This window comes from Zootoca vivipara, chromosome 9 (assembly GCF_965207765.1).
Source record: "Zootoca vivipara chromosome 9, rZooViv2.hap1.1, whole genome shotgun sequence".
Classification (NCBI taxonomy): domain Eukaryota; kingdom Metazoa; phylum Chordata; class Lepidosauria; order Squamata; family Lacertidae; genus Zootoca; species Zootoca vivipara.
In genome coordinates this window covers 44,214,427-44,358,605 of record NC_142592.1, presented here as the reverse complement: position 1 = coordinate 44,358,605, position 144,179 = coordinate 44,214,427, and the positions used below count along the sequence as shown (strand labels likewise).

Below are 144,179 nucleotides of genomic sequence, written 5' to 3'. Positions count from 1 at the left end.
CCGGGAGCCTGCTTTGATTTTCTAGTGGGTGCGTGAAAACACAGATTAAAGCAATTAGACAGAAATAATCTTGGGGAAAGGGGAGAGAGATCCAGAGCGCCTAATTATGCCGTTTTAATCAAGACACAATTATGCAGAGACTTTTATAGATTATAAATTAGCCAAACTGCAAAAGTAAAAAAAAAAATCATATATAGAAATTTTAATATCATCTATCATGCCTGTTGTTACCTTTCCGTCTTTCCTGAACCAGATCGTAAGAGCCTATCTGAAGAACTGGATTCTAAAGGCTATCATGGGAGAGCCAGGAAAAAAACTGGATTTTTATTCTTGGCTGAAGTAGACACCTTGGCAGTGGCAGCTAATCCTTTGGGGAAAGAAAAACAACATATTAATATTATCCAAATCCAGAAATATTGACATTGTTATTTCGGGCAGAAGAGCAAAGCTGCAGGTACTTCTAAAGATTTATTCATACATTAAATCCCCCACGTGTTTCAAGCCCAGCTGTTCATCAGCAGCAAAATCTATACCATCTTTCAGTATTCTAAGTAGAGAAATATTTTCCAACAGATATTTTGAGTGACTTTTAAAGTGTGGGTAGAACTGTATGTTATGGGAGGGGATGGTTTTCCAAATGGACACACATTTGTGGGGAATACTCTGGTGGGAGAAAGGTCCTTACAGCAGTGGCTGGTGTCTATTAAGACTGGTAGGGTGGAAGGCAGGGAGGCCAACAGTAGGTGGCGCCAGAGCCAATGACAGGCAGAGCCAATCAATTCTAGTTTTGTTCACATTCTCCCTGATTAATTCTACAAGCAGCAACCACTTAGTCTTAAAGGAGGAGGAAGCAGACAGGCAGGGCCACTTCCTGGACTGGTTGTAAGAAAGAAAGCAGGCAGGTGAAGGTTGGGGTTCTTCTCGTCACCAAACACACCTTTGGTTTGCTTACTTATACTCCTGCCACTTAACTCACAACTGTGATATACTGCCCCAAACTTCCCAAGCCTGCTTTCTCTCTTCTCTGCCTCTACCAAAATAAAAACTTAGTTGGTCTTTAAGGTGCTACTGAAGGAATTTTTTTATTTTGCTTCGACTCAGACCAACACGGCTACATACCTGTAACTCTTCCCTCCTCCATAATACTTGTCTTCTCATATTTCACCAAGGGTGATGCTCTTTCCCCTTATTCCTGCTCCAGTCAGGATCTTGTTGTTGTTGTTTAGTCGTTTAGTCGTGTCCGACTCTTTGTGACCCCATGGACCAGAGCACTCCAGGCACTCCTGTCTTCCACTGCCTCCTGCAGTTTGGTCAGACTCATGTTGGTAGCTTCGAGAACACTGTCCAACCATCTCTTCCTCTGTCATCCCCTTCTCCTTGTGCCCTCAATCTTTCCCAACATCAGGGTCTTTTCCAGGGAGTCTTCTCTTCTCATGAGGTGGCCAAAGTATTGGAGCCTCAGCTTCACGATCTGTCCTTCCAGGGAGCACTCAGGGCTGATTTCCTTAAGAATGGATAGGTTTGATCTTCTTGCAGTCCATGGGACTCTCAAGAGTCTCTTCCGGCACCAGGATCTTACTTTCATTTGTTGTTACTTTGCCTTGCCTTTTTCCCCTGTTTACTATCTGGCTCTGTGATTGTTCCTCCTCCTCTGCTTCATGCTCCCTTCCCTCCTCTCCTCCCTTCTAATCCAGCCAGCCTTTGTTCTTCACTCTCCTTCTCTCTTCCATTCATCCACACTCTCTCTCCTGCTGCCTCTCTCACTCCCACTTTCCTGTATGGCAGTTCATCCACTCCTGTTTCCCTTTCCCTTTCTTGCTGATATCCAACACATATCTCACTCGACTTTTATCCTCTGACAGCTTGTGCAACACTCTATCCTTGGAGAGATCTTCCCTTTTCCCCCTCTTCCAGTCCAGCTAGGTCAGCTTCCGACCAGACCACCAGCAGCACACTGGAGAGGAAGCCTCCCTGGTGTCTCATAAGTACATAAGAGGAACCTACTGGATCAAGTCCATTGCTATCTAGCCCAGCATCCTGATCTTACAGTGGCCAACCAGATCTCTGTTAGAGGCCCACAAAACAGCACCTGAGTGCAATAGCTGAGTCCCCTCTTGCTGCTTTCCAGCAACTGGTATTCAGGGACATTCTACCTCTGACTGTGGAGGCGGAGCATAGTGATCATGTGGTGTAGTGGTTAGTGTCAGACTAGGACCTGGGAGACCATGGTTCTCATCCTCACTGGACTGTGAAGGTCATTGGGTGACCTTGGCCCAATCCCACACTCTTGGTCTAACTTACCTCACAGGATTGTTGTGAGAATAAAACGGAGGGAAGGATTATATATGCCACCCTGTGCTCCCTGGAAGAAAGATGGGATATAATAAACATAATAAAATCCTAGCTAGCAGCCACTGACAGCTTCATCCTCCATGAACTTGGCCAATTCTCTTTTAAAGCTTTCCAAGATGGTGACTCACCTCATATAGTGTATGCAGGATTTGTTCAAATCAATGCACACATCTAAACAGCCCTCTCACCTGACTTTCAATGTCCCTTTGGACCTTGCATTTGCATAACATCCAACTGCACAACATGCAGATGTACAAAAAAAAAGCTTTTTGTGTGTCATACAAAAATGTGTAACATGAATATTTTTAATTGCACGGCCAGACTCACTGGTTGATTCCAGGTAGGGTCTTCATCAGTGCTTTTTTTCTGGGAGGACGCAGGGGGACGCATACCCCTAAGCATTTTGTGAATCTAACGGGAGAAGAAACTAAATAAAAATAAAAAATAAAAAAAATTCTTTCAGTAGCACCTTAAAGACCAACTAAGTTTTTATTTTGGTATGAGCTTTCGTGTGCATGCACACTTCTTCAGATACAGTGAAATGGAAGTTTCCAGGCACTTATGTAGAGAAGGGGTGGGGAGGGGTGGGGATGGGGAGGGGAGGGGGGATCACTCAGAAGGGTGGTGGAAATGGGTGATTGACTGACTGATAGCTGTTGATGACCGGAAACGACTGCAAATGGTTTTGCATGAAAAAGCAAGGGTTGAGATGGCTGAAGATCGCTTATCATGTATAATGAGATAAGAATCCGATATCTCTGTTCAAACCAGGTCCCTCCATGGTTTTGAGCTTGGTGATAAGTTGCAATTCAGCAACTTCTCTTTCCAGTCTATTTCTGACAGCTCCCTTTCTCAAGCTCTGGGAGGAAGACCTTTCATTGCCTACAGACAGCCACCCAATCTTAAACAACTCCTCACCCACAATAATACAACCACCAGACTTAACATGGACACTGGTACCAGAGCCTGCAATAAACCCAGATGCCAACTTTGCTGCCACATACACCCAGACAACACCATTACTGGCCCCAACAACATCCAACATACCATCTCAGGACTATTTAATTGCTCATCCTCTAACATTGTGTATGCCATCAAATGCCAACAGTGCCCTTCAGCTCTCTATATTGGACAAACAGGCCAAACCCTACGCCAAAGGATAAATGGACATAAATCTGACATCAGGAACCAGAAGACAGTAAAACCAGTAGGAGAACACTTCAATCTCCCAGGACATTCTATACAAGATCTCAAAGTAGCTGTCTTACTACAAAAGAATTTCAGAAATAGACTGGAAAGAGAAGTTGCTGAATTGCAACTTATCACCAAGCTCAAAACCATGGAGGGACCTGGTTTGAACAGAGATATCGGATTCTTATCTCATTATACATGATAAGCGATCTTCAGCCATCTCAACCCTTGCTTTTTCATGCAAAACCATTTGCAGTCGTTTCCGGTCATCAACAGCTATCAGTCAGTCAATCACCCATTTCCACCACCCTTCTGAGTGATCCCCCCTCCCCTCCCCATCCCCACCCCTCCCCACCCCTTCTCTACATAAGTGCCTGGAAACTTCCATTTCACTGTATCTGAAGAAGTGTGCATGCACACGAAAGCTCATACCAAAATAAAAACTTAGTTGGTCTTTAAGGTGCTACTGAAAGAATTTTTTTTATTTTACTTCGATCCAGACCAACACGGCTACCTACCTGTAACCAAAAATAAAAAATGTTAGTTTCTTCTCTAGCACAGTGAATCGTCAGTGCCATTGCTACCCCTGATGGCGGCCTCATTTCCTGTTATGGTGTTTCCTGAGTCTCAGACGGAATGTGAGTGCCCCTAAATATTTTGGGGGGGGAGCACTGGTTTTCATACCCCAAAAGTTCAGCCACTTTTGTGTGTGTGATAGGCGTGTCAGCACCCACACATTCTGTTTATTCCGTCATTGGCCCGATCCGCACTGCAGTCATAGGAGCTGTAGTTTGTTAAGGGTGCTGAGAGTTGTTAGGAGACCCAGACTGGAATTCTCTGGGTGGTGTAACAGTCGATCCCTCTATGGACCAGAATGCGGTCTAACCCCCCCCCCCCTTTAAATCCATATCAATGAAAAGAAAAGAACTCACCCTAAAACTCATCTACAGGTGGTACCTAACACCAAGAAAGCTAGCGCTAATATGCCCAGGAACCTCACCAAAATGCTGGAGAGGGTGCACCTCCACAGGTACATACCTCCACATGTGGTGGGAATGCCCCAAAATCCAATTATTCTGGGCAACAACCATACGAGAAATATGTAAAATAACCAAACAAGCAATAGAAATTACCCCAGAATTGGCCCTACTAGACATCTTCCAAGATAATAATGCCCATTTATACCACAAAGACCTCATAACCCACCTACTTTCAGCAACCAGAAATGTCATAACCCCAAATTGGAGAGACCTGTCAGGAGTAAGCCTGGACTAATGGTACCAAATAGTATGGGAAACAGCCTTACTAGAAGCTGAAACTGACAGGGGACAAATAGAAGAGGATGCCTTCACCCCGGTATGGTTCCCCTTTATCACACACAGAGCCCAACAAGATAATGACAAAAATTTACTGCCAGCATACAAATCAGTACCGTATGGCTAACCTGACCCAAAACACCCACCCACCCCACCCACACATGAAAACAAAGACCATCATAGCCAATCACAAATGAACAACCACACCCTTGGCCAACCCCAATCTCTCTCACCACCAAAAGAACACAAGCGAATAAAGGAGTACCAACACAAACAAAGCTGACATCAAGCCCTACATATATTAAGCAAAACAGAAACAGTGTCACCTACTCTCACCCCCATCCACCCCCTATCTACCTCGTTTTCCCTCTTTCTTCTTAGTGTCTTAACAAATGAAACTGATTTGCAAAAATGATACATGTAAAAATATGAGAGACACTGCACACACCTTTGCAATTCAAGAAATCTTTAATGAAAAATACTTTTAAAAAAAAGAAACAGTCAATCCCTCTTCACTGGGAATCATAGAATCATAGAATCATAGAATCATAGAGTTGGAAGAGACCACAAGGGCCATCCAGTCCAACCCCCTGCCAAGCAGGAAACACCATCAAAGCATTCCTGACAGATGGCTGTCAAGCCTCTGCTTAAAGACCTCCAAAGAAGGAGACTCCACCACACTCCTTGGCAGCAAATTCCACTGCTGAACAGCTCTTACTGTCAGGAAGTTCTTCCTAATGTTTAGGTGGAATCTTCTTTCTTGTAGTTTGAATCCGTTGCTCCGTGTCCACTTCTCTGGAGCAGCAGAAAACAACCTTTCTCCCTCCTTTATATGACATCCTTTTATATATTTGAACATGGTTATCATATCACCCCTTAACCTTCTCTTCTCCAGGCTAAACATACCCAGAATGATCGCTCTGTGAGGCGAACTGCTAGCAACACTCCGCTCCCTTAACAAACTACAGCTCCCAGGATTCTTTGGGGGAAGCCACTACTGTTTAAAGTGCTGCAATACTGCTTTAACAAAAATATAGTGCAGCTGGGGCTGTGGACACTCATTGGTACTCCATCATTTGCCATTCACACCAATGGACAGAGCTTGAGGGAATCCATCTGTGCTGGGTTTTTGTTGCGTTTGGTCTGTTATTTCCCCCCTGCCAGAAGTGCACGCAAGCAAACATTACCAGAATGTAATTACGTTTCACAATGGGGGAAAATGAAGGCTAGTGTTTTGGGCATGGGTGGAGAGTGGAGGGTAGAAAGAGAATCCTGCGGTCCTGGCAATGCCATTCTGCTGTTTGATTTGGCAGGGGCAGGTTTGATTTAGTGCATGGCAATATGTTTTAAAAAATCACAATACTCCTTAGGCCCCCGTAACCATTAACAGCATAACCACACATTTCCACCCACCCATTTTATTTAAATGTTCAGTATGTGTGCCGCAGTTACAGTCTCCAAGGTAATCCCACCACATTTACTGTGCCGAGATCTTTAAAGAATAGCTCCTTCGAACCAGGTTGTTGAAATTCATTAATGCCTTCAGCAGGTGGCAAATGGTTGAAATTGGTCTCTTTTGTTTGGTATGGGGGGGGGGGCAACTGCTGGCCAGGGGGTGCTCAGGTGAGGAACAAAGAAAGGTAGGGGTACGGTGTAGTAATAGAGACAACCCATCAAAACATCACCACACATCTGACAAAATACCCAGCCAAATATATTCTCTAGTGAGCTTCCACACCACCAGTGATTACGGATGTAGAATATCGTAATCCCCATGTAATTTGTGGGCTTACTGTACTCCATAAATGTATGGCATGTAGTAGAATGGCACAGTGGCTGTGTGAAGAATGAGCTGGTGGAGGAGGGTTCCAGATTCAAATCCTACCTCTGGCGTAAACTCACTTAGGCAAACCATGATTTCTTATCCTCAGCCTTTCACCTGCAACATGGGGTTGATAATAATAACATAGGGCTATTTAATTACTTGGTTTTTTAAAAATAAATAAATTATATACCGCTTGATTGTAAAAATAAAAAAGCCTCAAAATGGTTTGTAAAAAGATAAATCAAGTAAAATTTACAACTTTAATTTGAAGCATTAAAAGTTCAAGTGCTAAAACTAATTAAAATTACATCGACTTTCTAAGCATCTTGACTAAGCAAGGATGTATTCAGCAATCACCGAAAAGAGTACAGGGAGGGTACCTGCTCAATGTCAATGGGCAGGGAGTTCCAAAGTGCAGGTGCTGCCACACTAAGCAATTGAGTCCTTACAAAAGCAGAAGGGGGGTTATGTTGCGCCTGTAACAGTGCCAATTCCACTGACTGAAGTGGCCAAGTCAGCACATCTGGGGCAAGGCGCTCTCATAGGTAAAGTGGCCCCAAGTTGTTTGAATTACTGAGATAATGCATGTGAAAATCGTTGGGGCAAGGCAAACACTATATAAAGATCAGCATATTATTTCCTACAAGTATGTTACCAAGCAAAAAGAGAATGGTGCCTCTGGAGCTGGCCAGAGGGTGCTTCGCAGGCCCCTGTGGGGCAGTGTGAGGAAGCACCTCTCTTTGGGGCAAGGGGGGCATCTCAGAGACCAGAGGCGGCAGCTGTGGCTGCCCTGAGGACTCCCAAGGATAGGGGAGAGGAGAGGAGGCTGAGGGCACACTCTACAAGGGAGAGTGTTTGAAAAAGGGTGAGAGGCCGCCAGCTCTGCAGGCAAGGGGTGACATAACTGGGCTCCTGAGCCCCACAGGGGTGCCACAGAAAGAAGGTAGTTCATCAAGGGAGCCGTGGGCTCAAAAAGGTTGAAAACCTCTGCTCTAAAGGCACAGAGCCAGCTTGCTGCCATGAATTCTGGGTAGACTTATCCCAGAAGCAATTTCCTGGGCTAATTATTCCAGTTAGGGAGACCACTAGAGGGCATCCAAAACTCTAACTTATCTTGGTTGCAGATAGCGTCGCCACCCATTCATAATCTTCATGGATCATTTATATTTCGGGTGCCCTGTCCATAATAAGTAGAACATTTATTATGGGTGACGTTTGTCCATGTTTTTTTGTGAAGGCAAAAATTATATGTCTGAAGAACCATCTTCAATCAGTCCTGCCTTCGGTTTCAAAAAATATGGGCAAGGAAATAACAGCTGCTGGAGGCAGCAGAGACCAAAATCAAGTATATTTTTTTTCAAATTGCTTTAAGGAGATCTAATGTCGTTTGGTTGCCACACACACACTGAAAACAGACTGCTGCATATCAGGGGCATAGAACCCATGACTACAACTCCCATCATGCCTGACCATTGGCCATGCTGACTGGAGCTGTTGGGAGCTGGAGTCCAAGCCCTGTTATTTAGCATTTTTTGATATTTAGTAATCATATCCTACTCTTCTACAAGAAGTACCCAGAGCAGTTTGCAAAAAAGAGAGAATAAATAGAAATGTTAATATGTAAATTCATGAACATGACCAAGAGCTGCTGTTGTTTTTTAACAGAACACAACACAAGCATTTCTCATCATAATGGTACCATATCGAAATCTCAGTTTATCATCAAGTTGTAGGACTCCTCTGGGTGCATTCTGCAAAGTGTTGTTGACATAATAATAGTACATTAGTGGTGAACTGGTGTGTTAGAGGAGTGCTGGAGGGTATGGGGAGGGATAAAACCTCTGGTGGGGGACATGTCAACCTCCTTTTGGAGCAGCTTGTCCAATTTATGGTCCCCACCCTGTACTCAGCTCTCACTTGTGGTTCCCAGAAGCTATCCGCTCAGTCGAGCTTCGCCACCAGCGCGCACACCGCAGGACCAGCAAGAGCTGCTTGGGCGCAGTGTGCGCGCTGGTGACGAAGCTTGACTGAGCGGGGCCCAGCACAGGGGAAAGGAGAAGGAGGCACAGTGTGGAGTCCTGGCCAGACCGCCGGAATCCTGCACTCACTTGCGCCGGCACTCTCGCTGCAGCAGCTCGGCGGGCAGCAGCTGAGGGGATTCCTGCAGCCGAGGGAGAGGAGGAGGCAGTGTCGGCGGGGGAGCCATAGGGCTTAGTGGCTGGTTGCTCCCCGCCAGCGCCCCTGAGAGGCCGTGCCCTGGTGGAACGAGACACTAGACCCTATGGGAAGGACACCTCTGGCTATCAGCGTGCAACAGAGGCCACATCCCAGGAAACAGTTTCAACTGGCCGGCTAAACCAAGTGTGGGTAGCTGATGGGTCTCAAATCCTTGGTTAGTTAGGTCCTTCCTTTGCATGCAAAGACAGGCTCCAGAGGATTGAGTGGATGAGATCAAGAAGCGGTTTCTGCATGTGCTGCAGAAGGAAGTGAGGGGCAGATGGGGCTCATCAGCTTGGGAAGGTGGCCCATCAAGAAAAGGAAAACTCCTCCTAGACCTCTGCTGCCTTGCAAGGTATCTTTGGGAGAAGAAAATGCAAAGAGTAAATCCTAAACATATCCAGAGTAGAGTCCGTAAGATGGTTGGATAGCGCCTTGTATGCTTCCTACCAGCAATGCCTGCAGCCAAGCTGGTGCTAAATGCATCACTCTGTTTTCCTTTGGACCACATCAGCAAGGCCAAGAGACCTCCAGACACATTGCCCAGGCTTGTGCCTCAGGGAGGTCACTTCAGTGCTGCTAATGTAGAAGAAGGACTACCCTGCTGAGCGCCTGAGGGTCCCAGTCCTGCCACTCACCACCTGGCCTGACGGGCTCCATAAAGGACTGCTGCCACTGCTGCTGGGCGGAGAGATTGTTTTTTTACCTATGTCATTTTAAACTGTGATATTAATGCTGTATTCTGAGTTTCAGATTTTGATTTACTGGTATGTGGAAATAGTTTTCCATTTGGTTTTTGTATTTTTTTGATGTGGTTTATTTATTGTTTCTGACGTTTGTAATTTTGTAAGTCTTGTCATGTTGTAAGCCGCCTTGAGCATTGTTTTTAACTGTGGAAAGGCGGCATACAAATAAAATGATGATGATAACGACGATGATGATGACGGTTTGACTTCACCCTTGGAGGTGCACTCCATTGTCTCTTGAGAGGACCACAGATTCCCATCCATAATATGATGCTGTGTGATACAAATGGCTTGCACCCTTCTATTTGTAATATCAAAAGCATTATTTCCAAGGCTCGGGAAGCATTAGCATCTCTCAGCTGAGCATTGCTCCCTTCTCTTCCGGAGGACTGTGTCCACTTTTAATATCTGAGAGCTCCAGAAGAATGCTGCCAAGCAGAAATTACGGAACACAATATAGGATCTAAATGACAAAATTCTATCAGGAGCTCATGGAGGGATTAGATTTATGGAGGGGAGGGGTGATGAAGGGGGGGGGAATCTGTTGACAGCTTCCAAAATTTAAAAGGATGTTGGGGGGTGGAGGAGGAAGAAGGAACAAATGATTTGTTCTTTCAGCTAAGAAGAGGGGAAGAAATGATCACCTTAACAATAGACAATTTACATGCCATTGAGAAATGTTTGAAACAGTTTCTTAATCATAGAAGCATTTGGGATAAAGCACCTAAGAAGAGCATCTCCTTCCTCAGAGATTTTCAAGGACAGTTGTTTTTGGTCGAGGGTATCCTGCTGATTAGCCTCAGAGACAGTGGTTTGGTTCATAGCTAGAGGGAGGCCATCCTGGCTCCCTGAGTGTTTTATTTTCACAACAGCTTATGTGTTTTCAGGGGTGCTTGAAAGCCATCAGTCATGGCTCTGTAGTCACAAATTCATATTTTCCTCCTGGGCAACAGGCAGCGCTGCAAGCAATCGGTCTGAATGCCACATGTCATAATACCACTCAGCTGGGAGCTGGGATTATAGCTCCCCCCCCCCATACGCCCCATAAACTGGCTGCAGGGAGAGAATCATTGGAATCAGCATGGGTCACCCATTGGGAGTGTGTTTTGCAGCATGTTGTTCAGCTGGTGGTGGTGCACAGCACTATACACAAGCCATACCTAAAGGGGGTTGTCTGGGCTTCCTGCCTTTCTATCGATCACACTAAAATGTTTGATGCACCATAGCTCAGCTTTTGCTACTTATGTTAATTCCAAATACCTCCTGGAGTTTTGATGCAAGCATTAGAGAACTAAAGCCTGGATATCAGAAGTGTAAATTTCACCATCACTCTGATATCTAAGGTGTTTTATACTAGCTGTACCCAGCCACGAATTGCTGTGGGTCATCCCTGTGACTCCCCCCACCCTGTCCCAACCCATGACCCGTCCCGAACCCGTTCTGCCCCCACCCTCAACCCAGGCGAGCCCCCACCTCCACTCAGCCCAGTCAGCTCTTCCCTGCAAACCCGAGCTGAGCAGTTTTGGAGAGGGAAGCTTTTCTAGCTGCAGTACCAGTGGAGTCGCTGCTAGAGGGCGATGTTTTGCAACCTCTCATGTTCGTTTCCCCCCAAAAAACATGTTTTTACCTGTGATAGGTGTGACATCTGTACTATCTAAGTTTGTACAAACACTCGCCTATTCGCATGTGATGTTGTGTCCAAATTTCAACGCAATCGGTCAAGCGGTTTTGGAGAAAAGTGGAATATAACAAACATGGACAGCTTAGATAAGATATATATTGCACGCACAAACTTTAGTTTTCTTATTAGGTTTATTAATAGCACAGTGGTCCTTAGTATGACAGGATGAGGTATATTGTTGAGTCTCCTCCTTGCTACCCTGCACTCCCCATCTGCTCTGATTGCTTTGGTTTATCCTTCTCTGGTTCTGTTCATAGAAACATAGGATAGAAGCTGCCTTATACTGAATCAGACCATTTGATCCCTTTTTCTTAGTATTGTTTATGTTGATTGGCAGCAGCTCTCTGGGGTTTTAGAAAGGGAGTTTCACCCAGTCCTGCCTGGAGATGCCAAGCACTGGGGAGTTCTGCATGCAAGACAAATACTCTACCACTGAGCTACTGCCCTTCCTCTGTATGATGCCATTGACTGACCTGCTCTGATGTCAAAATGGGCCTGTGTTCACATGGCAAATTGTCATTGGCTTACATGTGGCTGCTGCAACAGAAAAGCTAGCCAGGTTTGCCCAAGACAGCTGGGTACATTTTAGGCCTTAGATTAGCAATGGGGAGCCTGTGGACTACAGTAGTATATGTAGTATATGGACTACAGATCCCATTATCAGTTACCACTAGCCATGCTGGCAGGGACTGATGGGAGCTGGAGTTCAGCAACAACTGGAGAGCACCACAGGGTCCCCCAACCTGCCTTAGCATTTGAATTCCCAAGGTTCATGACCATTGGGTGTGAAATGAAACCTGTGTCTCTACCGCAGTACTTCACGGGCTCATTGTACATACAGATCAGTTAAGCACTCTAGAGAGCAACAGACAATTGCTTCTACATAACAACAGCATCAATTATTACAGACACTATTGCTGCTCAAGATGCTATTTAAATTATGGCACATTCCTTGCGCAGAAATATTTACATTTTGTGACACGTGGTCAGGGCGAAGATGAAAGATGCAGCACGAGATTTGATAAAGGAGTGGTGAGGTCAGAGCAGTAGTGGGTTGGCAGAAAGGTAAAAAGAACTTAACCTAATGCTGTAAGCGTTTTCTCTTGCAAAAGAAATGAATTTCAGAGAAGAATGTTAAGGGGAAGAGAGATGGGTGTTTGATGAATGGAAGAGGAAGGTTCTTTCCAGCATAGGTCAAGACAGCTTCAAAGTGGGAGAATTAAGGTGGCTGATATTAAATGAGCTTCTGAAAACAGAAGATAAGGGAACAGTGGGACTGGCAAATGTAGCTGGGGCATTAACCACACCATATTTCTGTATGCCCAGATGTGGACAGGCTCTTTTCACAGCTGTGGGCCCATCATGGGCAAGTGGCACATCGGATCCACAGGTTCCATGGGTTCCCCTTTCTTCCTGCCCAGGGCTGCCCTGCCTGCACCTCAGAGCCAGTTCAAAACACCATGCTGGCAACCTCTCCTCCTTGCCTGCTCTCCAGCAGCTGCCATGAGCTGCCCAAGAGAGGAGACCAGCGGCGACAGCCATGGAGAGGCAATGGGATGCTCCCTCGCAGTCACCACTGCCGCCCAGGAGAAGCGCCAGCTCATCCTCCTCTCCAAGCTTGGCAGCAGCAGCACTAACAGGGATAATTGGGACGTTCTGGGATCAAATCAGCCAGGATGGCTTTCGTAATTCTGGGACTGTCCCTGGAAAATCGGGACGCTTAGAGGGTATGCATTGTGGGGTATGCCAAGCAATACACATGACCATGGAAAGAGGGGCCCTCATAAGACCATTAAGTCCAGAGTCTAAAACAGTGGAAGCTGGTCCATTAGGGCAAATGGGGCAGTGCCCCACCAACCTCAACCTTCAGTCACCCCCAACTACCTGACTGCATACTTATAACCAGCCCTGGTTGTCAGTTTCCTCCTCCTTAGTCTGAGGTTTGCCCTTGAAAAGCTGAGCAAGGAGGCATATGTGGACAAAAATAAAATGAGTTGACTCAGTCTGTAAGTGGCCCTGGCTCTACCTACCATGGCATCCTTGCCTTCTGCTCTACCAGTCCTGCTCTACCAGTGATCTGAAATTACCAAAGTGTGCCACAGCACAAAAATGTACAAAAGGGGGTTAAAGTAAGTCAGGGGGCCTTGTACCCAAGAAAACCAATCTCGATTTAGTGTCCCAGAAACGGTTCCCAGAAGGAATGAGCTTTTGTATGGTAACCTGGTCATGAAGTTCCAGTGTCTCCTTCCATAATGCTCCTAAAATTCCCATTCCCCAAACTGGTGCCATTTCCCCATCTTGTAACTAAATTAGAAAAGGCTGTCTATTGTGTCCCCAAGATTCATATTTATTGTCTCTTATTATGAAAGCATGTGTGATCGTTTTCTGGGTGTGAACGTGTATGTGTATGAAACGAGACAGCTTGACTTTTCCTGCCAGGGAAGTGTGGGTGAACATTTGCAAGAAATCTGACAGGGTGCAACTCAGTGTCTACCCCACTCTGCCTGTAGGCTTCTCACAATGCTATTTCCCACTGTTTATCGTCACTCCACCTTCCTGGTGTTTCGTACCCGGCACCCTTTCTGTAAGGTTTCCAAGCAGAAAATGAAAAGTGTCTTTCGTACTACTGGGCTGGGATATCCTGGAATGAGATCTTCTGTACCATTGCTGCTGCCATTCCTGTGATGTGCAATAGGATTGTGAACCACCAGCTCTACAAAATAACCAAAATCCCTTCTGATATTTTGCAGAAGTGTGGCAAAACATTTAGTCCTAGGGTGACCTGGTTAAACAGGAGATGCTGTTAGGTTTGTTTGCTCCTTGTTTGTCCTTCCTTCTGGGAGAATAATGCACAAATGGCTGAAGTTCAGATTTGTCAGGGAGGGGGAATCCGAACATTTTGGATTATGCATGTGTCAGCTGTCTCATCAATACATGTGGAAGTCCCCCTATAAATGTCAAGAGTTCCATGAACAAGTTCAGGTTTTTTATTAAATTTGTATCCCACCCTTCCTCCCAAAGGAGCCCAGGGTGATTGGAGTTATTTGGTCATGTCATTCAGTGAGTCCCAAGTATCATTACATACATATTTATATTTAATTTTGCAACTGTAATACTATGCATCTCATCGCAGAAATATGTCCCACTTTCATTGGGGTGTAATTCCAAATAGATTCATACAGTCTTACCTTGGTTGCTGGATGCCTTGGAACTCGTACATTTCGGCTCCCAAGCGATCGAAAACCCGAAGTGAGTGTTCCGGTTTTCAAACAATTTTCAAAGTCAAACGTCCAGTGCGGCTTCTGTGGCTTCCGATTGGCTGCAGGATGCTCCTGCAGCCAATCGGAAGCCACGCCTTGGTTTTCGAATGGTTCCCGGAGTCAAACAAACTCCTGGAATGCATTCTGTTCAAGAACCAAGGTACGACTGTATAAGATTGCTGCCTAAAATTTCCCATTTTAAATAGCCACCCTGAGAAGCTTGCCTTCACATGGTCAGAGGCAAGCAATGCCTCTGAATACCAGTTGCTGGAAACCACAGGAGGAGAGAGAATTGTTATGCTCAGATCCAGCTTGCATCTGGTTGGCCATCATGAGAACAGGATATCGGACTAGATGGCCCCCACAGGCTCCTCTTACATTTATATGTGGTGGGATATACAGCATTTTAAAAACAAACAAAGGAATCAGATACTGTTGTGCTCAATATTATTACCTTTCCTTGAAGCTAAGACACATGACGATATCAATGCATTGGTATGTTTTCAAAATCCTTATCACAACCCCTCTATCACTTTTAGTGCCTCTTTCTATAGAAATGGAAAAGAAACACACCAGGTTGGAAGGACTGTCTGTCCTGAGCTTGCAGTCAGGCCTGGGGGTGAGTGGTGGTGTAGGACTGCCCCCTGCTGTCCCTCAAGTTCGACTGCCAGATACTTCACCTGCAGGTTTACCCATCGTGCCTCTTCTTCACATACAGAGAGAAACATAAATATCACCTCCACAAGCAGCCTATTTTTCATTAGATTTTCTTGCAAAAGACTTCATCCTGAATATCTTCCCCCGGCCACTCCTTTACGGCTGCTGCCTGATCAGTTACGCAAATAAGCCCATCAGTAGCACAGAACCTAGCCAACATTGCTGCAGAGAAGAAGCAAGAAGCAATCCTTAGAGGCACAGAGCCAACTGGCAATAAATTTGCACTTGCTTCTGTATTTGTGTGTGCATCTCCTGATCAACAACAATAATTGGTGCCTATGTACAAGGCTTCCCTCCCCAAAGCCTGTTTGCATTTCTAGCCATCAAAACTGTCACCTTCCCAGCTGCTCCAAAGAGTGGATATAGTCATAAACCACATCCAAAACAAGCAGGATATGTGTTGGAGAGGTTTGGAAGAAAGCTTCTTGCTCTCTCATAGCAGAGTTAAGTACAATGGCAATTGCTCCAAACACATTAAAACTGGGTAAGAATTACATCTACCCTCTTCCACCTTTAAACAAACTTTCCCCACAAAAATACTTAGGCTAGAATAAATTACAGTCACTTAACTTTCCAAATAAGTGAAATTTTTACTCAGAGTTTCCATAAGTTACAGCAAACAAATATCCATCCATTGGCAAAAAAACAAAGATTTAAAAGGTCCAAACACTTTTAAAAGAAAAGTATATGGTTTCCTTACAAAAAGGATCCTGAAATGTTTTGGTTAGCAAAGATGCAGGCTATAAAAGATCCTTTTAGAGAGATTCTTCATTTACGTGCAGCATTTGCTGAGTTGAGAGCCAAGCCACATGGCCTGTTCTTTGTTTGTTCCAAGAAGCACAAAGGAAAAAAAATAAGAAGGGAGGGAGCAAAGCCTGCTGAGAGCCTACAAAGTCACACCCACTTTCAACATGAGCTCAGGTTAATGATATTTATGAACACAAGTGTGAGTCAATAACTGTCTATTACAATAATATGACACTTCTCCTAAAAGGTATGGCAAAATTCAAATTGGCTGTTGGGAACCTGCTCAAGATCACATGACTCAGATTAGTTAAAGGAGGGGGAATCTGTGCCCCTCAAGATGTTATTGGACTCCCAGCTCCCATCAGCCCCAGCTAGCATGGACAATGGTCATGGATGATGGAGCTGGAGTTCAGCAACATCTGGGGAGGGAGGATTTCAAGCTCCCCAACATCTGGGTTAATGCCTATCTGCATGGCAGAAGGTGACACTAAAGGGATTGTGATGACATGAAGAACCCACTTAACTTATTAACCATAGGCTTGTTCACATGTTACTCTGAGCACAGGTACAAGTCATCTCTACACTTTCCAGACTGATGTCCAGTGCTGAGGGCCTTCTGGCCGTTCCTTCACTGCGAGAAGCAAAGCTACAGCGAACCAGGCAGAGGGCCTTCTCGGTAGTGGCACCCGCCCTGTGGAACGCCCTCCTGTCAGGATTGAGCCAGACAAGGAGGAGTGGTGGCAAGCCCCCCCCCCTGGGGAGAATGCCCCCATGGGGGAATCTGGGGATAGGGAGGAATTCATACCTGGAGAACACTGGTGGTGACACTCCTCAGAAGAGGACGAATCAGATAGGGAAGAGGGAAGACCAGAACAGGAGGAGGAAGGAGTCAAGCCAGAATCAGGTGCTTGTGAGGAGAGGAGTCGACGGGGCCCCTCCCCTCCTCCCTTCACAGCTGTAGAGCATTGAGCTGAGAAATGTAGGGAACAATTGGAGGCAGCTGCAGCTCATAAGAGGCGTGGTGATGAGCCGGCTACTTAAGGAAGGCTGGCTGCTCCCTTCGCCAGAACTTGCAACTGCTGTGCTGGAGCACGCGGTTGTCCTTGCGCATCCTGTTCCTGATTCCAGTGTTCCTGACTTCGGCTTCTCCTACCCCTGGTACTGATACCCGACCTCAGCTGGTTCCTGGGCTCCATCTGCATCCGACTGCTGCCTTCAGCGCGCCAACCTGTTGGTGCCCTAACACCTCCCATCAGATGTCAAAGAGATAAACCCGACATTTAGAAGACATCTGAAGGCAGCCCTGTTTAGGGAAGTTTTTAATGTGTGACATTTTAATGTATTTTAATCTTTGTTGGAAGCCACCCAGAGTGGCTGGGGAGACCCAGCCAGATGGGTGGGGTGCAAATAATAAATTATTATTAGATAGGTACATAGTACAATGAAATTGAATGCCATCCCATAAGAAACAAAACAAAAACACAATTACACACACACACACACACACACACACACACACATCACAACTCCCCAAGATCATATTATTTAGTTACAGCATTTAAGATGGTTATAGCTCTTGGATAGAAACTGTTTTTTAATCTATTCATTCTTGATTTAATTGTTCTGTATCTCTTGCCCAAAGGCAACGGTGCAAAAAGACTATATCCAGGATGAGATGAATCTTGTAAAATATTATTTGCTTTTTTAAGGCAACGGCAATTGTATAGTTCTTCCAGAGATGGAAGAGGATGACCAATAATCTTTTGGGCTGTGGTTATGACCTTCTGGAGCACTTTCCTATCCATGACTGTGCAGCTGGAAAACCAAGCACAGATACAGTATGTGAGAATGCTCTCTATGGAGCCTCGGTAGAAGGACACCAGCAGTCTCTCACTCAGCTTGTTCTTTTTTAAAAGTCTGAGGAAATATATTCTCTGCTGGGCCTTCTTTACCAGAGCAGTGGTATTTGCACTCCAGGTCATACCCTGCTCGATGGTAACACCCCAAGAACTTAAATACAGTCGCCCTCTCCACCCCCCCCCCCAATATACAAGGGCTGAATGTCCACCTTTTTCTTCCTGTAGTCCACCACCAGTTCCTTGGTCTTGGCAGTATTAAGGACCAGATTATTATCTCCATGTTGTTGTTGTTGTTGTTGTTGTTGTTTGTTGTTTCCCAATACTTGGGGCAAGTGTACCAGGTTGCCTGCTCACCACTCTGCACAAGTCTGATTTAGATCCTTTGATCTATAGCCTGGGTTGGGGGGGCTTCTTATCAGCGGTATTATACTATTATTTTATGGGTTTTTCCATTTGATGTTACCTGTTTTCACATTTGATTTTATGTATTTCATATCTTTTATCCTGCCTTTCCACCAAGCGTGCCAAAAGTGTCTAGCAACAACAGATAAGAATGCAGTATTAAAAACCAAACAAACCAAGCACTTTAAAAGTAGCAATTAAAAACTTACAAACAGCAGAGAGAACGAAAAGAACTTATCAGTCAAGCTGCAAAGTCCAGGATTGAAATGCGTCAAAAAACACCGAGAGAGAAAGCAAAACACACAACCTAGCACGTCTGCAAATATTTTTTTAAAGTTTTAAAAAACACCATAATTCGAGTATGAGATATGGATATCTGTTCCCTGTCAACAAATTTAGATTTGTGAGCAGACGGATTCTAACAATTATTCTAATTATAATAGTGTTCTAAAGAACAGTCTTACTAGAACAGCTGGGAGAGCAAAGAACCTATTTGGTGCTGAAACTGAGAGGCACGTTTGATAAGTTTTTTGATCTGATTCTTCAGTTATAACTTATCGAAGCTGGATAATGATCCCCCAAAACCATGAATGTTGTATAATGTAGTGGGGGCGGGGAAAGTGCAATTATCCAGTCTGTAAAATGGGGATAATGTTTTCACTGTGTTGTTCACAATAAGTGGGTTTTGTAAGCAAATAAGTGATCCACAAAAATTAGTTGTGACTATATCCCAAAGAGACGTGGGTGGCACTGTGGTCTAAGCCACTGATCCTCCTGGGCTTGCCGATCAGAAGGTTGGTGGTTCGAATCCCTGCAACGGGGTGAGCTCCCATTGCTTGGTCCCAGCTCCTGCCAACCTAGCAGTTTGAAAACACGGCAAAGTGCAAGTAGATAAATAGGTACCGCTACAGCGGGAAGGTAAACGGCATTTCCATGCGCTGCTCTGGTTTCGCCAGAAGCGGCTTTGTCATGCTGGCCACATGACCCGGAAAAACTGTCTGCGGACAAACACTGGCTCCCTTGGCCTGTAAAGCGAGATGAGCGCCACAACCCCAGAGTCGTTTGCAACTGGACTTAACTGTCAGGGGTCCTTTATCTTTACCTTTATATCCCATGGAAAGCAACAAGACATAAGTTGATCATAATTATCTTGTTTCATTTGTTTCAATGCGACATCATCATAACTAATTCCAGCTGCATTTGGCTTCAGAGGTTGAGGCTCCAAAATTAAATTACTGTTATCATCACCATCATTTTGCTATTAAATTTAATACCATGATAAAATGGAATATTTCTTACCAAAAAAAATTGGAAATGATGTACATGGATAAACATTGTCTTGGAAGTTAGTATTCTAAAGTATTACAGATAAATCCATTTTTCCATAAATGTATCTGATGATGTTTCATCTTTAATCCTCTTTATGTAATTTTAGTTAAAAGAGCTAATGTTCTTATCCGTTTATACCAATTCAGCAAGGGTGGTGCTATCTCCACTTTCTAAGATGAAATTATGCAATCTGTGCCAATGGCAGCAAAGAGAGTATTAACTCAAAATCATCTTCCGAGACAACCCAGGAATCCACCTACATAAAGAAATTACACAGAGAATAATGCGTGCACACAAAAATAATCTCAAAATTAACCACTCCAATTAGTACCTGAGTGCTTGGATATAGAAGAATATTCATATAATGACATACTATAACTGTAACAAATTACAAAAGAAACAACCATCAACAGGTTGTTTGAATCTTTGCTAGCAGAGATCAATTTCAGTTTGTTTTGTTGTTGTTTAGTCGTTTCAGGGGCCTAATCTGGTTTAATACGGCCCCTGCGACAGTTTACTTCCTGGGGTAAAATCCTAAAAAAAGCTCAACAACCTTGGGGTGAAATCGAAAAAATATATCGGCCCTCACGCATATTCACTTCATCAAAACTGGCCCTCTTTGGAAAAAGTTTGGACACCCCTGTCTTATATGGTACCCTGTTGTCTGTTTGTTTGTTTGTTTGTTTGTTTGTTTTGTTTTGTTTTTTTGCAGCCAGTGCAAAACAGCTCGTCTGGTGCCCCACTCAGCCAATGGTGGCATATTATATAAAGGATGTAAAGATAGATGTTTTCTGTTTCCACCGATAACTGGAGTCTGCTTTTGCCTTAGAGCTCAACATTTGCACCACACACAGAAACACGAGAGACATACAGAAAACTTCAGCTGGGTATGGGAGGCAGAGGAGATTCAGTGAGTGGAGCCAGTCCAGAGAACTACTACAGTATTAATTTATTAATCCCTTCTGGCTTTGCTTGCCAAACTGCTCTGCCGCTTAGTCAAGCCTTTCAGATTGACCAAGCCAATCACAGGCATGGACTGAGTCAAACTGTCTAGTTAACCCTCTGAAAAAGCTTCATTGGTTAGCAACTTGATTCTGCAGACAATACAAAATGCTCTGGCAGAGGGAACTAAGCAGCCCATCCTACCAATTGCTTTAAAAAGAACCCTGGGTCATGTTATGGCTTCTGGCCTCATCATCCATCCACAAATTATGCCCTCTTAAAATTTTTAAAAAGGAATGTTGAGTTATGAAGGGGTAAACTGTGCTTCTCCTCTGGAATAATAAAATAATAATAATAATAATAATAATAATAATAATAATAATTAATAATAACTTATTAGTTATACCCCGCCCATCAGGCCAAGCCTCCCCAGCCACTCTGGGTGGCTTCCAACATGATATTAAAAACACAATAAAAGATCAAACATTGGAAACTTCCCTAAACAGGGCTGCCTTCTAAACATCAGATAGTTGTTTATTTCCTTGACATCTGGTGGGAGGGCATTCCACAGGGTGGGTGCCACTACCAAGAAGGACCTCTGCCTCGTTCCCTGTAACCTTATTTCTCGCAGTGACGGAACCGTCAGAAGGCCCTCGGTGCTGGACCTCAGTCAGGCAGAACGATGGGAGAGGAGATGCTCCTTAGGTATAGTGGGCCGAGGCCGTTTAGGGCTTTAAAGGTCAGAACCAACACTTTGAATTGTGCTCAGAAACGTCCTGGGAGCCAATGAAGGTCTTTCAGGCCCGGTGTTATATGGTTTTGGCAGCCACTCCCAGTCACCAGTCTAGCTGCTGCATTCTGGAATAGTTGTAGTTTCCGGGTCACCTTCAAAGGTAGCCCCACGTAGAGTGCATTGCAGTAGTCCAAGCGAGAGATAACTAGAGCATGCACCACTCTGGCGAGACAGTCCGCGGGCAGGTAGGGTCTCAGCCTGCATATCAGATGGAGCTGATAAACAGCTGCCCTGGACACAGAATTGACCTGCGTCTCAATGGGCAGCTGTGAGTCCAAAATGACTCCCAAGCTGTGTACCTGGTCCTTCAGGGGCACAGTTACCCTTTTCAGGACCAGGGAGTCCCCCACACCAGCCCGCCCTTTGTCCCCCCAAAACAGTACTTCTGTCTTGTCAGGATTCAAGCTCAATCTCTTAGCCGCCATCCATCCTCCAACCGCCTCCAGGCACTCATACAGAGAGTGGGTCTTGCCCTCCAACTTTATGGAAGGTAAGTGAGAAATTGGTCGTTATGAGAAATAACAAACACTGAGAATTTCCACTAACTCCACTAGAATAAACACACTGAAGGAAACAAACAAACAAAACCTTCCCCACCCCCCCAAGAAACAATATCCCCTACGGGTACTAAACAAATATATCAAGTTCATTTAAGCCCAGAATTTTGTAAAGAGAAGGAAATCAGCAGGAATGTTTCCAGGGCTTTAAAGTGAGTAAATAAAAACCCATTTTCTGTGAGAAACCTTGTTTAGAGAGGGGGGAGTATTTCCTAAGCAACCTTTGGGACAGCCTTAACAAAGCAGCTTTCTGCTAGTTCAGGTGAACCAGAAAATGAAATTGACAAGCCAGTAACTTGAGAAAGGAAAGAAACTGACCTGCCTTTCTTCCTTGCCTCCAGCTGTAAAGTAAGGGGAGAAAAGAAGTCAGGAAACAAAATTGGATGTATTTAACTTTTAAGAAGCTATGAGCCAAACCAAAATCAAATATTGAACACCCTAGAGTCTCTGGCTACACTGGGAGCTTTGTTGTATCTTCTTTGGCTTTATTGGCCTATGTGATGAATAACACAGGTTATGAAATGCTTGGTAAAAATAGATGAATGCTAGCTTTATAGTGTCCCATAAAGAACAGCTCTCACCAGGGATACAGCTCTTCAACAAGCCTTACCCAGTGTTGTTGTTGTTGGTTGCTAGTGTTTTCCTAATGATGGTTTTTGACTCTTTGCGATACTGGTATTTAAAATCAAAGGGTGCTTTAAAATAAGGCTACTCTTCCTTTCCCAATTCAAACAGAAACTCCTAATGCTGATAAGCATCTTGGGTAGACTTTTTCAAACCATTAGTAGAATCCACATATCACTGTTGGCACACTAAGGCTGCAGTTCTAATTCCACTTACCTGGGAGTAACTCCCATTGAATTCAACACTAGAATGGGCAGATTTAATTGCTTATTAAAAAATTCAGGGGGCTTAACCTCTCTTCTTCTTTGGCGATCACTCATATACGAGTAAGATTGTCTTCCATAAACACGGTTTTAACAATGAGTCCGTAAGTGACTGTGGAGGCCAAGTCCTTCCACAGTGGGGACATTGGTTTCCGGGTGGGAGTTGATCATGGTGTGGATTTGCCAAGCGTGCCTTCCTCTTAGCATGTTTCTCCCTTGCGTCCTGAGTTTGAGTGTCTTCAAAGCCCATGACACCTTTGGTAAAGGCTGTTCTCCAACTGGAGCGCTTGCAAGCCAGTGTTTCCCAGTTGTCAGTGTTTATACTACATTTTTAAAGATTTGCCTTGAGACAGTCCTTAAATCTCTTTTGTTGACCACCAGCATTACGCTTTCCATTTTTAAGTTTGGAATAGAGTGCAGTATATTCCTGCGTATAAGACTACTTTTTAACCCAGGAAAATCTTCTCAAAAGTCGGGGGTCGTCTTATATGCCGGGTCGTATTTCTTATACGGCGAGTATATCTCAAACTCTATATTTTAACTGGAAGAGTTGGGGGTCGTCTTATACGCCCAGTCGTCTTATACGCCAGAATATACGGGTAGTTGCTTTGGAAGACGATCATCAGGCATCCGCACAACATGACCAGACCAATGAAGCTGATGTTGAAGAATCATTGCTTCAACATTGGTGATCTTTGCTTCTTCCAGTACACTGATATTAGTTTGCCTGTCTTCCCAAGTGATGTGTAAAAATTTTCATAGACATCGTTGATGGAATCTTTTGAGGAGTTGGAGATGGCGTTTATAAGTGGTCCATGTTTCACAAGCACATAGTAAGGTTGGTAGTACAATAGTATAGCAGGCATGTCCAACAGGTCGATCGTGATCTACTGGTCGATCACGGGGTGCCCCTGGTCGATCCTGGTTGATCTTTGGACCCCCTGAGCATTACAAGCCCTACAAGAGAGAGAGAGAGAGAGAGAGAGAGAGAGAGAGAGAGAGAGAGAGAGAGAGAAAAGCTCAACAACTTGGGCTTCCTAAAAAAAGCTCATCAACTCTGGTCCATCCACCAGTGACAATGGGTAGATCACTGCCAGTTTTTTTTTATACTGTGAGTAGATCGCTGTGTCTTGGGAGTTGGACGTGCCTGCTGTATAGGATTGGGCTGTAAGCATACAGTGAATAACCAGGCAATAAGCTTAGCTTTAAATGTACACACAAGGAGGGGATCAAACTTAATAATCCTGACAGAACAGAACTCTGGGGTCCAGTTATTGGAGAGTCTCAGCTGCCCAAAACATGGCTTTAATGGCAGATCTGAGAAATTCAAGGGAATGTGTGGTGGCTGTTCCCTGAACAGAGCTCACCAACTCCAGAGAAGAAAATTTGTGCTGGAAGAGGCAGCCAGTGGCAGGCTATGGGAAGATGGGCTCACAATTCATAATATTTAGTTCTGTGGGATTTGGGAAGCTTGGTTCGCCTCTTCCTCTCAACCACACCATTTCTGGCTGCACGACAATCTTTGACTAGTTTAAAACTTCCTTTAATGCAAAGGAGTATGATGAAGATTAGCAAGAGTATTTGAAAAACAAAACAACCATGATGCAAAGTCAGATAATCTGTCCATGGGCTTTTCGTGGTGCCTGCCTCCTTCAGGTATTAAGCACCTCTGTCTAAGATTGATGAACCAGTGCCGTTCTTTAAAAGGTGACATTCGACTGATAGAGACGCCAGAAACTGGCCCGGGAAAAATGGTTAATGCCTCTGCAAACTCTTCCAAGCTCCATCAGTTGTATAAATGTCATGGTAAATGAAAGGAGGCCCCACTGGGAGTAATGTGCCTGATCTCAGTGTGCAGCACTCTAGGGCAAAAACACAGTGTGCTTTCTCTCTCACACACACACACCTTTAGAGATTGTCAACTGAAGGGGTTGAAGGACAGGAGTGGAAACAGAGAGAAAAGGAAATAAACAGGGCTGAATGGAGAAGAGAGGTGCTGCAGTAGACATGAGCATAGAGGGACCAGGACTGGCCCAAGACATCTTGCTGCTTGAGGCAGATTATAAAATCTCTCTCTTGCAACAGAATAACTCTTGTTTTATAACGAAAAGGGATAACAACGATATAGTATAAAAGGACGACATGATGATAAAGAGAGTCAGAATATAAGAAGTCTAAGTCCTGTTTTATAATATGTTTTTGTTTATTTTCGGTTAGAGTTTAAGGGAGAGATAGAACGGGGAAGTTTAAGAACCATGATTATTATTTAACTTAGCTTCCTCTGCTGAGAACAGAGGGCTAAGAAATTGGAATACAAATTTTGTTTTTCTTTCTATTATTGGTGTAATAAGTTATAAATGATCAAGAATTAATTTCAAGGATATGAATATTAGTATTGTAAGGTAATGGAATGTAGGTGTTTGTGTCTTTGTAAGTTTTTTTTGTATGTACTGTATGTTTGCATGTATGTACCGTATGTTTGTATGTACGTATGCCTGTATGTATATCTGCTATGTTAAAAGCTCGTAATAAACTTAATAAAATTTTAAAAAATAAAATAAAAAATAAAATCTCTCTCTCCCCCTGCCCCCCCACGCCCAACCCCCATGAATGGTCAGGCTGTGACATTTTAATCTAGAAATGGGACAGCATCCACCATTGCAGCCAAGGGCAGCAGGCTAGCTTAGTGGGTGCAGGATCAGTTCCTGTGGCACACAAGGCTGTACTCCAACTGAGGGGATTTGCTGAAGGGGCTGCCATTTCCTCCCAACCCTCTCCAGCATCTGCTGCCTGAGGCATTTACCTCACTCTGCCTAATGGTGGGGCTGGCCCTAAGGAACAAATACGAGGGAATGAGGGTCCGATAACCCAGCAAAACAAGCTAGAAAAAGCGATGGGAGAGTGAAATCTGGAGAGAAGTAAAACAGATGCAGGTAATGGGAAATGGCAGGAGAAGGAAATACATCTCTGAAAAACAACAACAGAAAAGAGGAAAGTTACAAGTAGAAAGAAGGAGGGAGCCTGGAGTGGTTGTCGGATGTCAAATCTAATGGAAAAAGAGGATTTATCTGCAAAAAAAAATAACCCAAATCTAAGCTGCAGCTTGAGAGTTGCTGTATTTAGACCCATAAAAAGTGTGGAACATTTATTCTTAAGATGAAGGAGGAGGGAGAAAGGGCCATAAAACAAAATCTCTGCTTTTGAGGGAAAGCAAACATGCTTTTTGCTGGAGAGAGACTCAAATTATCTAAAGAGTTTCATGCCAAGAGAAAGCAAAAGCAAGGGCAGAGCTTTAGAGATCACTCATCCATGGTGTTGGAGAAACCATTTTGCACCATACTTGTGTAGAGTAAACTCTACTCTGAGCCTCTTGGGCTTGCCGATCGGAAAGTTGGCGGTTCGAATCCCCATGGCAGGGTGAGCTCCCGTTGCTCGGTCCCAGCTCCTGCCAACCTAGCAGTTCGAAAGCACGTCAAAGTGCAAGTAGATAAATAAGTACCATTGCGGCAGGAAGGTAAACGGAGTTTCCAAGTGCTCTGGTTTCCGTCACGGTGTTCCCTTGCGCCAGAATCGGTTTAGTCATGCTGGCCACATGACCCGGAAAGCTGTGGACAAACGCTGGCTCCCTCAGCCTGAAAGCGAGATGAGTGCCGCAACCCCATAGTTGCCTTTGACTGGACTTAACCATCCAGGGGTCCTTTACTTGGAGTAAACTCATAAATAGTCTACAGTGCCTGTGGGAGGATTTATCACTGTTATTCTGGGCGGAGTGGATAAAGGTACTACCAAGGCTATGGTACGTGTATGGTATGGTACAGTCAGCTTCTCTGTTACGGGAAAACTGAGGCAACGGGACTGGCTAGGAAGAGGGTGGCTAGCATTTGGAGCACCCTGACAACAGGCCTCTTTTTCCCCCTTTGCAGAGAGCTGCCGCCGTGCAGTAGATATCAGTTTCACAAGTTGTAAAGCAAGGGCCACCGCTCAGTAGTAGACCATCTGCCTTGCATTTCTTTAAAGCAGAGCATGCTCTGGAAAGCTATTTCCATGATCTTATGCCCTGCACAATATCACATGACCCGCCAACCCATGCTGTCAGCTCACACAACTGGCAACATTTGTCCTGACGTTGCTTCCTATGTCTCTCTCTCTATCTATATCTATATATCCCAGGAGGAAATGTATTAAGGCACCATTGGATTGCTTGGTCCAAACAGGCAATTCAGTTAAAATAATTTACCATCTAACTGAGAGAAATATGTTAGATTCAGAGTTGCAAGAAACTGAGAACAAACATTATTGCAACAAATGTTGTAGATTGTAAATATGTGCATATTGATGATGAAGACATGCTTTTAAGCATGTGGAGTGCTACATGATCTCTTTGTGCTACTTTCTCTTTTTTTACTTTGGGTGCAGCTTTATCCAATCCTTTATTTTTATTTAACTCTTGAAATAACATAATTGATTAATCAACCCACGTATCCACTGAGAAAAGCCAAGGCATTTCTCTCTATATCATTCCATTTCTCCCTCTCTTTTCTCCCTCTCCTCACTGCACTTAACGTCCTGAATTTGATAATTGTGAGGAACCAGGCAGCTGGGTTCTGAAATTAATTGGGAATTGTAGCTCTGTGATGGGTAAGTTACAGTTCCCAGGGTTCTTGGTGGGGGGACGGCGTGCTTTAAATTTATAGTGTATACGCAGCTGAAGAGCGAGCGAGAATTTTTTTCCAACCTTTTCTGCCTGAAAGAGTAGGGCTCTGGGATTCTGAGAGATTTACAAGGAGGAAGGTTAAAAAAACGTTATTGATGCACACTATAAGTCTCTCTCTCTCACTCACTCTCTCTCTCTGTGTGTGTGTGTGTGTGTAAGAGAGAGAGAGACAGAAATATCTTTAAATGCTTAACTGTTTTATTGATAATTTTAATATTCCTTGTAAACAGCTTAGAGGTTTTATTACAGCCAGGTAGCACATTCATTGAGTGACTGGGCTCCCCAGGCAGACAATAAAATAAAATAAAATAAACCTATAGTTTTATGGAAAGAGAGCATCCATTGGTCAGTAGTTTGCTTTGTTGTGCACAAACTCTAGGGAGAAATTTGCTCTGGAGCCTTTTGCACTTTCCAAAACCATCAATGGACCCAAATGCAGTGATCCTTTAAAATGTGTACATCTCTGAATTTTGTAATACAGTTCGCCAACCCAAAAATTGGTTGGGAAGTGTGCCTAAAAATGCATATACTCATGACAATATCATAAAAGGGGGTTGTTGTTTCCCCTTCCCATAAAATGGCTTGCAACAATGTGTTATATGAGGCAAAAATGTGTGTATCAGAAGAAAGGCATGCTCTTAGGCTCAACCACCTGCATTTTTAAGTTGTGTTGCTGGTTTTAAATATCAGGAATGTGAGACTTTGGAGAGCTGCCACTTTAGTTAGATTAGGGAAAGGCAACCTCAGCCAACATCACCTGGAGGGCCACAGGTTCCCCATTTCTGGGCTAGAAGGACCAAAGATCTGACTCAATAGAAGGCACCTTCAGTTGTTCATATGAGATGGTATCACCCAACAATGTGGCAGTGGACCCACCAATCAAATGTCACCCTCTAAGGTTATGAAGGCTATTGCCAGCCCTGATGCAGTCTCAGTTTTTGCTTTGTTTTGGCTTCCCATTGTGATGATTCTCCTTCCCAGGTACCTGTATATTACAACAATAAGGTACAGTGTACAAACGACATATGTACAGTGATAAATATACACAGTGATACATATGTGTGATAAATGTGTCTTTCACCCTCCAAGTGTCCCTATTTTCCAGGGACGTCCCTCCATTAGAGAAGCTGTCCCAGTTTCTGATTTGATCCCAGAATGTCCCGCTTTCCCTTAGGCTGTCCCTATTTTCATTGGAGGAATATTGTAGGGTATGGAGTTCTCTGACCCCCCCCCCAAGCCATCTGAAGGCAATCCTGTATATCCTGTTTCTTTAATGGTTAATGTTTTATTATGTTTCTATATACTGTATGTTGGAAGCTGCCCAGAGTGGCTGGGGCAACCCAGTAAGATGTGTGGGGTATAAATAGTAAAATCATCATTATGGAATGGGGTGTCCCAATTTTCATCGAGAAATGTTGGAGGGTATGCAATTGCTGCATATACATTTGGAAAGAGAGAGAGCGCGCAATCATGATTGCCTAAACAGCAGGCACAAACATGGAATATCTGTGTGTGAAAAGGATCTCCCTTCCCAACTTGGAATAACGGAATTCACTTTAAGAGGCTGGATATCAAGAACTTGTTCCTAACAGAGGAAATGTTGAGCTATGGAAATGTCTCCTGAGTCATGTGAAAGATTGCTTTGGGACAATTTTAAAATTAGATCTGCAGACAAACCCACAGCTGTGAAGAGGCCTGCATATTGACTCTCTGACCCAGAGCTTTTCCATCTCGGCTCTGTGCGATTCGCCTCTGATGGATAGCTGGCTGCAGAAAGGACTCTATTGCATTGGCAGCCGTTCCCCTCTAGTGGACGAGGGGCCACGTGGCTGCGCTAGAAAGCTGGTTCCTCATTCTAAGAAATTGGATTAAGGGTCAGAGGATCTTGGCTGTTATTTACCTTTTGATTAAAGCCGGCCTGCCTCCCTCTTGAGCAACACAGGAGGACAATGTTGCTGTTATGTACTCTGCTGCCAAGCCTGGAGCTCAATCTCTGCCTGCAGTATTCAGTACAAGGGGGGGGGGAGGAAACAAGGCTTTTGGGCAGGCCTCCATTCCCTGTTTGTTTTGTAAGCAGGATCTCATGCCAACTTTATGAGCCAGGTCAAGAATGGCTGCTGTGGTTGCTGTGACCCCGAGGACTCGCTCAGGGCACTGCCCCAGGTATAGCAATAATCTCTTTCTGCTGACTCTCTGGCATACTGCAGTTGTCTGCACTGGGCCCTCAGTTATGCATCTACAGTACTCCTCTGGGGTGGGAAAACCTTTTCCGCTTGAAGGCTGCATTCTCTTTTAGGTAACTTTCTGGGAGCTAATGCCTGTGCTGGGCAGGGACAGAGGCAAAAGCAAGCAGAGCAAGGGATGGAAATGTTTCCTTTGTGAATTATGCAAGCTCCTGGACATGTTCCTCTCTATCTTCCATCCAGGGAAGGAAGAGGCATTCTCATGTGGGATGCAAAGGGTTAAGTGCAGTCAAGTCACAACAATCCCTAGATAGTTCACTTGGAGGACTGAGGAGGAGGATATGACTAAGCGTAGTTTCCTCTTCCTTCACATGCAAATGAGTTGAGGAAGTGGCAGATAAATCCTGAAGGAAACAGCCATTTCCCTCTCTTGGACCAGACCTCTTGGACTACACACATCTTAGTGAGTCTCTCCCTCAAGGCCTCCAGCCTAGAGAGAGAGATGAGATGGAGTCTCACTTCTTATAAGTGAACTTCACAATGTATATATTACCTTTTAACTAAGCAAGTCTACCTCTTGAGTGTGCTGTACCTCGAGATGCTTGTAAGTAAACATCTTTTATACTTTTAAGAGCATTGTGTTGTGTCTTTTCTTTTAAGAGGGAAAAAGGGGAAATACCAGGAAAATACACTTTATTTTAGTGGCTTAAATCAAGCCTGCGCAAACGTTCTTCTGCTGTGTATTTTGCAAAAGGGGAATGTTTTTACTCTGCTAAAGTTTTGTGCTTGCTAGCGCAAGCGGGGATAGGATATATTAAACAATATCTCCTCATCCACATTCCTGAACATTCCCACATCTCAGAATTCAAGGCATATTCTAGCTAGGCAAAAACACTCAAGGAGGGGGCAAAACAGGGCCAGTTGGGGGTGTGGGTTCGAGAGTCTCGAGGGCCAGGTAGAAAGCCTTGGAAGGCTGCATTCAGCCCAGCCTTTGGTTCCCCATCACTACCCTTTGCAATGAAGGGGGGGACCTGTGGTCCTCCAGATGTTGCTGAGTTATAACTCCCAGCATCCCTGACAAACATCCATGCTGGCACCAGGGCTTGCTCAAGATGTTCTGGGGGGAAATGGCACCCTCTCTCCATTCTACAAGCCAAAGCAGACTGGACTGTCAGTTGAATCTGCCTGTGACACTGACGACAGGATAGCAACCACCAGGTTAAGGGGGTCAGGACAGGCTGTGTGGCAATTGGGGTAAATGAAGCTGCAGAGTTCAGGAAGAGCAGCTGGGGCTGGGGCTGTTGCCTAGCATCTGCTGCCTGAGGCAGTTGCTTCAGTCTGTGTCACAGTAGGGCTTGCCCTGGTGGTGCTGGGGTTGTTGATGCATTGATCATTGCAAAGCATCCCTAATTATTATTATTGCATAATTATAAGATTATTGTATCATCATGAAAGGACTCTGTCCTTCTGAATTTGCCACTACACTACTGATGCTTTGTTGTTCACAACGGAACTGCATGTAAGATTGCATTGTGTGCTGGTCATAGCTGCCAAGTTATCCCTTTTTTTAAGGGAAATTCCCTTATGCTGAATAGGCTTCCTCGTGAGAAAAGGGAAAACTTGGCAGCTATGGTGCTGGTGTACATTTTAAAATATATATTATTATTATTATTTATTGCAAGTTCTCTGGAATCATTTAAGGAAATCAGGGCACAAAAGCTGTCCAATCAATACATAAAACTCTTGAGTCTTGACTTGTGCAGAATGATGGTGTACATAACCATTGACCCTCCAGACAATTATCAGGAGACTGCCTATTTGCAAGTAGTGTGGTGGAATTCAGGGCCAGCCCCAGACATTTTTGGTGCCTGGGATGGAAAACCCACAAAGTATGCTCTCTTCCCGGGAAGAATTATGGGACATATCCCACCAGGACACTCTCCTGTCCTAGCCCCATTGAAGTGACAGGGGAAAACATGACTGTGTTCTTACACAACTCCTTTCTGTGTTCCTGAATCAGGAAAAGTTGTTTGCGTACTGCATCCCATGGATCACATCTGATTCTCCCACCCTCCTGTCCTTTATCTTCTTCATTGGTGATCACTCACAGCTGAGCAAGATTGTCTTCTATGAATAGATGTGTTTTTTTGGAAGACGCCTGTGCGTGAATTTGTTTTATGTGTGGAGATCAGTGCATGCTGACCAACTCATAGTCTTCGCCGTAAGGCTATATTCCCATGGCATGAGTATCATGACAATCGGTAGTATCTTACCTGCTGCAGCCTTCATCCTCCTTCACAGCCGTTGTAACATACCACCTGTTCCACCATTGAAGACTTCTTGGGTCATTCTTTGTCTAGCTCCTCCCCTTACCGCCTTGGATGACCTGCTGGGAGTACATGACTCCCTACATCTTTGCTCACAAGGATTATAGGAACATGCAAGCCCACTCACCACAACAAGGTGATGATCCCACAAGGGAGTGTCCTTCATACTCATAGTAGCACTGCTTGTATGAGGATTTGCTATTGATTTTTGAAAGGGTGGAAGGAAATTCTCTCCTCTCCTAGCAACTCCCCATCTCTTAGGTCCTGGATTTTCAGAGAACACACTAAGGATGACCCAAAAAGCTCAGAGCAATCAGTTCATTGTTACGTCGTTGCTGAAAGACCACCGTTCCAAACACATTTTAGCTCCTGCTTTCCTTCTTTCTCTTGTCCTCCCCTCCTCTCTTAAAATCATTTTGGGGGTTTTCTCCCCTATCTTTTATCCTTCTCTTCTCTTCTTCCACCTTTCCCTCTCCCCCCTCCCGTTCTCCTTATGTGCTCTCACTTCCGCATTAGCCTCCCCCCTCAGCTGCTACTCCAGGACAATAGAGCAGATGGCGAGTGGTTTGCTTCAGAAAGTCAGTTCAATGCTGGAATCTGCTGCTGTTTCTAAAAACAGACGTGCTCTCTAATGCTAAACTGAGCATTAAGACAATTGGGAGGAGGCTTTGGCTCTGGAATATCACCTGGCAGTCTCCACCCCTCCCTCCACTTCCCCCTGTCCTGATGAATTGTGCTTTTCGGCATCTAAAAGGATACAGCTTAGGTCTTGGGCTGTTGCCAAACGGCCAGGCAACTCCTGTCCCTTTGAGAACAGCTTGATCTGGATAAGTTGGTAGGCAAAGCATTTCAAGGCATGGGGTTAACTATTATCACCTGCTAATTGCTGCAGATGAAGCTGCTGGTACACTGATTGCAGAGATAGGAGGAGAACAGAGTAGCAGCCTCTCTGCCTCCATTATCATAGGGCTTAAGCATTGCCCAGGGAATTGAATCTAAGCAAAAATGGAAGCAAAAGTTAAGAATTAAGAACTTAAGAGGAGCCTGCTGGATCAGGCCAGTGGTCCACTTAGTCCAGCGTCCTGTTCTCACAGGGACTAACCAGATGCCTATGGGAAGCCTGCAAGCAGGACATGAATGGAACAGAATGAAACCTCCTGCATCTTCCAGCGACTGGAGGTAGAACATATCTGTCAGATTAGTAGCCATTGATAGCCTAATCCTTCATGAATCTGTCTAACCCTCTCTTAAAACCACCCCAGTTTAAAGCCACCAAATCCAAATGCAAAATTCAATATGCTTCTATCAAGGATCAATTTAACATTCACAGTTTCATTTTTTAAAAATTCACATTTAGTTTTACTTTGTCATAGGATATGTCGGAGGGGGATTTGGCATCATATCAAGGATGGAAACCTTTGACAATGAGGTGCAAGGGGACAGAAATTGCTGGAATACAACATCCATCATCCCTGGCTGTTGGCCATGCTGGCAGGGGCAGATGGGAGTTGGGAGTCCAACAATGGAAGATTGCAGGCCCTTGCTTTAAATGGCATGTGTGTAGTCATCGCCCTGCAAATGTGACTCAACTCATTTTGCCAGCAAAATCTTGAATGAGAGCACAAAAGCAGAAATCCACAATAAACTTTTAAAACTATTTCATTTTGAACTTGCTACTTTCAAAGGAGTGGGGAACTTTCAGTTTGGACTTTGAAGTCTGGAATATACATTTATATTTTAAAAATCGTTTGTGCTATGTTTCGCATACAGCTCGGTGTCAGAGCATGTGCATTACCTAGGAAAGGTCCCAGGTTCAGTTCTTAGAATCTCCGGGTAGGACTGAGAAAGAAGCCCTGAAAGTCCACTGCTTGTCAGTGTAGATAGTTACTGGGCTAGCTGGATGGACCTTAGGTATAGAAGAAGCTGCTTTATACCATGTCCATGCCATGCTCCCTCCCAGAAGGTCTATATTAATCTCTGATTTGAGTCCCTACCAGAGAAGAATGGCAGATTAAGTTGATGGACTATGCCGAATTGGGGAAAATGACCGAAAGAATCAGAAACCAGGAAGACCAAAATTTTAATAAGGAATGGGGTAAATATATAATTTACCTTAAAAACCATTGTAAACAATTAAAAATATTAGTAGGGGTTTGGAATAACATGTAGTTTAATGTTGGATTTGGGGTATAATGGAGATTTAAAAGATTCAGATTAATAGATAAAATGCAGGAGGAAAAGGTTAATATAAGGACCCACAAGGAGAGGTTCATGAAATTCTTCAGAATTCCGTGCAGGTGAGTGAGTGAGTGAGTGAGTGGACTGTTGGAGGGGGGATAGATCCATGCTAACTGCAAATGAAGGAAAGTGCCTTCCTCTATGACCAGCGCAGAAATGCACCAGGCTGGCTGAAGAGAGATGAATCACTCCATCCATCTTCCACAAGTCCACTTCATAAAAGTATTTTTTTTCCATCTCTCTCTCTTCTCCCTATGGGAAATGGCTATAGCTCAATGCTGGAGCATCCACCTTAAAGTCCCAGGTTCAATTGCTGGTGTCTCCTGGTAGGGCTAGAAGAAACTCCTTTCTCAAATCCTGGAGAGCCACGACCAGGCAATGTGGACAATACTAAGCTAGATGTTCCTATATTCCTTTTACATCAGCCTGCTAAAAGGCTAGTAGCTTGTGTTTCTATGTTGGCTGTAGAGGGGCTTCCTCTCCACCTAGCTACTAGCATCTTAGCAGGCTAGTAAAATAATACTTTGCAGGCTAGTAACTTCTGTGAGCTTATTTGCAAGGCTTGTACAGAGGCTGAGGCACCTGTTTATGTGAAAGTCAACAGAGGCAATCTGTGCCTCAGAAACTGGAGCTAAATTTGCAAAGGTGTAAAGAAGCATTGACCCTACTCAGATGGTCCTTGAGGGCAGGGAGGGGAGGTTTCAGTGTGAAAGAAAGAGGCATTTCAGCAATGCAAAACAGAGCCTCTACGCTTGGGGTGTAAGTGGGGTGTAAGTTTCCCACTGCGATGATGGGATTGATGGGGCATGGAGAGAAACCCGGGGTAATGGCTCCTATCAAGCCTCTCCTGGGTGAACAGAACCCCATCTTTCCATTTGGGGAAAGAACTGAATCACACAGATTAGAGTGTTTCCCACCTCTGCTTGGCTTGCTCTTGGACTGGGCGATCCATCTTTGTGCGTCGGTTATGGTGCTCCTCGCGGGAGCTGTGGCAATAACGGAGCTAAGCTGATGGGTGTCGATACAGCGCAAGGCGTACGTGCTTTATCGAGCACAGCCATCCCTTCCCTGCTGCGAGACACACAGCCATTGCTGAGAAGGGGAATGTAAATAATGACAGCTCCAGCATGTGCAATTGCTCCCCAGAGCAAGAGAAACACATCATAAATCAGGCAGAGTGCAGGCCCAAACGAGTAACCCAGCCCACGAGGAAAGAAGGAATCCAACTGGATGTGCCAAAGGAGAGCGGAGCATGGAAGCATTTTCTGTGGACCTACCTTCATCTAAGCTGAAGAAGGGAGCTGTCACATCCTGGCCGGCAAAGAACATAGAAACAAAGGAGGCTGCCTCGGAACCGATCCACCTAACTCAGCATTACCTGCACTGTCCGGCAGCAGCTCTTCAGGCAGAGAGTCTTTTGCAGTTCTCCCTGGAGGTGCTGCAGGTTGAACCTGGTGTCACCACACAATGACCCTTCTTCCAAAGTTCTGGCTTATGTGCCATACCCTTCAAGTGTCTCGATTTCCCCGGGACAGTCCCGGAATTACAGAAGTCAATCCCGGCTTCTGATTTGATCCCAGAATGTCCCGTTTTCCCTCTCCAGCACCGCCACCACCGAGCACATGTCAGGGACTGGACTGAGGGGGACGAGCTTAAGGGGGGATGGTAGAGACTGCCCCCCCCCAACTACCAAGAGAAGAGGAAGGCGGTATTGAATTCCAGCAGTGGTTTGAGGAGGGTCACAGCTCAGAGACAGGCAAACAGAAGAGTTGGGAGGTGTTGGGAGAAGAGAAGGCAGAGACAGAGACAGAGCAGCCGGCTGACATGTTATCACTGGAGAGTAGTTCTGACCCCTCTTCTCCCAGAACCATGGCATTCATTGAGGGTGCAAGAGCAAAGGACTCAGAGACAATTAGCCCCTGGCGGCTACTCTACAGGGATGTGCTATTACTAGGAAGGGAGGGGGGGGAGCTCAGTTGGAGCAACACCATTAATGGGAAGCAGACTGCATTTCTTTGTCTCTCAATGTGATGATTGAATAAACTCATTAGTAAGAAGTCTTCCTTGTTTTTCTGTGCTCCTTGCTGCCACTGGGGGAGGGATGGTCCCGAAGTCTGACAGCACAGGAGGAGGATGAGCTGCCATTTGCAGCCAGCACTTGTGCTTGCAGTGAAACCCTCGTGAAGCGGAATCCTCGTGCACGGGAGAGGCAGTTCCTGTGGCAGACGTGTGCAACACTCTTGCCAGCCCCTCTCTGCCACAGCCATAGCTGCTGCCCCTGTCATACCAGCATGAGGTGTGGAGTGGGCAGAGGAAGCGAGCGGGAAGGGAAGGGAGCATGCAGCTGCCAGGTAGGGGCTGTGGCGGGGGGTGGCCAACTCACTCGTGCTGCAGCATGGCACCAAAAGACCCATGATTTCACGATTTCCATCTCAGGAATGTTGGAAGGTAGGATGTTCTGCTTCTGCCTTGTGCTGAGGACCACCTAGCTCAGCAGTGTCAGATTCAGACATTACGTTTCATGGGGACAAAGTTTCCAGTGTGCCCGGAGCTCATCACCAGTTACGGGAGGAACTGGGCTAGCCAACATTATTGTAAGAGATGAGTGGTGAAGACACCATTGAGGCTTGGCAGGTTAAACAATGGCAGGTTAAACAATGGCTGCAGCATCTGGTGGGATGAGGATGATCGTGTCTTACTGCTGCAAGAAAAGGTGAATGCTGCTGGGCCTTGGATGTAGCCAGAAGAGTTGATGCAGACAAATGCGTCTCCTTTCCCAAGGTCTATTGCCATAGAGATGTCAGTGGTCCAGCAGAAATAGAGGCAAGTTGTAAGAAGTCATGAACAAGACATTCAGTTTAATTTGCCCAGAGAGTTTGTTAAATAACAAGCATCTGGTTGAAGAGGCACAAAATGATGTGTTACTGTGTTCAGTCTAAATATTTGACTAACTTCCATGACCTTGTTAAGTCCCGGGAAGCAATTTAAACATCAGAGATCCACAGCTCAACAGATCTCAGGTCAGTAATTAATAACGCATGATCTCAAACATGGAAATAAATTAGTTTTTTTGCAGGAGATTTCCCCTCCCTCCTGTCACTTGCAGGGGAGCGGGGCTGCGACAGGAACAGCCTTAAAGAGACTCTGCTTTTTTAGAACCGCAATCCAGTTTTGAAAATATAAACTTGGCCTGCAAGGACTTGCACCTGAAAGTGCAGAAGGGAACACACAGGTGAAGAAGATTGACAAAGGCCAACAACACCTAGGCAGGCAAGAAATGGGTGTCCAAAAAGACCAAGCGGCTGTAGGAACTCCCCTATGAGGACAGGGGGCTTTTTAGTTTAGAAAACAGACAAATAAGGTGGGGTGGAGGAGTATGAAAATGTGGCTGAGATTATTCAGTGGCTGGCTGGGTGGTTGGGTGCCTGAACAGCAGCACTCCATGCTGCAACATTTTCTTGTAGGTCCTAAATGGAACTTCGCATATAGCTCCCACAAAATTCTTAATGGAAGTTCATAAGAAGTTATCACCATCTTTTGGATACTGGTGGAATCCGCAGGCTATGTGCTTATGAGCAAGAGAGGGGCCGATATTGGCCCTCAAAAGTGAAGATTAAAAACCTCTCCTGTGGAGCATTGAAGCACTTTTGCCATAGATGACTTGCAACCATAAAGATCCCTTGCCTTTCCCCCCTGCATTATAAGAATACACTTCCCATAACAATATTCATCTTTAAAACTAAAATGACTTGGTACTTTTACTGCAAGGATAAGGCCTGGGGTTTGAACTCCTAAATATTCTTGAAATTCCCTTTTTGAAGGCTGGCCAACTGGCCTAAAGGTAAACTAATTAGTTTCTGCTACCTGTACTTAAAACTGTCCCTACCCAAAGACTTTAAAATCCTTTGGGGAGTGTGTTCATAGTAAACCTGTGTTGTTGTTTTTTCAAAGAGAATTTGTAACGGATGTGATTAAGTAAAGTTCGAGAACCTTGGCATTTCTGTAATTGTAGACTGTGTTGTTCTTGTATTTTAGGAACCACATTCTTTCATGTACATGTTTTTGTAGCCTGATAATATTCACATTACCTTTATAATCCTTTTATTAATCAAACATGTATATTTTTAATATTGAGCATCTGTCCATAGGTCTCCTGGCAATATGAAGCAAATCTGTAAAGAACTCCTTCTCTGCAAAATAGGTAAAGGTAAAGGGACCCGTGGCCATTAGGTCCAGTCGTGACCGACTCTGGGGTTGCGACACTCATCTCGCGTTATTGACCGAGGGAGCCGGCGTACAGCTTCCGGGTCATGTGGCCAGCATGACAAAGCTGCTTCTGGCGAACCAGAGCAGCACACGGAGATGCCGTTTACCTTCCTGCTGTAGCGGTACCTATTTATCTACTTGCACTTTGACGTGCTTTCAAACTGCTAGGTTGGCAGAAGCAGGGACCAAGCAATGGGAGCTCACCCCGTCGTGGGGATTCGAACCGCCAACCTTCTGATCGGCAAGCCCTAGGCTCTGTGGTTTAACCCACAGTGCCACCCACTGTATCTCTGCAAAATAGCAGGACACTAATCTGGCTTTCCCAAATCTAGTTTGTTGACTTAAGGCTATATAACAACTGACACCCAAGACGTCGTTCTTTATTTATTAGATCACATCAACTTCAAAACCCTCCATGTCCTTGCCTGCCCACTTTATCTCTCCACCATCCTCCTGCTTCCTCAAGCAACTCCATCCTTTCTCCCTTGCTTCCCATTAGGCCTCAAGTGACCTTCCACAACCCCATGAGGCAAACACCCTTACATTCTTCTGACCTCTCCTCAAAACCCACCATGGTAAGGTAAAGGTAAAGGACGCCTGGACGGTTAAGCTCAGTCAAAGACGACCATGGAGTTGCAGCGCTCATCTCACTTTCAGGCCAAGGGAGCTGGCATTTGGCCAGACTGCTTTCCGAGTCATGTGGCCAGCATGACTAAACTGCTTCTGGTGCAACGGAACACCGTGATGGAAACCAGAGTGCATGGAAACGCCGTTTACCTTCCCGTCACAATGGTATCTATTTATCTACTTGCACTGGTATGCTTTTGAACTGCTAGGTTGGCAAAAGCTGGGACAGAGCAACGGGAGCTCACTCTGTCATGGGGATTTGAACCACCAACCTTCTGATCAGCAAGCCCAAGCGGCTCAGTAGTTTAGACCACAGTGCCACTTGCATGTGGCCCCCCACGCCATGTGTTGGACTGCCCTGCTCTAGGGCTTCCGAGCTGAGGGCTTCTGAGTCAGAGGAGGGCTAGACAATGTCTTCATGCAAAGGGTGGGGGATGATGCCACAAGCTCTTGTTGTGGTTAGGTGATTCTGAGGCTGGCCCTGAGAGCACTGCCCTCTCATGGCCTGAATCCCCAGCTTTATTCCCTAAGGAAGGGATTACTGTGTCCAGGGTCATTGCCTTTAAACACAGCTGCTATACCACATGTTTGGAAATCATGCCTTGAGAGCATAATTGGCACCCTGCCATAATCTTGGTGGCCAGGGGGTGCTTCAGCGGCTGTGGAGGGAAAGAACAGGCATGTGAGCACTAACCCACAAACATGACCTCTGTTCTACTCAGAGAAACAAAGATAGAATCTAGTGCAGGCATCCCCAAACTGTGGCCCTCCAGATGTTTTGGCCTCTGGAGGGCCGAAGTTTGGGGAGGCCTGATCTAGTCTCTCATTCAATACCTAGAGCAGGAGATGTAAAAATGGCCTCCGTCAAGTCATTGTCTTGGGGGCTATGACAAAGTCTTTTGGCTTCTTCTGTAACCAACACCTCTCTTTACTCATCTCCTCATATATTGGCATGAATCTACTGGTGCAACTACTGCCAACTCACTCCCCAACCCCCAATCTTCATAGTCCCCCCTACCTCTTGGTCATGCTGGAAGATAGCTATGGGATGATTTGGCATATTTCATAGATAGATAGATAGATAGATAGATAGATAGATAGATAGATAGATATAGAGAGATAGATACTTAGGATTCTGAACAGGCTACCATATTCTGCAGCAAATTCTATATGCATGGAATAACCCAAGACAACCAATCTGGTCTACAGTTCTGGTACTTCCAATTAATTTGATCTTATCTTTCCCTCAGTGGACAACCGGGTGTTCTACATCATCTTTATGGCAGCATTTTAAAACCTTGTGAATGTTATATTCCCCATTTAATTTTCTTTTTCAAAGCCAAGTAATATTCTAAGCCCAGATATTTTTTTCTATCTCTCGCCTTCCTACCTCATGCATTACAGGCATTTTATACCCTCTTCTCAGGCTTTGCTACAATCAGGCACTTCAGAATAGTTTTTTTGGTCCTTATTCACAGCAAATGTTGCATCTCTAAGTCTTATTCTGCTTATGATCTAAGTAAAACATCCCCAAATCGTTCTTAATGGAAATATGTTTAGACAGTTATCCCCAACTGAGATCTCTAGCTGGTTTGGAAATATCTTGACCATTTGGGGACACATATTGAAAACAGAAATGTTCAGTTTCTACTCCCCCACCCCATTTGACTACATGGGTGCCATGAGCCCTGGTTATCTATTTTTTGAGTTATTCAGAGTGATGCAGCGGTTTCACCCTCAAACCTCAGTGATGAAGTAGACCACGTATCCCCAAAATGCGGCCCTCCAGATGTTTTGGCCTACAACTCCCATGATCCCTAGTTAACAGGACCAGTGGTCTGGGAAGATGGGAACTGTAGTCCAAAACATCTGGAGGGACGAAGTTTGGGGATGCCTGTAGTAGAATCTATCCGCAGGACTTGAAGATGAATCTTTACATATCAGGATGGCAATAATTGAGCCATTTGTGTTCTTCATATATTTTAAGTCCAATGCAATGCATTTCTCTCCCTTGAGCCCAAGAGAGGGTTTAGTCTTTTTGCTTTCAAAACTCCTTCATAGCAGTGCATAGGTTCTTAGTTCATGGCTTGCCTGTCCTCACAAACTCCTCTGGACAACATCTGCTTGAAGCCTTCACACTCCCATATTCTCAATTAGCAAAACAACGGCAACACAACAATACAACCAGCCAACCCTCAACTTCCACCCCCTCACTGTCTAAGACACACACGCTCACTTTTAAAGGCAGTTAACAAGTTAACAAGGCAATGATCCAGCATTTCTGTGACCTTGACTTGAGTCACAATATTTTGTAGCTGTTCCATTACATAGATTTTTCCCTAGTACACTTTATTCTTTGCAAAATACATTTCCCAACAAATACAGTACAAATACTAGCACCCCGCTGGATCAGGACAAAGGACCATCTGATCCAACATCATCATCTTATAGATGCCTGTGGGAAGCCAGCAAGCAAGACCTCAGCACAACAGCACTCACTTCACTTGTGATTCCCAGCAACATTCAGAGGCACAGAACATACCGTAGTCGTCATGGTTAGCCGCCACACAAACAAAACAAACCCAAAACTTTACAAAAATGTGTGTGCAATTCTCATCGTTGCAGTTTGACATAGAGACAATACATAACCATGCCAATGGAACACCAGTAATAGTCCCATTTCAACTAAAAACTGACTGCACCATTGCAGAACATTGATTTGCCCCTATCTGAACCCCCCTCCCCATTAACGATGGGGCATCCACATGATGCCCTCCCCATCCCAGCATCATCACAGACCTTTCCCTTTAGTTGCAGTGTTTCTCAATGCTTGGAAAATTCAAAATGGCCAGGATTGGGGAAACCTACATTTAAAGGACACTGAGATAAGGAAGACATGCAGATACAACCCTGCCTACATTAATGGGGAGACAGGCAGGTGCAAATCCACATTTTGCTTCAGTGTAGATAAGCCCCAAATGGAATCTTTTACTGAGTTTGCCTAACCCAGTCCTAGTCCCTCATGGAAGATTCTTTTCATGTTGAACTTCAAGGAGAGATGCTGCCTTAAAGCTCAACACAAAAATAATTCTTCCCAAATTATACAAATTGGAGAAAGGCTACATTTAGCTGAAATGGAGTATTATTGGTATTTCATAGTAATTGGCATGTTTGTTTGTGTGGTATATTGCACCTCTAATTTTTTATATGAAGATTGGAGTTTTCTTGTTCTTTGCTTTCTTGTGCATAGGGAGTTCCACTGTGGGCAGGTTGGTGGTCATTGATATCCTTCTCCTCAGTGCATGTCTTTTTTTTGGGGGGGGGGGATAGGTGCTGGTACTGCATACCCTTGAATAGCCCCAGAAGAAAGTTCTTCTTAAAGTTTTGGAGCTCAAAGCATTGGACAGACCAAACACAGGGACCTCCTTTTACAGACTGGATTATTCTGCAAAAGGCGTTAAGTTTCTCTCCTGATCAAAAAAATAAAAAAGGAATTCTCCACCATCCATTCACTCAAATTTATTTATTTATTTAAAAGGTTCATTTCACACCAAGAGCTTCAGATCGCACACTGATTCACATTTCATTGAAGTGCAGGCTTCGTTTTTCCAGGGCTTTTGATCAGTGCCCTGTTATTTGATTCACATGCCTCTGTGTACTCAGAGGGAGGAATAGCTGGAAGTTACAAGGCCAGGATTGTCACCAGAAACTTCTCAGATGAAAGAACAGGCTCCTTAGAGACAAAATGTTAAGGTGTAGAGTCACGTAGAATGTTAGAGTAAGGGCAGCCCTTTAAAAATCTGGTGCTTGAGAAGTTGGTAGGAGAAGCCAAAGTTCCAGATCCCTAGAAAGTGGTTTAAAATCAAAATCAACAGATTTGATTCACAAAGAGGCAGAGCTAGCCCAGAACAATCTGGTGCCTGAGGTGCAAAATCCAAATGGCACTAGTCATTAGGGTGTCAACCTTGGAATTCAGGTTCAAATTCTGGCAGAGTGATCATGCTCATTTTGGCCAGTCACCATCTCTCAGCCTAACCCTACCCTACGCAAAGTACTGAATTAAAAGAAATTATTGTTGCTACCAGTAGTATTATTATTACCACCCCTAACTTTGCTTCTGCCAAAACCCAGTTCAGGACTTCTGAAGGATACCCAGGCTTTAGCCTGATCCATCAGGCTTTTCATACATCCTTGTGGCTTTATAGGTCAAGGCCAGAACCTTGAATTGTGCCATGTTGGGCACATATGGGTGTAACTGAGAAGGCTGCCTTGGTTGGTAGAGAAACAAAAGTGCCTCCCATTGCACTCTGCTACTGCAGATACAACTAATGGTGCCTTTTCAGATTTCAGTGGGTAGAGAGTCATTCTTGGACATTTTATGTATGGATTAATTTTGCTCATCTGGTACCTTCAACAAGTGTGCATTCCCAGAGTGACTCACAATAAAAACAGAACAATACAATCAAACATTAAATGCAATAATATTTGAACATACTTGGTCACTCTGACCATTAAAACATTGCTGATGAAGAATTGTCAAAACAGGGCCTTGTCCTGGGATTTTTTCACTGGAATTTATTTTTATTTGCCTATTATACTGGAATTGATTCCTATTTGAATTCTTCATTACATAAATAAAACCTTTTGAAGATTCATTTGAAATTCATCTTCCTCCTGGCCCAAGTTCTTGCAATTTACTGTTTATTTCTGGACTTCAGCAAGAACTCCAATTTCTACAATAATATTTGAACAGGCAAAGAAAGATAAAAAGAGTAAAAATGCAGCAGATAAAAACACAACTTTCTCAGTGCCTTACAATGTCTGGCGAAACCTAGGAAAACAAAGCTGGGTACCAGAATGGCAGGTGAGTCTCCATGGGGAGAGCATTCCAAAGGTGGGGCACTGTAATATAGTGAGTTGACAGTGATGCTCCAAGGATTCAGACAGAAGTCTTTCTCAGGGCCTCCTGGAGATGTTGGGGATTGAACCTGGGACCTTCTGCATGTAAAGCAGAAGCTCTTCCACTGGCCTATGGCCCCAGAGACTCCCTCTATTCACAACCTCCCTTAGGTTACCTGGAGGAAAGCAAAAATAGAGGACAACTGCACAAGAGACATGGTTCACATCTTTTTTTGCTCTTGGATTTTTCTTTGACTGTTATCAATCTTTGCAAATTGTACACCCAGAGAAGTCTCTGGTGGTTATCTCAATGACCAGCAGGAGACAGGGTGGTGGGTGGTAACCACCCATCCGTCACATCATTGCAGCTTCCTGAGAGGCAGAGGAAGAGGGGCAAGTTGGCAGCAAAGCCCATGCAGTGCAAATGTTCTGGCAGACACAATCTGCCACACCTGCTGGTGCATCTGCACTGCCCCAATCTCCCCACTGCCTCACCTGTCCATCCCAGTAGGCAGCAGTGACACAACTGATACTGTCTGCTACTGTCAATGAAAGAGTAGAATGATAATTTGACAAGACCCTGGTCCCTAAACCATACAGAACAGTGTTCTTGAACCTTGGGTCCTGACAAGCTATAGCCAGCTCAGCCAATCACCATGGATGAAGGGATTTGTAGTCCAGCAACATCTGTGAACCCAAGGTTCAAGAGCAGTGAAGTGACGCTTTCAGGGGAAGTACCAGGCTTGCGTATTCCAACATATCTTCAGCCACATGTAGAGCATCACATGTGATGAACCAGGGCATCAGTGTGATATGTCCAACAAAATGAAAAGCGATAACCTAGGCAAGGCATATGAATTGAATCCCACAATGAAAGTATACATGTGGCATGTAAGGAGATATGATTCACAGCAAGTGTTATGTGAGTTGGCCCAAGGGCAGTCATATTTGCAGTCTACTACCTCATTTGACATAACTTGAAGAGCAGCTCTCAATCCATCCTCTTGCCACACACTTTAACGTCTCTCCCCTCTTGCCTCAGCTCCTCCTTCAGTAATCAAGAAAGTCCTCAGCTAAGTCAACACACAGCTACTGTGGTCTCTGTTGAACAGGGATTTGGAAAACTCGACAGCTTTACAGGGGGGGGGGGGTAAACAAATTGGTGACGGATAAGGCTATCAAGAACTCCTAGCCATGATGGCTGCGAACTGCCTCATGCATCTCCATCAGTTGATGGAGATCAGGAGCAGTAGTGTACTGTTGCACTGATGTCCTGCTTGTGGCCAGCCCCTGGCATCTGTTTGGCCGCTGTGAGAACGGAAGGCTGGGCTAGGTAGACCTTTGGCCTGGTCCAGCCGGGCTCTTCTCATGTTCTTCTCCACCATTCATGGTGAGAGCTTCTGAGCAGTTTTCACAGGGTGACTGGCTGTGGGCACCAGGAAGTGTCTGGATAAAGAAGGCAGTGAAGCGATCGGAACCTAGAAAGGAGGGGGAGAGAGAGAGAGAGAAGGAATGTAAAGAGACGGACGGCTCTTGCTGCAGATGGGAAAAGGGTTGCATATGAGGAGCACATGCTCCCCAGTGCCCCATCCAACACCAGATGCTCTCACACTGCACTGCAGCGAAATGTCTAGATGGATGCTTCTCACCCTCTAATCCTGTGTAGATATAATAGGCGCCTCAGCCAAAGTACGCCCTGCCCATCCCCTTGGGGCTGAATAACCTTGAATGTTTGGCTTCGGTTCCAGACTTTGCAATAAAGGCTGAGCTTAAAGGGTGATTTAAAGAGAGGAAACCATGAGCGGCAGAAATGCTCGGCTCAGCTCTGGCCGTAGGACTGCCGGCTTCTGCTCCTCATCAGCATAGTCCCTACCCAATGCTCTGCTGGTACCCCCGGTTCGGCTCTATTCAGGCTTTTTACCCTTGTCCTTCAGGCCCTCTTAACAGCACAATGTGCTCTCATGGGAGATACCTGGAAGGGTCATCTTGCGGAGAAAAAGGACCAGAAAGCTCGATAACATTGAGCTTCTTCTCAAAAATGCCATAGCTGAGAGTGACCTACAAGGAAATACCAGAAAGGAAGACAGATGAGTGAGGAATATACATGCCCTGTGGGCAACAAGCTCCTTTTACGCATCACAGCCAAAGATACTTCTCAGCGGTAGGAGTCTCTTGCCCTCTCAAATTTATTACACACACATGCATTCTGCTACCTGAAAACTATTCGAAGCCAAATTACACTGCCTGAGTAGTTTCTAGTAACCTCTATTTTCTCCAGGTTCTGCAGACTTGTTGGGAACACAGGTTTAGCCATTATTTCCCCAGGCTCTTTGCATCTCTTCTGCCTTCGAGCAATTGCCATGCAAGGGATCAGATTAAAGAGCTGAAGTACATAACCAGCAGAATCACATGGGGGCAGTTCTAGTTGGGGTGTACCACTTCAAGATGAAACCTCTCTGCCACCCTCCCCCCTCCCATGCTGTTGGTGTTGGGGTTTTTATAAAAAACCAACATAGAAACTGCTATACCAGGTATAATGGGGCACTGCTGAGAGAGCATGCTTAGCTTGTGCTAGAAACTGGGCTTTTAGTGTCGCAGCTCCAGCCCTCTGGAATCAATCACCTGCCAAAATTAGACAGGTGCCTAGTGTCATGATGTTTAGGTACTTACTGAACACGTTTTTGTTTAAGGTTTCCACAAGGTCTGACCCAGGCATTTATGGAATATTAACAGCATAGTGGCAGGAATGATTATGTTGTTGTTTTTTAAAAAAAGAATTTGTTTTATTGCTTTCAGAGTTTGTTACATTTATTTCATTGTTTTTAAAGCTTGCATTTTTGTGCTATTTTCTATCTTTATCTTGTACAATGCTTCAGTGGCTTCATGCTATGAAGCAGTTTATACATTTGTTTAACAACAGCAGCAACAACAACAGTAGAAGTGTTCTAACTTACCAAGCCTTTTCATTGGCTGCTAGGTGTTCCTCCCTTCACCCTTGACCATTGGCCGTGCTGAAGGGGAGTGATGGGAACTGGAGTCCGACAACATCTGGAGGGCCACAAGTTCCCCACCCCTGAAACGTGTGGCCTACCCTCTGCTTTCTAAAATGGTACAGTCCAGCAATAGTTTCACTCTGTGATTCTGCTGGTTGGGTGACACTGTCCTCAGAGGAGAAGAGGGCAACTTATTGGCACTAGGACTTCTATTCTGGAGTGGAGGAGTTGCCTTTTCCTGGACTTTGACTGGCAGAAGTTTTATTGGCTAGTTAATTGCTTTTCCATCCCCTTGCCTATTATTGCAGAGAAGTGTCTGGGGAAGCATTTGTCAGGAAAGCCTCCTCTAAATAATGCATGATTGATTCAATCAGTGTCACAATTACTGAGGAGATGATGTGAATGACTGCTTTCTGCTTTCCTGCCTGCTCCTCTCTCCTTCTCCTGACTCTCCTCCACTCTCTCTCTCTCTCTTATCCAGACAACCCCAGCCGCATTTTGATAGTCTTGCGAATCCCCATTCAAATACAATAGCAGGCTATCTGGTCACACATAATGGATGGGGAGATATCATGCCACAGGCGGTAGCGGAAAGTGTAAGGCTGGCCCCAGCAATCTCAGCAGCAATGGATGAGTTCATCTGGGGAAAGAATTATGTTACCCCCAGGTACAAAATACAACACATCCCAATTCGACTGAGAAAATGCTATATCACAGCGACAGATGTGCAACTTCAAGAGGAGATGATTGGATTCTGGGCAACAAATGCATAGCGGAGGGGCAATTTCATGCATCTGAACTGTCATTCAAAAACAGTTCATTTGGAAAGTGCCCACTCTCTCCAACAAGGGCAAGATGGTGTTTCCTGCATCATCTCACCTGCTTAGTAAGTTGGGGACCCTGGATGACGTGCAAGTTCTCCAGGTGAGAGTGGAACAGGTCACTAGGGACCAAGTGACCGGCTAGCTTACGTTCAATGATATAGCCCACGGTGCAGTCATCTGGGAGGTGGATGAGCTCAGATGTGATCAGGAAGTTGTTGCCACTGGAAAATAAAGCAGGACAGATACATTCGTTTCATAAAATTAAGGAAAGGAATCTGACAGTGGGGATGGTTGAAGCCCCGTGTTTCCCCAGGGAATGCGAATTACATCATGGTGGGCAGGTAGGGCTGAGAGGTGGCACACATACATAAACATCTGTGTAGTTGTGGCCTCAAGTTGTATGGCACTACAATCATAGCCATTTTATTGGGTTTAAATACTATTTTTAATTAGCATTGGACAATGATAATTGTGTGCAATTGTGCACAACTCTGTTATTGGATTTCTTGAATGTGGTGGATGAGAATAGGTCACTCCTTTGGTCCCCTACCTCCACCACACATTCTTCAAAGCCCTGCCAGCCCCTGGCACAGTCAGACATCCTCCTGCATGGCTGGTCGAAGAGAAAGAGAGAGGGAAGGAATAGGAAATACTTCTTTGATTCTTCCCACTCAAGAGAGGAGGAGGAAATAACATCACACAGAGCCCTCTCTACCAATTACATTTCTATGGTTTGAGTCTCTGCCTATCATCAATACAGCTCTGGGGTCATTAGCTCCAAAGCTTACCAAGTCACAAGAATATGCACTGTCAGATTTGACTGCAATTTTCCCCAGGTAGAGCACTGCTTTTCATGCAGAGGGTTCCAGGTTCAATCCCCAGCATCTCCAGGTAAGATTGGGAGAAACCCCCCATTGAAAATCCTGGATGGCTGCTGCCAGGCTGTGTAGACAATACCTAGCTAGATAGACCCATGTCTGGCTCAGTAATACATAATAATAATGATGTGCCTACATTCCTGGCAGTAATATGGTATATAGCCATCATGACTTGGAGGTCAAGCTTCATTCAATTCTTGTACATCTCCTAGTTTTGGCCCATCGATGTTTGCTCAGAGAATCAAACAGGAGGAAGCTTCTAGCTCTGGTTCTTAAGAGTTGTTCTCTGGGATTAAAAAGGCTTCCCTTGTATTTATGCATACATCAATCCATTAGGGGGGAACTCTTGCAAAGCTACATAGCCCACCAACATGTGGAGGGCACCAGGCTGGGGAAGGCCAATGAACGATACTAGCTTTGTAGTCCTCTTGACTGCAACCAGTCGATGGCCGAGCCTCTAGATTCAGCTGTCTTTTCACTCTCAGAATGCATGCTCAACAAATCCGCCCTATTCCTTTTGAACCCCGTTTGCCTGCAAATCAGATGTCTGAATCAATAATCTGCGTAAAGGAGACAAATGTGCTAATAAGTTCCTCAACAGGGCAGCTTCCTTTTCCTGGCCCACTTCCTGTGTAATATGAAAATTAATTAGTTCATTATTTGGTTTAAAACTTCAAAAAGAGAAGGGAAGCTGCTGGGTTTTCTCCTGCAGGAAATCCATATTTAGAAGTGGGAGGGATGGTAACTGAATGCAGAGAGAGAGAGAGAGAGAGAGGGAGGGAGGGAGAGAGAGAGAGAGAGAGAAGTAGCTGTGCTGAAAACTACTGTGGGTTAATACATTTATTGGGGGGGGGGTAACTAAAATATCACAAATAGTAGGCAAAATTTTGACTTCTCCAGAATGTCTCAGGCTGGATGTTCAGCAAAATGGGATGAGGGAGAGAAAGGAAGAAAAGACCTGGCATGGGCATTGCTATTGGAGTTCAAAAATATGTACAGTGGTACCTCTGGTTAAGAACTTAATTTCTTACAGAGGTCTGTTCTTAACCTGAAACTGTTCTTAACCTGAAGCACCACTTTAGCTAATGGGGCCTCCTGCTGCTGCCGTGCTGCCAGAGCACAATTTCTGTTCTTATGCTGAAGCAAAGTTCTTAACCCGAGGTACTATTTCTGGGTTAGCAGAGTTTGTAACCTGAAGCGTTTGTAACCTGAAGCGTTTGTAACCCAAGGTACTACTGTAGTTTGTAATAGTCTTGGGTTGCAATCCTATGCACCTTTACCTAGGAGTAAGCACCACTGAATACAATGGGGCTCCTGAGAAAACACAAGCAGGTTTGCACAGGCGCTGTGCTAGGGCTTTTTGCGCCCTAAGCAAAACACTTTCTGATGCCCCCCGGGTGCATGCGTCATGACGCACGCACGCCCCGGCGCGCCTGCGGAGCTTCGCATGGGGAGTGGGAGGCTGAGCCGCCTCAACTGAACAGCTGAGAGGTGCAGCGATGTAGCCCCAGGCTCACGCTCCCCCTGCGCGCCTCCGGAGCTTTGCGCCCGGAGCGCGAGCTTGGGGCCGCCTCGCCGCGCCTCTCAGCTGTTCAGTTGAGGCGGCCCCAGGCTGCCGCTCCCTGCGCGAAGCTCCGGAGGAGCGCGAGCCTGGGGGCGGGGCTGCCTCCTCCCGCTCTCTGCTCCACTGCAGCCTGCAAGACCCTGCTGATCATGCTGGCTGACGGGCCCTGCTTGCCCTTCTGCCGCTGCCGCTTCTCTGCCGCTCCCCGCGCACCTCCGGAACTTCTCGCTGGGAGCGCGAGCCTGGGGCCGCCTCGCCCGCCTTTCAGCTGTTCAGAGGAGGTGCCCCCAGACCCGCGCGCCTCCAGATAGCGACTTGAGGCAGCACCGGTGGGCGGCGGTGGGCGGCGGGCGGCCTGGTCAGTGCCCCCTCCATTTTGACGCCCTAGGCCGTGGCCTAGTTCGCCTTAATGGAAGCGCCGGGGCTGGGCTTGCACTGCTAAGGCAGAGGTCAACAGAAGTTAGGCAGGCTGATAACACCATCATCTACATCAAGGTTAGCCAATGTGGTGCTCTTCAGACATTGTTGGACTAGAGCGCTCATCATTCAATGATCTTTCAACATCTTTATCAATGACTTGGATAAAGATGACACCAAATTGGGAGGGGTGGCTAATACCCCAGAGGACAGGATCACACTTCAAAATGACCTTAACGGATTAGACAACTGGGCCAAAGCAAACATGATGAATTTTAACAAGGAGAAATGTAAAGTACTACACTTGGGCGAAAAAAAAATGAAAGGCACAAATACAGGATGGGAGACACCTAGCTTGAGAGCAGTACATGTGAAAAGGACCTAGGAGTCTTGGTACACCACAAACTTGACATGAGTCAACAGTGTGATGCAGCAGCTAAAAAAGCCAATGCAATTCTGGACTGCATCAATAGGAGTATAGCATCTAGATCAAGGGAAGTAATACCCGGTAGTACCACTGTATTCCGCTCTGGTCAGACCTCACCTGGAATACTGTGTCCAGTTCTGGGCACCACAGTTCAAGAAGGATACTGACAAGCTGGAACGTGTCCAGAAGCGGGCAACCAAAATGGTCAAAGGCCTGGAAACGATGCCGTATGAGCAACAGCTTAGGGAGCTGGGTATGTTTAGCCTGGAGAAGAGAAGGTTAAGGGGGTGATATGATAGCCATGTTCAAATATATAAAAGGATGTAATATAGAGGAGGGAGAAAGGTTGTTTTCTGCTGCTCCAGAGAAGCGGACACAGAGCAATGGATTCAAACTACAAGAAAGAAGATTCCACCTAAACATTCGAAAGAACTTCCTGACAGTAAGAGCTATTCGACAGTGGAATTTGCTACCAAGGAGTGTGGTGGAGTCTCCTTCTTTGGAAGTCTTTAAGCAGAGGCTTGACAGGCATATGTCAAGAACGCTTTGATGGTGTTTCCTGCTTGGCAGGGGGTTGGACTGGTTGGCCCTTGTGGTCTCTTCCAACTCTATGGTTCTATGATTCTATGATCATTTCTCATCATTGGCCATGCTGTGGAGCCTGAAGTAAGCTGGAATCTGACAATAACTGGAGGCCCACAGTTCAGTTCATTGGTTGAACTGAATTATTTCAGCCAATGTTATTATTCCAGAGTTGGGGAAAAGGTGACCCTCCAATTGTTGTTGGACTCCAACTCCCATCAGCCCCAGCCAACATGGCCAATGGACATGGATGATGGGAGCTGAAGTCCAGAAACATCTGAAGGGCTGCAGGTTCCACAACTCTGCTATATGCTCTTTATTCAGAAACTGAATTCAATAAGACTTATAGCAAGTTGGTAGGTTAAGAGTGCAGCCTTAATTTGTTTCTTTTTTGTTTGTTTGTTTATAACCTGCCCTTTGTCTTGGTGGACCCCAGGGATTAGTTTCTGCTAGACACAAAATAGATTTTCAGTGGCCCTGGGGGCTGCTGGGACAAAGAAATAATAATGGCTGTTCTCCCATATTTTGGAAGTACAAAATCTACAAAGTGCCTAAATCTGCCCCCAGTGCTGTTCATAACCAATTAACATGAAAGTTAGGAGTCGTTTTTGCAGCCTATATTATTTAAAAAGGAGAGTAGCAATTGTTAAAAATACATGTCAAATTGGTCTTTTTTCAAAAAGAAAAGAAAATATATTCTTTTGCATATGAGAATAGACAATTTGTGAAAGGCGCATATGTAGTAGATCAAAACAACACCTTAGGATGTATTTATATGTCTAATTGTTGATACAAAGGAGAGGGAGGGAATCCAGGGCTGTTTCAATGCCTGCAAAATTTTGTTGAGGGTGAGATGATTGTAGGAAGGGATCGCAACAGACTCATGTTGGATAAATCCACTGAGTTTGGACAAATCAAGATGTGGTAATATCTCTGGTTGGAATGTTTCCAGAAGTATTATGAAGAATCTAGACTCGAGAGCTTTTTTAGCCTGTTGATTCATGGAGATGCTGTTATCCATTGACCTGACTGCATTACTCACATTTTGTCCCTTCACAGTGGGTGTTTTAGCACAAACAGTAGATGTTAAGGTAAGAGTCTCAGCTTTATGCAAATCTTGCACCAATAACAATATACTGTAATTGAAAGATGGGCATACCATTTCATTTCAGTCTTGGAAATTAAATACTCTATTGCTTAAGAATGTTACCAAGGAAGAAATTCAGCAGTATCTTAAACCAACACACATCCAGACATATTGTTATTTGGGATAGAGAGAAGTCAGTGGTGACAGGGCAGTTAATTAAACTTTCAGTTTATTTCAATAAATAAAAAAGGAAAAGAAATCAGCAAGCAGAAGGTTTGGTGTTTTTTAAAGAGAGCAAAAAGCTTGGGGGAAATTGGAGGAACCGATCCATTTAAAATCGGCATGATCCTCATAAGAGAACAGAATAACGCAGCCTTCAACAATCTGATATGCTTCAGATGTTTTGAACTACAACTCCCATCAGCCCCAGCCAGCTGACTGGGACTGATGGAAGTTGTAGTCCAAAACATCTGGAGAATAACTAGTTGGCAAAAACTGGTATAGTATAGTCACACCATGGGAAAAGCTTTGAATGTATTGCAACAGAAGTGGGTCAGTGTCTTTCACACCATTGTGATCACATGGAGGGAGAGAGTGGGGCTCTGCCACTGCCATATTCTTGTGCCCCCCCCCCAACTGCTCATGAGTGAGGGAAGAAGCTATAGAGGAGAGCTTATAGGAGGAGAATGCATAGGGTCTTTCTATGTTAAAGGTAAAGGGACCCCTGACTGTTAGGTCCAGGCGCGGACAACTCTGGGGTTGCAGCGCTCACCTCGCTTTACTGGCCGAGGGAGCTGGCATACAGCTTCCAGGTCATGTGGCCAGCATGACTAAGCCGCTTCTGGCGAACCAGAGCAGTGCACAGAAATGCCGTTTACCTTCCCGCCGGAGCGGTACCTATTTATCTACTTGCACTTTGTGCTTTCGAACTGCTAGGTTGGCAGGAGCAGGGACCAAACAATGGGAGCTCACCCCGTCACGGGGATTTGAACTGCTTACCTTCTGATCGGCAAGCCCTAGCCTCAGTGGTTTAACCCACAGTGCCACCCGCTTCCCCTTTCTGTGTTATGGGGCCCTAAATCACTGGAAGATTGGCTGTACAGAATCTGAGAAAGGCTGGCAAAAATCCTGGCAATCAAAGTAGCAAAGGAAATGACTCCTCGTCTTGCAAAAATGGAGAGGCTGTTTGTGCAACATATCTGAAGCGTTTGTTGAGGCTGCAGTCCCAACCCAGCTTAGCTGGGAGAAAGCCCCATTTGCTTCAATATGACTTACCGGGTACTTCTTAATAGGCTTGGTTAGGCTTGTGCTCATAGTCATCCAGACAATATATATGATATTTTAAGTAAAGTATTTCATTCCTAAAAATGCAATAGAACCAGAAGTCATTATTTACTAGGGGGAAAGTGATGAAAAATGCTAAAATTAATAAATCCTCTGGACTGGACAGTAAAGATGGACTTTACCAGAGGAATGAAAATTCACTACAATAACTTCGCCTGCTACTTCTTTCAATGAAGTATCTTGTTATGAGATTGGGGGTTTTTTAATCAAAAATTCTGGTATTAAACACAGAGAAACAAATGAAAGTTGAAGCACACCTGCTTTCTGAAATTTCCTGGAAAACTAATGACATCAGATACCTGAAATATAGTCTTCCAATTCCTTGAATAGGTTGTTTGAGGATAATAACGTTAACGTGATTAAGGAAATGCAGAAGTTTCTGTTACGGGCTAATTTAAAGATTTAATGGTTTGGAACAATCTGTACAGTAAAGATAATAATATTGTCAAACCATTATTTATGGTTCTTCCTATCTATACTGATAACTGTAAACTGAAGACCTGCCAACAATATATTACTAAGTTCATTCAGGCTGGAGGCAAAAAAATGAGAGTCTTCACCACATACAGTAGAGTTGGGAGCAGGCAATTAGCTGTATCAAATCTTTTTCTTTGCTACCTTTCATCACCCTTAGCAGCGGCAAGGGAATGTTTGGTACTGATAAAAGCACAGAATTGGGACACTAGGATGTAAAAATTCCCTTCCCCTGAACTATTTATTATATTATGCCATAAGACAGAGTAAAATTTAAAGAAAATACGCTGTCCTTTAGTACATATTAGTTGTATGGGAGACGGGGAAGATTTATAGACCTAAACTGAGTCAAATGTCTCACCATTAGCATCTGTTCAATATTTATAAGGTCCTGCCTGATTTAGGACTGTTAGGAAATTTTAAATTGTTGAAGTGCTATAATTTAATTAGGAAGAATTGTGTATAATGGAAATACACTGCCATAAAAAGAACATCTAGTGTAAGATCTTCCGGCTTTCCTCACCCCAGGATTTTCAGGTATGGTATTTGTTAAGCACACAGCATTTTAGAGGGGCAAGCCATCAAACTAGTTTGAAGGAGGGATAAAACATCAAATCTATTTGTGGGAGGAAGTACATGGCGAGAGAAGTCCTGACTGCCTGACTTGGACATCGTTATCTTCTATTTTTCCTTTAGTGGTCACTGGGGAGGACGTCCTGAAGGACTTCCTCCTTAGCATGCATGCCAGTGAGCCATAGCAAAGGGCAACACGAAAGGGCCTTGACCCTCTGACATTGTCTTCTTGTGTAGATATCAGGCATAGTGTGTGCAAGACTCTTAGTTTGCTCTGCAGTGGGAAAGGTAAATATCTCCTTCTGAGACTAAAAACAAATATTTGGTCATTCATGATGATGATGTTGATGAATATTTCTATACGGCCCAACATCCAAGGATCAAAGGGTGGTTTACCATATAGGAAGCCAAAATACATACCATAGTAACTAACGAAACAATACCCTCACAGACACAGTTTAAAAGGCTCTAGTTTAATTAGCCAAAGGCCTGGAAGAAGAGGAATGTTTTTGCCTGGCAGCTAAATAAATGTAATGAAGGTGCTATGTGATGAATGTAATGAAAAGCTATGGTTTTCCCAGTAGTGATGTATGGAAGTGAGAGCTGAACCATAAAGAAGGCTGATCGCCGAAGAATTGATGCTTTTGAATTATGGTGCTGGAGGAGACTCTTGAGAGTCCCATGGACTGCAGGAAGATCAAATCTATCCATTCTGAAGGAAATCAGCCCTGAGTGCTCACTGGAAGGACTGATCGTGAAGCTGAGGCTCCAATACTTTGGCCACCTCATGAGAAGAGAAGACTCCCTGGGAAAGACCCTGATGTTGGTAAAGATTGAGGGCACAAGGAGAAGGGGATGACAGAGGACGAGATTGTTGGACAGTGTTCTCGAGGCTACGAACATGAGTTTGACCAGACTGTGGGAGGCGGTGCAGGACAGGAGTGCCTGGCGTGCTGTGGTCCATGGGGTCACGAAGAGTCGGGCACGACTAAACGACTAAACAACAACAATGAAGGTGCCAGGCAACCCTCCCTGAGGAGAGCATTCCACAAATTGGGAGCCACTGCAGAAAAGGCCCGTTCTCGTGTTGCCACCCTCTGGACCTCACGTAGAGGAGGCAAACAAAGAAGAGTTCAAATGTTGATCATGGGGTCTGGGTTGGTTCATATGGGGAGAGAAAGGGGGAGTTGGTCCTTGAGGTACTGTGGTCCTCAAGGCTTTATAGATCAAAACCAGCACTTTGAATTGGGCCCAGAAACAAATTGGTAGCCAGTGCCATTGGGGCCTTGACATAGCTGCCAAGTTTTCCCTTTACTCACGAGGAAGCCTATTCAGCATAAGGGAAAATCCCTTTTAAAAAGGGATAACTTGGCAGCTATGGGCCTTGATCGGTGTTGGATGTTAATCAAAACAAAATTCAGTGGTACCAAAGAAAATAGGGGAAAGATTCAAACATTCATAGGAAATGCATGGAATTAGATTTGGGACAATGTTCCTTCAAAATTATTCTGTGTGAACTTGAAAGAAAATGTATATAAAATTAAGGATCAGTGCAATCAGATCCCTTTTGAGCTACTTTAGGGCATGTATGTGTATCTGTGTGTTTTAGATTTCTAGTGGGATGATTCCGCTCCAGCTGATTTTATTCATAATTGGTCATGTTGCCCCAAAATACAAATATATTGGCAGGCAAGCAATAATTTAGGATAGTAGAAGATGTTATAGATTACCAATTACCGTTTGATTCACAAACAATTCTATCTTTTGTGGTATACCTAGAAAGGTTGGGACACGTGATCTTGAATTTATTATTAACCTTTTGTGCGCAATCAGGATTAATTTGGCAACTAAGAGGAAAAGGGCAACCGTTTCCAAGTTTAACGGCTGTGAGGAAAAGATTGGGCAAATAGCCAAAATGACTGAACTGACATATTATATAAGGGTTTGGGAAAGATGCCAGTTAGATAACAAGTTTGTAGAACACTGGGCATTGTTTATGCATTACTGGAATGAAAAATTTAATGGTAATGTTCAACCACATGTTTTGTTTTTGTAACTTTTTTATTGTTGAAACAGCTGTTTTTATTTCTCCTTGGTGTATTCCCTGCTTTCATCTCATATATATTTTGTCGATTTTTCTTCATCTTATGTAAACATTGTGCTTTGAGATCAAAAAGTAGTAATACTTATACTACTAATAACACAACCTCCAAATTACAATGAAGATTGACCGGTGTGCATAAATATCACTCTGCATCAGGGACTGAGAAGGGAACCCTTGGCTTTCCAGATCCTTATTGGGTTATAATTTCCATCATACCTGACCACTGGCCATGCCTGCTGGGGTTAATGGAAGCTGGAGTTTAACAACAACTTATAGCTCCACATGTGCCCCATCCCTGCTCTATACCGAATGACTTTCCCCCTAAAACCAACGCCGTGCATATTCATTTGCCGTCTAGAAAGTCTGCACCTGTTTACAAATCAGTTTCCTTCTCTTTTTTTTAACCACTGGAGAGTTCTAAGAGCTTGCCAAAGGCCCAAAACATGTCATACTTGTTGTAACAGTCATAGAATCATAGAATTGTAGAGTCTGAAGGGACCCCAAGGGTCATCTAGGCCAACTCCCTGCAATGCAGGAATCTCAGCTGAAGCATCCATGACAGAAGGCCATCCAACCTCTTCTTAAAAACTTCCAAGGAAGTAGAGTCCACAGTGTCTGGAGGGAGACCATTCCACTGCCTAACAGCTCTTACTGCCAGAAAGTTCTTCCTGGTGTTTAGTCTGTGGGTATTCATTGATCCACCACTATCCCTAGAGGCCCAAGTGACTTCTGAATCTAGGAGTGCTTTTGTAAGTTCTGGCTGGTACGCCACTTGCAACCATTCCTGGACCACGACAGCCTGACCACAGTCACCCATGCATTGGTAGCCTCAAGATGCGATGATACAAGGGGCTGCCCTTGTATCTGGTCTGGCAGCCAGGGGCGTAGCAAGGGGGTGGGGGGCAGTCCACCCCGGGTGTCATCCCTGAGGGGAGTGACTAAATCCCCCCGGAGGATCAGCGCGACGCTGATTGCACCCCGGGTGGATTGACGTGGTGCCGATCCCACCCCTTCTGCGCTGATCACACCACTGCGCTGATAAGACACACACCCCGAGCGGATCGATGCGGCACTGATCGCACACACACACATCCTGCCGGATCACTGTGGTGCCGATCGCATCCCCCCCAGGCAGATTGCCCCACCCCCATGGGCATATCATCCCCCCCCCCCTGCTCTGGGTGCCCAAGCAGCTATCTCCACCACTGCTTGCAGTGGCAATGAGTACAGAAGGCAGCAGCTAACCTGCTCACAGGAACAGACTACCAACAGCCTGTTACTCCACCACCGAGAGACCTGCACTGGTTGCTGATTTGCCACAGGGCCACGTTCAAGGTTCTTGTGTTAATTCACAAGGCCCTAAGCAATTTGGGTCCAAAGTACCTTAAGGGCTGTCTGATCCCTACAGTGTGCACATGCAAATGCCAGTGGGTGCAGGCGCACACTTCAGCAAATGTTCATCTTCATTTACATCTATTAACCTCCCATCCAGGAGCATTGTTAAGGGATGGCTCAGGGGGTTAATTGTTAAAACTTCACTTGCAGAGCAGCTTTCCCTCAGACAGTTGGCTCAATGTGCCTCCATACATATAAATTAGCAGGTGCAAACTTTATGCAAATCTGTATTACACGAATGTGCCCCCCCCCCCCGAGTCTTTTAGAACAACCCTGTTCACAACAGATTCAACAAATTCTCAACAAATCATGATCACTGCCTTGTCATGGTCAGGGTCTGCATGCCTTCAGTAATGTCTGAATTTGCACATAGATCCATGATGCTCGGCAGACCTGATGCTTGCCTTCTCTGTGGTTGGCACCCCAACTGTGGAGCTCCCTTTCCTCAGAGGTATGTCTGTTGCCGCTTCTGAAAGCTTTGCACCACCGGTTGAAGTTTCAGTTGGGGGAGGCCCACTTGTGTGGTATGGTTTGGTTTAAATTTGGGTTTCATTTGTTCTATTGTGTTTTTATCGTTTTCATGCCCATGCTTGGAGAGTGCCATGGGATCACATGTGATAAAGGGTGGCAATCAAATTAATAAATGAATCAGGAGAAACCAACTCGAAACTCATCACTTGGGAAATTGATCTCACATCTGCAGACAGCGCTGGCCACAAAGATGCGATTTGGGGCAGCGGTCACAGCATTGGACAGGGATGGGGAACCAGTGGTCTCCTAGAGGTTGTTTAACTACAGTTCCCATTGTCCCTGACCTCTGGCCATTCTGGCTGGAGCTGATGGGAGCTGGAATCCAACAACATCTGGAGGGCCAGAGGTTCCCCACTCCAGCCATTGCAGGAAGATGTGAAATGAGAAACAAGAATACAAGATCTATTAGTGGTCACTGCTCACCTTGCCCAGGGAGCCATCTTCCGGGCCAGCTTCCTGCTGATACAGAATCCAGCACCTCCAGTAGCAAACCAAAAATACACTGATTTCTGAAAAGAGGGGAAATGGAGATGTTGGGTATTCAGCATGCATGTTGTTGTTGTTGTTTGGGGTGCAGAAGCTCACCTAGCTGCCCTTAGAATTCCTAGCTAACCTGCTGTTTATTCCTGAAGTAAAGGGCTTGGACTTACTGTCTGATTGTTAGGCGAAGCTTCTGAGGCACGAATGGGCCTGTTCAAGCTGGGCTTCCCAATATACACATCTTGGTCCGGAGAATAAGAAGACAAGAGCTTGAGTAGAGCTTGTGGGTTCAGGTAGTTGTCGTCATCAAGGTGGCAAAACCAGCTGGAGAAGGAGAAGGAGAAATGCACAGACGGTAGATTCAAGAGGAGAATATAATTTCAACTTGATTCCATAACAATGGCCATTGGGACTGGTAGGGTGGAAGGCAGGGAGAACAACAGTGAGTGGTGCCACAGCCAAGAGGCACAGGCACGCAAGCACACACTCACACAAATTGTAAGAAAGAAGACAAGCAGTTGGTGTTTGGCTGAGCGCAGACTGAGTTGCTTGAGTGGTGTCCCATTTGCCCTAATGGACCAGACTGCCCTGTCATAGTTAGCTGTTGTTGGCAGCTGTTGAACAGTTTTTTGGCATCTATCCCACCAGTTAAGTCTAGGCTCCATTTGATTCATGGTTGGTGCAACTGCACTTCTGCCACTGACTCATCGTCATACACAGTTTAATTTACTAACCTTGGCATTCAGCACCTGGAGCAAGCAGACAATTGCTCTGTAGTGCATGTTGATCAGAGGGAGCTGGCTCCCTATGCTACCTATGCTAAATACCGTTTGCATTTCCTGAGTGATCTCAGATGGCTCCAATGAGTGGCTCCCTCCTAGGACAATTTTGCAGAGGCAAACTACAGTTCGAATGGAGCTTTGGATAACGAGACCACAAAAGGCCAACTATGGAGAACAAGTGTTTACTTATATTGACAACATTCATATGTCAATAAACAATCTCACTAAACTTGAACAGAAATGGACTCCATCCCATGTCACATCTCCCAACTCAAGTACTGTACATTTGCTCACCTCAGGCCGCTGACCAAAAAGGCATCAAACTCCGCCGCCATTTTGCAAGAAAGTGCTGGATGGCTGTACTCTGCAGAGCAGTTTGTGATGATCACGCAATCACCTAATGCGAAAAGGAGAAATGCTTTCTGGGTGGGTTCCTGGACCTATTTTGATTTATTTAAAACAACTTCAAACACAGACAAGCTTACACCCCCAACAAGACCTTTCCCCAGTGCAAAGGGCATTTTTGTGCAGTACATCTCCAAGTCTTCCGTACCACAGCAATGCTCTGCAGCAGTTCAGTGTAGTGCATACCTGCCAAGTCTCCCGCTGAAAAATGCAGGATCAGCAGCGGTGCAGCACCGGAAGTTGTGTAGAAGCAACTTCCAGGGCCGCACTGACCATGTGTGGGCACCGGAAATAGGGCAGAGCGGCACCGGAGGTAGAAGCAACTTCCGGTGCCGCTCTGCCCTATTTCCAGTGCCCACACATGGGCAAAGCAGCACCCAAGATGGAGGCTCACTGGCAGGTTGGAAATCCGGGGGATTTCTGGGATTTTTCTCCATTCGGGAGAACAGCGGGAAACAGATTAAAATTAAAACCGGGGGTTTCCTGCAAAAAACGGGGTACTTGGCAGCTAAGATGTAGTGACCAGAGTGTCGGAAGAGAACTGAAGGAGACCTGGGTTCAAATCCCCACTCAGCCATGAAAGCTCCCTGGGTGACATTCAGCCTGTCACTTTCTCTCAGCTATCTACCTCCCTGGGTCATTGTGCAGGGGTGGGGGATGACATAAATATAATAAGCCAGTTTTTATTATCTTTATTAACCCACGTTTCACCCAAAGGTCCCAGGGCACATCACAACAATTTAAAATGAAACGTTAAAAACAGTTTAAAACAAATCACAGACACAAGAATAGGGTGGGTCCTAAAAGTATGCATCTCAAGGATAAAAAGCCAGGATAAAGAGGTGCATCTTAAACATTCACTGAAAACTGTATAGTGAAGGTGCCAGAGACACCTCTATGGGGAGGAAGTTCCACGACTTAGGGGCTGCCACAGAGAATGTCCTTTCTTGCCCCCCCCCCCCACACAGAGCACTTCCAAGTTGGCTGCCTCTGCCAGTCTCTTGACACCTAAGAGTGTTTGTAGGGAAGGAGGTGTTATTTCAGATATTTGGGGTCTTGGGGCTTTAAATACTAACATGAGCACCTTGAGTTGCACCCCCCCAGAATGAACTGGCAACCAATGAAGCTGTTTTAAAACCAAAGCCAGTAATCTGGCTACTCCATTTTGGGCTAGCTGAAGTTTCTGGGTCATCTTCAAGGGCAGCCCCATTTAGGGCCCATTGTGATAATCCAGCTGGGCTCCCCAACATTTTCAGGCCTTTGGGCACATTTGCAGACGAGAGAAACTGTTGCGCCAAACATGCACTGGAGCTGCACATGCACCACAACAATGCACACACGTGTGCGTGCGTGCAACAAAAGACTTCATTCAAACCTCATTTCAGCAGAGAGGGGCTCAGGGGCAAGATCCTGCGGGGGCCAGGGAAGGCTTCTGTGGGCAAATGTGCTCCTATGGTGCTAGCCATGGTAGCAACCCATGATTTAGAGAGTGGGCTGGGAATAGCCTAGTTAAGGGAAAGCTCACCATGGTTTTAAATCATGAGTGCACAGTGAACAGCGGAAGGCTTGCCGCAATGACTGTCTTAAGTCTGCTGGCTCCAAAGAGTCGCCATTTTAGTGAGAGGCAGTCAGGAACTCAGTCGGTGTTTATTGCTTGAAGCCACAGGCCATTGCAAACGGTAGCTTTTAAAAAATAAAAATAAAAAAGTAAAATGTCTGGAAGGCAAAAAACCATGACCAATTGAGCTTCCCAATTCTCATTTAATGTAAAAGGCATTGCTAAAATAAATCCTTTAAAAAGACTCTTAGTGATTACGCTTGACTTAGCTTACTCAAGTGAATCACCTTTGCAATTCACTGGTATTTCCTTCAAGATATTTGCTCAAATTTTCTTAGCTGCTGCACCATATAATAAAACTGGATACAACCATGCTCATCAAGAATGCCGGGATATCTTGAATTAGACACCCCAGGCGTTGAGATACAAGGTAAGACAGACATTGCCCAGTTACCTGCTCTGGGTGGGGTTGGACTCCCTTTGAAATAAAAGATTCATAGTTTGGTAGTCTACTGGGTGCATCTTTGTCACTGGAGGCTCAAAGAGCCTGGCTAGCAGTGCCTTTTACCAACTATGACTAGTACAGAAACTACAGACATTCTTGGACAGGGATCCTAATTCATGCATTGGGAATAGGGCCGTCTTACCCATAGGCGCTAGGGGTGCGGGGCACCCGGGTGCCAGGCTCTCAGAGGCACCAGGCTGAGAGCATGGGGCCCAAGAGTTGAGTCCAGGGAAGAGCCTGCCCATTGACCAGTAATCTCCGTCTTACTGGCCATTCTAGCTCATTGGAATTGGGAGTCCAACAACTTTGAGAAGAACCAGTTGAGAACAGGATGCTGGACTAGAGGGACCTTGGGCTCCTCTTGTGAAGGAACTTGGAGAGCTTCTGCCAGTCAGAGCAGGCATTGCTGGAGTAGATGGGCGAACAAGCCTATAAAAGGCAGCTTTACATGTTCCTATCTTCACAGCCAGGTGAAGTGGTGGAAGAAGCAGCAATGGTTGCAGGGCCCAGTAGCAGGGAGGGGAGATGAGTCCTGGGAACGGACGCTATTCAACTGCGGGCACAGACCTCACAGAGATACCCAGAGTCATAGCTGCCAAGTCTCGCGCTGAAAAATGCGGGATCAGCAGCGGCGCAGCACCAGAAGTCGCTTCTACGCATGTTCAGGAGCAACCAAGCCAGCAAGATGCTGAGGCGGCCAGCCAGCTCTGTCCTCCTGCCCTCCTGGGACTGGGCAACCGGGGGGGGGGCAGGCAGATCTTTGCACCCTGGTGCCACATATGCTTAAGACAGCCCTGTTTGGGAATGTGAAGACTTTATTACTGCAGTACGCTCTTTGTGAGGCTACACTTAGGGCTGGTCTGGAAGTTCCAACCAGTGCAAAATGCTGGAGCTAGACTACTTGTGAGAGGACAGACTACCACCAGCAAATAACTCTGGTGATTAAAAGCACTGGCTGCCCATATGGTACGAGTCCAATTTCAAGGTTCATAATTTGCAAGGCCCTTAAGAACTTGGGTCCAGTGTGATTGGACTGCATGATTCCTAATGTCCTTGCCTAATCACGGAGGTCGTGAGCAGAGTTGCTGTTAGTGGTCATCCACCGGTCAGTTGCACAGCTCGCAATGACCAGCAACCATGCCTTGAGCATCATGGGCCCAACTCTGCGGACTTCCCTCCTGATTGAGAACAAGCAGGCCTGCCTTGCTACTAAACTTAAGCTGCCTGGTGAAGTCTTTTCTCTTTTTTCCAGCAGACATTTTAAGTAAACTTTTCTGATTGTGTGGTTAATTGTATTGATTTAATCCTTTGTATCTCCTTTGTGACTTCATCGTACAACATGTCAAAACTACTGCATTAAGCAGTATATAAATTATTCAGGACAGATCCTGAAGCTGAGGCTCCAATACTTTGGCCACCTCATGAGAAGAGAAGACTCTCTGGAAAAGACCCTGATGCTGGAAAAGATGGAGGGCACAAGGAGAAGGGGACGACAGAGGATGAGATGGTTGGACAGTGTTCTCGAAGCTACGAACATAAGTCTGACCAAACTGCGGGAGGCAGTGGAAGACAGGAGTGCCTGGCGTGCTCTGGTCCATGGGGTCATGAAGAGTTGGACACGGCTAAACGACTAAACAACAACAACAACAAATTATTAAAATAAATAATAATAAATAAATGCAGCAGGGGTGCGGAAACTGTGGCCTTCCAGATACTGTTGAACTAGAGTTCCCATCGGCTCCAGCCAACAATGGTCAGAGGTGATGAGACTTGTAATCTACCAACTTCTGGAAGGCCATAGATTCCCCCACCCTGCTCTACAAGTGTTGAATATTGCCATGTTCTGTCCTGACAGATCTGTCTGTAACCCCCTAGTTGTGCACCAAGACTGAATCACTCCCTTTACTACCTCTTGATTTCGTAGAAGATACAGGTCTCTTCTGCTCTCTGCAGGACTGCTGTGGATAGTTCTGGATTTAAAAACAAAGCTATTTGTAGTACTTCCAGTGAAGCTTGTTTACCCTTGCCCCAGATCTCAGACCCACAATGCATTTGGGCAACTGCTTTCCCCAATAGTTTATCGGACGTTCTGCCAATTGCGGCCCTAAGTAGGAGCTGAAAAGGCAGCTTGCAGGCACTGGCTGAGCTTGCCTGAGCTGGAATTGTAAAGTGAAGGGACTTCCTTCCTTCCTTCCTTCCTGTTCCACTAGCTAGAAAGCACAGAGCAAAGTAGAATCAGTGGTTCAAAGTTGTATTAACTTCGTTTTTTTAAAAAACACCAGGCATTTCATTGTTGAATACCGAGTAAGATTATTGATAAGCAAAACCAGGCGAGGGAGTGCTCATCAAGCAAAGTCAGATAATGGCATTGGTAGGGGAGTTCGTTGATGGCCATTATTCTCCTCCCAGGCACTACCCAAGAGGGTGCTGACAACAGTTGCCAATTACCTTCTGCATAGTAATCACATTAGCGATGATAGCACTAGTCGGGGAAAGGATCTCATTTTCTCAGCAAAATGGTATTGAGGTTCTGAGAGCTGGGGGAATGAGTTAGGACCTCCTTAACAGAAGCCTCATCCGGAGAGAAAATGGCGGCAACCAAAGAGCAACTACAATGGATTTATGGTACAAAAATAATAATAAACGCTGTGCTTCCAATATTGTGATCTGACAGTTTAAAATCTACGAGTGGTATTCAGCTAAGCCCTATTCAGAGGAGACCAAGTGCAATTAATGAACCTACATTACTCATGTCCATTAACTTCAGTGAGTATACTCTGAGTAGGACTAGCATTGAATATCACCCTTTTAAAAAATAATAATAATTCTTTGGTTGGAATTCAAGGTCACCGTCTTCTTATTTTATTTCAGCTTGCCAGACGGAATGATCTTCCTTCCCCTCCTCCTGTGTGCTCTTCTTGGGGTTCTCTTGACCCCAATTTGGAGGGCCTGGGGCATGGGAGGAGGGCGGGACCCTGTTGCTCAAGTGGAAATCCTTGCACGTGGCTTCTGATGACAGGACTCATTAGGTGTATCCCACCCAATAGCAGTGGTACACCTAGTTAACATCACATAGAGTAATCCAAACCCCTGGCCATGGGGGGGAAATGGCTCTTTGCTCCACCAGCTCTCAGGCTGGGGCAGCAAAAAGGCCCAGATCTTCCATAACTGGTAGGTAGTATTGCTCAGTTGTGGGGGGGAATTGGATAGCGGTGTTAATGTGCAATGAGCCTGACACCACATGCTGATGTGCTGCACAATCCAAATTGATATTGATTGTCTGTGTTTCCCGATTGGGCTAATAAACTTCATCCAAAGGACTTGATCATTTTTATGTTGGTGGGCTGCGAGTTTCACCATATGTCAGAACTCGAAGGATGCAAAGAATCTAAACTTAGGCATGCAATATTAAAAAAAACAAAAACCTTTATTGCAGTTTCTGAAAAATTAACATAAAATTTGGAAGTACAATGAGGTGAGGGCAATCCAGGAGATTTTGCAACTGTTTGTGGCCATTTTTTAATTATATGTCACATGATCCTCATAAAAACTGTGTACCAAAATATTTGGAGTTTATTTGGAATTATGTGTAACTTCTCTTCCTGCCTATGTATGATTTTTCCTTCCTGTCTAGGTCAATCTACGTATTTTCGTCTTGCTTATAGATGGATTTCGTATATGAACTACACGCTTCTATATCATCCGTAAATAACCCTGTGCTTACCCAGTTTTCCTTAGTTCCTTTGTATCAAAACCTGTATGATCCTTGCTGGTTTTTTTTGTATTTAAAAGCTATTAATAAGGAAGAAAGAACTAAGAGAAGGCCCAGTTCCGGCATGCTGTCAACACATGACAGCAGTAGGACCAGCTCAGGATCCAGCTCCAGCAGATCCTGTAGAGACCCAGTCCAGCCCTTCCCCTGAAATGCTACTGGTAGCAGAGATACCATGGATGGTAGCTTCCACTTACTTGCCATTTGGGTGGTTCACTTAGTTTTTTCTCATTGCAGGGGCTTCCCTGCCATTGGTGGAGGTCAGCAGAGTCAGGTCAAGGCAGGGTGTAGAGAGATACCTCCACTCCAACTCCTCTAAACTTCTTCCAGTGGAGAGATTGGGGGGTTTGGATCGCTCTGTTTGTTGTATTTACCAAACACAGATTGTTAGCTGGCGTTGCAGTTCAGTACCTGCAGATTTTATGTCATATTTTTTGGCTCTGCCCATTAATTCAGCGTTTCTGGAGAACTGCACAAGCTGCGGTAAATGAAATTGCTAATTACTTGATAGCTGAAGAGCCAAGCATAGCTGTATTTGACCTTGAGGACCTTGTAGATTAAGCAGGTTTGGATTGGAACTGGTGATGCCAGAGCAAGCCTACACAGAAGTAAGCCTGGGGTGGAGATTTCTGCATCACCAGTAAAGAGGAAACACATTGGGGGGGGGGGTAGAAGAGGTGCGAATTTGCATTAAATGTGCAGATATGCATACATGCAAATTTAGAAATAAGTAGTATAATTTATATGGAAACGCAGCGCATCTCACCAAAGTGGAGAAGGCTATGTTCAGGTTACCTCTGTGCTTGCTCCGTCTGTTCTCACTACGAGAAGCCAAGTTACAGGGCCTTCTCAGTAGTGGCACCCGCCCTGTGGAACGCCCTCCCACCAGATGTCAAAGAGAAATACAACTACCAGACTTTTAGAAGACATCTGAAGGCAGCCCTGTTTAGGGAAGCTTTTGATGTTTAATAGATTATTGCATTTTAATGTTCTGTTCTGTTGGAAGCCGCCCAGGAGTGGTTGGGGAAACTCAGCCAGATGGGCGGGGTATAAATAATAAATTTATTATTATTATTATTATTATTATTATTATTATTATTATTAATTCTCCAGGTGCTGGTGGTTGATATGGCTCTTCCTTCTCAGGGTTCTTTATCTTTACACCAGGCTAGGCCAATCTGTCCAAAGCTGCTCAGATTAAGGAAATATGCATTGTTTGGTTTCCCTTGGAAGGAGATCACAGTTAATAGCGTGCCAAGTGAGCACAGACTGAGCATAGTCCAACAGTCAGTCAAACTGACTGCCCCTCATCAGGTCTCCTAATGGGTTCTGTGGCTGAGCAGGGACTTGAACCTGGGTCTCCCCAGTCTTAGGGCTTGTCCACATTTTCGCTTCACCTATGCCTGGAATGCATGTGTCCAAGCAGTTTTCCACGTGCCACTTTTCCCAGAGAAAACATGCCGTTTAGGGCTGAATCAGAACAAATAGCAATCTGGTTTTCCATACATTGCTATTTGTTCCAATTTAGCACTAAAGAGTGAGTTTTCCAGGAGGGAGCAGCGGGACAAAGGCAAAACCACTCAGGCCCATGCCTAGGCATCATGGGACAAGTAGATGTATGTATGAGCCCTGAGTCAAGACTTAGATACCCCATAATATAGGCATCCCCTCCCCCACTTTTACGTGATCGCCTCACACACAACCGCAAATACGCACAATACCAGGAAATACACACACACCCCGAATGTTTTCCCCAGACCTCCTTCAGAGATGCCAGAGATTGAAGCTGCAAGGCATGTGCCCTGTGGCTGAGCTATAACCCTTTCCCACGGTCAGCCATGTAAGGATGCTATTACCCAAGTGTTCCTGACACACAGTTTACAGAAGTCAGTTACCAAATCTTGCGCAACACTAAAGGCCGGATTACCCAGTTTTTCCCGTAGCTCATCATCTTCTTTATCGGTGAAGACATATGTCTGAGGAAAAGAAGAGAGAAGGGTTATTCCAGTGCCTAAAATGTGCTGAGTTCCATACCTGCCATCCAATGACAAGCCACATAACTCTCTCCACCGTGGCTATGCGTCATATGAGATTATTACTGAAGTAATGAATGTGAAATGCTTTGAACACTCAGAAAGTGTTTTATCTGTGGAAATGGAATAATAATGCCCCCATCTCACAGAGATGCGGCAAAATAGAGGTTGTAACAAGTTCTGATATTTTTTAAAGTGCTATATGATGATGGAAAGTAAGTATTTGACCCAGCTTCTTTGCAGAGAGAGAGAGAGAGAGAGAGAGAGAGAGACCAACGCTCCCCTTTGCTGATTAATTGATTAGCTGATAATCTTTTGAAATCCGGTCTTTGAATGCTTGTTTGTTCTGTGCTGAAAAAATTCAGATGGATCTGAAGCTGGTGTTTCCCAAAGGACCCTGCATGTTGCGGTTTTGAGAGGGTGTTGATCATTCAGTGGAACAGGTCACTAACGTCCAGGGGCGTAGCGAGGCGCCGCAACACCCGGGGCGGCAAATTGCATGCACGGGGGTAGGGGCGTCGCTACATAACGACGCATGCATTACGTGGCGAGGTATTGCCGCCGCCCCCCCGCTCAGCGTGACGGGCTTTCTGCCCAGAGTTTGTAGCTGGAGGCATGCGGCTTTGGAGGCGTGAGTGGGGGGCGGTGATACCCCGCCACGTAACAACGCATGCACAGACTTTTTACCGGGAGGCTGGAGGCTCGGCTTGGGAGTCGCGGGGGTGGGGGCACCAAGTGGCACCCCCCCCCCCAGAGTGGAACCTGGGGCATACCTCCCCCATCACCCCCTCATTGCGACACCCCTGCTAACGTCTTTGTAGAATGCCATTCACCCCACCCCAGCAAGTGTTTTGGTGTTGAGTACCCAGGTGGCGCTGTGGGTTAAACCACTGAGCCTAGGGCTTGCTGATCAGAAGGTTGGCGGTTCGAATTCCTGTGACGGGGCGAGCGCCCGTTGCTTGGTCCAGCTCCTGACAACCTAGCAGTTCGAAAGCAGGTCAAAATGCAAGTAGATAAATAGGAACCGCCAGAAGCGGCTTCGTCATGCTGGCCACATGACCTGGAAGCTGTACGCCGGCTCCCTCGGCCAATAATGCGAGATGAGCGCGCAACCCCAGAGTCGGTCACGACTGGACCTAATGGTCAGGGGTCCCTTTACCTTTACCTTTTTACCTCACCCATTGAGAAATTGCTTTTAAAACAAATACAACATAGATAGATCGTGTCCAGCTTCTCGGGCAACTTCTCGGATGCATGTTCATCTGGCAGTAGTTGTGGACAGCCATTTTCAATTTTTCTCAGTGCCCCAGATCAGCACAACGTCTGGCCAGGGCAGGCACCAGCCTCTGTTAGTGTGGCCATGTGTCCTACTTTACCGAGATCAGTCCTCTGTTTGAAAGGCTGTCAGAGGATAGCCCTTTATTTGAAGGAGCTCCTTTTTTGGAGGGCGGTCCGGTTCAAAGTGCAGTTTAAAGCTAAAGAACCACCACAGGGGAGAGTAGGAGTTAGTACCTGTGGAGTGCAGATAGCAGAAGGCTGGAAAATGCTCTGGTTCAAGGCCCCATATAGTTGTCTTCCCCCCTTATGCTAGCTGGGGTGCCAGGGTATTGGAACCTACTGACATGTGTGATGGTACTGCCTCAAGGTAAAAGGGTTCTGGACAGAAGTATTTTCTGAGAATCCATTGATAACTGGACAAAATTTACCCCGCCCCTTTTGAATCTGTTTGCAGATTCTGATCAAGACCAGAACAACAAGGAACTGATTTGATAGCCGCCAGAGCCACAACTGCCAAGTTTTGCAGAACTTTTGATCTCAGTAATCTAGACTATTGCTATTCCAAGACTTGGCAAATCACCCTTCTTGAAGAAAATACTGCATAACCTAAATGCGTCCAGGGTTCCCAAGTGTTCAAGATCACAGCTTTGCCATTTGGTCCAATTTTATTTTATTTTATATACAAGCACAGGAGTGTCAGACACCACAGGTCTATGTGGGTATTTCGATGGAATACTTTTTATCATCTTTTTTGAATTAAAATTTCTAATTGTTTTGATTTAAACTGCATAACTCAATGCAATTATAAACTGCGCATCTTTTTCCTTTCGATACATTTTATTATTGCACTGTTTCCTGTATTTCTTTATTGGCAACTGTGACAACTTAACTGTATTTATTTTTCCCTTCATTTCTTTTTTTCTGTCACCTGTTTGTCCTTATTAAAATTCAATAACAAATGTTGGGGGGGGGACGGACAATTAGAACCTATACAGCAAACCAAACAGGCATTCACATACTCATAGCAGTATTCCTTGCTCTATTTAACTTACAGTCCTTCTAGATTTTTATCTATGGTTATAAATTTGCATGTGTGGGTTTTTGTTTTGTTTTTGCAAATGTATGTTCTCTTTTGACCTATTTTGGAGAGGGGCGTGTACAGTGGTACCTCGGTTTATGAACACAATTGGTTCCGGAAGTCTGTTCATAAACTGAAGCGTTCATAAACTGAAGCGAACTTTCCCATTAAAAGTAATGGAAAGTGGATTAAACCATTCCAGACGGGTCCGCGGAGTACTCAACCTGAAGCGTACTTAACCCGAAGCATGGGTGTAATTGGTTCCGGAAGTCTGTTCATAAACTGAAGCATTCATAAACTGAAGCGAACCTTCCCATTGAAAGTAATGGAAAGTGAATTAATCTGTTCCAGATGGATCCGCGGCGTTCGTAAACCGAAAATTCGTAAACCGAGGTGTTCATAAACCGAGGTTCCACTGTATTTCCTTTTGGGGGGCAATATATAAGCGCCTACTGTAGCACCAGGGGGTTCTACTAGGGCTCTGGAGCCCCAATAACATCTGATATAGGTATGAGTCATTGTTGTAGAACAGATGCTTTCGATATATAGGTTTCATTGTGCTGAGCCAGCTCACACTGAGCTTTTAGTCACCAGCCTGGGGCTGGAGAACCTGGTCTGATCCAGCTTCCCTAAATAACTCATGAGCCCAAGGGGTGACCATCGAATAGGCTCAGGTTTGTCCCCTGAGAATCCTGCTGTGATGTTTGCAAGATATCTGACAGCAGATTAAACAGAAGCTTTGTAGTGAAAGGAAAGTTGAATTCAGAAAAGAACATCTGTTTGTGTGTAAAAGACCTATAAGCTCTTTGCTGTTTTCCCTACTCTCCTCCTCCTCCTCCTCTTCCCCGCAGTCCCTCCCTAGCCCTCTCGACAACATCATGTGGCATGTTCTTCCATCCCAAGGGCAGAGTGGGGATCGCGTCCAGCAAAGAATACCTCCTCTCAAGCGGAAAATGGGCTTTCAAGAAGCCAAGGGGACTGAAAGAGAGAGACACAAGCCTTAAACAATCTCCCCACCAGCTGCCTGCAGGCTGGTTAAACAGTGTACTTGCATTATGTGCTGAAATATGGGCAAAGTCATTCAGACAGCCGCCCAGGCACGTGGGCCTCCCCTGGGCCTGGCGGTGGCGAGGCCTTTTCACAAATCCAGCCTGGGTTTTATTGTGGGCCTCTTGTCTCTGGAAGAATGAAGGAGCTGAGGGACAGCGATAAAGAAAAGAAACCAGGGGGACGAAGCGACCACAACAAAAAATACGAGGGAGGGGAGAAAAAAACACGTTTGCTGGGAATATAGCAGGGCTGAATATGGCGCATTAGCTCCTTAAATCACCAATTGGCGACGTGAATTTCTAAATGATATGTCAACCAGAACTGTCCGCCCATGAAAGAGCATTCGGTGTTGGTGTGATGGCAAACTATCAGCGTACATTTTGCAAGGTCCTCAACATTTTGCTTTGTGCATGTGTGTGAGAGAGACACATACTCAGTGATATTTTTTTTCTGTGGGGACACAGGGGTACGCATACCCCTAAACATTTTGTGAATCTAAGTTTGGCCTCATTGAGGGGCAGTATTTCAATATGAGTAGGAAAATGAAAGTACCCCTAAACATTTTTTTAAGAAAAAAAGGACAGTATATACTCATGTATGAATTCCTAGGCCCGTTTCACACATTACACGAATGCAATCCTTTGTCTGTCTCAAAGTCAACCATACTGTTTCCTCATGAGTTGAAACAGTATGAAATCTGCCTCGCCAAATATGTTTTTCCCATTCACCTTTAACATGTGAAGAAGCTCATAAACAAGTGTTTTGGAAGGCCAGTGTTCCCAAGGCAGCTTAAAAAGCCCTGAGAGGCATTGGGGAGCTAGTGCAGGGACCATCTTTACCACACAAATGAAGCATAGTTAAAACAGTTGGGCTGTGCATGCCTCTCCCCGATCCAATTCGGGGCTCGGGTGGGCGCTTTGGAGAGGCACCAATCCAACCTGAGAACAACTCAACTTGGCACCAGACTCTGAACCAATCTGATGACCTTGCGCAGTGTCTAATTAAGGTTTAAAACCCTATATATCTCCTTCCCCCCCCCCTTGCTACCACCATATCCTGCACCCCTTTTGACAGCCCCAGATTGCTTCAGCTGGACCTGATCCAACTCAAAGTGACCAAGGGCTACCTCAACCCAATATGGCGGACTCCTGGGTTGATCCAAACCAGACTGATTCGATTCAGGACTCAGGATTTGTCTGGGTCCAGTGCACAGCCCTACAGAACAGGGCACACCATCCTCAGCCACCCCCCAACAGTGAACTAGAGAAGTGAAGCTTAGCAGAGAGAGAGAGAAACACTGCCATGCTCTGCTCTGCTCTGCTCTGCTCTGCTCTGCTCTCCTCCCTCCCCCATTATCAGTCTCCTCCAAATCTATGCGGCTTGCTCCCTCGGCTTGCTTTGAAGTTCTCCGAGAGACACACTGGTGTTACTTTTCTTGGGTAAAATAAAATGATGGATGAGACAGATGGCCATCAGCATAATGAACGGTGTAAAGACTAGAATCTGGTATAAGGCAGCTTCGTTGTAAAAAGATACTCTCTCTTTTTGTGAGTGCAACAGCAGGCACTTTCCTTATTTTCCTTTTTTACTATGCTTTGATTAAAGGCAGGCAACACCAGGGCTTGGGGCTAAATCAAATCACATCTGGGGACGTTTCCAGCCCTGAGGCTTCCAAATGACCAATCCTGGCTTAAGGCATCATTTCATTCTAGGCAATGCGTGCGCAATGCGCATGAATGCATATGAGAATCACAGGCAGGTTCTTCCCTTAGGTATTCTGGTGTCAGCGGTCCATTCAACCCTCCCTTCTCACCCTCATACCAACCTGTCCTTTGACCTGGGAGATCCAAGTCTCCAGCAGCAATCCCATCCTGGACTGGTGGAACTTCTGGGTTGTCTTGACAGCGATGAAAAGCTCTTCCGGCAAGAGGCCTTTCCCAACAGCAGAATGTGCCATACCATCATCGTGGCCCTTGAGTTGTTTTCCATGCTCAGTCCCCCTCCTGTTTCTCCAGTCTGCCAGAATCATCTCCCTCCATGCCCACCTGCCAGGTATCCCTCCTGAAAGTCTCTGGTTGCCGACCGCTTCCTGGATGCCGTAACGCCTCGTGGAAAGAAGCACCATGCTCACGAGAAATAGAACAACTCCAGAGGAGGCCTGGAGGAGACACCGGCACATGGCTTTCGATCCCGCAGCGAGGAGATGGGCGAGGTTCAAAGCCCCTCTTCCTGCGTCAGTGCTTGAAGGTCAAATCCTGCTCTAGCCTGTGTGCTTTCCCACAAAGTTGAGAATGGCATAGATCAAGGAGATAGGCCAAGGTCTGTCTAATAAATACCCTAGGAATGCAAGATGTAGGGGCCAGTGAGCGAGGTTATGTGGCTCTTCAGGAAAGCAGAAATTACCAAAGAGGTCTGCCTCACTCTTTTCTCCCCCACTCACTCCTCAAGGGATGAGGAAGCCTGGAGGGCAGAGGCATGGGATCTAGGGAGACCTGATTTTCCAAATATCAAAGAGGGCAGGTGGCAGAGGCTGTTAGGTAGGAGGTAAGAGGAGGACCAAAAAGGCACGGTCCTGGCTCCCATCTGAAGTCACACAGGATGAGCTTCGGCTGTCAAGTCAAGATTCCATGGACAAATGCCCATCCCAAGGGAGGGAAGAAAGTGCCCACCTTTCCAAAGTGAAGATTCCCAAATAACAGCCTCTCTTTCCCAGCTGGAACACAGAGCTTCTAACCTCAAAGGCAAGGCAGGTTTTTCCTTTTTTTTTATTGCCTCCTTTTTGTCTCCCAGCAATTGCAGGCTAGAGCCAGGGCTGCAAAGGAAACTGCCTTTCTCCAGTCCCACCAGCTGTCTGCTGCCCTCCCTCTCCCAGCTCCATTTTTTTGGCTGCAAGGAGGCAAACTCCGCCCAGTCCCTTTTATGGGTACACGGCTTTTATGGGTTCACGGCTAGGCAGGTCCCGCGTGTCTCAGGGGAAATCTTCCCATCTGAACAGCCGCCTGCCTGCCCTCCCAGCTGCTGCCCTTTTGACCGGCTTTGTCAGGCTGTGAAAAAAGCACCCCCTTCCCAATGGAGAATTTATCTCCTCAGTCAAGGAAATGGCACGCATATTGCAAACATTGATTTCTCAGGCCGGCTCACTAGTAAATAAGGGTGCGCAAGCAAAGATCACCTGGTGGAAATTAGTTTCCCTTCACACCTATAACCTGTGGGTTGCAGGCAATTAAGGAGGTAAAAAGGAGCGATTCCTTTGCTCTTTGCATTACAGAGCTGGGCTGAGTTTGCTTGAGAGGACAGAAACCAGAATTTGTTAGTTTATCAGGAATAATTCCCGGTACATCTCAAATATTATGGGGCAGCAACACAATGGGTGCATATTGTCAGGGCAGGATTTAGGTCTGATGAGGCCCTAAGCTACTGTAGGTAATGGGACCCTTTCTATGTGATATTTTAGGGAGCAGGCTAGCAGGCGGGGCCCATAGCTGCCAAGTTCTCCCCTTTTTTAAGGGAAATTCCCTTATGCTGAATAGGCTTCCTCATGAGAAAAGGGAAAACTTGGCAGCTATGGCGGGGCCCATTACTTACATCATAGGAGCCTACACAACACAAAACACTGCTGCTGTATGTAGGTTTTATTTTATTTGTTTTTTATCTTATATTTTGGAACTGGGAGAAAAGCAATGACAAACCTAGACAGCATCTTAAAAAGCAGAGACATCACCTTGCCAACAAAGGTCCGTATAGTTAAAGCTATGGTTTTCCCAGTAGTGATGTATGGAAGTGAGAGCTGGACCATAAAGAAGGCTGATCGCCGAAGAATTGATGCTTTTGAATTATGGTGCTGGAGGAGACTCTTGAGAGTCCCATGGACTGCAAGAAGATCAAACCTATCCATTCTTAAGGAAATCAACCCTGAGTGCTCACTGGAAGGACAGATCGTGAAGCTGAGGCTCCAATACTTTGGCCACCTCATGAGAAGAGAAGAATCCTTGGAAAAGACCCTGATGTTGGGAAAGATGGAGGGCACAAGGAGAAGGGGACGACAGAGGACGAGATGGCTGGACAGTGTTCTTGAAGCTACGAACATGAGTTTGACCAAACTGCGGGAGGCAGTGCAAGACAGGAGTGCCTGGCGTGATATGGTCCATGGGGTCACGAAGAGTCGGACACGACTAAACAACAACAACAACAATTTTGGAACTGTACATCCAATTTTCTCCCTTTTGGGGGGGGCCCACAGAGTGGGGACCCAAGCTATAGCTTGTTTAGCTTATACATAAATCTGGCACTGCACATTCTACTTATAAGGCACATTTCAAGTACATAGTTTTCCCTCAGAAAATCCTGGGATCTGTAGTTTAAGGGTGCTGGAAACTGTAGCTCTGTGAGGTGTAAACGACCTTTCCCAGGATTCACTGGAAAAAGTGATATGCTTTAAATACCTGTACATCGTTTTATTTGCATGCCACATTTTCATAGTTAAAACCATGCAGAAGGCATGTTTCAACGTGAAAAAGTACATCATTACAAACATAACAAAAAGTAGTCATAAACAATAAAAAAACATCAAAAAGTACACAACCAAATTAAACAATTAAGCAATTTACAAATTAAATACCTGGTGTGTATGCAGCCACTGCTATCCCTGGCAAGAACAGCTGTATGATAATCTTTGCAAACCCCCCTTACCCCGCATCCATGCTTAGGCATACATTAAAAACATCTAGGGGGAGAAGTAAGGCTTAGTTATTACAAACAAGAATCAAGGTGGCAAACTTGCCTCTTGAAATGTAGCAAACTACCTGTAGCTCTAAGGTATTTCGTTTTTGTTTCAGTCTCCTACAGTGTGCAATAGCGATGGAAGGGGATGCTGGGGTCAGAGCACAATTCTTGGTTTGAGAATAGATGCTACTAGTCAGTGCTATTTTTCTAGAAAAAGAGGGACCAGAAGAACTCGCCTTGTTCTCTTATCATGGCAATAGCGCCCACCCGAGAGGTGCCAGAACTGAGTTCTGGTGAGCTTCAACTGAAGAAAGCCCTGCTACTAGCATGTTTCAATGGTCTTCTGTGAAAGGTACGAGAACGTAACAGGCAAAGGGCCAGGGCCGGCTCTAGGTAGAGTCCCGGTGGCGCAGGGCCGGTAGGTGGGGCGCTGCGCGGCAAAGCCGCACGGAAGCCATGCTACACAGGGCGGGGGCGCCGGAGCGATCTCCGCCCCTCAGCGCCAGGGCGCCCGACCTGCTCGAGACTGCCCTGCAAAGGGCCATGTTTGTGCACTGGGATGGAGACTTCCCTGACCCCACAGCCAAACCGCAACCATAGAGAGAAAAACTTTGATCCAGGATTATTGGGGGGGGGGGGAATGATGCAAGAATGCTTTAAATGCATGGTGAGGATGGTTCTTACGTGCAGCGATGCACTCTGCCATCTACAGATGGAGGGATGCCAAGGCCATTAAACCTGGAGTCTGAAGATTGCCAAACCATCTTTGACTCACTGCTGATGCCGCAAATGCAGAGCCCAAGGGCTTGCTGCTTTCAATACTCACAGGTAGTTTCAGCCGATAAGGATCCTTTGCAGTAGGCTGCCAGGACCACGATTTCAAAAAAAAGAGTCATATGGTCTGCGCTTCATGGAATTGTAGCATTTTGAATAACAATACAGGAGCAGCTCACCGGCCACATTTTCTGCTGCTCTGAATGATGTTCCTGCAATAAGGAACAGAAAACCAGAGCATCTGGTGATCCTAGTTTGGCAAGGAATGAAAAAAATGCTCATGTGAGTTAAACTCAGACACATTTGCGTGCAGACACACACGCACAATGTACATTTCTATTTTTACATGCTTGCCTTTATAGGCTGGCTGCTGGAAGCTGACCTCCTCCCTACTTTTGAGAAGTGAAACTGATAATTTCCCCCTTTCCCCCACCCACATCTCTGTTCCTAAAGACCTTCCCATGAGGGACAGTCATTCATTCCAAGTAGATCATGCTGCTCTGAGTTTTATGCACATTCTTCTCTTTGTTACATGCTTTGATGAGCAGTGACCTAATTAAAACATGTTGCTTTTTAGAATATTATCAATGGCATCTTGAAGGGAAGATACCGTGTTTCCCCCTTTTTAAGACACCGTCTTATAACTTTTTTTACTCAAAAAAACAGACGGTGTCTTATTTTCAGGGGATGCCTTGTACCTTAAGGCCTCCTCGGAAGGGCCAGGCCACTGGCTCGGGGTGCTGCTGGGCGCTCTGCGCGGCACCGAGGCGGCAGGCTGCTGGCTCGGCGCTCCGCCCAGCGCTGCTGGGCGCTCCGGGCGCTCGGCGCTGCAGACCGCTGGTTCCGGCGGCGGGGGGCAGGCCTCGGGCAGCTCTCCCCCCAAAAGAAGAGGCCAGGCGCTGCAGGGGGCTCCGAGCGCTCGGCGCTTCGGAGCGCTCCGCTCTGCAGCCGCCGGCCTCGGGCAGCCAAACAAAAAGAGAAGAGGCCAGGCGCTGCAGGGCGCTCCGAGCGCTCGGCGCTTCGGAGTGCTCCGCTCTGCAGCCGCCGGTTCCGGCGGCGGGGCGGCAGGCCTTGGGCAGCTCCTCCCCCCCCCAAAAAAAAGAAGAGGCCAGGCGCTGCAGGGCGCTCCGAGCGCTCGGCGCTTCGGAGTGCTCCGCTCTGCAGCCGCCGGTTTCGGCGGCGGGGCGGCAGGCCTCGGGCAGCTCCTCCCCCCCAAAAAAAGAAGAGGCCAGGCGCTGCAGGGCGCTCCGAGCGCTCGGCGCTTCGGAGCGCTCTGCTCTGCAGCCGCCGGTTCCGGCGGCGGGGCGGCAGGCCTCGGGCAGCTCCCCCCCCCCGCAAAAGAAGAAGCCAGGTGCTGCAGGGCGCTCCGAGCGCTCGCTGTTTCGGAGCGCTCCGCTCTGCAGCCGCCGGTTCCGGTGGCGGGGCGGCAGGCCTCGGGCAGCCCAAAAAAAAGAAAAGAAAAAAAGAGGCCAGGTGCTGCAGGGCGCTCCATGCGTTCACTGCAGCAACAGCAGCCGGTTCCAGGCCCCTCTGGCTGGCTGGGGCGCTTGGCGGTCTCGCATGGAGGTATGTCTTATTTTCGGGGGGTGTCTTAGATTTCACTAATGATAAAAAATGCTGCCATGGCTTACTTTCTGACTACGTCTTAAAAAAGGGGAAACACGGTATGCACATCTAGTCTTTTTGACCTAGATTTTTAGATTCCCTTCCAGCTTTCAAATCCCTTCCGGCTTCCCCAGCTGCAATAGTCCCCAACCATGCAAGCTTACCAATCTATCAATTCTGGTCCATGTTTCCCCAGACCACCTGTTGGGATGGTGCGTTAGCTCACATCTTGTGAGGTTTTTGCCTTAGGGTGCTTTGAGATGGCCGGATGGGGGATTCTAAATTATGAAAATGGGTCATTCAGATATCACAGACAGGTTGTTGGCAACAGGGTTGTTGTTGTTTTAATTACTAGGTTTTTGCCAGAGAATACAAATTGGATTATTATTATTATTATCATCATCATCATCATCATCATCATTTCTGGACACACCATTCTTGCTCCCACAAGAGCCCAGGGTGGCTAACAGCAATCACACAAAAAAGAACTTTTAAATACAAATGCTAAAACAACAATCTGAAATTAAATAAACTATACAGTCAGGTTATGTAGACTTTGGGTTGCGTACTTTTTGGGTTACATACTGTGCAAACCCAGAAGCGTTTGTTTCCGGGTTTGCCGTGTGTGCATGCACAGAAGCATTCTGTGCAGTTCGTGCATGCGCAGAAGCGCTTTTTCGCGATTTTCAGGTTACGTACTTTTCGGGTTACGTACCGCACCCCGGAACGAATTGGGTACATAACCCGAGGTACCGCTGTACAGCATAACAATCAGTGACAGAATATTCTGTATGGAGCCCCAATTCTTAGAATCAAAGAGTTGGAAGGGACCACAAGGAACGTCTACTCAGTGGCGTAGCTTAGTTTGCCGTTTCCCCGGGTGTGTGTGCCAGGCAGGGGCGGGGCAAGGAGGGTGAACAGAGTCTGCCATGTCAGCCCAGACTTCGCCGCAGACACCACCGGAGTCTGTTGAAATGGAAATGTAGGATTACTATGATTTAAATAGAAATACATCTTAACGGAATGGGGAATGCCTACATAACCTGTGTGCCTGCTCAGTCGGCTGTCCAATTGCAAACTGGAAGAGCATCTTCGAGGCCCCTGCCTCTCTTCTTTCTTATGGTTCTTTTTCTTTAAACCAGACTTGGGCTGGACTTGGGCAGCCCTTCAAACAGAGGACTGTCCTCTTTAAGGCAGGACACGTGGCCACCTTCCAGCTTATGAAACTATGCTCCTTTCCAGTTTATGAAGCTATATTTCCCAACATACTCCCAGTGCTCATAATGTACTGCTGTTACTTGCAGTCCCTTTTATGATTCAGCAATCAATAGCTGCTTAAGTGAGTACTGCTGCATACACCAAGCAGAGCTACCCCTCCCAAGTTCAGTTGCATGTGGAGTAAACCCTCCAATCCGATTTCTTCATCTAGGAGACCCATATTTCACAGCTTTGTGGATGCCAACAGTTCCACAGAAATATACAAGTGCACCAAAAAATCCTTGTGGGTGGCTCATGGAGCTTCCTGAAGGTCTTGGCTTACATTTTTGTAAAAAAGCAGGCATCTAGGCCTTATTGCTTTGAATGTATATTGAATGAAAGTGTTAGGCGAAGTCTGCTGAACTTTTGGAAGTCAAAGGAGCAGATGAATAAGATGTCCAGTGGTTGAAAAGGAAGCATTAGCTTGTCTGGCCAATATTTTTTCCTCTTCTCTTGATTTGTTCTATTTTTGAAAAACAAAACACCACAGACGGAATAAATTATTCAAAAGAATAAGCATAATAGATGATAAACAATTATGCAAAACAAGTGAAATTATGCAAATCTGCTCTACTTGCATAATTTATATAGGTTGCAGAATTCAGCATTTTGGGAACAGTGTTATGAACTGTTGACCACTGCCCCATGTGGTGAAATGCGTAACTGTAGACTTTCATTGAAGAGCAACCTTTCAGATTGCCTTCTGCTGAACAGGAAGGAGTGTAAAACATATACCTGTCTCAGCAGGAATTTGCTTGGCCGACAGAGACTGCATGAACTGTGGCAAACCCAGTCTTGTTGGTCCTGGTTGGCTCTTTGATCTTGATTTCTGTTTGGTCCTGACTCCTAGTCCCAGGCTCACTCCAGATCATATTCCTGACACAGAGTTTACTTTTTCTCCAGTAGGATTTTATTTTCTCTTTTGCAAAATAAAAAAATTCCTTCAGTAGCACCTTAAAGACCAACTAAGTTTTTATTTTGGTATGAGCTTTCGTGTGCATGCACACTTCTTCAGATACACAGATACACTCTTTTGTTGCTGTTGTTCAAAGATTATCCACTGCACTGCTCCTATTTTCACTACCACCCCAATTCATAGTCCATAATTGTCCCAGGAGAGTACCCCATAATCAGCATAGGAGGCCCTGTTGGTGGTGCTGTTGCAGGATACAGCCCATTTGACCCATGGCAGGACCTTCTCGGTGGCAGATCCCCATTTCTGAGATGCCCTCATTAACTTCTAGGAACCATTTAAGACATTTCTGTTGACCCAGGCATTTGATAGCTGAAAAACACTGTTCTTGGCAACCTTGAAATTACCAGCTGTGAGAGTCAGGTGTTTTTAGACATTTCAATTGTTTTAAAATGTTTTTTAAAAATATTTGTAATTGCATTGCATTATCACAGGTGTCCCGGGTGCCTTTGGGAGGAAGAATGGGATATAAAACTAATAACTAAAATGTATTGTGAAATAATACTTGAGCCCCTTCGTTTTAGCTGTAGCTGAGCGCTTGCACCTCTTCAGAAAAATCTGCCACAGATTTTTCAAAGAACTCCAGGCAGCTTTTCATTTCTTTGGTGCTCCCCTGGTATTTTAATATATAAATGTATATATTATTTTTAGATTCCCTTTGAACATCAGGATGTTCTTTCACTGACTTATTGGGAACAACATGCCTTAGGCCCCGAGATGCGAAGGTGAAAGGCACTCGTTGGAACCGCCGTGGCCTGATAAACTTCACAGTTGCAAAGCTCCAGCACTCTGCATGGATTAAACTGGCAACTCCAGAGACACAAATCCTTGGAGGCATTCCACTGACATGAGAGCATAAAGGTAAAGGTAAAGGGGCCCTTGACCATCAGGTCCAGTCGTGTCTGACTCTGGGGTTGCGGCGCTCATCTCACTCTATAGGCCGAGGGAGCCGGCGTTTGTCCGCAGATAGCTTCTGGGTCATGTGGCCAGCATGACAAAGCTGCTTCTGGCGAACCAGAGCAGCGCACGGAAACACTGTTTACCTTCCCGCCGGAGCGGTCCCTATTTATCTACTTGCACTTTGATGAGCTTTCGAACTGCTAGGTGGGCAGGAACTGGGACCAAGCAACGGGAGCTCACCCCGTCGTGGGGATTCGAACCGCCGACCTTCTGATCAGCAAGCCCTAGACTCTGTGGTTTAACCCACAGTGCCACCTGGGTCCCTGACATGAGAGCATAGGAAGAACCAATGTTCTCAAAGTAGCCAACCAGACACCTGTGGGAAACCCCCTAGCAGGGTTCAAACAGAATAGCACTCTCCCCTTCTGCGGTTGTCAGCAACTGGTACTCAAAAGAATGACTCCCTCCTTTGGAAGTGGAACACAGCTATCATGGCTAGTACCCATTGATAGCCTTCTCCAAGAATCTGTCCAGTCCTCTTTTGAAGCCATCCAAGTTGGTGGCGTCACTGCCTCCTGTGGCAGTGAGTTCCACAGTTTGACTGTGCACTGCGTGAAGAAGCATTTTCCTGAATCCTCTTAACATTCAGCTTCATTGGATGTCCACAGGTTCTAGTGTTAAATGAGAGGAAAATTTGCCATGGTCGCATACCAAGCCAGCACAGATGTTATTTTTTTATATTAATTTTTATTAGTTTTACATATACCTGTAATCACATTGCGTAGCATCGTATCCTCTTATTAAATCTCTTTCGCTCAACTGAGCCTAATGACTTCCCTCCCTCCTGCCTAATGATTTACAAACTAAAATTTTGCATCTTTGCATTTCACTTCCTTTCCTATTCTTGTTATATCATTACCTAAGATATTACATTACTCATCCTGAATAGGTAGTAATTTCATCTTACAAATCTTCAGATAACCCTGCTAGTGATGTTCCCAAAGGCTGCTGACGGCTGCACAGATGTTATTGGGCCCAGAGACGGAAAGAAGATAAAGTTCCTTCCACAGAAGAATGAAGTTGATGGACGATGCTGAAATGGGTAATATGACTGGAAGAGTCAGAAATCAGGAAGACCAAAGTTTTAATAAGGAATGGGAGAAATTTAGAACTTATCTGAAAGAACTTATCTTAAAGTTAAAATCGTTAGTAGGACTGGAATACCACTTGTAGTTTAAGGGTGAATTCTGGACACAATGGAGATGTAAAATATTTGGATCATCATAAAAGATGCGGGAGGAAATGATTACGGTAATACGGGAGAATGGAAGTCCAGGAGATTCCTTGGAATCTTGTTTTTATGATTTATGTTTGATATATCTCTGTAAATTTTTAATTTGAAAAACCAAATGTTGTTGTTTAGTCGTTTAGTCGTGTCCGACTCTTCGTGACCCCATGGACCATAGCACGCCAGGCACTCCTGTCTTCCACTGCCTCCTGCAGTTTGGTCAGACTCATGTTCGTAGCTTTGAGAACACTGTCCAACCATCTCGTCCTCTGTCGTCCCCTTCTCCTAGTGCCCTCAATCTTTCCCAACATCAGGGTCTTTTCCAAGGATTCTTCTCTTCTCATATATCTTCTCATATATTACAGAGATAGGTAAAGGGACCCCTGACCATTAGGTCCAGTCGTGACCGACTCTGGGGTTGCGCGCTCATCTCGCATTATTGGCCGAGGGAGCCGGCGTATAGCTTCCAGGTCATGTGGCCAGCATGACAAAGCCGCTTCTGGCAAACCAGAGCAGCACATGGAAACGCCGTTTACCTTCCCGCTGTAGCGGTTCCTATTTATCTACTTACATTTTGACGTGCTTTCGAACTGCTAGGTTGGCAGGAGCTGGGACCAAGCAACGGGAGCTCACCCCGTCACAGGGATTCGAACCGCCGACCTTCTGATCAGCAAGCCCTAGGCTCAGTGGTTTAACCACAGCGCCACCTGGGTCCCTATTACAGAGATATTACAGAGATATATCTCTGTAAATTTTTAATTTGAAAAACCAAATAATGAATAAATTTAAAAAGAGAGGAAAATGTTCCTCTACCGATTTCTTCATGCCATGCGTAATTTTATTGTGTCACCTCTTACTTCCTTTTCTGCTAACTAAATTGTCTCGAATGCCGCAAACTTTCTTTGCCAGGGGAGTTGCTTCGTTCCCTCGTTCATGTCGCATGCAGTTTTCTGACCCAAAGCAGCTAAAGAGAAACATTGACAGATCCCTGGAGTGCCCAGCGTGACAGGAGACTCCAAGAGTGATGTAGATAACCATACATGGTAGCCCTCAACCCTCCTAAGATTTGGACCCAGACAAAATGGTGGGGTGTCCTTGCTGCCATTTGCAGCTGTTATGCTGCTATGAGGTTGGCTTGAGGCCAGCAGCCTGCTCAAGTCTGCTATCAGTGTTACTCCGACGATAATTTACCACGTCTGCCCTGCATTCGATTTACAGACACCAAGCCTGTTGGCAGAGTCATTTGTTTTATTGTTCTTCATTGATTGTACAGCACCTAGTTGTTTAGGTGCTTAATAAATTATTATTATTATATTACTCTCCCGGCACAAAATCATCTGGCCTCGTCTCTCTCACTGCTTCAGTTAATATCCTTCCAGCCCGCCCACTAAGGCTCTGGCTACCATCATTCATGTTTCTGTGTCTTTAAGGGTGGGCTGCCAGGAAGCACTTTTCGTGGAGCAACCCTTGGAGGCTGTCTGGCACGGCCAATTTGTGCAGCAAATCAGAGCCCGACTCCTCACAAGGTGGATGACGCATGTGAGTTCAGCATGATCAGTTGCACAAGTTACCTATTAACATCCAGGTAAAATTCAACATGTTGGCTTTTGACTTGAAAAGTACTTCAAGAGCCTCCCTACTCTTCAAGACCTGCTGAAGAGGACACACATAAAGCCCCTTTGCTACAGGTGCTAAGCTCAGTTGGAAAAAGCAAGACCCTTTCTTCTATATTCCTGACATTCCAGCACTAGTTTTCCCACAGTCCAATCCTGCCGACTTTTAAAAGATGTTCCTTTTCCACTGGGCTTTTAAAGGGTATGTTTTATAATCCAATAGGTTCATTTGTTCCTTTATCCAGCCTGCATTTTTACTCAACGCTGAGATGTTTTCACCGACGTTTTTACTTCTACTACTATTTCTTAGCCACCCAATTAAAAAAAGAGGGATATTTACATTTTAAACAAATGAACAAAATAAAAAATACTGTAAGTGCGGCTCTCAATCCGCCAACCAAGGCGTTGAAAATGAGGGAATCCAGAACAGCCAAGGTCAGATGTGTCAAACACTAGCATTTCCCTCCTTCCTCTCCAGCAATTTGTATCCCAATATATCGGGGTTCTTGAACCTATGAAACAGACTGGCTATAAGCATGCAAAGCCCATCTGTACAAGAGTGTTAGAAAGTCACAGTCTAAAGTCCAAACATAAATCTAATCCCTGTACTCAGAACACTCATATCTTTGGGTCCGATTCTAAATCGAGAATTCAGAGAAACTGCAATGGCCTAATAGGCCACAACTGAGATGAATTATGATTAGGAATATTAAAAGATGCCTTACAACATGCATAGGACTGTGTTATGTTAATGCTTATCTTATCCTTGCTGCCATTTTTCATCTTTTGGTGGTGTTTTTGTTGATGTTCTTGGGAAATAACCTCCTCTTGTTTTATGGCTTTACAGAACACTTCCCCCCCCCCTTTGCACCTTCCCAGATGCAGGTGCATTAAATGACTCATTACACGACTTCTACAAGGCATTTACTACCTTATAATAGCTGCCTGAGGAGGCAAATGGCATTCCTCTGCTAACCAGCCTGTAGCTGCCCTTGCTCTGTGGCAGGCCAAAATAACTTGCAGGGTTAATATTTACCCAAGACTCCTTTAACCCAGCTCTACCCACACAGGGAACCAGGCCGCTGGTGCAAAAGGAACTGGTATAGTTAAAATGCAGAAGTAGCCACCGCAAGTGAGCCCCAGAAGAAATTGTGGGCGTCAGAAACAGGTTCCGAAACAAACACGGGGAAGAGAAGCAGTGTGGGGCATGATTCCTACAGTGAAATACGGCTGCCAAAAAAAGTCTGAGTTTCTTCAGGCCAGGAACAAGGTGCTGGTAAAGCTTGGAGAGACCATACTGGAGAGCCACTGCCAGCCAGTGTAGGCAGTATTGAGCTAAAAGGGCCAATGGTTTGACTCAGGAAGAGCCCAGGGAGCTGCTCTATACCAACTTTCCACAACCCTCCTTTACAAACCCTTGCCAAACTTTTGTGGCATCTTGCACATGTCAGTGGGCCCCTAGAAGCAACAGAAGACAAGATCTGGGAACAGACCACTGCTCTCTCTCTCTCCCTCTAGGTCACATCCTTTCCAGAGCGCAACCCAGAAAGTAAACCAAGAGCTCTGCTATGTACCAAAAGCCAGCTGGGGCTGACTTCTGCGAGGTAGCTCTTAACTCCCCCCCTCTGTGCATTTCATTTCCTGCACTTCACCCTCTTCCGCTCCACCCCATTCTTGGCCCCCATGTCCATGGGGAAGGGATAAGATGGAAGAGTTTAAGGCCGAGTTATCTTAGCATGTCATCCTACATCAAGGGGAAGCCAACAGGGTGTTATTGGACTCTCAACTCCCCATCAGTCCTGGGCAGAACAGCCAATGGTCAGGGATGATGGGAGCTCTAACTGGAGGACACCCTGTTGGCAAACCCAGCTCATGAGATTAAAGTGAAGACAGCCTGTTGAGTAAGTGCAACAGCTGGCTTTCCGGAGGCCCTTGTGGACCCAGCCTCATTTCTGGCAAAGCACTACAGCTGTTCCCTCTGCTGGGGACTGAGGGGGAATGAATCAAAGATGAACGGGATGTTGCCCAGGAACAGAAGCGACAGCCACTCTTTCCCTAGAAGAGGCCATGGGTCACTGGTCAAGTATCTGCTTTGCAAGCAGAAGACCCCAGGTTCAATCTTCAGCTTTTCCAGGTAAGGCTCGAAGCGACCCCTGCCAGAAACTCCATAGAACCACCAGCAGACAACACTGCAGGACTTAGTATAAGGTAGATTCCTACTTACAGAGTTTGTGCCTTTAGCCACACAAGAGGCAGCAAGTGAACTGCAAAGAGACACAATTCAATAATTGTGCACAATTCCAAGCACAATTCCAAGTGTTGGTGCTGACCTTTAAAGCCCTAAACGGCCTTGGCCCAGTATATCTGAAGCAGCATCTCCACCCCCATCGTTCAGCCCGGACACTGAGGTCCAGCTCCGAGGGCCTTCTGGCGGTTCCCTCCCTGCAAAAAGCGAGGTTGCAGGGAACCAGGCAGAGGGCCTTCTTGGTAGTGGCACCCACCCTCTGGAACGCCCTCCCACCAGATGTCAAGGAAATAAATAACTATCTGACTTTTAGAAGACACCTGAAGGCAGCCCTGTTTAGGGAAGTTTTTAATGACTGGTGTTTTCCCGTGTTTTTAATATTCTGTTGGGAGCCGCCCAGAGTGACTGGGGAAACTCAACCTGATGGGTTGGATATAAATATATTATTATTATTATTATTATTGGGCAAAAAGGAAGGAGTGGAGACAGAGGCAGGCCTAGGAACAAGTTGGAAATGTGCTTCCTTTCCAGTGAACTCAAGAAGCAGCCAGTCGTTCATTTCCATTGTTAATGCTGTTTAATTCTCTTTCCATAGTCCGGTCTTCAATAAAAAGGGTCCATCAATAATTTAGGCACAATAAAGTGGCGGGCACAGAGGATGTCTCTCCTGCCTGCTCATGGTCCCTCTGGCTGAGGGGACAGTATATGTCTGTGAGCATGCATGCGAGGGCACCCCACCCCCCTCTCACACTAACACACACACATACATCAGGATGTGAATGGAGGTAGAGACAACAGCCACAGAGAACACAGGAAACGAGGAAGGGCCTGGGAGAGTGGAGTTGATACTGGAGGCAGTGAAATGCAGAGGCGCATTTTGCCCGTTCTCAGGCTAATTGAGGGAATGACTGGACCACAAAGGCTATGTCTGTAGGATATCTGGAGTGAATCACAGATCCAGAACATCATCAGTGGGTCGTGGGTCGAAGCCTCTGTCCTGCAGAGGCTTTTCTGCTTGCAGACACCTCCAGACACCCATCACAAATCACTCTCCTCGACCCACACAATCCTGGTCTGCTCCTGGAAGACGTGGGCACGCACCACCTTCACCAGCTCCTCCGCACTGCCCCAGGCGTGAGGATCCACCCAGGCCCCCAAGCAAGGCAAAGTGTGAAGAGTCCACTTGGCCTTCCGGCACTGCTTCAGCACCTCCGAGTCGCGCAGCCCCGGCTTCCCCAGCAAGCTCCTAGGAGGAAAGAGCACAACAGAGAAGCACGCCATCAGTAGACTCCTCGAGATGCTATGAATAATGCATTCGCCGAGATGGGCTAAGTCAAGCATGTTAGCTTAAGCATGTTGAAGTCTAATGGTCTGATCCCAAGAACTGATGGACCGCCAAGCAAATGCTCCAGTTCGGAGCTTCCTCCGCCCCCTGCACCAGGACGACGTCACAAATCACAGTCCACGTGCGTTCCCATCTGAAGCAAAACATTTGGGGGGTTTGCAGAAGGAGCTTTAAAAAATTCAGCAGACACTGTAACCACCCAGAGGAGAGTTTGAGCAACCGGTGAAACCTTATGGTCCATAGCGTATTTGGGGATGGGGCGCAGCTCAGCAATAGAGCGCTCGTTTCGCGTTCAATCTCCACCCAAGGCCAGGAAAGACTGCATGTCCGAAACTGGAGCCACTGCCAATCCATGTAGAGAAAACCAAGATGGGTGCAACTACCTATATGGCTTCTAATGAGGTGGTTTCCAAAAGCTTTCTGCATCAGTACTGCTTGAGAAGGAGTTGCAGAAAAAAACTGAAGCAATGAAGGTGCAGGTTTTTAACCAGAGGTTGGATGGCCACCTGTCGTGGATGCTTGAGTTGAGATTCCTGCATTGTAGGGGGTTGAAGTAGATGACCCTCAGGGTCCCTTCCAACTCTGCAATTCTATGGTCCCCAGAGTCATTTCATTCAGAATATTGGCGCGGCCTATTGGGTCTTATCGTCCTCTTGCACAGAATGAGAATAGGTCCCTAAAAACACTTCCTTGAGGCTACGGAGTTTGGGAGAGGGCCAACAAAGATGGGGAAATGGTCTTTCAGGGAAACTTGTCAGCTGTTATACTCATCTTCTCACTGTGAGACACCTGTGTTCTAGGGTGTTCAGCAGCTTTAATTGTGGCACAGAAGAGGAAATTTCAACAAGCATAGCTTGCTACACCTCCTTAGACGGTTCAGTGCCCCAGTCTGCTGCCTTATATTCATAGAATCATAAAATTGTAGAGTTGGAAGAGACCACAAGTGCCATCTAGTCCAATCCCCTGCAATGCAGGAATCTTTTTTGCCCAACGTGGGGCTCAAACACATGACCCTGAGATTAAGAGCCTCATGCTCTACTGAGCGAGCTGTACCAGGCCGTTTGGCCATTTAGCTCGGTCTATCACTGACAGGCAGCAGCTTCCCGGGATTTCGGCCAGGGCTATCTCACAGCCCTACTTGGAAATGCCAAAGACTGAACCTGGGACACAGTGCATGCAACACAGATTTCAGACAGGGTCTCTCCTAGTAGCAGGTGCTAGAGCAGGGGTCCCCAGACTTACCCGCCTTTGGGCCGGTGCCCGCCACGCCGATCACGCGGCGGGCCGGAGGGCGGGGGAGTGCGCGCCCGTGTGCATGTGCGCGCACACTTACTGGTGCGGTGGCGCGCTTCCAGGTCCAAAACACCACCGAAAATTGTTTGTGTGCATGTGTATGGGCCTCCCCCGACCCGGAAGTGCACCTCCCCCGACCCGGAAGTGCACCGGAAATGACCTCTTCTGGGTCGGGAGAGGCCCATACGCATGCGCAGAAACAATTTTCGGCGCTTTTTTCAGATCTGGAAGCGCGCCGCCGCGCAGCGCGTTGTAAGAGCGGGCGGCAGCAGCGGGTGGCAGGGGTCGCCGCGGGCCGGATTGGGAGGCCAATTGGGCCGCATCTGGCCCGCGGGCCGTAGTCTGGAGACCCCTGTGCTAGAGGGTGAACCTGGGACATGCTACATGCAAAGAAGATGCTCTTCCACTGAGCTATTGTCCTTCTCCAGGTAGGGCAGAGTGGGTTGCGGAGCTGGGTCTAAGCACAATGGAAACATTGGTGCTTCTTCTGGCAGGCTCTGCTAGAGGAAGAAGGGCTCTCATCTAGAGCTGTGTCACAGCAGAGCAGGGGGCGCCGGACTGCTTATACCATCTTAAGTCCATCCCATGCCCTTGCCTTACTTTTTGGAGACGGCCAGCTCTTCCCATCTGCATTACAACCTGTGTCAATCCTGAGAAGGGCTTTTCATACCTGACTCCCCTGACGTTCTTCTCTGTGACCTCAACATGGATAACGATGGGGTATATTTCACTTTTAATTAGTTCCCTCGCCACCTGGACCTCCAGCTCCAGCAGGCAGTGTTTGTTCTGCAAGGAAATCCAACAGATTTACTGATTCAAATGGAAAAGAAATAACCCGCCCCTGACAAGTTACATTAAATCAAACCCTACACTGTGAAATATCATTGCTTTTCCAATAGTAATTCCATTAAAGGATGGGATTTACAACCAAACCAGTGAGGAAAAGAGAGAATTGAAGGGCAGGGTCAGTTGATATACAGCACGCTGGGTGTCCGATACATCTGGGTGGGAGAAGATCCCGTCACTCACCTCCAGAGACCCTCGGACTCCCATGCTAGTCAAGGAGAGCATCAACCCACAGACCTACAGAGCCCACCAGCTTGCAGGTCTGCACTCAGAAGACCCTCTTCTCTGGAGAAGGAGGACAAATGGGATGTGAACAGATATTGTGCAAAAAGGCAGTCATGGAGCTTACATAGTGTCACAGGATGCCGGTGGTGACTACTCTAGAGTAACGACTCTCCACATTCTTGCCTTTTAAGGTTTTATTATGTGCAGTCTATTTACAGTGATTCAGCTGTACAAGATACATCCTTCTAGTCCGAATCAGAACCCGAGAATGGCGCGCTCCGCGTTCTCTTCCAGCATAAGAGTCTGGGCACGCCAAAACGTCCTCCCCGCCTTCTCCTGCGTAATTCCGGAACCGGAGGGGAAAAGGGTCTCCTTTTCCTGTTTTCCTTCTCCTCCCTTCCCCCCTCTCTCTCTTCCTCCCCTCTGTGTAGCAAGGGCTCTCCTATGCTGCCAGAGCCCTGTCTCCTCCTTTCTCTTTCCTCACTCGACTCCTCCCCATCCCCGCTGGCTTCGCGGCTGGTGGAGGAACTGCTTCTCAGGATGGGAGGGGGCTGTCTGTACTCCCTGCCCCTTACACATAGGAAGTTGAGGAGACAGCTTGGTGGGACTGGTTTGAGGCAGAGGAAGATAATTTGGATTCCACTTCCCTAGAAACAGGGCCAAAGTGCAGCCATTACATTTCCCATAACTCCAGATGGCCACTAGTACACTCCCTGCTCCAAGAGGAATTTTAACAGTCTGGTAATTGGGAGTAGCAGTGTAGAAGCTCTCTCCACAAAGAGTTGCCTGGGTAGTGTTACAATAAAAGGGGAATCTAATTTTTGTCTCAAGTTTTTCCATAAGGCGTATTTAGCATAACCGTCCGTCTCGCCCTGCCTCTCAGCCCTGAAATTGCAGTGCTCTGTTCCTCACCTTTCCAATAGCCTCCTTGATGCTCCGCATCTTCCCACAGTTCCTCTGGCTTTCGGAGATCCCATCAGCAATAATAATATTCTTGGAGGAGCCAGAGGAGAGTCTTTGGTCAGGAGGGGCATCTGTGAATGCAGGGAGCAAAAACCTCAAAAAGACAGGTCTTGGAGGAGATGTGCCAATAAGCATGAGTTATCATGGGGGGGGGGGTACTCTCAAAGCCTAGGCTACGATGTGGACCTTCAATCCGAAATTCTCTTTAATCAAAATTAAGTCCCAATGAATTCAGTTACATTTACTTTCATTTAAGAGTGCAGGGGTTGGCAGCCTAAGGCTAACCATGCGAGTCAAACCCATTGAACACACTGGGAGATATTTCTGAATAAACATGCATTGGATCGCGCTGTAAATCATGCAAGTTGCAATTCAGAACTTTTCCCCAAAAATTGCCCTATTTTTTTTCTTTTGTGAGGGAAGGAAAACAGAAGCAACGTCTTTTATTTTTATGACCTTAGCGCTGTAGTTCCCAGTAGTTTTGTTAAGGGGATTGACGAATGGAAAGCCATTTTTTTTCAAGATCCATCTATTGGCCCAACCCTCGATGCAGAAGAACTTCCTGTCCTTTCCTTTTCCACACCACACGGTACAAGAATCATAGCACAATCTCAAGGTCCCACATTTCACTGCATTAGGAGGCATTAATCTCATATCAGCAGACCTTCTTTGCAGCAACACTATGGGCCATGAACAGTGGAGAGTTTTCTTCTTTACATCATGGTTGGGGGACCTGTGGCCTTCTAGATGTTGTTGGACTCCAACTCCCATCATCCCTGGCCATTGGCTACGTTGGCTGGGGCTGATGGGAGTTGGAGTCCAACAATATCAGGAGGGCCATAGGTCTCCCATCTCTGCTTTTCATGAATAGAGATCCTCAGAGTTCTGTTTCCTGCACCCAAAGTGTGGAACCTGCATTTGTGGGGCTCAGGTAGGGAAGGGCAAAAGGCAGAAGGTCTTGTCAAAAGTCACCCCCCTACCCACTTCAAGATGCAGAAGGAAGATCCTTGCTCAAAGGAAGGGTGGAAAACCTGTGGTCGGGCTATATCTCCCATCAACCCCAGCCAGTAGGACCAACAGTTAGAGATGATGGGGAGTTGCAACCTCTGCAAGGCCCAGTTCACCCCAACTCTGAGCTAGAGGCATGAAAAGGAAGCTTTCATGCTTACTTCTGTAGGAGTAAAAATTATTAAACCAGAGACTCATTTCCAAGCATGGTCTCAAGGTGCAAGTCCAGAGCCAGGAAGGATAGAGGAAGTAGACCCACTTGGGGTTTCCGGCTCCACCACCGGCCCATCGTCAAATCACTCAGCCTCTCCTGCTTACCAGACGGGCACGAGCAAAAGTCCTGATGGGAGGAAGGGAGAGCCAGAAGGTTATTAATGAGGCGGGATGCTAAGCAAGCAGGTGAGAGCATGACGGGACGACGAGTCTGAACCACCAGAGGGCATACCGGGCTGTAGGGCTTTTCAGTTCCACCTGCACATAAAAAAGACAGTGTCAATGAGCAAGAGAAGGGAGGGCAGGCTTGCTGGCTTCAGTGATTCCTTACATGCCTTTAATATGGTGGTGGTTGGGAGCTGCGTGGGCCTTTGAGGTCCTCGTTTCGTGACCCCTGCAAGCTCTGCTCAGCCCTGTTCTGGCTGGGGAGGGCCTGCTTATTTATTTTCCAAGAGGAACAAGGAGTCCTGTGACCCACCACGAAGCAGGGATGGGAAACCTGTTGCTCTCCAGGTGTTGCTGGACTGCAGCTCCCATAATTCCTGACCACTGGCCATGCTGGTCGAGGCTGATGGGAATTAGAGTCCAATAGCAACCGGGAGGGCCACAGCTTCCCCATCCCTACCACCCTAAAGACAAGCTCAGATAAGACCAGTGAATAAAGCACAAGCTTTATTCGGGCAAGAGGAAGCGCCTATCACCATCATCCACGATTTCTCATTTTTCTCTACTGCAAGGTAGGGAACCTCAGTCCTGGGGGCCACATGCAGCTCTCCATCTGGCCCTCAATGACTGTGCCAGCCCATGCACCCCTCCCACAGGCCATACCGTTCTCAAATGCTTTTGCCTGACTTTAAGGAAACCTAATCAACAAAGGCAAGAATCACATCCATTGTTCTGCCCACTTTTGCATCTGCTCCTGGCCCTCAGAAGGTTGCCCTTGAAAGAATGGGGTCTTTGGGTTGAAAGCATCCCCCACCCCTACTCTGTAGTTATCTTGGGGAAAACAAGAGGGAACGAGTGAGATTCCCATGGTTCCCAATTCTTTGGCAGGCACACAATGCCGACATAATCCAACTCTAAGGTTATAATCAGAGTGCTTTCTCCAAGATCAACATGTGGTTAATAAAGGGAGGGCCTTTTCAGTGGTGGCACTGCAGCAATGGAGCGTTCTCCCAAGAGAAAGGCTCACCTGGAACCCACTCAAATGCCTCATCAGTGCCCAGCTAAAAGCTTTTTTTATTTTTTATTTTTTCCTGGCCCATTTTTATGATTTTCTAGATTGGCTGTTATTCTTTATTTTTAAGTACTAGCTATTTTAATGTGGGTTCCCCCTGTTCATTTTATTGAACACCACCCTGATGACATAATTAAAGGGTGGAGTATCCACGAATGAATGAATGAATGAATTCACCGGGGCCAGACAGTCAGAGCATATAATGCCAATCCTGGCCTGGCTGTACTGGCTGCCAATTAGTTTCCAGGCCCAGTTCAAAGTGCTGGTTTTGACCTCTAAAGCCTTAAGCGGCGCAGGACCGCAATACCTCAACAACTGCCTCCCCCCATATGAACTAGACCCTGTGATAATAATATGAGGCCCTTCTTCATGTGCCTCCTTCACAGGGGCCTTTTCTGCAGCTTCCCCCCCCCCCCATTGTGGAATGCCCTTCCCAGAGAGGCTCGCCTGGCGCCTTCATTACATATCTTTAGGCACCAGGTGAAAATGTTTTTCTACAACCAGGCCTTTGGCTGATGAACATTCTATGTCTTTTAAAAATCTGTTTGTGGGAGGGGGGTTGTTGGTTTTATTTTGTTCTCCTTTCTATTTTTGCATTTTGGGTTTTCACTTCGTATTTTTATGTTGTGAGCCACCCTGTGATCTTTGGATGGTGTTTTGCATATTGAATAAATCAAGCAAACCCTCATGAATATGCAAAACGCACAGACACAGAGAGACACTGCTCCTGTATAGAGAGGCCACCCACCACAGTAGGTGGACCATTCGTGGGAGTTACTTATCCGGCGTTAACTCAAGAGCAACTCTATTCTGTTGGGAGCAGAGGTTTGCAAATTCACCTGGGCAAAGCTCTTGCCAAGGGGCCTCCTCACCCTGCCCCCCTTGCTGCTTGTGTTTCACCAGGCGAAGCTGGTCCAGGGCCCGTTTCTTCAGCTGGAAAGAACAAAGAGAAAGGGAGGGGAGGGAGGGGTGAAGGAGACAGACAGAACAAAGCATGCATCACTCAGGCGCTTGCAAAATGACAGCTACATGTTTATTATTGGAAGTTAAATAGGCTGTGCCTTGAGATACAACTCCCCGAGTGAGGCAGGGCATAGCAGCAATTAAGAGCCTTCCTCTCTCGCCAGCTCCGGTCCTTCGAGAAAACAGCTCAAGATAACAATGCAAGGCATTTCTCGGCATCTCCCATAAGGGAAGGCTGTCCCTAAGAAAACGCTGCACCAGCAGAGACAACAGCTACCACACAAGGGAAGTGCAGCACTTTTCGCCTAGGCTGTGTGTCGGAGAGAGAAAGGGAGCAAGACACCAGCTACCCACTCCCTACGTGACACACCCGATCCAAGAAACCAGACACTGAGGCCAGGAAGTAGGACTTTGCAGCCTGTGGACAAGGGAAGAGGCTTAGACCAGGAGGGGGTTTTCCTCTCTCCATCTTCCCTTCCCCACTGCACCCCTGGATTTTGCCATGGTGAGCCTCCCTAAGCCAAGAGCTGCGATGATTTCCTAAAATGCAGAACCCTTCTGCCTAGAAATTGGTCTCAAACATCACAATCATGGTGGCTTATGACCGCTAGACTTTTCACGGCAATTCCAGATGGGTGTGACTTGATCAGTCCACAGCTGAGATAAAAGTACTTCCTGCATGTTCAAAAGCGCTCCCCTCCTTGACGGTACGTCACACGTTGCAGGAAAGAACCTTCTCATTACTATTCGCAAAGATTCATATTCAGCCCTTCATCCCAGGGACGACGAATGTTTAGTAGGCTAGCCTGGAGAGAGACCGAGGGGCCCGAGGTTGCCCATTGTGTTTTGTAGCTGAGTGGGGATTTGAACTCAGGTCTCTGTGCTCCAAGTCCTTCATTCTATCTGCTGCACAACACTGGCTGCACCATATCATTATGTGCTTTTATACTGTAAACCGCCCTGTGATCTTCGGTTGAAGGGCAGTTATTGATTGATTGATTGATTGATTGATTTGCAGGTTCCAGGGCTGAGTCTAGACAATTCCCCTTGTGCGCATCTTACAAATGTGAGCCTCCTCTCTCAACAACTTTGGCATAACAGCCAAGGAGTTATACGAAAATCACCAATGAACATGAGCAAGCAACCGTTCTATCTTCCTTTTCTCCCTCTCCTCCCTCTCAATCCCTTTTTCCTTTTGGATTGCAACCCTGAGGATAGGGACTCCCTTACTAGTGCAAGCTGTTCTGGAAGCCTTTTGGAATGGAATAAAAGAACTTTTATGATTAACAATAATAATACCACCACCGGTCCTTTCTTCCCAACCCACACATTCCTCCCCCCCCCCCCTGTTCTCTCACTTCCAGCTTACCTTAGTCTTGGAGCCTTTTTGCTGGGCTGCCATTTGACCTTTCTCCTGTATCTTCAGGAGCTGATGAGCCCTGAAAGATGACAGCAATTGAAAACCAGCTTGATGGGAGTGCGCACACACACACACACACACACACAGAGAGAGAGAGAGAGAGAGAGAGAGAGAGAGAGAGAGAGAGAGAGAGAGAGAGAAAGAAAGCAGCACCGTGTGGCCAACTGCTCTCAAGAGGCACAGGAATTGATCGTTCCAAATGCCCTTTTTAGTGAAGAAGGCATATTGAGATTTCTCTCATCCTCACAAACAGCCAGGTTGGTGAGCCTCAGCTCCTGTTTTGCTTAGCAAGGCATGGAAACACAAAGGTACACTGTCAGTGCTTCCAAACAGTCAGCGTTTTGCAGGATTCAAGTGCACATCAGAACTTTAGGTCTGTGCAACTAAAGTGGATTAAGGGACTCTGTCAGCCTAGCAGAACAAATCCAGTTTTAAAAAAACAAAAACAAAAGCCAGACTTGCTGCAATTTGGAAAGTGATGGGGAATTCAGTGTAGAATTCAACACTGGAAAGAGGGAGGCGCAACTGGGCTTTCATTAAGGAAAGCCAATTAATCAAATGGATTTCTGTAGATTATTGTATTTTGGTGTTCTGTTGGAAACCCAGCCAGATGGGCGGGGTATAAATAATAAATTGTTGTTGTTGTTGTTATTTTAAAAATAAATCAAATGTGCATAAATGTGTGTACAATTACAACAATAGCTTATGTAAGTGAGGGGAGGCAAGGTGATGGAAGTGCATGCTTCACCAAGGGCCATCAGTGAAGAAAGTGATGGGGGGGGTGCCACCTTCAGTTTTTGAAAGTATTTAGGGTAAACTTACATTTAACTTTAAAAAATAAAATAAAACTTACCACCCAATCAAACCAGAAAACCAGAGATGCTTCTTTTTAGTCTATTAAAATGGCCCTAACCAATTAATTTAAATTATTAAAGGTTGCAGCCTGAGCTTTTATATACACATCATTACTTCCAGAGGGGCAGCCGTGTTAAGTCTTTTGCAGCAAGAACCATTTATTATGGCCAATTCTGTTAGCCTTTAAGTTGCCAGAGCACTGTGTGGTCATTACTTATTTCCACTCTGTTCTAACTGCTTTAACACAATTCTCTTCTCATTCATCTCTAATGATACTGGGGGTGAGCTCAGCACACAGATCCTAACCAGGGAAGGCCACATGGATATTCCAGAGCTGAGTGGCAACTTGAACCTGGTTTTCCTGAATCCCAGCTCACATCCACTGATTCACCAGTTCCCTACAGCTCCCAGGCAGCCTCTGAAACAGCAACATGGCTGTGTCTCCACCTAGTTGCCCCCCACCAAATTTCTGCCTGCCATCCACTCAGCCTTCTCTAAAAATCCAATGGAAACACAATAAAAAGCACGGCACCAAATAAAACTCAATTAGCACTCCAAAACCCGAGTCCACCTAAAATTAATCCAATAATGCTACATAAATATTACAAGGTAGCTTAAAAACCCAGTTTAAACATGGAGGCTTTTGCAGATCCTGCTAAAAACCTGCAGACTAGACTCGGGCAATTCTCAGGGGGCAGAATGTTCCACAAAACTCTTGCACTGTTCTCTAACTGTTAGGATTCCTCAAAGGAGGAAGAAATTAAATAGGGGAGGGGAGGCACTCACTAACAACCTCCCCTCCTCCCAGTTGTGGGTTCCCCTATAAACCCTTCTCCTACAGCACCCACATATCATGGTGGTGCTTAGATCTATGGGTTATGACTCACTGTACCTGGTGCTAGTCAAGTGCTGCAACTGCCAAAAAATAGAGGGAAGTCCTAAGAAGCTGCCTTATGCCATCTCTTGCTATTAGTTGCTCTAGATCTCTATTACGGTCTGTATTTTGCCCAGCAGCTATTCTCCGGGTTCTGCTGCCCAAAGAGCGCGACTGCATCTAAATGTGCTTAAGTTACAGGGAGGGAGTTTTCCACTGAGCATCAGGAGAAAAACCTTGAACGGTTATGGGAAGGGTTGTAGTGCAGGGGTAGAGCACCTGCTTTGAATGCCGAAGGCCCCACGTTCAATTGCCATCATCTCCCAGTAGCGCTGGAAACGTCCCCTGCCTGAAGCCCTGGAGAGACGCTGCCAGTCAGTGTAGACACAGCCAGGTGTTCCAGTGGGTCTGACCTCTTATTAGGCAGTTCCCTGTGCTCCTAAGAGCAGCTTAGAAGGCAGCCAATGACCAATGACCAAAGCAGGGTGGAGGGATTCTCCCTCCCTGCAGATCTTCAGGCAGAAGCTGGGCAGCCATCTGTTGGGGATGCTTGGATTCTATGGATTCCCAGACTCAAGCACAGGATTGCACTAGGTGACCCCCTGGACCCTTCTCTTCCCTCCCTCCAGTTTTAAATTCTGTCTCAGACAAATTTCGGCTGCATCACCTGTTGCTGTGTCGCTTTCCCCATTCTTAACTAGAGATGCCAGGGATTGACCTTGGTTGCTTCCAGACAACCCGCTTACTGATCATTCATCCCGATTTGTTTGCAGGGAGATTAGACGGCGGGTGGCTGTTTACTGAGAGTCCATTCCTATTTGCTTGCTGGGAGGTTAGAGGATGTTGCCTCGAGTGTTATCCCACACTTTCCGTTGCATTTTCCAGTTTCTTTCCTCATTGCAAGAAGTATGATTGGGGCAGGGCAGGGCAAGGTGGTGCAAGGAGGGGAATGCGGTGGTTGCATAAGGCCTCCCTTGCCCAAAGGATAACTTGCTTAGTAGAGCATGAGATTCTTAATGTCAGGGTCATAGGTTCGAGCCCCATGTTGGGGCAAGGATTCCTACATTGCAAAGGGTTGGACTAGATGACCCTGGTGGTCCCTTCCAGCTCTACAATTCCACGATTCTCTCATTTGGCTATAATTGCACAGCCTGAATTTGCCAGTATGGGACTGGATCCCACCCCAAAAAGACTGGAAGCATCCCTTGTGCATGCAAAGCAGCCCTCTGCCCACTTAAGTTCTTGTGCATTAAATCACACCCAAGGGACAGAGGCCCATTACCTGCTGTAGTTAGGTACCGTGCCACTGTCCAAGTCCTGGAGGGTGAAGGGATCCACGCGGGCGCAGTACCACTCTAGCCGCCCCTTGTACAAAGTGTTCGTGACGTGAAGGATCTCCCGGTGCTTCACGCACAAGGCGTAAGGATCGGCAAGCTCCAGGAGGCTCAGGTTGGCACGCACGTAAAACGAGTCGCCAGGAACCTTCTTCCCAGCATCCAGTGCTTCTTTGAGAGGCTGGTATCCTGGTAAAGAGAAGAGGATGCAAATGAGAAGGCCCCTGCTGGATCAGGCCAAAAGCCCATCTAGTCCAGCTTCCTGTCTCCTGCATTTGCCAACCAGGTAGCTCACAAGCCAGGCATGGAAGCAGCAGCGATCTCTTGTTGTTGTTGTTGTTGTTGTTGTTGTTGCCCCACCAACACCACCACTACAGTCTCTGGCATGCAGAAGAGACAGCAAATAGCAGTTGAGAGACCCAAATAAATGCTTTAGTTTTTGATCCAATGCATGTCTTACCATCCTCTGCAGGATAACAAAAGGGGGCTCAAGGAGAAGCTCACAAACATCAACACAGTCCCTGCCTTCAGGCTTACAATCTAAATGACACAGCACAAAAGGAAAAGTGACTGGGAGGGAGGAGGGGGGGAAAGCAAAATCAGGCACGGTTTTGTAACAAAGGGCCCCTCTGCACTTGGTCTTTGTTTGGGTTTTGCAGATAAGAAGCAAGTTGCTGTAAGGAAGCTCTTGTAATGACCAGCTGGAATGAAGAGAGTTCCAAGGAGCCATGAGTTGCTGGTCTCTCGGCAGAGCAGATGGATGGAGCGCCCTGCTTCCTTTCTCTCCAACAGCTGGAGCTCAATGGAGCGGATGTCTCCAAGTTATTGTTGATGAAGGAAGGAACCTGATGGAGCTCATTGCGATGATGCATTATGTAAAGTGCACAGAAAAAGTCACACGAGAGAGGGCAATGATAAGATAGAAGTCTTCAAATTCTGTGTAGCCGAGGAAAAAGTTCCACATAAAATTAGGAGCTCACAAGAGCTCCAAAATAATAATAATAAAGATGGGAGATCTAGAAGCCTCGTGTATCCATCTCCCACATTAGGTAAGCAGGTGCGACTTAGGAGGTCCAATAAGTGGCCCCTCTACTCCCCCTACCTCTCCTGTGAACATGGTGTTCAAAAAAGCATTTGCATGAGAGGGGGGCGGAGAGGAAGAGATCACTTCTGTATCCTGTTACTTATCATCAGTATGAGCAGGACAACACTGCCTTGCTCCAAAAAAAGGAGCAACAGGAAGAGCCAGTGACTGGTCGCCTCTCCTTGCTCTTTTGCACGGGACTCCACAATTCCAGCATTGTAACAAGGCTGCTTTGAGAAGGCCTCTAAAGTGAGGTTTTGTATGTAAAACAAGCACTAGTTTAAAGATGCTGATTATAAAGAGAGAGCTGATTGTGGAGAGAGGGCTCCGTAATGGCTCAAAGGAAGGAGAGGCATCTGGGCTACCAACCCAAACTGCCCTCCAGGCACTAACTCCCATGATCTGAATCCAAGCTAGTGAGGAGTCTGGCTTGAGCTGGCCAGCTTTTGGACAAGTTCCATCTGGGTGACTTACGGTAAATTAAAATCAGGGGCTCTTATCACTGCAAGGGTAATTAATCCTTAAAGCTGTACAAGCAAATTAAAAAGCCATGGGGTACCAGAGACTGCTAACAGCAATGGGAAATCTGTCCCAGCGTGGCAACACATAAAAGGTAAAGGTAAAGGGCCCCCTGACCATCAGGTCCAGTCGTGTCCGACTCTGGGGTTGTGGCGCTCATCTCGCTCTATAGGCCGAGGCAGCCAGCGTTTGTCCGCAGCCAGCTTCCGGGTCATGTGGCCAGCATGACAAAGCTGCTTCTGGCGAACCAGAGCAGCGCACGGAAACGCCGTTTACCTTCCCACCGTAGCGGTCCCTATTTATCTACTTGCACTTTGATGTGCTTTCAAACTGCTAGGTGGGCAGGAGCTGGGACCGAGCAACGGGAGCTCACCCCGTTGCAGGAATTCGAACCACCGACCTTCTGATCAGCAAGCCCTAGGGCTCAGTGGTGTGTACTTCAAGTAGTGCAAAAGAAAAGAAAAGAGCTACAACATGGGAACTGCACTGAATTGCCACTCTTGGCTAACCACAAGTCTCAAGTCAGGGTTCTGAGATTTCATTCCATAGCCACAGGGACTAGAAACTTGGGTTGTGCTTCCTTTTTCTAAACAAATCAAAACCTGGAAAGTGGTGGTGCCCTAGGACAGATATTAAGCTGAAATATTTCTGCTGCAGCATCACAGCTGTGCAGTAGACTCACAGCTTTTGACTACTGTCCAGATTACTTAAGGATAGAACGATCACATATGCAGGATTGGGTAAAAGTGGCTTACCTCTTATATCAGGGAGGAAGAGCAGAGCAGATGGGTCATCCCAGTGCAGCAGACTCAGGTAAGCTACTTCCTGGGTGCAGTTCTCCAGAGAGAGCACTTCCCCGTTTAGCTGCGTCCCCCTAAGCTGCCGCAGAAACACACAGAGAGCAGAGATGCAAGGATCAGTTAAAATTAGCTTTGTTAAAAAATAAATAAATCTGGACTTTAAAAAAAGATAAAAGAGCTGTGCCACTACCTCTCCATCCATCCCCTCTGCAATCTTTAAAACAAAACAAGCAAGAAAGCAAGCTGTAGGCTGTTAATGTACACTTGATAGCAGGTTTCCCGGGGACAGAAGATCTGAAAAAACAGGCTGCTTTTGGATTCTTTGATCTTTCTTCAAAGAAGGGGTGCGGGGAACTGGGAGATCCTAAACTGAAGAAGAACTTTCCAGAGCTACTGAAACAGGCCCCAGGCCTCTCTGTTCAGAGGTGGACTTGTGCCCTACGCACATTCACTCCAATTCCCGTGTAAATGCTGGGGTATGGCACAACTTCTGGGGAGAATCAGGAACAGAGGAAGCTCGCTGTTGCAGCCTAGACAAATATCAGCCACTAGGGTAGCACATGGACTGGCATTAAGAGCAGCAATAGAACAAAGGGGGGGAAACCCTAGGCCCAACTTGGCCCTTGAGACTCTCCCCAGCCATACCCTCCTTGAGCATATTTGCCTGGCTGGAATATGTCCGTTAACTCTGCTCATGCCTCTTGCTTGCCTGGATGGAGGATAGCCTGCTGAACAAAAGTAAAATCTGCATATATTGCATAGGTGCCAAGTTCCGGATTGAAAAATCCAGGATCAGCAGCGCCGTGGCATCGGAAGTCGCTTCTACGCATGTCCGGAAGTGCGTAGAAGCGACTTCCGGTGCCGGCGCGGCACCAGAAGAACATGGCCGCCGGCAGGAGCGCCGTACTCCGAGGGAATACGGGGTATTTTGCCATTCGGGACAACTGCAGGAAACGGTAAGAAAATCCCGGGGAAAACGGGGTACTTGGCAGCTATGATATATTGCTCCACCTGCTTTGCCTCTGGCCCCTCCCACCACAAGCATGTGGCCCATGGAAGGTTGCCCAGATGGAAATGCGACCTTTGCGCTGAAAAAGGCTCCCCAGCATCGCTAGGGCAGGCAATGGGAGTCGGGCAGCCAAGCATTTAAGTGGGCACAGGTGTGCAAATCGGATTCAGAAACTGAAAAGGACGCCCAATCTTTTTGTAGTTGGTGTAGCCTGGTGGGTACAAGACTTAAGAGCTGGGACTCAGGAAATCCTAGGTTTGAATCTTGCCTCTACCATGAACTCGTTAGGCAAGCCTCTCTTTCAGATTTCTATCTGCAAAATGGGAACAGCAGCAATACTTGACATATCCTACCCAGCTGTTGCAAGAATGACAAGGAGGTAATGTATATTAACTGTTTTGGGAACACTGAATGCTGCCTTGCACCTGGTCAGACTGTTGCTGCACCTGGCTCAGTATCCCCTAAGGATGTTGCTGCACTACAATTCCCACAATCCCTGACCATTGGACTCTGCTGGCTGGGGCTGATGGGAGCTGGAGTCCATCGACACCTGGAACACCATGCCACAGGCTCCCCACCTAGCTGGCTTGCACAAACTGTCAGTGGTTCTCCCAGGGTTTCAGACAGGAATATTTCCTAGTCCTGTCTAAAGATGCTAGAGATTGAACCTGGGATTTTTTCCCATGGAAAGCATGTCCTCTGTCACCAAGTTACATCCCTCCCTAACCACCTTGATTGCTTGAAAAGGTTAAATTACATGTGAAGTATAATTAGCATAGTCTTGGAATGGACAAAGCCCACATCCACATATCAGTGCCATCCTCCATTTGGGGTGGGGGGTATGCAAATAAACCACTTATGACCTGATGCCAGGTTTAGTTACACATGGGCGTAAATGACATCCCCATCGCAGGACTTGTGCAAAAGTAACTAGACAGCAGTTAAATGTCTGAAGTAAGACATTTGCAATAAAACTCAACCACTAGGTGTCGTTCTGCATTGTATATCTGACTATCGAGAGACAAACAAGGGGAGTCACCTTTTGGTTTATTACTGCAGTCCCCCCACCCATGCCACTTCCTTATAACTCTTCCCACTCAGACATTTATCTACAATTCCATACATTCATTCATACCTCTAGGAGTCGGCATCCCTCTCTGAGCCCCACGCGCTCCACTTCTGAGCCTGGCCTCACCCACTGGACATAAATCCCAGTTGTGTTTCCTCCAAGGATGGAGATGTCCCCGGCCAGTCCACTGCTCTGGGGCGCTGGGACGTCCATGTGCCCCGTGCGAGGCAGATGCACCACAACAGACCTGAACGGGGAAGGAAGACAGCAGGGATTTAGACTCTGGGACCTCTCATTCTCTGTTTCAATGAGCAGGAAAAGCGGCCGGGATGGACCTGTGGCCCTCTAGATGTTGCTTGGACTACAAATCCCATAATCTCTGTCTTACTGGCCATTCTAGCTCATTGGAATTGGGAGTCCCAACAACTTTGAGAAGAACCAGTTGAGAACAGGATGCTGGAGTAGAGGGACCTTGGGCTCCTCTTGCGTTAGAACTTGGAGAGCTGCTGCCAGTCAGAGCAGGCATTGCTGGAGTAGATGGGCGAACAAGTCTATAAAAGGCAGCTTTACGTGTTCCTATCTTCACAGCCAGGTGAAGCGGTGAAAGAAGCAGCAATGGTTGCAGGACCCAGCAGCAGGGAGGGGAGATGAGTCCTGGAAAAGGATGCTATTCAACTGTGGGCACAGACCTCACAGAGTTACCCAGAGTCATAGCTGCCAAGTCTCCTGCTGAAAAATGCGGGATCAGCAGTGGCCCGGCACCGGAAGTCGCTTCTACGTGTGTCTGGACATGCGTAGAAGCAACTTCCGGTGCCAGCGCTGCCCGTTTTCCGGTGCCCAGACATGGGTAGCGCGGCACCGGAAGTCACTTCTGCGTAGAAGCGACTTCCGGTGCCACGCTACCCATGTCTGGGCACTGGAAATCGGGCAGTGCCGGCACCCAAAATGGAGCCTCCGTGGCAGGTAGGAAATCCAGGGGATTTCCGGGATTTTTTTCTATTCGGGATCAGCAGGAAACGGATTACAATCCGGGGGTTTCCCGCGAAAAACGGGAGACTTGACAGCTATGCTCAGAGTGGCTGCATTCCTAGGGCTGCCTCTCCTAGGACTAGGATGCCTGCATTCCTAGGGCTGCCTCTCCAAACCATCAGGGAGGCAGGAGTGTTTGAGAAAGGGAAACAGACCTCCTGGAGAAGTCCTGCTTCACAGAGGTTCTAGACAAGCAGATTTCTGACTTTGCCCTGGTGTATGCACTGCTGGAAGAGGAACGGGATCTGGCAGATGAGGGAGTGTTGATGACACTTCCTGAAAGAGACAGACAGACAGACAGACAGACAGACAGACAGACAGACAGACAGACAGACAGAACAACAAGTTACCACGGGCAACATGCAAGGATTCACAAGCACCCTTCATCTGAAAGGCATTGAAGTCATTGGGCCGGGGAAACCCCCAAGCTCCAGAGCCATATTTAAATGATCCAGCTACATGGGCAGCTGGCCATGTAGGTTAGGATTCACACAACCCACCCTCAACAAAGTTATTAGGTCACTTAACACCAGCTCAGTTGCTCAATGGACAGCTGCGGAGAAAAGCAAATCCCAGACAGGTAGAGCAAGGGCAGTGAAACCTCAGGATAGGGGCCACATGCCTCCCTCTCTGACCCTCCTAGGCCACACCTCCTTTGCAAGCCACGCCCCCTCAGTGGCCCTGCTGCACCCCCTCCTGTCGCCTGGCTGGAATGTGACCCCAAACTGTGGCCATGGATCCAGCTTGCCTGAATGGAGAGCTGGGTGTGTGTGGAAACCTCTGGCTTTTGTGTGTTGTGAATGTTAACCTACATTCAGTGCTCTGCCCCTGGTCCTGTGCCTCTTCCTTCATGCAGTTTTTGGGCTGAAAAATATCCCCCCACAATCACACACCTGAGCTACAGTAATCTCAAAAGAGACCCCTCAGTATATACCATAAGTTCTGGAGAACAGGATGGTCAGCTATACTCCGATACCTAGATTGGATTCTTCGAAATGCCCATAAAACGAGGCAGCAGGACAAATCCGGGAGTGGATTCCCCAAGTATGCTGGAGTGGACTCTGGGCAAATCTCCCCACTTTTCAAAGCCTCCGACTGCAGAAGCCAGGCACTCTTTGCACACCTGCCAATTGCCCCAGGGAGAGTCACGTTGGTAGAAAACTCCACAATCTAGCCAAGGCCCGAGATATACAGTGGGAGAGGCATTGGAGATTTACAGCCTGTCACCGAGAACCGATAACAGCCTGAAGCTGAAGCATTTATCTCTTCCGGTTCCCACTCCTCCGAAACTGAATCAAATTCACTGTCAGACAAAAACCCGCTGTAAATTAAACACACCAGACCGGAATAGCCGCAGAACGATGTGCTGGCGAGACCCTGGAGGTGGCTCCCCAAGAGCTGGCAGGGGAAGTGTGGTGCAAGGGTGCCCCCTCGTGGGCACACGGGCAAGCAGCTGATTTGGCAGGGGGGAGCCCACGGCTCTCAAGAAGAGAGGCTCTATAATGCGGGGGGTGGGGGGCAGGAGAAGGATTTGGCGATACCTGTTAAGTATTCCATGCTGCCAAAGGAGCCACAGGACCAACTAAAAAGCACAAAGGGAACACAGAAGGGGAGGCATTAATTCAAAAGTAGACAAACATCAAAAACCATCCCCTCCACCTTTCTCCGGTGTTCTCGTAATGTCTTTTGTTGCACTTGGATCCTTCCCGGTCTCCAAACAGCTCAGGGTGGTTTGTGCAAGGTTCCTGAACAGTCAGCCGTCCTAAATACTGGCCAAGGGCAAAACAGGCTACATTAAGTGGGACTGCCTGCAGCACCATCAAGCCATTTCTAGGGCTTATCATTGCAGAGATGCTCATAGATGCAGCCCTAGAGCCAGCTTTTGCATCCCTTCTCATAAATGACAGCTGCTCATCCATCTTCCTGCACACAGGCATTATCTGGTCCCAAGTCCTACCCAAAAAGATACCCCACTTTCTCCGGAGAGGGCATATTCAATTCACCTCACCTTTCATCCCTTGCAGTCAGTCATTTCTCCCTGCAATCTACTGTAACTGGTGCACACTTATCTCTACCTAGCTGCTATGAAAACCTCTTAGGTCGTCCACATTTGCTGCCTGCCATCCCCTTGCATCCTACAGCATGCACAGACCACGAGGTCTCAGGTCCCGCCCATGGAGTCCCTTTTTCTTTCTACCTGCCTGTCAGCTCCTGTCCCATGTAGACATGGGGAGGGGAAAGTTTGAAAGGGAATCTTCTCCTGCTCAAAGAAGGCTGGCTGCATTTGGAGTCAGATCCACCCCTTTTCAAGCTGCACTCAACTCAAAATGGGGTTTGTCCCCCCCACACACACACTGCCTCCTTGCTCTCCATGCCAGCCCCACCTTAAAAAAAAAAGCCCATGGACTGCAAGAAGATCAAACCTATCCATTCTGAAATAAATCAGCCCTGAGTGCTCACTGGAAGGACAGATCCTGAAGCTGAGGCTACAATACTTTGGCCACCTCATGAGAAGAGAAGACTTCCTGGAAAAGACCCTGATGCTGGGAAAGATGGAGGGCACAAGGAGAAGGGGACGACAGAGGACGAGATGGCTGGACAGAGTTCTCGAAGCCACCAACATGAGTCTGACCAAACTGCAGGAGGCAGTGGAAGACAGGAGTGCCTGGTGTGCTTTGGTCCATGGGGTCACGAAGTCGGACATGACTAGACGACTAAACAACATATGGCTACTCTCCTGCCCTCCTACACAGATTCTACCTCCCTCCTTCTCCCCTACCCCAAAGGAAGCTGGAGACTTGGAGAAGTGAAAGAACTGGGACTTTAAAGCATTCATGTTCAATGCTTAAAAAAATTCCCTTGAGGCTTTGCCTGAGACTGAAGACAGCAACATGGGATTCCAAGTGTCACCTCTTGATGGGGGTCGTCGGTCCGTCCTCACGCTGCCGCCGAAGAATGGAGCCAGTGCAGGGGGGGAAGGGAAAGATGGAAAGGCGGTTTATTTCTCTCTCGCGCTCTGGAGTCACTTCCTAAGGGGAGGGGAGAAAAGACCTGAAAACCAGAACGCCACACACACACACACACACACACACACACCACAAACTTCCTTGCCTCTCTGTTCATCGGTGAGATTAAAACTCAGCAAGCTGTAAATCAAGTGTGCGTATAAGTTTGTGTATGAGGAGAAAGCCTACTTTGGGGGGGGGTTGGATGGTGGGGGTGCATGTTACAACAAGCAGCATGAAGGGCAGAGTTGCACCACCAATTGGGTCGTGGGTTGAAGAGTTAGAATCATAGAATTGTAGAGCTGGAAGGGACCCCAAGGATCATCTAGTCCAACCCCCTGCAATGCAGGAGTTATAGCAGGGGCAGGGAACCTCAGGCCCAGGGGCCTAATGCAGCCCTCCAAGCCTGCCTGCCTGGCCCTTGAGACTCTTCTCAGACCATATAAACTTCCCAGCCGCTGCTTCGCACTCTCATTTAGTGTTTTTCAGCCTGACTGGGATATGTTCTTGATAAGCAGGGGAGTGTGCAGAAACTAGCCTAGCGTACAAAGGTTACATCCACACCCACTGCTCTGCAAAACAGCAAAACAGCTGCCTAAACTCTTAGGAACATAGGAAAATTGCCTCATTCCAATTCAGATCATTGCCCCAGCTAGGACTGTGTTGTCTCCTCTGACTGCCCACAGCTCTCTGGGGTCCCAGGGAGAGGTCCTTCCCACCACAACTTAGGGCTGAGCAATATCTGGTTTTCAACATAGTGATATATCGCCAGCTAAATATACCATCACGATATACCAATATATCACAATGTCCGAAAGGCCACTGGCTGGCTTCACGGTTTTTCCCACATCGTGATTTTTGGCTGCACCTGTTCACTGGCCCCTGCAGGAGGCGGGGGAGAGATGAGCTGGCTAAGTTAAAGGAGCTGCAGGAATTGAGAGAAGCTTTGGCTGGCTTCACGGTTTTCCCCACATTGAAATTTTTGCATAGCACGCATACACATCATGATTCAAAATATATTGCCAGGTCAAAAAGGATGAAACAGATTATCACAATATGGACTTTCAAACAGGTTTTGGATGATGTATTGATATATCGTCCAGCCCTACCAAGATTACTTGATTCTTTTTAACTGGAGGTGCCAGAGTTTGAACCTGGGAACTTCCCCATGTGAGGCACAAGTCCTACTACCGTACATTCTGGCTTTATCCAACCCCCCTCTTACCCCATTCTGGCTTATAGTGTCATCAGGGAAGGCGACGTCCAAGACGCCTGGTGTATCGACCACTCCACTCTCCAGCGATGGAGGCTTCTCTACCATGCTCCAAGTGCTGCTTAGGATGGAGCAGAGCGAATGGGAGGAGGAACACATCTGCAGGGTGGAAAAGCAAAAGACGTCGCAGGGGTCAGCTCCTTAACGAGAGAGGTGGCGCTGTTGAAACTTGGCTAGGAGCTTCCCTCTCTGAGCTGAACCCCCTGCAGTGATTCTAGGGGGGGGGGGACAGAGGAGAGGCCATTAGATAAGCCCACACTGACCACGAGCCACTTCAAAGGTCAACTACACCACAAGACTGCACAACTGAAATTAACCAACACACAGGCTGCACTCCTATGCTCCCTTACTTGGCAGTAAGCCCTAATGAAAACAGTTGGGCTTACTTCTGAGTGAACACACACAGGCTTGCGTGGTTCAAAAATGTATGTGCATACGACAGATAATGAGGCTCCCCGCAATCACACCATCTTCAACACTCTTGAGCTATTGTTTGTCTATCTTGGGCAGGTGGAGCTGCAAGCAGAGCTATTCTGCTACTGAATGGTAGGAAAGCCTCCACTATGGATGTACACGGCAGATACTCATGGCCTACTTTATTATGGCATGTGCTTCACAACGCAGCAAGGACCCTCCCAGGTTGTGGCATGAAGGCGCATGATTCAGCAAACTTGCTGAAGCAAAGCAGGTGTGGCTCAAGTTAGGGCCTGGATGGGAGATCACAGTGGAAACCCAGGCCTGCCAGCTCGAGCTCCATAGAAGAAAAGACCCACTTGAATTTGAAGATTGGAAGCTGGTAAAACTGCAAGTTTGCAGTTGAGGGCCTAAGTAACAAACCAAGAGCTTGATGACTTCTCGGCTGCTAGTTTACCTTCAGCCCATCCCCTTAACATGCAAGGAATTCTGTCCTTCCCTCCTAACTTTATTCCACTCAAGTCTAGGCTGCCTGCCTTCCCTCCCTCCAAAATATCAACCTTCCCCTCCACCTCCTCTTCCTTTCTGCCCGAAGGCTTCCTCCTCTTTTCAAAATGCACCTTCTTGCCCAGGGCCCTGGTGCAATGGCATCGCTGCACCTGTGCTTCAAGGGTGCCAATCTTGCCCTCGGCCTCTGTGAGTCTGCCCAGCAGCTCGTCCCTCTCTTCCTCCAAGGCCCGGACACGCTTGCGGTACTGGTCCTTCTCAATGAGGATTTGGGAGTATTGCAGCTGAACGCCGTCTCGGCTCTGGATTGCCTGAAACAAAACACATTGCTGGTGGGGTGGGTGGGTGTGTTTGACTTACCTTGGGAAGGTGGGATTACACGCAGACAGACACTTTCTTCTGATTTGGTTTCTTTTCTAAAAAGCTAAGTTCTGTAATGGAGTATACAAATTAAGCAACTTTGCATGCCTCTGTTTATCTTGCGCAGCTTATCAATTCTGCCTTCCATAGCCAAGGGACGGGGACAAGGAGTTATCAGGAACAATAATGCCCCACCCTTGGCTACTGCAAGGTCCTCTTCTGCCAACCAGGCGCCATTTGTACGTGTTAGTGTCTTAAGGACTCTAGTCTTAAGGACTAGAGAGCCTGCTTTCTAGAGAAATTTTGGGTTTTCCCAGATGATGAGACTACAAATCGCAGACAGGTACAGCAAGGCTCACACTTGGCAGGTAGGATACCAATCCTCAACTCCCTGCAGCTTCAGGAATAGAGTGGGGGGGGTGTCGTCCTCCACATGATGGCTTCTAATGGGAGCACCTTCTCACTGAACACTGCAGACCTCCAGATACTGGTGGGCTCCCAATTCCCATCAGCCACAACCAGTCAAGAATGATAGGAGTTGGAATTCAACAACAGGTGGGTTCTCTCCACTGTGGCCCAATGCAGTGGTGAGCTTTTCAGCCACTGCCTTATACGGTGACATAGGGCTAAGGAGAGGAGGAAGCCACCGAAAAGGTCCTCCATCCCAGTTGACCTCCTCTGCTTCCAAATACTTTTCTTAGCATGCCTGCTCTCTTCACTAGGCCCATTCCTTCCATTTTGGCTTCTTGATTCTCATGAATAACTACATCAGTACCACTTGTCCTCACCTAGCAGCCCAGAATGATAGTAGAGGGGTTATATCTCTTAGCAGGGACCCTTCTATCTCTTAGCATAAGGGGAGACTGCCTTAAAGAAGCAGCTCACCTGATCTCTTTCCTTCTCGATCTCCTCTAACTGAGCCAGCACGGTATTCATTCTGTGTTTGTACAGGTCACAGTTCTTCTGCAGAGTTTGGTGCTTCAGCTGGAGATCTTCCTTATCTTGCAGATACTGGAGAGGTGGGATTGGGGGGTGGAGAGAATCCAGAGGGTTACATTTTCAAGGAATATATTTAGGGCTTAAAACTGCTGCATGTTTAGACCTGCAACCTGTGCAACCAGACCTGTAACACATCAAGTGGGGGGGAAAGAATGATGCACGTGCACACAGCTCAACATACACCAGCTAATAATAATAATAATAATAATAATAATAATAATAATAATATATTATTTATACCCCGCCCATCTGGCCGGGTCTCCCCAGCCAGTTCCCTGCAACTTGGCTTCTCGCAACGAGGGAACCGCCAGAAGGCCCTCGGTGCTGGACCTCAGTGTCCGGGCAGAATGATGGGGGTGGAGACGCTCCTTCAGGTATACTGGACCGAGGCCATTTAGGGCTTTAAAGGTCAGCACCAACACTTTGAATTGTGCTCGGAAACGTACTGGGAGCCAATGTAGATCTTTCAAGACCGGTGTTATGTGGTTTCGGCGGCCGCTCCCAGTCACCAGTCTAGCTGCCGCATTCTGGATTAGTTGTTTGTTATTCCGAGTCACCTTCAAAGGTAGCCCCATGGGGTAGAGAGCTGGGCTTCGTGGTAGTAGCTTTGAACAGGGCCAGTGTCAGGAGTCAGCATTGATGGGCAGCTGCCAAGAGCCACACCCGGTGCCGGCACTTTGGTCCGGCTCCTCTTCTTCCCAGATACCTCTGCTTGTTCACCTTCCCCTCCCCAAGCAAGTGAGCAGTGGCAAAGGAATGGGGCAGATGGCAGCATCTGCTCATCCTGCCCTCTCCTTCCAGGCAGTGAAGCCCAAGAAGGGTCATGGCACAGCGGCAGAAAATCAGCTTTGCATGCAGGCGGTCCGAGGTTGTTCAATCTCAAGCATCTCTGGGTACAACTGACAAAGAGATCCCTGTCTGAAACCCTGCAGAGCCGCTGCCACTATGGACAACACTGAGCTAGATGATGCTATGGCCTGTCTTGGTATCAGCCAGCTCCTAATGTTCCTGTGAAGCAGATTGGACCGGGGCCGGGGTGAGGGGGAAGCAAGAGAGCCATAGCGAGGAGGGGACCCACTTAGGGAACGGTGACTTTTGAGAGCAACCTGGTGAAAGGCCCTCAAAACCTGGCTGAGACAACTGAACGCGTTCAGAGCACAACTGCATCAAAGCCTCCCCCCAAACAGATGCCCATGGAAGGGGCAACTGACCTTATCTCTCAGCTCCTCAGCCCACTGCAGCTCGTTTTGCACAGAGTCCAGTTTCTGGCACAGTTCCTGCCGGTCTGCTTGTGCTTCCTTCCAGTCGTGCTCCAGAATGTCTAGAAGGATCCTTTCAGAGCCTGGGACTGGACCTTCACCTGCTACCTAAGCGACAGAAACACAGAATCACCTGCCTGGTGGGATGAGCCGAGTTAGGGATAGCATGATGGACAGAGAGAGAAAGAGCAGTCAGCACTTGCAGGGTGGCTGTTTTCAGTATTCCCCCAATGGGGGCTACGGAGTAGAAAATGTCATCTATATACACTTTTTTTGTTTTGTTTTATAATTTCCCCCACCACAAACTGCAGGGGCCTCTTGCAATACAAACTCCACACCCTTTTTTATGCCAGGATGCTGGTCTAGATGGGCCATTGGCCTGATCCGGCAGGCTCTTCTCATGTTCTCAATCCTGGGAATTCTAGTCTGGTGACTCCCTATCCACCCCCTCACAGAACTACAACTCCCAAGGTTTCCTGGGGAAAGGAATGGTGGGAAGTCTGCAGGGTGGATGTGCCCTAACAGCTGGTTCACATGCTCGCTCTGTTTGCACATAACATGCCGGTAGGGATATCCAAGGTACTGAATGGAAAATATTCCCTCCCTCTCAGACCAAAGAGCCAAACTGTGAATGATTGAAGCTGCAATGTCAAAATGTCGTAACTAAGCAATGCTTTACGGTTCATTAGGAACACAGAAAGATGGGGTCACGTCTTCCGAGATAAGAACCTTATAATTTCATGCTTTATGGGCCCTGTTCTTAAACCACTCCAAGTTTAAATTACACACTTTTAAATGGCAATATCAACATTTTGCTGAGCATGTAATAGATTTATATAACGAACTGATTCTAAACAGATGCTGCCTCCTCACCAATCAATTTATTTTCACATCCCCAAGTTAAATTATATCCTCTCCTGGTTAAACCTTTCTTCTTCAGGGGCCGGGGGATAGGAAATCATCTCAAACTGGAAATGTGTTTTAAACATTTTTCTCCAGGTTTTGCAAATAAGCTGTGTGTCGTGATATAAGGTCGTACAGACAGCATTTAGGGTGGAGAGAGAAGAGATTTCACAAACCGCAAGAGGTCTGTGATGCAGGATGCCTTCTTTTAAACAAACAACAGGGGGGGAAACGGTAAAATTATGTGTTCACATATTATTGGTGGGTTAAGATTTTGTAACCCAGATATCAACAGGCAGCTTTCATCTCCTAAACAGTCACAGCTGTTCAAACCACCCATTGGTATTCCACCTACATCTCTGAGCCAACACTAAAGGCCTTTCTTTTAAACAGGTTTTATTTCTCTTAGCATTTTACTAGCGCCGGAGCTGTGATCTAGCAACAGGGGCACCAAGCTCCATCCTCCATGAGAAGCATTGTGGTCGCCTTGGATGCAGCGTCAGGGACCAGCCTTGCTGCAGGAGATTTGTCTGTTCAGCACATTTTCTCTTTTGAAACGAATCATGGGCAGTGCAAGCTCCAGCAACACAAAGGTGAAATTAGGAGCTTTGAGAAGGGTTTATTTGGGGCAGAGGAAAACAAAGGTTCACAAAAAGGCAAGGCATCGCAGCAGTGAGAATAGGGCAGCCTTGCTGGGGTCCAGCCCTTTGCTTGTTGTAGGGCTACACGTAAAAATCAAACATCTAGCTAGAGAGCAGAGAGAGGCGGAGGCAACAGAGATGAGGCTAAAGCACTGTGATGAGCAGGTGTCTTGAACCAGACCTTCCAGCAACCTGCATCCCACAGCCATATACCTTCTGCACCACCTCCAGGTAGGGTTGCCAGACTCAATAGAGGACAGGACTTCTGTGCCTTTAATTGCCCTGCTCTCTTTTGAGTCTGGAAACCTTAAAGAGAAACCAGCAGACCCTTTGCTTGGAAATTAAACAAATGGTCTGGTGGTTTCTCTTTAAGGTTTCCAGACTCAAAAGAGAGCAGGGCAATTAAAGGCACAGAAGTCCTGTCCTCTATTGAGTCTGGCAACCCTACCGCCAGGTGTTGTTAAGACTCCAGCTCCCATCAGCCACAGCCAACATGGCCAATGGTCAGGGATGATGGGAGTTGTAGTCCAGCAACTGTTTTTGCCCATCCTGAACTATACCAACTGTCCCAGGCCCTTTTGATCTTCAGGTTGCCCTCAGGCCCTGCTGGCAGGCTTCTTGCAGGCATCCCAGTACGTTTCCGAGCACAATTCAAAGTGTTGGTGCTGACCTTTAAAGCCCTAAATGGCCTCGGTCCAGTATACCTGAAGGAGCGTCTCCACCTCCATCATTCTGCCCGGACACTGAGGTCCAGCACCGAGGGCCTTCTGGCGGTTCCCTCTTTGCGAGAAGCCAAGTTGCAGGGAACTAGGCAGAGGGCCTTCTAGGTGGTGGCGCCTGCCCTGTGGAACGCCCTCCCAACAGATGTCAAAGAGGAAAACAACTACCAGACTTTTAGAAGACATCTGAAGGCAGCCCTGTTCAGGGAGGCTTTTAATGTTTAATCGATTACTGTGTTCTATTTTTCTGTTGGAAGCCGCCCAGAGTGGCTTGGGAGACCCAGCCAGATGGGCGGGGTATAAATAATAAATTATTATTATCTGGGTGGCCACTGTATGAACGGGACGCCAGACTAGAGGATCCAGCAGGGCTGCGTATTTCAATTTTCCTGGGACCTTCCACATTCAAACCATATGCTCTGCCTTTGAGGTATCCCTGTCAGGCTGGAAAAGACATTGCTGGAGCGAGAAGAACTTCCTGCACACAGAGGCTGGCTCTTACCATCCAGGAGAAGCTCAAGTTTCAGCGGTGAGACATTAGGTGCAATTCAATACAGCCCCTCCACGGATTAGCATGAAACATTTTCAGCAAGTACCTGCAGCCTGCTCTGCAGCTCCTGAAGCGAAGCTATCAGTCTCTGGTTCTCTGCTCGCAACTCACAGATAGTGTCAGCAAGGCCACGATCCTCCACTTCTCTCTGGGGAGCTGCCGCTGCCTGCTTCCTAAGTAGGGAACATTCTTCTTCCAGGCTGCTGACCTTGCATTTCATCTGATCTATCTGAAATATAGGAAACAAAGGCCACAGCCGCTCAATCCACCCCTTTCTATACTGATTTATTTATTTGATTGATTGATTGATTGGCAGGCTGCCTTTGAAGGATTAACTTCCTCAAAGTGGTTCGCAACACTTTGAAAACATAAAATGATGCAATTACAAATTATAAAGCCGCAGTCTAAAACCCTCAAACATATCAAGTGATAATAAAGACAAAGGGATGAATGAATCTGAGCAAAGTGAACTTTTCTCCCCATAACCCATCCCACGATTCTGGGGACCAGGATCAGAGCTTCCAGATCAAAAGGGAAGGGTGACAAAACAACCACCTCTCTTTTTAGGACACGCACTCAATATCTCTGATTAAGAAGAAAGAATGCGAAGAATTAGATAGAAATTGGGAGAGATCAGCTACTCCTAAAAGCCATGGACCATTCTACTGGAGTCAAAATCAGGGTCCTATAAGGATGGCGTTCTCCTCGTCTCCACCCCCAGCCTTCTTTTCATGTTCAATGGCTCTGTCTTTCCCTTTTCCCAAACTGGGGGAGGAGTAGAGTCTTGTCAGATGCCTGGAGAGCCTCAGATGCAAAGCAGAAGACCAGGGTTGATCTTACAAAGTAGGTTTGCAATTTTTCTTGATTTTATCTTTTGTAAACTTCTTTGAGGTTTTTTTAACAAGCAAGTGGTACATAAATTTTATGAAACATGTAATATTGTTTGGAAAGGGGGCTTACAAAAACAGGAGGAGGTTTGCTCCTTTGAAATTAATATGAAATTAATTCCTTTGAAATTAATATGAAAACAGAAACACTCCATTTCGCATATCCAGGGTCTCAAAATAAGCTGAGACCTGGCCCAACTCAGGCAGGATCAATCAAGTTATTTTCTCTCTCAGCATGGGGCAGTCAGTGCAGCACCCTCCAGTTGTTGCTGAACTACAACTCCCATCATCCATGACCATTGTTCAAGTTGGCTGGGTTGACCGTAGTTGTAGTCTGACAACTGGAGGACGACCCCATTGGCTATCTCTGCACTAGGCCCACATTCCACATTGTTTTCCATAGTGCTGTGACAGAAAGTGCAGAGGTGGTGCAAGATAAACAGGAAGGAGTACAGGAAACAGGTAAACAGAGAAGAGCCGTTTAGGTAAACCCAGGAATGAAGATGAAGACCAGGCATCCCCAAACTTCGGCCCTCCAGATGTTTTGGACTACAATTCCCATCTTCCCCAACCACTGGTCCTGTTAGCTAGGGATCATGGGAGTTGTAGGCCAAAACATGATGAAGACAATACCGCAGGGCAACAGTGAGTAAGAGTTCTGTGGCAAGAATCCCAGGAACCAGAAGACTAAAACAGCACTGCAGTTATTCCAGATAAGGAAAATCAGATCAGAACAGATAAGATCCTAGTGAAACTCTCCTGTCTCGGAGAGAGGAAACCGGTATGTCAGTTGCTCAAGGTGAAAGCCAGGTGACTAAGCTGCAGCCCTATAAACTTCCTTAGGGTGTGGGTTTGTCCCCCAACCATTTAAGCTTCCCACCACTTTCTAACCAGCATCTCCTTAGTGGCCTTACAAGGTCAATTAAAGGTCCATTCATGTTTATATCTCACCTGGAGTACCTACAAAGTTCCTGAGGAGTCATCAGCTGGGAAGTGATTGGGAGCAGATCAGATGACACACCTAGACTCTAAGCAATAAAGGGGAAATCCCAAGCTTGCCTTGCATGCATAATAGCACACAAGCACACACAAACATACTATGCTTAAACCACAGTACACCAAACTCTTTTATCTTATTAAAACAAATGTGGAAAAGATTGACGTTCTGTCCCATGAATCACAATAAGGGCAAATAAAGAAGTTTTCATCTCTCTCGTGAGCACACACACACACTAAGCGATTTCACATGAACACACGTTTTAGCAACAGCAAATAAGCATGAGGCTTTCTTTAATTGCTGCTACATACTGATATTACAGATCTGGGTTGGTTTTGCTAGGCTCATATCCTGATTCTGCCATGAGCTCAGCAGAGGGCCTGGGGCAAGTTCCTCTCTCCAGCCTCAGCCTCCGCTTCTGTAAAATGGGGGTGACCAGTGGGACTTGCAATAAAATGTTGCAGTGCAAAAATGCTTCTTCTTCAGGGTTCAACACTTCATTCTGTTCCCCTCATCCACCTGGTTTTCTTTATTTCCCGCCAGACAGTCAGCATTTGACAACCACGGATGCAGCTCAGGTCCTGTTTTGCAGCTGCCAGTAGATTTCAGAGTTTTTTAATGTCGGCACCTTTTTCGGTCACCACACCCCATTCAAAAGGTACTGAATTACAGCTAGAAACATAGAATCAAGAGTGCACTTACAGCAACTTTCCTTTGCAGCCACAGCTTGAAGTCAAGACACGGCTACAAAGGACGGCTCTTTTCAGTCGCAGCTTGAATTAAAGAGGCTGCAAAGGAAGCGTCTTCTTGAAAGCTACAGGTTCAAAGTTGGAACACTTGACATCATATCATGTCAGCTGATTGACAGGTGAGTAGCCCTGCCCAGCTGCCAAAGTGGCCCTCGGAAGCTGAAGGAATTCTGGGTCCAGCCTGCCAATCTGATCCAGTTCCCTAGCCATCTTATATTTGATAAAACCAACCTTACCCAACTGGGGAGTTTTAAGGGAATTACTGATATAATAATAATATTATAATAATAATAATTTATTATTTATACCCCCGCCCATTTGGCTGGGTTTCCCCAGTCACTCTGGGCGGCTCCCAACAGAATATTAAAAACAGTACAGCATCAAACATTAAAAACTTCCCTAAACACTCCTTACTTTATTAATCGATATAATTTTTGCATTTTTGCAATGCATGTATTACTTGTAATGTATGTATTGTAAGGTTTTTAAATGTAAACTGTGATGTACAATTTGTTACTGAAATAAACATTTTTTAAAAAAAAAAAAGAATATTGAAAACACGATAAAAGATCGAGATGAGAGTGAGAAACAAAGCCGAATGGTGGGAATTCAAAAGCTCGGCAGAGCAAAAAGACTGAGAATGGTGAATTTAATATGAAATGTCATTGGTTTTGTTTATTTGGAAAATTTAATAACAATTCTTTGGGGGGGGGACTTCCCTAACTGCTTTCAGATGTCTTCTAAACGTCAGATAGTTGTTTATTTCTTTGACCTCTGATGGGAGGGCATTCCACAGGGTGGGTGCCACTACCGAGAAGGCCCTCTGCCTGGTTCCCAATAATAATAATAATTTATTATTTTACATGAAGCATTTTGAATACTGTGAGCCACTATAAAAAATGTTAAATATCGTAATTTTAATTGCTGTTGGCATCTTATCATGAACCTTTAGGGACAGAGTGGGAAATGAAAGTAATCTACAAGAAGAATGACTTGTTATAAGCATGTTCCATTGCAAATAAGTGCAGGCAGACATACACAAACATACCCTAGAAGCAGCCCTTCATTTTCTGGTACTTGCATCCTACATGAAAAGATGCTCTGCTATAAACACAAAGGAAGCCCCTTTTCAGTTCACTAAAGAGAAGATTAAGAAGTGCCTTAGACATGGTCTGCGTATTAATGCCTTCCTGGAGCAAATGTGAAAGTAACTACAGGGCTCAGGTCTAACCAACGAAGGCGAGGACTACCGCCATCAATCATTTTTACGGCGTCATCAATATGCATAGGGCTTTACAGAGCAAAATAGCAGGCAGTTGCTTACTCCACAGTGGCTGTGCCATACAGGGGGACAAGTGGGAGAGATAATAAAAGGAAGGGGAGGACAAGAGGGGAGGGATACAACGCAAGAGAAACCACAAGACAGCAAGCAAACAGGGTGTATTCAGATGCCTAGGTTAACTGAAGCTTTGAGGATTTGGGGGGGGGAGCTTTGAGAGGAGCTCAAGGAGAATACAAAACTCCCAAGGAGGGACTTGGAAGGTGAGAAAAAGCTGACTGGGAATATTTGGAACATCATGAAATGTTATACCTGGCAAGACACATGCTTTGCATGCAGAAGGAAGCAGGTTCAATCCCAGGTATCTCCGGTTCAAAGGATCAGGTGAGGTGATAGACCAGGCATAGGTAAACTCGGCCCTCCAGATGTTTTGGGACTACAACTCCCATGATCCCTAGCTAAAAGGACCAGTGGTCAGGGATGATGGGAATTGCAGTCCCAAAACATTTGGAGGGCCGAGTTTGCCTATGCCTGTGATGGACCCTTGGCCTGGAGAGCTGCTGCCAGCCAGATAAGACACAATGGGTTGGATCCAACTCAGTTATACTCTAGGTCAGGCATCCCCAAACTGCGGCCCTCCAGATGTTTTGGCCTACAACTCCCATGATCCCTAGCTAACAGGACCAGTGGTCAGGGATGATGGGAATTGTAGCCCAAAACATCTGGAGGGCCTAAGTTTGGGGATGCCTGCTCTAGGTTAACCCATAGAAATCAGTGAGCTAGTCCTGTTTAGCAACATCAATGGGTCTACTCTGAGTAGGGCAAGCATGGGCTACATCCCCAAAATGTGCAAGACTGACAAATAATCTGACTGGGTATAAGACAGCTCCCTTCCCCAGTAAACATCAGCTTAAGAATTATTGTGTTATGAGACTTACAGGAGAACAAAGCTACTTCTCCATAATTCAGAACCTTTTATTTGTACCTGGGGCTTTTCCTAAAGCGTATGCACGCTCTGGCCTTCATGCAAAAACAGCGGCCTTGATATTCTCTTATGACACCAGTCCTCCAAAACCGACTGCACAGCGAAAGCTCATACACCCATAACACATTTGGAAAATATAAGGTGTTCCCTTTCCTGGTATAGACACTCCTATGTTCCTGAGAATCCACTGGTGGTGGCATTCATCCCAAACCACTGGATTCCTTTGCCTAATTTCCTCGAGCACTACTTTGGGGAAACTTTTTTAAACCTTCAAAGCAACTCGCTGGCAGACACCATTCCCCTATTTCCCTATAAAGGAGTGGCTGGCAAGCCAGGGCCAACGAACCCAAAGCACCAACATCCAGGCAGGCAGTGCATCATTAACACAGTGACTCCTGGCACGCAGAAGCGGCCTTGGTTTATCTTGGGTGCGCACTCCCGTTTTCATTGCCCTGCTAACACCTGCATGCATTCACCAATACTCCCCGCCTCTCTCTTCCCCCCCTGCTGCTCTCCATACCCCCAGCTGCAGGTCCCGGCTTCGGATGACAGCAGAGTTCTTCTCCTCGCACAGGTGGGTGTAGCGCATGGCCAGCATGTAGTTGTCGTCCTTCAGCTTCAGCAGCTCCATGCTGTGGGAGTCCCACTCCTCCTGGAACCTCTGGCAACGTTCCTGCACCTTCTGCAGCTTCTGGAGCTGCTGCTTCAGCTGGGCGCCCTCCTCCTCCAAGGCCCGGTTCTTCGCCTGGAGCCCGTGCTCCTTTTCCAGCTGCCCTTTCCGCTGAGCCCTCACCTTCTTCACCTCCATCATCAGGAACTGAGTCAGGCCTTCATGGCCCTCCTCATCTGGAAAGCAAGAGGAGGCTCAGAAAACTGGGCACATGGGGGTTGCAGCGGGGGTGTACCCAGGATCAAAACTGGGGGGGGCAAGCTAGTGGAGAAGGCGCACAGGGACACGCCCTCACCTTTGCAGCCTGCTCGGCATTCCCAGCTCCTCCCCTGGGTGCGCGGGGGAAAGAAACAAAAGCGGACGGCGGCGCAGCCTCGCTTGCCGTCACAGCCCGTCCTCCTCACTCGCTCTCAGGTGGCTTAAGAAGGGCGGGAGGTTGGCTGGCTGGCTGGCTGGCGCACCTGGCCAAGCAGGTCCTTTTCAGTGCCAGAATGGCTCCCCAGAGACAGGGCGAAGGCGGCCTTTTAGCAGCTGAGGGGAAAGCCCCCGTGAGGCAGCGCGCGGCCTCTCCGACTCTTGAGTTCCCTCATTCCCCCTCGCCTTGTGGGCTTCCCAGCCGCCTCACGCCAGAGGAGGTTTTGTTTTGGAGGGTGGAGGGGGGTAGAAGGGGAGGGAAAAGAGGGGAGCTAATTTTGTTTCGTTTCATCACTTTATAACCATTTAATATATATTTTTGCTTCTAGGGGGGGTGCTGGCCCCCCCCGCCCCTCACTGGGTACGCCCATGGGTTGCAGCCAACCAAGGTTCCACTCACAGTAGACCAGCTAAAATTAATGTGCCTATGTTAGTTAGTGGGTCTACTCTAGGACTTGCTTTGCAGATAACCCATAGCTCAATAGCAGAGTGCCTGTCTTGTCTGCAAAAAAATTCCCAGAGTCAATGTTCAGCATATGCAGGTAGCACTGGGATAAGCCTCCTGCCCAAAAATCAGTTGGTGTAGATCAGTGTTTCCCAACCTTGGGTCTCCAGCTGTTTTTGGACTACAATTCCCATTATTCCTGACCACTGGTCTTGCTAGCTAGGGAGGATGGGAGTTGTAGTCCAAAAACAGCTGGCGACCCAAGGTTGGGAAACACTGGTGTAGATCAAGAGTGGCCAACCTGATGGCCTCCAGAGGTTGTGAACTACAACTCCCATCAGCCCCAGCCAGCATGTCCAAAGGTTATGGGAGTTGTAGCTAACAGCTGGGAGTTGTAGTTCACATTTGACTGGTAGTCATGTTGGCTACCAATCATGTTGACTAGGGGTTCTCAAATTGTGGTCCGTAAGCTTCATACAAGTGGTCCATGGTATGTATGTGAAGAACAGGGGGAGCAGCAGATGTGAACAGCGGACACAGTGCATTAAATATCCATACGGATTTTTATTTTATGTTGTATTTATGGAATTCACATTGTAATACAATGCGACGTATGAAATAAAAGCAGCAATAACAATGCAATTAAAAATCATGCCACATCCGTCACAGCACATCACAACTGCTGCAACAGGCAGGGAAATCATTAAGCAGCATTTGCAAGCAGACCACGGGGTAGAGGGAAGTTTAGGAATAATAATTAATAATAATAATTTATTATTTATACCCCAGGACCCAGGTGGCGCTGTGGTTAAACCACTGAGCCTAGGGCTTGCTGATCAGAAGGTCGGCGGTTCGAATCCCTGTGACGGGGTGAGCTCCCGTTGCTTGGTCCCAGCTCCTGCCAACCTAGCAGTTCGAAAGCACGTCAAAATGCAAGTAGATAAATAGGAACCGCTATAGCGGGAAGGTAAACGGCGTTTCCATGTGCTGCTCTGGTTTGCCAGAAGCGGCTTTGTCATGCTGGCCACATGACCTGGAAGCTATACGCCGGCTCCCTCGGCCAATAATGCGAGATGAGCGCGCAACCCCAGAGTCGGCCACGACTGGACCTAATGGTCAGGGGTCCCTTTACCTTTACCTTTATTTATACCCCACCCATCTGGCTGGGTTTCCCCAGCCACACTGGGCAGCTCCCAACAGAATATTAAAAGCACCATAAAACATTAGAAATTAAAAACTTCCCTAAACAGGGCTGCCTTCAGATGTCTTCTAAATGTCAGATAGTTGTTTATTTCCTTGACATTTGATGGGAGGACATTCCACAGGGCAAGTGCCACTACCGAGAAGGCCCTCTGCCTGGTTCCCTGTAACCTCACTTCTCGCAGTGAGGGAACCGCCAGAAGGCCCTCGGCACTGGACCTCAGTGTCCGGGCTGAACAATGGGGCTGGAGACGCTCCATCAGGTATACTGGACCGAGGCCATTTAGGGCTTTAAAGGTCAGCACCAACACTTTGAATTGTGCTCGGAAATGTACTGGGAGCCAATGTAGGTCTTTCAGTATCAGGCCAAATGGAGCAACGGTCCAGCTCAGTGTACAGCAGCTTGCTATGTTTCGAACCAAGGGCAGTCAAATCACACATTAACAGGACGAGCATGTTCACCACCCATTGACTGGCATTTGCAGCAGTAGACAATGCCACATGTGGAGATGTTTCTTTATAAACATACACTGGGATGTATGTTTATCTGAAGCATCCCACTGTGTGTACACAAACACACATCTCTGCTTCACACTTTGCAGCAGTCACAGAGTAAGAGTTGGGGTGCTGCTCCTGCACTGCCTTCCCAGATGTGGCACCACTGCTGCTTGTCAAGAATGGGATGGGGCAGGGAGAGGTGGCGGAGAAGGCAGCGGAAGCACCAGCTTGACCACCACATCCCCATTCACCCATTAGAGCACCCCTGCATGTGGTTCCCAGGCACTGACCCGACCCTGACCTGCTTAACTTTTAAGCAAGCTGTCGACCTCCTGGGCCAAGGGGCCTATAAGGAGGAGACTTCCACAACTTCTTACCCAGGATCATCGAGCAACGCTGAACTGGCTGCTTCCCCGTCAGCTGGGTGAAATGCTCAGGGTAATAGAACTCCAGGGATTCTAGGAATGCTTCGTAGCCTCTTCTCCCTCGGTTTCGCAAGATATCCATGAGGAGTCCTGCAGAGGAAGACAATAAAGGATAACAGCAGAACAAATGTGTGCCACACGATCCGCTGCGAGCCGAACCAAAAACCAAGCAGCTTCAAGTATCCGAAGATACTGCTCCAACCTTCTCCCGCTGTCCCAAAACCAGCACGGCCAGGCAGAATCCGGAAGGCTTTGAGCCCAATTTCATTTCAGTCTCCGTCTCCCTGTGTGAGTCTTAAGCCCCACCATTTGTAAAATGGGAATAACAAGAGCATAAATCATAGTGATAGTTGTATGGGCAAGGCAGAGAGAAAGAGAGAGAGAAGCTCTTTTCATATTAAAATGCAATTTGACGCCGTGATAAGTAAAAGCAATAAGCCAGGACCATAGAGACGTGTGTCTGGGATCGATTCCTGGGTTAGGGCTTTGGGCCAGGACTGCTTTATACAAAGCATCCCCACCCCCCACCCCCAGCGCTGTACCTTCCAAGCGAGTTCTTAACTTCTCTCACCTGTCCGGTTGCTCTTGCATGGAAACTGATGGGGACTTAGCACCATCTCCTCATCCTGCTCATCAATCACACGGCACTGGCGGAGGTATGGAGTCAGCTTGGCCGGGTTCAGAGAGCGGGTCAGCTTGTGCCGGACACTCTCAATCTTTTCCCACAATGCATCTTCTTCCTCTTCTGCCTCCGAGAGGCTTTGGTTTACTACCTCCTTAGGCCCTGGGGGTACACAGTGAGGGTCATTGAATTTGAACTCGTTTCCCCTCTATGAGCTTTCAGCCAGTCTACCGTACTCACAATCAGGATGGCTATTTCCCACCCTTTCAGAGCACGCTCCTGGGTGAAAGGGAGAATGCCAGCTCCTGGGTGAAAGGGAGAATGCCAGCTTCATATATATATATGAAAATGCCAGCTTCATATATATATATATATATATATATATATATATATATATATATATATATATATATAATAGGGGACCCAGGTGGCGCTGTGGTTAAACCACTAAGCCTAGGGCTTGCTGATCAGAAGGTCGGCGGTTCGAATCCCTGTGATGGGGTGAGCTCCCGTTGCTTGGTCCCTGCTCCTGCCAACCTAGCAGTTCAAAAGCACGTCAAAGTGCAAGTAGATAAATAGGTACTGCTCCGGTGGGAAGGTAAACGGCGTTTCCATGTGCTGCTCTGGTTTGCCAGAAGCGGCTTTGTCATGCTGGCCACATGACCTGGAAGCTGTACGCCGGCTCCCTCGGCCAATAATGCGAGATGAGCGCGCAACCCCAGAGTCGGTCACGACTGGACCTAATGGTCAGGGGTCCCTTTACCTTATATAATAATAATATTTATTCATTTTACAAGGAAAAACAAACATAAAAACAAACAAACACAAATATTACTTACAAATTCGTATTTTTTCTTAAACAGTGGTATGTGACTCCCCCCAATCCCCTCCGTCTGAATTTCATATCAAATCATCTTTGTCAGTTCCAAAATTCAATACCTCATCAAAATCTACCTATATATATATATATATAAAAAGATTCTTTAAACTTAACCGATTCTCTATATTTACACCGACAGCCTCTAACACTTTCACTAAAGGTTATTAAATATTACAATATTTTCCAAGATATAACTTAAATTTCTTCCAATCTTCCTCCACCTCCTCTTCTTCCCGGCCGCGGAGTCTCCCAGTCAGTTCGGCAAATTCCATAAAGTCCATCATCTTCATTTGCCAGTCATCTGTCGTTGGTATGTCTTGACTCTTCCCATTCTTCGCAAGTAGTAGCCTCGCAGCAGTTGTGGCATACAGAAAGAATGTAATGTCCTCTTGGGGGATTTCCTCCCCTACTATTCCCAGTAAAAAGGCTTCTGGTTTCTTCGGAGAATGCCAGCCTTAGGACAACCTCGAAGCACATGTCTGTTTGTTGTTCTCCTTTCATTTACAGGGAGCACAGTGATGTGCTCTTATGTATACGATACAGAAAGAGTATGGGCTACACGAATGAAGGGATAATGAAGGAATTCACGAAGTTGGCATTGGACATGACATCAGTTCTTGATGTGCTTCCAGGCAGCAAATTTATCAAGCATTCATTGTGACTTGCTAGCACAGAGGTTTCCAGAGCATTCACCCATCCTTACTGGGGGGGGGTCTCCTTACTGGGGGGGGGGGAGTCTGACCTTTTGGGGAAGCAGGTTTGTTGTAGGAGACCTCTCGGCCAACCGCAACCACACAACCTGAACTTGCTGGTATGTGGACTGAACCTCACCTGAAAATAGTGACAGCCTGCAAGCACCGTTTGACTGCAAAACCAAACCCAAAGGAAAAAACAACAAAGCTGTTGCTGCTGCTGCTGCTGCTGTAGTGACCAGTTGCTCCTGCAGACAAACCAGTTTATTCAGCATTCATCCCAATTTGCTTGCTCTTTATTGAGCATGAGGTCTGATTTGTTTGTGGGGTGGTTATACCACAGTGAGTATCCATCCTGACTTCCTTGGAATTATTTAACTCACACTTCTTAAGTGTTTTTTCTCATCAGTTTCCTAATTGCAAAACATCTGGGGTTTTTATTTGTTTTTAAGTAGATTTGTTGCACCACTTTAATTACAAAAACCTAAATTTCCAGCATCTGACTGATTTCCTCCTACACGCTATTGATGGCCTGGAAGTCGCCCAGAAGCAACAGATATAATCTCTGTGCCAAAAGGCCTTTACAACCTCTCCTCTTTCCCATCTTTCAAGTCCCTTCTCAAAGCCCACAAAGAAGGCTGACTCCTTTTGTTTTTAACCTTCTCCAACCTGGTGCCTGAGGGCTAAAACTCCCATTGTGTATATGTGTCCAAAACATCTGGTCGATCAGGTTGGGGGAAAGGGCTGGGTTAACCCTTTTGTTCTCATTCCCACCTAAGAACTAAATAGAAAGAACTGCATTTGCTCCTATTCATCTTCGTTACTTTTGCCCCACGGTGGCCATCTGCCCTAATTTCCAAAAGACAATCCTATGGGAAAACAATGAATTCTAAGGGACAGCAGGACCTTGAAATTGCCCATCAGCAACAGGGAGCACCTGAGTGGCAGACCCAGCAGGCACACAGGACACCTGGCCACAATCTTCCTCACTATGGTGAGATGCATAGCTCAGTCAGTAGAGCACGAGACTCTTAATCCCAGGGTCATGGGTTTGAGTCCCATGTTAGGCAAAAGATCCCTGCATTGCAGGGGGCTGGACTAGATAACTCCTGTGGTTCCTTCCAACTCAACATGACTCCATGAAATTATAGTAAAGGTAAAGGGACTCCTGACCATTAGGTCCAGTCGTGGACAACTCTGGGGTTGCGGCGCTCATCTCACTTTACTGGCCGAGGGAGCCAGCATACAGCTTCCGGGTCATGTGGCCAACATGACAAAGCCGCTTCTGGCAAACCAGAGCAGCACACGGAAATGCCGTTTACCTTCCCCCGAAGCGGTACCTATTTATCTACTTGCACTTTGATGTGCTTTCGAACTGCTAGGTTGGCAGGAGCAGGGACCAAGCAACAGGAGCTCACCCCGTCGTGGGGATTCGAACCACCAACCTTCTGATCGGCAAGCCCTAGGCTCAGTGGTTAACCCACAGCGCCACAATTATTACTAAATTTGTATCTATATAGATAGATTATGTAATAGTGTTGTTGCAGCTACTCTCGAGTAAGGACGCCCAAGTCCGTACTTGTCTTTAAAGGTTTTATTGTGCATAGTATTTACAGTGCAGAGATAGCAGAAAACAAGAATCCGGGAGTGGACGTTTCCTGTTGTGTGTCCAGCCTCCTCCCGACCTTATATTTAGTGGCGTGCTTTAATTCGGGCGCCGGAAGGGGCTGCCTGTCCCCCTCCACCTCTTGGTCAAGGCGGCGCAAAGGCTCTCCAACATCACTGAGACTTGCCACCTCCATACCGCTAACTTCCTCATTCCCCCCACCTGACCCACTGCTGCTGCTCTCACTGGGCGAAGAGCTGGTCAACAGGATGGGGGGAGGTTCCCTGTAGGAAGGTCTCCTGACACATTAGCATATCCTTGTTTATCATCTTTGTGTGCTGATGCATTTCATACTTTTTCCTTTCTTGCCATGCATTAACATTTAATTCAGGCATAGGCAAACTCGCCCCTCCAGATGTTTTGAGACTACAATTCCCATCATCCCTGACCACTGGTCCTGTTAGCTAGGGATGATGGGAGTTATAGCCCCAAAACATCTGGAGGGCCGAGTTTGCCTATGCCTGATTTAATTACTAAAAGGACACCCTGTTCTTCCTCCTCTGCACACTTATACAAATTTTTTCAAAGCAGGTGTCTCAATTTTAGTCTATAAACCACCATGTGTATTAATAATGCTACATAACAGATGAAAACATGCTGAGAACATAAGGAGAGCCCTGCTGGATCAGGGCCAATGGCCCACCTGGTCCAGTTTTCTGCTCTCATAGAGGCAACACTCTGATGCTTATGGGATGTCAGACCTGACTGCATGAACACTCTCCTCCCCAGGTGTGATTCCAAGCAGCTGGCATTCACAAAAGTGGACCTTGTGCAGAAGAAGCAGGAGCCCCTGGCAGCTGCCCACCTTAAGGCAAACTAGACTGTTTCCATCAATTGGCAAGCCGAACCAGCAGGAAATTGAGAGCATTTAAAGGCCCCCCGAAAGGAACCAAGCTGGTAAATCTCATCGCTCGACGAGTAATAGACATCCCCAACTGTTTGGTAATACGGACACACACAAAACACCTTCCCACAAAGCAGGAAATGTTGCCTCCCCTCCCTCCCACCAAACTAAAGCTCAAAATGGCAATCTTTACATGGGCAAAGTCACCATCCCCCAGGGAACAAAACTGCCATCACGCCATCAAACAGGAGCAAATCCCCAACCTCACGGCCTCCAAAGCAGCCCACTATCAACATTGCTCATAACAGTAGGCCTGAACCTGACCTGCAGCTCCCTGGAGCTTCATTTCCCCTGCCTTTCCTAAGAAATTGAAGAGGCAGGCAGAAGATTAGAACAAATACGTAATGCAGAGCCCCAGGTTTAAATGTTTGCTTTCCCACGGAAACCTCTTTCAGCAAACACCAGTGTTATCTGCAGGAACAAGAAACCAAGCCTTTTATAGTGCCATTAGTCCAATCCTGAGGAATGCTCTGCCCATAGAGACCCAGCAGGAGCCTTCTGTTTCAATCTTTGAACACCTCCTGAAAACTTTCCGATGCCGCCAGGCTTATGCAGATGATCAGGAAAGCACCTTCCCATAACTGGAAAGTGATTGTTTGTCTCCAATTACAATTTTTAATGTGGTTCTTTATTATATATAGATACTGTTGTAAAGGTCTTTGGTATTTTTATGCTAGGAACTGTGGTACCTCGATTTAAGAACAGCCCTGTTTACAAACGATTTGGTTTATGAACGCTGCAAAACTGAAAGTAATGTCCCGATTTGCAAACTTTACCTCAGTCTAAGAACGGAATCCGAACAGTGGAGGGGCACTGGCGGCGGGATACCTCATTAGGGAAAGCGTGCCTCGATTTAAGAACCGTTTCGGTTTAAGAACGGACTTCCGGAACGGATTAAGTTCATAAACCGAAGTACCACTGTATATAAATAAATAAAATGGACACATGGTACCCAGTAGGTTCCAAGTATGAACAGGGCTGAAATCCTTAAGTAACTTAAAAGGGAACTTTTACACAACTTATTGTTTGACTCAGAAGTCCTAGCTGACCTGTCTGCAAACTTAATATTGGTTTTATAGCACTTAGCACTTTTAATTGTCACAGTTTCTTCCAATGATCAAGGGATTGAGCTACTGAGAATTTTGTTAAGAAATATCTTAGCTGCTGCCAACACTGGTACTCTGCAATTCCTAGGAGCGTCTCCGCCCCTAGAGTTCAGCTCAGACACTGAGATCCAGCTCCAAGGGCCTTCTGGCATCATTTCTCTTGTTGCAAGAAGTGAAGTTACGGGGAACCAGGCGGAGGGCCTTCTCGGTAGTGGCACCCACCCTGTGGATCACTCTCCCATCAGAAGTCAAAGACACCTGAAGGCGGGAATGTATTGGGAAGTTTTCAATGTTTGATATCTCACTGTGTTTTTATATTATGTTGGAAGCCATCCAGAGTGGCAGGGGCAACCCAGTCAGATGGGTGGAGTACAAGTAATTTTTTTCTATTTTTATTATGGGCAACCAAAATGGTCAAAGGCCTGGAAACGATGCCTTATGAGGAACGGCTCAGGGAGCTGGGTATGTTTAGCCTGGAGAAGAGAAGGTTAAGGGGTGATATGATAGCCATGTGTAAATATATAAAAGGATGTCATATAGAGGAGGGAGAAAGGTTGTTTTCTGCTGCTCCAGAGAAGCGGACACGGAGCAATGGATTCAAACTACAAGAAAGAAGATTCCACCTGAACATTAGGAAGAACTTCCTGACAGTAAGAACTGTTCGGCAGTGGTATTTGCTACCAAGGAGTGTGGTGGAGTCTCCTTTTTGGAGGTCTTTAAGCAGAGGCTTGACAGCCATCTGTCAGGAATGCTTTGATGGTGTTTCCTGCTTGGCAGGGGGTTGGACTGGATGGCCCTTGTGGTCTCTTCCAACTCTATGATTCTATGGTTCCCAGGAAAGAGGAAATGACTATGAAAGGAATTTAAATTCAGCAATACGGCTAGGTCTGCAATCTTCTTACAATGAGGGCCAGTCTATGATAGATTTTGTTTCCTGAGGTGAAGCACAAGACGGCATCCCCTCTCACATCCCATGATCAGAGCCAATTGGACAGGCATCTGAATCCTACTTCAATACTGATAGCCGGACGGCGTCTTCTGTAGCACCAGAGGGCAGCAGGATAGCTTAGGGGTGGCAAGCAAACCATGTGAAACATACAGCTCTGTCCACAGGAGAAGCAGACTGGGTGGCTTCCACTGCTGACTGGGGACACACCCCTAGGTTTCGCTGACTAAGGCAGCAGAAAAGCCAGAGCTCAGGGAGGATGGGCTATATAGTTCTGTAATACAGCATCTGCTTTGCATGCAGAAAGCCTCAGGTTCAATCTCTGGTGTCTCCAGTTTGTGCTGGGAATGTTCACTGTCTGAAATCCCAGACAGCAGCATGTAGTCAGTGTGTAAACAACACTGAGCCAGGTGGCTCAGCTCAGTATAAAGGCAATTTCCTATGCTCCTCTCTCTGCCTAATGGTAGGGCTGGCCCTGCATACAATATTACTGAATATCTAGACAAAACAGGGATAACGGATTTGGGGGGGGGGGGCGTGAACAGCGACTGGTGGGGAGAATTCTAGGCCGCATTCACACAAACACAAGATCGGAGCATTGAGTATTTCACCACGAACAATTCAAGGTATTGTCCGCATTGCAATCTTTTAAGCGCCAGATGAGGCACTGTGGTAAACAGGATGGTGGACCTGAAAGGTTCTTGGCCTGATTCAGTAGGGTCTTGTTATGGAACAATGTTCTGAGTAAGACAACTTTATATGTTCGTTCATTCATTAAGATCAGCATTCACTCCTTTGTTCTAACATCTCAATAAGCCCATTGGTGGTTGATAAAGATAGGATAGAGAGATGGAACTGCCTGATCCTAGACACACATTCTGTGGTATTAATAGCTACACAATAGGCTGGCAGCTACTGAGCACCAAAGCTTCCCTTTGAAGCTAAAGAAAGCTGACAAACTACAGTTTGCCTGTGACAGTAAAAGGGGGGAATCCCATCCCTCCTTGAACTAAATGCGAATAAGTGTAGCTCTGTTTCTCCAGTCCTGGCTGATGTGATTAAGCAGGGCAGGGCCATTCCAAGGATCCGGCATGAGTCATCAATCTCAGACACACAAATGACCTGCTGAGTCATCAGTTGCAGGTCTTGCCTCTTCCCCAGGGGCAGGTATTTCCTACAGCGGCTTCTCTGCCATAAATCCCAAGTGACTTATGAGGTTAATATATACTTAAGAGAGGAAGGGAGACGAGGGATGTCTCTCTGAGCCACACATAGACACTTCCATATAGAACAACTTCAATCTCAAAATAAGCCAATCAGCTCTGCAGCCCGTTGCACCTGCACTGACCCTACTGGCTTACCCATCATGCTGAAGAATCAATCACAAGTAGCACCAGCCCAGGATAAAAACTTCCAACTTTGGTGGCTGCTTGTGTTTTCCCGCTTTTAGTTATGATATGCATCCGTGGGCCATCTCACTTTCCGGGAAGGGTGGATTATCCTAAATACAGCTGGCAACAGAACAACAAAAGCCTGTGTTATTTTCTACAGCAAGGTCATTCCCTTCTGTTTCATTAACTAATTCTTAATGACATGAAGAATGCTTCTTTTCATCTCCGCACATGCTCTCTTTTTCTCTTGCTCCGCCCTCGCGCATCTCTCTCCCTGGGACTCCTGTGTGTCCAAAGTACACACAGTAAAAATGCTGCCGCCCCACCACAAATCTCTGGGTCGATCGAAGGGAGGGAAAAACTGTTTTGAAAAGTGGCCCAGTGATTTTAACTTTTCACCACCTCCTTAAATAATGCCACTGCTCAAATATTTGGTATGGCCAGATGCAGCTCAACGTGGAGGGATCCAAGATGGCAAAAGCAGTTTACAGGATTCAAGAGATCTTAATTTAAGCCAGGGGTCTATAGACTTGCTGAACAATTTAGGGCTCTGCACACACATCCCCCCCCCTCTTATTTTGCATCCGGTGCACTCCCATGGCTGGTTTTGAAAAGCAGTGTACACACAACATTAGCCACAATCCATATCTATGCTGTCTGTATCCTGTCATTTCTTATGACATACGGCATTTTGATGCCTTTCAGTCCAAACTGGCTTTGATCCAAACTGAGAAAAAAGAACAACCTAGCTAGCTGCATTTTAAGCTGGCAATGTGTGTGCAGCCACGGTGGGAGAATTTAAAATGAGCATACATCTGACCGTGTGCAGAAATGCTCCTCCTTCACAAAAATCAATTACAGGTGGCTTCCCACGCATATACTACTAGCACGGATATTGAGGAAGGTGGAGAGTTCACGCTCTCAGGGCAAGGGGAGTGCCGTTCCAAGCAATCTTGGGCCTCACTGCAGAAATTAAATACCACTCACACCACTGTAGATCTACAACTACCCACACAATTACTTAAATAACACTATCTCTTTGCAGGGGTGTTAGCAAAAATAAATGCAAAAGCCATTTCTCTGTTCCCAGGGGTTTACAATCTAGAAACAGGCGGGGGGGGGCAACGGGGGAAAACAAGAGGCAGGGTTGAAAAAGAAGGAAGGAAACGCAAATATTTCCGATTTACATACTTACATGTAGGATACTTTGCGGTAGGACTTGGGAACATCAGCCACACACACTCACAATAAGGGTCTCAGGAAACATCCCTGGGTATCACACACAAAGTGTACCTGCAGGCCCGGCCCCGCACAGTCCTTCACCGGCTTCCTCTGTGCACAATGAGGACTATCGCCTTGAGCCTCTGAGCTGAATCGGCTCATCGATTCCATAAGGAATCGGGCATCCCAAGGAGCAAACTCCCGAGCCGGAAGGAGCAGCCGGGGGAGTTGATCCACTTTCCCCGCTCCGTTTGTCTTTTGGTGGCGCGCGCCCGCCCTTTTCCTCCCTCCTCGCCTTCTTCCGTCTTAGCCTCTCGCCCATGCATACTCTCGCCTACTCATCCCTTGCACACACACGCACACCTGGCGAGAGCAGTCACCAGTCACCAGCCTGGTCCCGGGCCGAAAGGGGGCCGGGCTATAGGCAGGCAAGGGCAGATTTGCACACTGGCGTTTGAATGGAGGAATTCGCCCTCTGAGCCAAAACAAGTCCCAGCAGCCCCTCCGCCGGCTCAGGAATGCGCGCCGTGCGGATGCCATTCCCTGGGGAGAGACAGGCGCTCGCCGGGGGGGGGGGGGGGCGGGGAGGACGGCGGCGAAAGGGAGCGAGGGACCCCAAAGCCAAGAGAGTCCGGAGGGATCGGCCCACGAGATCCCTTGGGGAACACTGGGAGGGCACGTGTGTGCTTCCTCCCTGCTCGGCCGGTGGCGCGGTGGGGCATTTAGCCATCAGGTAACAAACAATGCCTAAATGTTTCACATCTTGTACAGCATTATCCTGAACAACCCTGTGAGGTCCGTGTTGTTGTTAGTCCTTTCTGTGGATATACATATTGGGGGGGGGGGGCGGGTCTGTTTGAAAAGGGACAGGGTAAAACGCGGATCCAGATGATTTTAAACGGATCCTCATGAATTCATATGATTTTTTCATTCAAAAAAAAAACACCATGATACTGTAGAGTATGTCTTAGTCTGAAGGCAGCACCAAAAAAATCACGCATCCACTGTTTCGTGCGGCCACAATGACACAAAAACATGGTTAAAAACCATGGATCCTCATGATTTCTGCATTGGACCACCGCAAACTCACAGTCAAATCACATATCATGCCCAGGGGCACAGCCTGCACCACAAAAACCAAGGTTCCACAGCTTCCTGGCGATACCATGGCCCAAAAACGTGGTTTTGAAGCACGGATCCTCACGGATCTTCACCTTTTTGCATGGGGCCCCCCAAATTCACCCCCAAATCACATATCATGCCCAAGGGTATAGCCTGCACCACAAAAATCAAGGATCCACAGCTTCCTGGCGACACCGTGGCCCAAAAACGTGGTTTTGAAGCACGGATCCTCACGGATCTTGACCTTTTTGCATGGGGCCCCCCAAATTCACCCCCAAATCACATATCATGCCCAGGGGTACAGCCTGCACCACAAAAATCAAGGATCCACAGCTTCCTGGCGACACCGTGGCCCCAAAACGTGGTTTTGAAGTACGGATCCTCACGGATCTTGACCTTTTTGCATGCCCCCCCCCAAATTCACCCCCAAATCACATATCATGCCCAAGGGTATAGCCTGCACCACAAAAATCAAGGATCCACAGCTTCCTGGCGACACCGTGGCCCAAAAACTTGGTTTTGAAGCACGGATCCTCACGAATCTTCACCTTTTTGCATGGGGCCCCCCAAACTCACCCTCAAATCACATATCATGCCCAGGGGTACAGCCTGCACCACAAAAATCAAGGATCCACAGCTTCCTGGTGACACCGTGGCCCAAAATCGTGGTTTTGAAGCACGGATCCTCACGGATCTTCACCTTTTTGCATGGAGCCGCCACTAACTCACATATCATGCCCAGGGCACAGCCTGCAACACAAAAATCAAGGATCCACAGCTTCCTGGTGATACCAGGGCGCAAAAACATGAACGGCAGAAGATGAAAATATTGACAGATCAAGAATGGATGTTGGTGATCTGACACTAAGTAAAAGCGAAACTAAAGAAGTGCCATGGACAGATCACTACCTGGTGCAACTGGACCAATTCGGACTTGGGGGTTATGTTTCTGCGGTTTTTAGAAACAGAGGCTGGGCATTTGTGACGGAGCGTACTGGGCGAGTATTTTTGGTACGTCTGCAACGCAGCTAAGAATTTGTTCGTAGGCAGATAGATTTCTCTGCTATCTTTCTTTCTCACATAGCTGTGTTATCGATAATTAGCCAATTACGGGCTATTAATCTCAACAGCCGATTCCCTGGTGGCCCGCTGGAATGTTGGTTTCACTCGTCCAAGCAGCCTGTCCACATCCTCGGAGGTAACAGAATGGAATTGATCCCACGCAACTGGACTAGACAGGACTCTAGCACTCTCCCGCCCCGGCCCTGCTCCCACGGTGGAGTTTACCTCTTCCCGAATCTGGTGTCTTAAAATGTGAGAAACACGGTACTTGATCTGTCAATATTTTCATCTTGTGCCGTTCGCGTTTTTTAACCCTGGTGTCGCCAGAAAGCTGTGGATCCTTGATTTTTGTGGTGAAGGCTGTGCGCCTGGCTATGGTGTGTGATTTGAGGGTGAGTTCGGGGAGGCCCCATGCAAAAAGGTGAAGATCCGTGAGGATCCGTGAGGATCCGTGCTTCAAAACCACGTTTTGGGCCACGGTGTTGCCAGGAAGCTGTGGATCCTTGATTGTGGTAGTGCAGGCTGTACCCCTGGGCATGATATGTGATTTGAGGGTGAGTTTGGGGGGCCCCATGCAAAATGGTGAAGATCCGTGAGGATCCGTGAGGATCCGTACTCCGCGTCACTGGTGCCCGCCGCCCCACCACCACTACTCCCTGGGGCACAGGCGGTGGCGTGGCAACCGCCTCCTGCTCCTCGGGCCGCTGGACAGCAGCGAGACCGGCAGTGGGCTGTTGTTGTCAGGCAGCAGAGGAAGAGGAGGAGGCGCCCCAGAGCCTTGCAAGCGAGCATGGAGTTCCGGCGGTCTGGCCAGCCGCACCGCGGCCACCACATCAGCGGCGTCTTCTGTGGGCGGCAGCTCCCGGGGCTACATGGTGATCTGCAAGTTGGGCCCCGAGTTCTAAATTCAGGGAAAGGGAGGGGGCGTCGGAGGGATCTTTGCGTCACAGCACCGGATGTGCTTAAGACAGCCTTGGTTCTATTAATGACAAGCTGGTGTGGAAAAAGTCAAGAACAGGAGCCCAAAGTTGCTGAAATGAAGTGGCCTTGCATCCTTTCTCATCCTTCCTCTGTTACAAGCTGATGTCTCGGCTGTTGCCTGGGTTACAAGAAAGTCATGTGTGATCAAGAGGTCAGGTGTAGTCCCAGGTGTTTGTGGGTATCACACCTGCCCAGGATCCAGAGTTGCTTTGCGATATTGCAAAGGGATCCTCTGGGTCCTGAGTAGCTCAACCCAGTATGTGCATGGCTGCTGTGAAAAAAAGGCAAATTCCATGTTGGGGATCGTTAGGAAACACGAAATCAAATAAATAAAACTACCAATACCACAATGCCCTTTTATGCCATTCTTGGATGCAACCACACTTTGAATACTTTGTACACTTCCAGTCGTCCCATCTCAAAAAGAATATTGAAAAGTCACAGAAAAGGGCGACCTGAATGATCGAGGGGCTGGAGCAATTCAACTGCAAGGAAAGGTTACAGTGTTTGGGACTCTTTATCTCAGAAAAAAAGGCAAGTGAAAGAGGACAGTAAAAGACCTGTACAAAATTATGCATGGTTGGGAGAAAGTAGATCTCATAATAGTAACACCTGGAGTCATCCAATTAAGCAGAATAAGTCTCGGGAGATTCAGGACAGATGAAAGGAACTACCAGTACTTGTTTGTGCAAAAGGTTGATAGAACTATAGAATTCTCTACCACAAGATGCTTTGGATTCCTTTAAAAGAGGATTGGGCAAATTCGTAGAGAGTAAGAATGACTTCTATGGTCATACATTATTTCTAGTATCAGAGGCAGTATGCTCTTGAATATCAGTTGTAGGAGAAGACTACGGTGCTCAATTCCTACTTTGGGGCTTCCCATTATCTAATGGCTCACTACTGGTAAAACGGCAGCAGTTTAGAATATACCTTGACTGATCATGCAAGACATTTATCAGGTCCTTATTGCTATGGATTTGTGGGTGCCCTGACTCCTCCTAGATTCCTGGGTGCTGGGGTTTATTCAGTGTGTTGAGAATTAAGGTGAGCTGTGTCCTTTTGCAGGAGGTTTTCGGAAAGAGCAAGAAGAAAGGTGGGGCAGAACGCCATGCGAACTGGCAGAGAGAGGCTGCACCCAGAGACCGGGGACCATACCTGGCTTCTGCTCTGGACACAAGCTTTGCTGAAGCTACGAGAGAAGCAACAAGAGACACTCTTGAAGTGTAAAGTTCTGCATTCCCTCCATCAAGGCTCTGGTGCGGGTGGGCGTGTAAAGAAAACCATATACTGTATCTTAAAGACACTACAGTCTGCACTGTGCCTCATTCCAAAGGAAACATGAACCCTGGTTAAGTGCCAAGACCCCTGGAATTTTGCACCGCTTGGCAAAGACTGACATGGCCTGGAGCGTCTTTTCCCAGGAGATGTGGTGCAGAACTTTCCCTGTCTCTTCCATTTCTGCCTGCTGATTGCTGAAGAAGACAAGTAATTGCTCCAGAACACCATTTTGGATTATTGGGTGTACTTTTGTAGAGCCACCAACTTGGAACCTTGGAAAGAAAGAAGCCATGGGCATGGGGCGAAGGAGATCTGCCTTTCTTCAAGCACTAGTGCCAAGTGAATGAAGGTTACCTGAAAGGTCACCTGCCCCTGTATAGACCTGAAAGATCACTTGTCTTAGATCAGGCACCCCCAAACTTTGGCCCTCCAGATGTTTTGGACTACAATTCCCATCATCCCTGACCACTGGTCCTATTAGCTAGGGATCATGGGAGTTGTAGGCCAAAACATCTGGAGGGCCGCAGTTTGGGGATGCCTGCATGGGCGTACCCAGCGCTGGGCAGGGGGGCAGCTATCCCCCCTAGAAACAGGGCCGGCGCAGCTGTGGGCGAAAGCGACGCTGCCGGAGGGGCTGGTGGGCGGAGGCGGAGCACAGCCCGGCGGAGCGCGAGTTCGGCGTTCCCGACCGTCGCGCCGCTCCCTCCCTCCAGCTCCCCGTCGCGCCCTCCAGCAAGGCCAAGTGGGGCGGGGAACCAGAGAGCACGACGGGAAGCTGGAGGGCGTGGTGGGCGGGAACGCCGAACTCGCGCTCCGCTGGGCTGTGCTCCGCCTCTGCCTCTGCCCACCAGCCCTGCCGGCAGTGCCGCTCTTGCCCACGGCTGTGCGCTCCGCAGGGGTCCTAGCCATAGTGCACCGGGGGCAGCCCGCCAGGCCAGAGCGAGCGCCCTGGCTGCGTGCTGTCAGCGGAGCCCCGGCGCCTCCGACTGCAAAAAGCTTCGCGCCACCTAGGTGAGACCAGAGTCAGTTTTACCTGGGCTCCATAGCCCCGCCCACATTCCCACTTTGTGGCCCCTCTCCTCCCATGCCTTGCCGCCCCTAGTTTTGATCCTGGGTACGCCCCTGGGTGCCTGTCTTAGATCATTTGGGGAACTTCTACCACACCCTACTGCCGAGCTTTCCAAACTTTTCACATTGGTGACACGCTTTTTAGACATGCATCACTTCACGACATAGTAATGCAGTTTTACTGTCAAACCGCAGGTTAAACTAACCCATTATAGGAGATATGGACACATATTGCACAACACACTGCAGCCGACACACTAACATGTCGCAACACACAGTTTGGGAAGCTCTGCACTAAAGAATACCATAGGCGCTGACCTGAAAACAGGCATTTTCTGCTATTGCGCCTGCACTATGGAACACCCTTCCCTCTGCCGTACGTGAAACTGCACCCATCAGTTGCTTCAGATATCATGTAAAGACATATATTTTTGAGCAGACTTTCCCTGACACGTAGGACTGGACTGTGGTGGTGCTGTTTTTCTGTATTTCATGTATATGGGTTTCTGTATGCTTTTATGCAGCTGTTTTGTGTAGCATTTTTGTTTTAATGATACTGATTGTTGTTTTCATGTGGCGCTATGCTTAAAGATAAATATTAGGTAAAGGTAAAGGGACCCCTGACCATTAGGTCCAGTCGTGACCGACTCTGGGGTTGCGCGCTCATCTCGCATTATTGGCCAAGGGAGCCGGCGTACACCTTCCAGGTCATGTGGCCAGCATGACAAAGCCACTTCTGGCAAACCAGAGCAGCACATGGAAACGCCGTTTACCTTCCCGCTGTAGCGGTTCCTATTTATCTACTTGCAGTTTGATGTGCTTTCGAACTGCTAGGTTGGCAGGAGCTGGGACCGAGCAACGGGAGCTCACCCCGTCACAGGGATTTGAACCGCCGACCTTCTGATCAGCAAGCCCTGGGCTCAGTGGTTTAGCCCACAGCGCCACCTGGGTCCCTAAAGATAAATATTAAGCAGCTTATAAACACTTTTCGATAAATAAATGAATAAGCAAATGTTATGTGTTTCTGAAACCATACATTTTCTGAAGAGCTAATATTGGCTGACAGTAATGGCTGTAAATATTTCCCCCTTTTTTCCTTTCTTATGAAAGACAAATAAAGAGTCCTAAAGGCCTTTTGAATCTCCGGTTATTAACAAAAGATGCAAACTTCAGAAAGGAAGCAGAATTACCAGCCTGGCATAGGTACCTGGGTGGAGGAACGAACCTAAAATGTCTGGCATTGAACACTCACACAAATGCAAGATACTCTGCTGCCTAAGGAAAAATAAAATACAACTGATGGTGCCCCTCGTGATAAAATAATTATGATAATAAACTAATGATGTATTAATGATATATTTTTGACCTTTCATAATGTCCCCAAATAAATCTACCACCTGAAGCATGTGTGTTGAAATTCATTTTGGCTGGGGGTGGGGGGATGACTCAAGAAGGCAATACAAAGTGCTTGCTATTTGTTATTTGTTTTTTATTTTAGGAATTGTGTTGAGGCAAGCATCCAAGGTAACCTGAAAGGGATTTAAAAAGCAATAAAATCAATTTAAAATATGAAACTGGCAACTACACCCAGAAACATTAACTATTTAAAACATTTAAACACACACACACACACACAAAGCCCAGCAGCAGTATAAAGTATTGAAAACAGGAAAGTAGGAAACTGGCACCTAAAGGAAACAGGGAAGGCCTGATGAGCCCGCCGGAGGAAAGAAGTCGCAGAAAACCAGGAAGACAGAGATGGAGAAAATGAGGAAGAGCAGCAAAAATAAGAAGCAAGTCCCATGTTGAGGATTGGGGTTAAAGGTGGGGCCTGGGTGCAGAATAATCCTGCTTTAGATGTAGAGATTCTGGATTTTTAAAAGCAAAAAATATTAATAATAGATGTAGATATTCTTGTCTGATCTGCAGTGGCATAGAGGAGAGAAGTTATTTCCTCTCCACATTCGGGTTGCTAACCAATCAAGGAGTGCTCCAAACACAAAATAGGCAGAGGACGTTTTTGTGGGGAGGCCTAGACAGGAGACCTTCAATGTGGCCCCATTCCCTCAGTGAGCCTACCCTCCTTACTGCCATTGTTGCTGGCAACTCTTGTGCTTCACCATGGCTTGCTGGACAGGGCCTGCAAACAAGCAAGTAGGATTCCACCTTCCGCCCAACAAGACAACAGTTGCATTTTCTTGTAAGTAAAGAAGTGTTTATCACTGCAGACTAGTGATACAAGCTTGGCTTGAGGAAAAGAGCAGAAAATAGCCAAGGCAAAGGGGTAGCCACAATAAGCCCAGATCAGATTGAAGGCCAAGGTGCAGTAACAGGGTTTCAAGACTACAAAGGAACTGTGAAATTGTCCCAACAAGTTTGCCTGCCTCCCCACCAAGCTTTTAAGCGGAGGTGAAAAGCGCCCAGCTACTTGTGAGAATCCCTGTCCCAGTGGAAATTCCTGGCCTTATGGCAGGAATTATTAATATTTATCAGTCACCTTCCCCACATGCCTCAAGTTGATGTACAAAACACAATAAACCAGCTAGAAAACAGTCAAGAGTAACACAGAAATTAATGGGAGCAATACTTAAAAACAATACAGAGTAGATACTGGAGATGGCAGGTTGGAAGGTAAATTTCACTAAATCTGAAGTATTCAACATACCTCCACTGATACAAACTCACCTACAGTGGTATCTCTGATTACGAACTTAATTTGTTCTGGAGGTCCGTTCTTAACCTGAAACTGTTCTTAACCTGAGGTACCACTTTAGCTAATGGGGCCTCCCACTGCCACCGTGTGATTTCTGTTCCCATCCTGAGGTAAAGTTCTTAACCTACTTCCGGGTTAGTGGAGTCTGTAACCTGAAGTGTTTGTAACCCGAGGTGTTTGTAACCCAAGGTACCACTGTATTTGCATAGGTGGGTAACTCACTTGGGTAGAGCGTGGTGCTAAAAATACCATGGTTGCAGGTTTTATCCCCTTAAGGGGCAACTGCATATAAAGGGGGGGAATACATGGCAGAGAGATATTCATCAGATACCATTTTTTTCTCTTTTCAGCCCTCTTCCTCCCCTCCCCCCAAATTTCCCACTATTCCTCCTTGTCCTGCATACCAGAAGGAACATGTCACTTTTGCCAGAGATCTGAACTGAGGGCTCCCCTTCCACATTCATTATTCCAGTGTTTCTCAACCGCTGTTCCGCGGCTGGTGTGCCGCGACGTGCGGCGACGAGAAGGGCGATTTGCATTGTCACGTGCCTGGCGGCTGCCAATAAGCAACACTGACCCACCGGAAAGGAAGCCGGCCGGGTCACGATGCGGGGCGAGCGCAGCTCTCAACAGCCACCACCACGGGAGGGTGGTTTTAGACAAACTTAAAGAAGCTGGCTGGATGAGCTCAACCTGAAACTTGCTGAGCAAAGGATTGTGCTGGCAGAGAAATCAGCGGCTTGTGAAGCCTTATTACAGGAGATTGCAACCAACACAGCAATTGGCAAGTGTTTCTTACAGTCATAATTATATAGTCAATATAGGGCGGCACAGAGTTAAATTTTTTAAACTTTTTTAATGGTGGTGTGCCTCGTGATTTTTTTCATGGAACAAGTGTGCCTTGGCCCAAAAAAGGTTGAGAAACACTGCATTATTCCAACCTTCCCTGTTTTCCCCCTTCCAGACTCCACCCCATTTGCAAGAAATCAGACTGAGGACCACATGAAATTAGGCCAAGGACATCAGATTCCCCATCCCTGTCTGATGTGGCAGGGCACCTGCATCCCCTTTTACTTGACCTAAATCCACAAGGACAAGCTTTATTTAACGTCATTATGTATTTAAAACCATTTGCCATAGAATTATCGAATTGTAGAGCTGGGAGGGTCCCCTAGGCTCCTCTAGTGCAACCCCCTGCAATGCAGGAATCTCAACTAAAGAATCCTTGCGGTTGATGCTAATAATAGCAAAACCTGGGCTTTAAAAATTGCATTCTTCCTGAGTCTTCCAATTTCATTATCTTACTTATAATCCTAGCAATGGCTCTGTAAGATAGAGGGATATAGCAACCACATAATAGGCAAGGTTGATTAGCCAGTCATCTTAATGACATACCCTCCAAGTGCCCCAATTTTCAGTCCCGGAATTACAAAAGCCACCCTGGCTTCTGATTTTATCCTGGAATGTCCCTATTTTCCCTGCCAGTTCCACTGCTGCCAAGCTCAGGGAGGAGGATGAGCAGGTCCTTGTCCCAAGCGATGGTGGCAGGGGCATCCTACGGCCTCTCCATCACCACCACTGCCAGCCTCCTCCCTCGGGCAGCTCGTAGTGTCATCTGGAGAGTGGGCAAGGAGGAAGAGGAGAGGCTGCGGCCACAGAGGCCCAGCCCTGTG

General features: G+C 46.7%; 2 protein-coding genes across 5 annotated transcripts; both read right to left on the bottom strand.

Annotated features, from left to right (window-relative positions):
• Nucleotides 1-42,684: 42,684 nt before the first annotated feature.
• MFNG (MFNG O-fucosylpeptide 3-beta-N-acetylglucosaminyltransferase) lies at nt 42,685-78,014 on the bottom strand. 3 transcript variants are annotated; one of them, XM_088652098.1, is made up of 9 exons: nt 77,758-78,014; nt 74,035-74,546; nt 68,698-68,746; nt 60,825-60,927; nt 59,919-60,072; nt 59,692-59,777; nt 47,948-48,113; nt 46,048-46,133; nt 42,685-45,553 (listed from the first exon to the last, which is right to left on the bottom strand). In XM_088652098.1, exons 2-9 carry the CDS (start codon nt 74,386-74,388, stop codon nt 45,487-45,489), a joined length of 1,065 nt encoding a protein of 354 aa, XP_088508224.1. In that variant the 5' UTR covers nt 74,389-74,546; nt 77,758-78,014; the 3' UTR covers nt 42,685-45,486. The 3 variants fall into 3 exon arrangements, with proteins under 3 accessions (XP_088508224.1, XP_088508225.1, XP_034984211.3); XM_088652099.1 differs by lacking the exon at nt 77,758-78,014 and having other exon boundaries at nt 45,997-46,133; nt 74,035-76,035; XM_035128320.3 differs by lacking the exon at nt 77,758-78,014 and having other exon boundaries at nt 74,035-76,030.
• Nucleotides 78,015-88,144: 10,130 nt separating this feature from the next.
• Nucleotides 88,145-134,643, bottom strand: CARD10 (caspase recruitment domain family member 10). Of its 2 annotated transcripts, none has more exons than XR_015945876.1 (22): nt 134,254-134,643; nt 133,029-133,178; nt 125,423-125,635; nt 124,804-124,941; nt 121,720-122,045; nt 116,349-116,531; nt 113,442-113,597; nt 112,117-112,242; nt 110,985-111,182; nt 109,903-110,049; nt 108,583-108,701; nt 107,214-107,254; nt 105,828-105,948; nt 104,710-104,890; nt 102,521-102,644; nt 100,111-100,351; nt 97,049-97,118; nt 95,556-95,649; nt 93,428-93,737; nt 92,208-92,329; nt 90,895-91,010; nt 88,145-88,832 (listed from the first exon to the last, which is right to left on the bottom strand). XR_015945876.1 is itself a non-coding variant. In XM_035128071.3 (22 exons), the coding sequence occupies exons 2-22, from the start codon at nt 133,033-133,035 to the stop codon at nt 88,625-88,627; spliced, it is 3,084 nt and encodes a 1,027-aa protein (XP_034983962.3). In that variant the 5' UTR covers nt 133,036-133,178; nt 134,254-134,643; the 3' UTR covers nt 88,145-88,624. The 2 variants fall into 2 exon arrangements, 1 of the variants encoding a protein (XP_034983962.3); XM_035128071.3 differs by having other exon boundaries at nt 93,585-93,737.
• Between the last annotated feature and the right edge of the window lie 9,536 nt (nt 134,644-144,179).

What these genes read in the sequence shown, in the direction of transcription:
- CARD10 (XM_035128071.3), bottom strand. An exon ending in GCGTTGCTCGATGATCCTGG is followed by an intron (nt 122,046 to 124,803) that starts GTAAGAAGTTGT and finishes CTTGCTTTCCAG; the next exon opens with ATGAGGAGGGCCATGAAGGC. An exon ending in CCGACGACCCCCATCAAGAG is followed by an intron (nt 107,255 to 108,582) that starts GTGACACTTGGA and finishes TGTGCTTTTTAG; the next exon opens with TTGGTCCTGTGGCTCCTTTG.
- MFNG (XM_088652098.1), bottom strand. Translation starts at nt 74,388, where the DNA reads ATGTGCCGGTGTCTCCTCCAGGCCTCCTCTGGAGTTGTTCTATTTCTC. An exon ending in TCTCCCAGGTCAAAGGACAG is followed by an intron (nt 68,747 to 74,034) that starts GTTGGTATGAGG and finishes TCTTTTCCTCAG; the next exon opens with ACATATGTCTTCACCGATAA. An exon ending in CTTCGCCTAACAATCAGACA is followed by an intron (nt 59,778 to 59,918) that starts GTAAGTCCAAGC and finishes CCCTCTTTTCAG; the next exon opens with AAATCAGTGTATTTTTGGTT.